Genomic DNA, 112,925 nt, shown 5'->3' with positions numbered 1-112,925 from the left:
TGCTGCAGATTAAAAAGCCATTTTGAGTTGGGGGAAGAAATATTCATTAAGTAGAAAACATTGCTGGGGGCACTAGCCAGCAGCATAAGGTATTCCTGTTATTTTAAGAAAGAAACACGGGGGTATGTATATATGTGGAGGGCACATACGTGCCTGCCAGGTTCTTGTTTGTTCATCTCTTTGTAGCTCCCAATTATATTCTGCACATCTAGTGCTGCCTAATTATACCAAGGATGTGGCCTTCATCCATATTCTCCACAAAGTCTTTAGTCCCCTATATCAAAATCAGTTGTGTTAGTCAGAAACACACCCCACCCCACCCCCAAAAAAGGTGCCATTTAAATATCATATCAGCACAGCAGCCTTTGCTAACATGTTATTACTCAATATCAGACTTCTCCCTCTCCTCCAGACTCCTGTGTCTTCCTTTCACAGGGCAAAATTACAGCCTAGCCCTTAACCGTGCTACACAAGAACATGCTCAAATTTCATGATTCATCAGGATGTAATATTATGAGATTAGAACTTTATTAATGTAATCAGTATCAGGAATTCCTATGTAAAAAGAAGTTTTGTTCAATGAGAGCTAATACAGTGTCTAGTCTGTTGTTGGAACTCTATACAAGCAAGTTTCTTGTCTGTGTTGGCATCCAAGCCATAATCTTTCCATCTAAAGAATCCTATGTCTGTAGCAATTGGAATGCTCTCCCATTATGAGCTGCAGCACAGACTCAGTACCTTTTTTTAATTTTTTAAATTAGAATAATCAACTGGCATTTATGGAAGTAGTAGTCATCAGTCGCAGAGATAAGTGCAGACAAATGAGTAGCAGCCCTTTAGAGCTCAGAAATGGCACAGGCACAGTGCCGGAATGAATTTCTTATACCACTCAGAGGGACCTTGACAGGCTGGAGAAATGGGCTGGTGGGAACCATGTGAAGTTCGACAGGGGGCAGTGCCAACCCCTGCCCCCGGGCAGGGATAACTCCAGGCACTGGGACATGCTGGGGGCCAACCCGCTGGGAAGCAGCTTTGCAGAAAAGGTTCTGGGGGTCCTGGTGGCCACCAAGTCAAACATGAGGCAGCAATTGCTGCAAAGGTGGCCAACAGCACCTTGGGCTGCATCAGGCAGAGCATCGCCAGCAGGTCAAGGCAGGTGACCGTCTAAAACCAACCCTGGTGAGGTACGTCTGGGGTGCTGGGGCCAGCATGAGAGGGACATAAACATCTCAGGGAGGTCCTAGGGTAGGCTGCAAAGAGAGTTAAAGGACTGGAGGTCTATCATATGGAAGAAGCTGAAAGATCAGGGACTGCTCAGCTTGGAGGGAGCCCAAATATCAATACCTGATGCTGGCAGTAAGGGGGCCATGGAGCCAGGCCCTTCTCAGTGGTGCCCAGTGGCAGGACAAGAGGCAACTGGCACAAACTGAAACACAGGAAATCCCATTCAAACAAAACATTGTTTTACTCTGAGGGTGGTCACAGACGGGAGCAGATTACTCAGAAAAGTGGTGATCCCTCAAGATACTCATGGCTTTGGTGTCATTGACCCTGCTCTGAGCAGGGAATTGGATCAGATGATCAGAGGTACCCTCCTGACTTAGCCGGTCTGCAAGTAGGTCAGCCACAACTTGTCTCCTGCATAGGCTGAAGGCTAGAGCCAGCTAATAATGAAGGGCAGGGAAAAGGCAACGCTGGTTTATTTGGATAAAACCAGTTTGATTTGTATGAACCAGTTTTCACCCGGTGATGTATTTCAGCATTATTCAGCTGGCATTATTACAACGTTACCCTATGTATGTATTTGCTTTGGAAGTCAGCCCTGTTGTGTAGGCTTATTATCTGACTTGTTATAGTTTTGAGAGATAATCTTTTAAGCAGTTGCATTGGGAGTTTAAGTAGAGTGACTGTTTTTCAAATTGCTGATTGCATTAGTCTAATACCCTGTTTTTCAGAGGGAATTATGACACCAGGTGCTTCAAAGCAGCCCAAAAGGCAAGATAACATGCTTCCAAAGAGACAACAGTTAAACTGTAGTTAGCAAAACCTGAAAAATGGGTTCTTTAAATTTTCGTGAATGGAAAGCATTGGTTTGGGAGTCATTTCTTTCTGTCTTGTCGCGCTTTTTCTTTAAATCCATGGGCTGCTGATCTGGGTGTTCCCTCCTCTAACATTCATTTCTGCTGGAGGGATCTCCCACATCATTGCTTTTCAGTTCTGAAGGGATGGAGCTCTAACTTCCTCATCCCCTAATATACTTCCTGGGTCTTGTGCAACTAGAAAAGAGCTTGCAGACAGGATGGTATTGGTGTTCAGCTGTCACTGCCTAAACAAGCGTTTTCCCTCCCACCTCTAAAGCCATTACAGTTGTCTTCCATTTGTTTTGGCAACAGGATGGGTTAGTCAGCGTACTCAACAAGCACCCACATTTCCTATGCTATTTCATGAACAGCTTCAGGAGTTTTGAGTGATTCACTTAAGCTACTTCTATGCTAAGCTTTCTGATAACACCAGTCCTATCTGTCTTTCTTGCGTATGTTGTCTTGCAGGTGAACACATTACTGAAAACCTGCCATAGAGCTTACTGTTTGATAGAGAGGAACTCAGGATTCAGGAATTGTTTGTCATTGCATTTTATGAGCACAGACATCCCTTCTGTATTACTATTCTCTGTCCAACAACAGGAGTCAGTTTACAGTTGAGAGTATACATAACACAGATGTTAATGCCCTCCCCTGCATGATGTTTCAGCATCAACATCACTTTCTTCCACAAATACTAAAGCCAAGTGCTGCCCCGTTATGAAGGAAGATTACTTGAAAAACTGTAAATGGCTTCAATCTTTATCTGCTTATAACTAGAATCTAATAAGTCTTCTGTGGACAGCATTTTCTGGAAATGAATGTGCCAGAGCTGCTTGCCAACCTTGATTGATTTTTTTAGGAAGAATTGATTCTTCATATGTACAATTCTGAAGAACTCTTCAGCAGAAGAAACAGCTTTAACAAGAAGAAAAGCTTCTAGAGCTCTCGCAGAACAAATACTGGAGGCATCAGGTATTCTCCAATATCTGATATGTTTGGTTTTGCTTAAGGACAATGTGGAAAAGAGGGGAGAGTGACCTATCTGGAATGTGCAAGAAAGCTGTCTTCATCATGAGGCAAATATGAGATGATAACTTTAATATTGTTCTCTAAATAATGATTGTTGTGTCTCAGTTAAACTTCAAGACATGTATTATTAAGTCTCTTTAAGACATTTCTCCTCCCCCACCCAGGAAATAGGTTTGTATTACCAACACAAGCTATTCTTATTTGGGCTCTCTTATTTAGTCTTCAACAAGGTGCAAAACACTTCATGTGCAACATGATGCCTCTATTCTGTGACCCTCTAATACATAAGCCTGAAAGTAAATGAGTTTTACCTTGCCTGGGTTTGGATTTCAGCTCACTGGTGAATTTCTGACTCGGGAGTTGTCAAGGGCTGTCATACTCAGCAAGGGATTTCAGATCATGAAGTCGTTTCTTTGACTGTTACCAGTGTTCTTGTTTGACTGCTGGTCTTACGCCAACAAACAGGTGTGTACAATGCAAGGTTTGCCAAACTTCTAAACATTAAGTAATGCTATGTAAAATCCATATTAATTTAATTAATTAAATTTAATATTTAATACTGCTCCAAGATTTTGTTTGCTAATCTTGAAATAGGTTGTTTATTCATGAATATGTGAAGTACCAAGTCCCAGTTGATGTGCAGATGAGGCTTACTGTATATTGGAATATGCAGGTATGGTTTTATTATTTGGTGTGTGAGGCAAGCGCTTAGGAAATGTAGAAAAAGACATACCAAAATTTTAGCGGTTCAGAGCCCAGTGTAATGCACTAGTAGATCAAAATCATTGAATCATAGAATCATAGAATAGTTTGGTTTGGAAAGGACCTTCAAAGGTCATCTAGTTCAACTTCCCTGCAATGAGGAGGGACATCTTCAACTAGACCAGGTTGCCCAGAACCACATCCAGCCTGGCCTTGAATGTCTCCAGGGATGAGGCATCCACCACCTCTCTGGACAACCTGAGCCAGGATTTTACCATACTCACTGTAAAGAATTTCTTCTTCACATTCAGCCTGAATCTCACTTCTTGTAGTTTAAAACCATCACCCCTCATCCTATTGCAACAGGCCCTGCAAAAATGTCTGTTTCCATCTTTCTTATGGGCCCCTTTTAAGTATTTAAAGGCTGCAACAAGGTCTCCCTGGCGTCTTCTCTTCTCCAGGCTGCACAACCCCAACTCTCTCAGCTTTTTGTTATAGGAGAGGTGCCCTGTCCCTCTGATCATTGTTGTGGCCCTCCTCTGGATCTAATCCAACAGGTCTCTATCTTTCCTTGACTGAGGAATCAACAGGATGGTTGAAGGTGGTAACAGTAGGATGATACTAGTTTACAGAATATCCTTGAATACCTGAAATTGTTGGAAGATTTTGTAATAGCTTCATTTAAAAAAAAAATAAAAAATCAGTTATTCCCACTTGATTTTCAAAGTAGCATCTGTTGAAGCTATCACAGCAGCATCTGGCACAGTATTCTCCAAATGAAAATGTTGAAACCATAATTTAAATATTTATACAAACGTACAGTCACAGCTGTACTACCTTGCAATCAATAGAAACAAAGATAACATCAGCATATGAGCAGTTCGTTTACACGCTGTTGTCGTGGTTTAAGCCCAGCCCTACCCAGGACAGCTGCACTGCCAAACTAGTTTGCAGTAAAGTGTAGCACTACACACATATGAGGAAAGACAGTGAGCTCTTTCATAATAACATAAAAACCAAGGTGTGTGGTAATTCCTGTTTACAGAAATCCCCCTAAGATGGTTAATTTTATGAATTCTCACCTAAAAGCCATGAAGTTCCAGTACCACGGTTACACACGGACCTAATAGTCCATACCCATAAAGTAGCCAGGTGATTTCTTTCTCTCTATGGATATTTAATCTTGGACACTGCGTAGACTTTGAAATAAACTGATATTCCGCAGTGAAGACAACGGATGTAAGATCTGTGTCTCTTTTAATTTTTTTTATTTTGAATTTAGAGGTTTTGTAGTACATAAGACATGGGTTCTCATTATTGTGGTGCTAGAAATTACACTGAGCTACAGCCTTTGCACAGGCACCTCCAAGATACCTCTCTCTCTCTTTTCTGGCCCTGGAAAAAACACAAACATTTTATATTCATTCAGAAGGCTGCTAACAGTTGCTGGTTTATAATTTTGGGTTTGCTTACCTACTCCATCACTTTGAGTCTGGGCTTGGTATGAGTAAAATCATTCCTGTTTCAGAAGAGAGACAAGCTGGGGTTTCTCCGTCTGTCCTCTCTGTAGTGAGATGATACCTGACAGTCTTGGGGCACTTGTAATCACGCATCTAGATGCCAGACAGCATCACACTTCAAAGTTAGATTCTTCAGACTATATACTCCTTATCTAATTTTATAGAGCTAATCCTTCCTTTTGACAGCCATGTAGCTACAGTCCAAAGGAAACAGTATATAGAGGAATGAGCTAAGTAAGAGTTATGCAGAAGTCTACACATTGGGTAAGATCGATTGAGTCCTCCAGTCCCCTTTGTTCCTTAGATTCATCTTTGCTAGCATCCCATATGGTGGAAATTTTCTAAGGAACAAAAAAACAGATTTGTCACCACTGTCATTTTCCTACCAGAGCAGATGCTGAGGAAACGTGGTCCTAACTGTAAATGCGAAACTCCTATTTGATCAGCTGAGTAAGTAGGCATTGCTGGCCCTATGTGTGAGACTTATTATTTAAGCAATGTGTATTTTATACTCAGAAGCCATTTGCACAGATATTTATTACATTATTTATGATGTTCATTTTCAAAAAACATACATTTGTTTTGCTGCTTTGACATTTTCATCATTTGCTGGTGCCACCTGGGTTAGCACTAACTTAATTCCACAAGTGGCTTGAGGGAAAATTTTAAGTGATTATGTAGTTTATAAAAACCTGCAACATAAAAAAGCTTCTAGATGGTTATGGTAAGTTCTGTTTTAAGTCTGAAGCTTGTGATTCATTAAGAGTTTAAAGGATAAATTGTGTTTTCTGAACAAAGGAGCTTTCTTAATCACATTTTGCCTTTCTGAAAAGCACCATCTGTTTATAATTAAAAAAAAAATACACTTATTGGCTGCATTAATTTCTCCAAAAAGCTAAATTCGTTTATAACCAAAGGTGCCCGCTTGGTACTATGACAATCAGAAGCCCTTCGTTTATTCAAAAAAAGCCATGCACAGGCAGCAAGTTAAGTCTTACTCTCTTACCCTTGTGCACCACATATGTAAGCAGATTCTTGTCACAAGTTACACCTGGACCATCTCTTTGGGCATTAGGATATCAGCTGAGATTATACTTTGTCCTTGTGTAGCTTCTTCCCTGATAGATACCAAAGGAGTTTCCAATCCCATCATCTGTAAGTAGGCAAACAACTATCAAGGACACTGGTATTCTGTCAATAACCTGTGGCTGAATCAGTTAGGTAACAACCTGGCATTCTGGATCCCATTCAGTCATCTCCTTTATTTTATTTCTCTTCATTCAGCGTCTGTTCTGTTGTGGGTGCACCCCATGTGTTTAAATGACTCAAAATAAGATTAACCATTTCTTAAAACTTGTGCTAGACCATTGCAGTGTGGTAAATGTCTCCCAGTTATTAGTTATTCTTCTGTATTTCCTTGGTTTTTTTATCCTAGTAGAGATGAAAAACAGAAGGGTTTCTCAACCCTGGTTAGTTATGAGTGTAATCATCCTGTTTGCTGTATCTACAGTTGTACATAATTTTAAGCCTAGCTCTTAACCCATCAAGACCAGTAAACCTCCTGTGCTTAATCCCATCACCCCCATGAGTGTGCCTGGAAGTCCCCTGGGAGCACAGAGCCAGCCCTGGGAGGCAAAATCATGCTTCCCCGGATGTGGTAGCACAGCAAGCCACACACACCAGCTCCTCTAAGTCCCTCCAGCTGCCAGGCAGTAAGAAGATTCTTACCTCGGTTATTCATCACCTCTTAATGGTGTGCTGTTCTCCTTGCTTCCCCTAAAACCTTTCAGATCAAAAACCGGGTCCTTAACTAGGATGGCAGCCAACGGCAGCTCCCACTCAGCCATTCACCTGGTGTCTGCTTTGCACAGATGATATTTAGAAACCTCCTAGAGTAAAACTGGTTAAAAACCAATTGAAAACCAAAAAAACCAATTTAAAAATCCAGAGTACTGTAATTTAACATGTTTATCAAAATTATCAAATAAATCATGTCAAAGAAGTTGTCCTAAAACACTACAAAAGTTTTAATTAAAATTTATTTCAGTATGTAAAAGGAAACCACCAAGTTTTGTAATTAAATTTGGCAAAAGGATTTTAATGGAAAATGCCGGTGCACGAATTGCATTAATTGTGTAACGCTACCCAACATGGATTTCTCTGCTGCTTTTCCGATGCAGTAGGAAGGAGAAGAATAAAAACACCATGCTGAAACCTTGCTGCACAAGAGAGGATATTAGTCACTTTAAACTCTTTCCTGTTTAATAGAATGCATTACCTTAACTTTCAGGGGGAGGAAAGTAATATTCTCAGTGGTGAAAAACAGCTGGATATCATTAACAGCTTGAAAGTGGAGGTGGTGCTTTCATCACTTCCACTTTCCCTTCCCTTCCTCCTTCCTTCTGTGTTCTTTTCAGAGGCATAGCTTCATTTTCCCTCTTCTCACTTAACTGACTCCAAATTGCAGCTTTCTGGCAAAATGAAGGTGCATTTTCTGAGGTTTCTTTCTGTATTTTGCCAAGCAAGCCACCGGCAGGTAACATTCAACAAATTTTCTTTTTCTTTGGATTGTTTCCTTCCATTGTCTGAGCCACCTGTGCAAAAACAAGAGAGTGAGAGAAGCCCTCCTTCATTGCGTGTGCTTGAACCCCCTTTCTCCTGGCTCCTCCACAAGCAGAGCTGTAACCTCTATATCAACAGGAGTTACGTCTTTTATTATATTCCCTCCCTTTTCCATATGCAATACTTGGATCCACAGCCGTGGCTGCAGTGCTCTGTGTATTCAGCTTTGGAGAGCCCCTGTTCTCCCCCTGATCTGCACCAAAAGACACATCAGCAACAAAAAGCAGGCTGTGTGCAGGGTAAGCTACAAGCAGGTGGTGGTGGCCAAGCACACTCACATTTCACAGAAGACTTGTTTTTCTTCAAGCGCGCTCTGACTTTGACTCGTACTAAAGACCCATGATAATTCTTTGCAGGTTTGGCCATCGGTCACATGCCTTTGCTTAACGTGACAGAGGTTGTCTGACGCTGCTCCAGGAAGCATACGTGATGCCACCCAGCCAAGGAGTTGCCATACATATTTATTAGGCTTAAAACCCTGCTGGTCTGCGGTATGTCATTGATAGGGCAGGCAGAAGCAGGCAAGCAGAGGGTAATGGTGTCCTGCTCATTGCCCATCCCAGCGTCAGCTCCTCTCACACTCATGGGGCCACAGCTATAGTGTTGCACCTGGTTCCTTTACATGGCAGGGAAAGGGAAGAAGCAGCTCCTCCTTTAACATGATGAGTTTAACAATCTCTCTTTAATGCTTCTCATTTAATGCATGCTTCATACAAGATTGACATCATTTGTTTCTAGGCAAAGAGCCTAAGTTGATGCAGGTAGTCCTGTGCTGAAGTCCTGTGCTACCACCCTTCTCAGTCCCAGAGGCACAGGGCAGAGGGTGAGTGAGACAGGGCGAGTGGCCACCCCCATCCACCTGCAGTGGGGACCATGGGGATGGCTGAGCTCCTGGGTGACGGGCTATGCAGGCACACTGTGAGCTGCCCTCCAGCCCAGACCCCATTCTTCCTTGCCAGCAGCTTTTTCATCCAGTCTCAAGAATGGTCAAAAAACCTCCAGCAAATCCAAGGGGATATTTGCCACCTGTTACCCCGTATCTTTGTTTTCCCTCCTGTGCTCTGTTGGCAGGAGGAAGGACAAGTAGAAATGGTTTTCATCTGGTTTAGCCCTTCTCCCTATGTTTTTCTGTGTTTGTCTTTGCAGATAAAGTTTGATTTCTGAGAAATAAGGAAAAAAGAGAAGCTTCTGCCTCTTGCAACAGCTGCTGTTTGTTGCTCTCCCCAGGCAAGAGATGTTGTCCAGCAAAGAGGGATTTGTTTTCAGCAGTCCAGTATGTGAACATCAGATCTTGCAGGATTAGCTCCAGTCAGAGCCAGTGTCATTACAGAGGATACGTCTGGAAAAGGTCACAAAACTCAAACAGAAGAACTGTCAACCGGAACCAGTATTATCTGGATATAACTGTATCCAGTATTACATTAAAGATGAACTTTGCTGTTCTGCCACAGTCCCTCACCCAATGCGTGTGCTTTTCTCCTGATTATTGCTCATCCATTTGGCAATATGAGACTCCGTTGCTCTTTATTCCTGAGTTAGGAAACGCCCTGGTGGCACTCCTACGTGGTCAATAAATGAGTTACCACCAGTGGCATTTAATTATTTACAGCTACGCACAAAACAGGTTTCAACAATACAGCCGTGATTCTGGATGGAAGGTAAAGCTTTTCCTTAGGAAATTACTCATCCCAGCAGGGTGGGAGTGGACGTTTTTCACTGATACCAGCCCTTCTGTTGCTGTTAGTCTTTTAACGGGTAAAGAAAGTCACAAAGTCTCTTCAGTGCCCCATGGACAGTGTATGTACCAAAAGGAGGTAGGTGTATATCCTGAGGGGCAGGGATGATATACTGGATTTATTCCCTTCCTCCAGGGGACTACAGTTGATTTTCTGGCTATCAGTTCTTTGCTTTTCCACTTCTTCCCTCCCTAGGGACCACTTTTCCACCTAATGAGATTGCCATTGTTAACTTTAATTATTTTAATAAGAGTTTCACAGTACTTAGAATTCTGGATTAAAATTATTACTTGCAGGTCTAGTTATATATATTATATTTATACATATATATACATGTTTTAAAGCTTCTAGTTTTCACCTCTACTCAAGCTCAAGAAGAAGATAACAATAATTCTGTTTTGCAAATGATGCAGTGTTGGAGTTGTTTGACTTGGCAGCATATTTCTGTCCTCTAATCGGACTTTGGAAGACAGCTGGTGGATAGAAAGTCTGCTGGGTCTGCTAGACCTTATCTTCTCCTTGTTTCTATGTACCTTTTATTTTTCTCTGTGATTCAGAGTAGTGCAAGTATGTCAGGATTATTCTACTTGAAGTTAATTATTTTTCCATTACCTCCTATTGTGAAGTGTTAAAAGAGAAACTTACACTATAGTACTTCATACAGTCATAATATGTCAAATAGCTGATTTTATTTTCCTGGCTCCCTATTTTTAATTAAATGGTATTTTCTGCTCTTTAGGGTTTAATCTGTAACATGATGAATAATTGTCTTAATTGTAGTCTGATATTTTTTTCTGATGGGGGCATAACTGTGAATAAGGTGGTTCATTATTAGAATGCAAGAAGTTCACAAAATATGAGTAAAATCAAAACATGAGTAGGTGGATGAATATGTAAAGTCCTTGTAATTATTGTGCTTTTCAGACTGCATGGTGGGACTTGCATTATTTATATTGTATCACAGATCAATTACACATTAACTATGTCGACCCATCATCTCCAGATTAAATTCTGAGCCAAAGTGCTCGTTTCCTTGCATGATCATTTTGGTTTTAAAATAATCTTCATTCTGTTCCTGATGGGGCTCACGGGCAGTGCTTATGTAAAATACCCCAGAGGCAGTTAAAACCCCAGAACTTAATTGTGGGTAAGACATAATTTTTGACGAGGACATTGCTGTTTCAAGGCATGATTAGTCACTTAAAATCAGCCAAGTGATGTTTTAGTAGCACCTCCAGGACAAATATTACATAGTGGGCTGTTGATTGGGTGTCTAAATGTCTTTGGGGGTCTGATCAGGTCTTGTTTGCACATTAATAACATTTTCAAACACTTAAACTTCATCAGAGTGAGCAGGAAAAAGTGAAGGTTTAGGGATTTGGGCATATGCCTACATGTTGACTGGACCACGAATACGTGTAAAGAGATGGTTTACTCCAACAGTTACCAAGACTATGAACTGGGATCCATAGAAGACAGGGTGCTTTCTCCTTATTTTCATCAGTAAAAAGCAGGTTGGCAGTGACCAAGGACATCTTTTTCATCCCTCCCCATAATTAAATAATAGACAATTCAGTGCAAATAGTGCGAATAAAAGTGACTTGACTGCCCGCTGTGATTTAGTAGCTCAAGGGAAGCTGTGTGGAAGACTTGCTGTGCGGCTTGCCTGGCGCAGGGGTCATGCACTTACCATTGCCTGGCATCATTCTCCCAGTCATCCTACAGGCTTCCTCAGGCTGAGGAGAGAGCAGGCTGTGGGGCTGTCACTGGTGGGTACATGCTCTCTTTCACCGTTTGCTTCACAAGTGCTGGTGGAGCGGAGCTGAGGGCTGCTGGTGGGAGGATGATGATGAGTTGATGGCTGTGAAATGAAGAAAAAGCCATCAGTCCCTTGCTCCAGTAGCCCTTTTTGCCTGACAAACCTCTCACAACAGCAGTGCATGTATGATTCACCCTCTTCCTCCCCAAGAACAAGCCCCAAACAATTGTTACAAATTCTGCTTGTATCAGGAAATATTTTGCTCTTGTGTTAACTTGAACAGGGAAAATTTTTGACCCATCTTAGAGCAGCATTTATTTCAATGCTTGCTATGTACTTTGTAAATGCAAAGAGGAAGGATTTGTACTTTGATTTTAAGAAAAGAAAAGCTATTGCCTTAAAATTCTATACGATACATCAGTGTTTTCTAGACAATTTGTAAGCTCCTTTCAACTCACACTAAAATGCTGCATCTTTTCTGTGGAATGAAGCTGGAGTTTAGAGCAAATGCACCAATTTGGTGGTACCTGCTACTGCATCTCAATTTGAAATTGCATGGAGCGTATAGTTTAGTGTGATGGGGTATTGGCAAATGTGGTACCTCTCATGTGAAATTGGCACAGATCTTTGATACTCTTTTATATAAACCCCCAAACAAGTATGTGAAGCGCAAGACATAGCCTGTGTCCTGAGTGTTGGGGATTTTTCTGCCAATTTTTTTATAAGTATTTAAAAGATAAATACAAAAATTAAAGTATGTATCATAATAAGTCTTTATGAGTTGTGAATACATGGCACCTTGATTTTGCAACTAAACAGGACTATCAATGCATGTTGACACTTGATAGCTTAAAAGCCTCATAAAAGAACAATGAAGGAATAGTATTTCACTATTTTATTTATAATTGGAACATGACATAAGATGAATAAATATCTGTAAATCAAAAGATGCCTAGTCATTACTTTTGATGTATTTCTTCCTGTGCTTTTTCCATCTTTCAGTTGAAGGACAGAAAGGGATTTTACTGTCCACTGATGGTGCATTTCTTCTTCATCTTTTCAAGAAAGGCAAATGCAAAAAAAATCCACACCCAGAACAAAGGGCTGGTTGTCGTAGCTCTGATCCAGAGAAATGTCTCCGTTCAGAAAAGGTGTTTAACTGTATTTTGATGATATCATCAGCTTCAGCAAGAAAGAAGTAGGTGTGTTTCAGGAATAAGAAATCAACTTTGAACAATTTGCATCCTTAATCCTGCTCCCCAGCTGGGGCAGGAGGTCTGGGCTCCTTGATGAATGAGAATGACAAATATGCAGATGCAGTCCAGCAGTCTTTTAAGTGATTGTCATTTTAGGAGAGTTAGTAAAATAGATAGAATAAATTTAAGTAGGGAAAATCTTGTTGTGTATCTCGCATCACAGACTCTTTGAAATACAGACTGCCAGAAGCAAAGTGAAATCAGTAAACATAAGGACAAGACACTAAAACTGGAGTGAGAATTTTTCAGGAAAGGAAAAAAGTAGTTTGAAAAAGTAATAAATGTTTTATTGCCTTAAATTCTAAAAAGAGTTTAATCAATAATGGGAAAGGTACCAAAAATTTCTGTAACTCAGTATTGATTTTTATGTTATATTTATCCTTTGAAAGGCACTACCAGGTCATTTCTGAAGTAGATAGAAGAACCCTGAAAAGTTAAGGATTTTACCACCCACAAAAGATACATATTTGTTACTCAAGGTCACAGCAACTGTTTATTTTTGGAGAACCATTAGTTCCACGTAGTATGTAAGGAAGAGGAGTTCCAACTGCCAGATGACAAATCTGAAGTTTCTATTGCTGTCTGTGAGGGCTCATACATTGCCCCTTATGTTTGAAATGAAAGGGGTTTTTTTCTACCTTTCATTTATTCATCTACCTTTCATTTATTAAGTTCTGTTATTTTGGCTTTTCAGTCAATCTTTACCCAACACTGCACAATTACCTGATTTTTATTACAATTTTATGTTAAACCCATGTCCAGGTTGGACGGGGCTTTGAGCAACCTGGTCTAGTGGAAGGTGTCTCTGCCCATGGCAGGTTGCAACTAGATGATCTTTAAGGTCCCTTCCAACCCAAACCATTCAGTGATTCTGTGATTCAAAGATTTACACGTTGGACTCCTGTATAAACAAACACTGGACTAACCAGAAATACTGTAAAAGAAAACATGTTGATCAAACACCAGCCCAATGGCTAAAAATCTCTATCTCCCTTGAGGAAACTTCATAACCTCTGCATTTGTGTGTGAGCTTTCATGGCTTGTGCCACTCACCTGTTGGTTTCGTATGCAGATCTGCCAGCCAAAGCCCTGTTGTAGTAGTTCCATGGTTAACCCTCATGAAACTGATGGTTCTGCACAAGGTGTTGAATCCTGCTGGTTTCCTTCTCCAAACGAGGATGTTCTTGGATGTGGGTATCATGTTCTCTAACTAAAACACACTAAAAGGTCTTCAAGCTGCATTGTGGAAGGTATTTCCTTTTGCAGCTATGTCATGGCCCCAGTTTAGGTACTCTGAAGTTTCACAGCTCTGACCATGTTGCCCTGAGCCGTGTTAGTGTTCAGCACAGAAGTCACTGCTGGAGTGCAGTCAGGATCTTAGGCAGTATGAGTTAGCATTCGGACTTGCCCTACATTCCCCTGCAGAGGGGCAATGTGGCTTACCACAGGGAGATGGACCATGAGGCTGCTTACTTAGCTGGGCATCAATGTGTCTAAGAGAGGTGGAGTTCATGTGCATATACTTGAAATTTTCTCCTTTTTTCCCCCTGTTTTTGAAACTTTTTTATTTTATTTTTTAGCTTTTTTAATGCATTTACTTAAGTTTCTTTATTGCTTCAAGGCACGAAAATATTTAACATCATTCATTTAGGAGTTCTGGACAACACAGGCAGTGCTGTAATATAATATCAAACCTTTAGCTAGGAAATAAGTGTGGTAGATGACTAGGCTAGCCTCAGGAAGGACAAGAGTCTAAGTAACTTTATTCCTAGCAGTATTATTAATTCAGATGTAACTTCATTTCTGGTGATGCTGAGTTGGGACATACTGTCCTTATTTCATCCAAGCCAAAGCACTTTACCATTGTACAATGCTTATTTGACATTTTTTCTATACTAGATTGCCAGCCAGCCTTTTGTTCAATTACAATATAAACTTAAATGGATGCTTTCTTATTCAAGGGAAAAAAAATATCTCTTTCCCTTCTTCTCTTTCAGTAGGTGATGTTCAGTTCAGTGCCAGGTTTTCATTTCCCTCTCTGCTTCATGACTACACTTTTTCTTAGTTATGCTCTTTTTTTTTCTTCTATTGCTTCATGGGGAAAAGGGTATCTTCTTTGAATATAAAACACACAGTAGGACATAAGGAACAAGGAAATCCCCAAATTAAGCCTTCTATCTAGCTCTGCTTTACAACTTTGTTTCAGTTTTTTCTTTAATTGCCTACCAAGATCAAGATAAACTGCTCCAGATAACCCTTTTTCCTCAATAGAGGTTAAATGCTTGTGTTGGGAGACCAAAACAGAGAATTGTTTCAGGAATGTAAATGTAAACCTGGACATTTCACATCAAATTTACTAGAAATGCTGACCGCATGAACAAGATTAAGAGGAATGTGCTAGGAAGGGCTGTGCAGCATTGCAGTGGGCTAAACCCCTGACATGGCTTGGGGGTACCTGATAAGGGACCAGTAAATAGCTCTGCCTGGATCCTGTGAATAAAGCAAGACTAAACTGGCTACGTTAGTTCTGTGCTATTCTGGGGAGTGGTGAAGATTAAACAAAACAAAAAAACAACCTGTCACCAGTGGTTTACTCCTTATTGGTTCTTCCTTTTAACGGATAAAATATAATCTGAATGCTAAAAATAGCATGGTATCTATAATTCATTCAGTTGTTTTTTTCAGGTTTTGGTGCCCCAGTTAATAGAAATGAAATATGGTAGCGGGGCTTTATTTGAGGAAAAGTAATTTCAAATATTCCCTGAAGATAGGGAATTATGAAAAGTGCTTTCTGGTCTGCTTTAATAATTCTATAAACTGCAGTAAAAGACAGAGTTACAGCAAACCTGAAACTCAACCACAGCATCTTTTATATTCTTCCAGTGTCTAATGTCTGTATTTTACGAAGATTCTACTGTGGAGTTTTTTTCTACCTTCTCTTTGGGGGAAAAGTAAGCTGTTTCTGCTCTTTTAATTAGAGAATGGTTTGCTGTATCTTTTATGATTGACAGCTTTTGCCAGACAAAATGGGGGAAATTTAATTAGTACAGTTTCATTTTGTGTTAATTTTGAAGGAAGTGATTATTTCTGTTGTTCTTTTCTAGAGATACTAGGTCTTCAGGTAAGGATCTTCAAACAGTTATTTTTTCCGATAGAGAGAAAAGGAAAATAAATGGACTGCTGGGTATTTGAGATCTACTTTGATGATACTCAGCCTTGTTCTAAATGCCTTGTTTACAAGATAAAGTAACCATCGTGCTTTGGCACCAAATTTTGCTATTTATTCTCTGTTGTGCTTGGAGTTGTGTCTATCGTACCCTTCCCAATCAGTCCAAACTGTCAAAACAAGATTGACTGTTAAATAGGTTGAAAAGCATGCATTGAAATCTGTGGAAGATGTGGACAAAACAATGCTTTTTCATACTAAAAAGAGAACTGGGAACATGAACACCAAAGAGACTTTTTCAGTTAATACTCTTCACTGAGTTTCCATCATTGCAAAGGTGTTTTACTGCAGAAAACGAGAAATTGCACCACTGTTATTGCTGATTTACTCCATACTTTCCTGTAAAATTAATTTGGCTTTTATAAATAAATAAAACCGTATATTCTGGTCTAATACCTTTTTACTCTACGTTGTAATGTCCTTTAGTACTCTAGTGCAGGTATTTTAAGAACGTACATTGAACATCAAATGCTGGACATCACAGTTACTGCATTCTCATGAATATTCCTGTAAAGTTAAGAATTACCATCCATCTAAATCAGTACAAGGCAGTTTTCGTTAAATGTTTTACTCGTATTGTGTTGATCCACACTGTTTTAGACAGTTACATGAATATGATAAATTCAGGTATCTTCAGATGACTTATGAAAACAGTGAGAAAAGAGCAGTAAAAAAGGATGCCTAAACCATCTTGGTCATGCCATTAAGGGCTGCTTCCCAGCACTGCTTCTCTTAGTGGATCGTCCTGTATCAGCCAGCCCAGCTCCGCAAGGTGCGGAGTTTCCCAACTGCCACCACAGTCACTGGAAAGATGCAAGACATCTGCACCTTACAGGGTCAAACCCACAGATAAAAAGGAATAGCAGTGTTTCTTCTGAGGCCTGATTGGATAATTGCGTTCTATGAACTACTTCATGAACTACGAAGTTTCAGTTGAAATCCAGCCAGGTGCCAGGTTTCCCCCATACTACTTCAGGGGCAGCTTCTTGAACGTATCAGGCAGCTTAGGTTCAAGGAGGTGCTCTGGAGCTGTCTGTTGGGTGGCACCTTGTGCACAGGTCTTTGTTTTTAGGTCTGGGTTTGGTATTTTTTCCAATACTGATCCTATCACTGCTATTGTTTTCTCTTTAAATGGTGTAAGGAAAGCAGAGGCTGTAACATTTGAGGCTCATTTTCATTATGAAATCATGATCCAGACCTCATAGCTTCATGAGGAGTTGGAGTGAGATTGCTCTTTATTTTCCCAGATGCTCTAGTTCAGGGCAGTAACACAGAGGGCATCCCTGTGACCAACTGGATTGTGGTAGAAGTTTTGGAGGAAAGGAGCTCTTTTTTTCATTTGTAACTGGGTTTTGAAACATTCTCCTTATACCTCATCCTGATATTTTTTACTGAAATCAATTTTGTGCAAGCAGCTTTTTTTTTGGTGTGAAAAATGCCACTGCAGGGCTGATACTTAAGTCATGACTTTTCGTGAGCATAAACTTATGCACCAAACTGTAATAAAATCATAGTTCAGTTAAGCCTGCTTTACACAGGCTCAGTCCAAGCAATCTCACAGTTATTTTTAGCTGAGCTGATGCCTATCCAATGTGGGGGATAAATCAATTTGAACGGACTGAAGGCAACCATCTCTCCATTGCTCTTCTGTATTTTTTTAAGACTTTCCATTTGCCTACTTTCATTTCATTAAAACTGGTAAAGACCAGCATTAGGAAGCATTTCTTTCCCAGGAGGGTGGTCAAACACTGGAACAGGCTTCCTAGAGAGGTGGTTGATGCCCCAAGCCTGTCAGAGTTTAAGAGGCATTCGGACAATGCCCTTAACAACACGCCTTAACTTTTGGTGAGCCCTCAAATGGTCCAGCAGTTGGAGTAGATAATCCTTGTAGGTCCTTTCCAATGGAAATAGCTCTGATTCCTATTTGAAGCGAGCAGCAGGGGGGCTGAATGGAAAGAGAAGCCTGAATGGGACACCCCGCTCTGACAGCCGGGCAGGGTGGGCAGGGAGAGGAAAGATGCCTGGGCAAGCTGGGTTGGGGTGACAGTGGCACATCCCTGCAGGGAACTGGTGGCACCATCATAGGACAATAGCAAAGCTTTCTGTGGTTTGACCAACCTGTGAGTCACAAACTAGTGATAACCATGGCATTAGAAATGCTGTGGTCAAGCCGAAGCTGACAGCCCACTTCAGGGATGGTCTTAGGGTACAAAAGTGGGAGAGGACAAAGGATGTCAACCTCCAGATTCATAGAGTCAGGAAAACCAGGTTTTTACTGAGGAGCAGAAGAGACCTTTACAGAGGAGGCACAGGACTGGATTCTAATTCTGTGTCAGAATTAGAATCCCTTCCATCGTTCAGGCAGTGGGGTAGAGCCTTAATATTGATTTTTAATGTATATTTTCCCAGCAATTTCAAATGCACTGTGTGAATTTTCAGACCCAGCCACGTATCAAAGGTGCTGTGGCATGGAACAGCTTAATTCCCAACTTCTCATCTGCTGTTTTCACAAACCTCTTATGTCAGATTTGGCCTTTGTTTCAGGATCAGAACACTGCCTCCAAAAAGCCCTTTTTGTGCTGGCTGGCTGGTGCAGCTGGGGACGTGGGCTGGGGCTGCCCACTGTCTGCAGCAGCTCCTGCGGACGCAGCGGCTGCCTTCTGCTTCCTATCTTGAGCTGTGAAGGGACGAGCTGCACAGGAGCCCCTCTGACCTGTGCTTCGGACAAGGGGCCACAGCTGCGACTGCTGCCCACAGCCCTGCTCCTGCCCTTTGGAAGAACACATGGCTCTACATGGAGGGTGATGCTGGTGCTGGGTTTGGATGCCTTTCACCAGCTGAATGACCAGAGCAGTGAGAGGAAAATGGAAGGGACAGCTGTTGAGGTGGGAGAGGGATTTTTCTGGCTTTTAAACCAAAACACGGCTGTTGTACGCAAGCAATAAAAGAAGGGAGGCTTCTGAACGTCAGCTTGTCTGAAATAAGATTTCCAACTACAAGTTATAGCACCTTCCAGTACCTGAAGAGGGGCTACATGAAAGTTGAGGAGAGACTTTTTACAAGGGCATGTAGCGACAGGGCAAGGGGGAATGGCTTTAAACTGACAGAGGGAAGGTCTAGATTAGATAGAAGGAAGAAGTTCTTCCCTTTGAGGGTGGTGAGGCGCTGGCACAGGTTGCCCAGAGAAGCTGTGGCTGCCCCATCCCTGGCAGTGTTCAAGGCCAGGTTGGGTGGGACTTTGAGCAACCTGCTTCAGTGGAAGGTGTTGCTGCCAGTGACAGAGGGGTTGGAAGTAGACGAGTTTATGGTCCTTTCCAACCCAAACCATTCCACGACTACATGAGTTGTGATGCGCTGTTTGTGTGATTATATGCTAATGCCTGGAAATTTTACAGCCAACATCTCAGAGTCATAAACACTAATTAACTTCCTGAAATATTATTTTTTAAAATTTGATTTATTTGGCAGGCATTACCTTCAGGACATTTTGTGTTCAATAAAATCAAGTTTCTGCAGAAACCTCATTTGATGTGTTTTTCTTCTCTTTATTTCTGCCTCATTTGTTAAAGAGCTTTCCTCTAACTGTTGTCTCTCTTATTTAGATTTAGTGTGGAGAGTTTCAAGAGATAAATCACAGTGCAGCAAGTTATGGAGCTTTAAAATTTACCATACCAGTAACCTTAAAAGACAAATCAAATAGAAATCATTATTAAGCATTTGTTTTATTCAAAAATAAACCTATACAACTTAGTAGATGTAGTCAGACTTACTAAGCTACACTACAAATTATCTGGCTATAATTCCACTTTTTACTACACTTGTTGGTAGATTTCCTATCTTTTCAACACTATAATGCATTTCTTGTTTTAATGCATGAATGCAATGCAAGTGCACAGTGCCACTGGGACCAGTTACAAGCTATCAGTAAACTGGGTTATCTGTCACAGTGTGTATGTACACACGCATATCTATATCTACCTCACCAAACAGCCTGCCTATAGGGCAGGTAAACACCAGGTGAAATTACCAGTATTTTTCTACCAGATGAAAATAAAGCCAAACCAGATAAGAGTACCCATCTTGTGGCTCACATGACAGATACTCCCTTTGTAGGTAGCTTTCCTTTGCTAAATTCAGTGATTTAACTGCAATGGAACAGCACCTCAGCAAACTGCAGAACTCCATGAATGGGAAGGTGAGAAACAATAGCAGAACATCGTGTTTGAGAAGTTTGTGAATCACACCAACATAATTTGAGATTAATTTGTACTGTTGTTGCTTTCACAATCTGCTGGGGTGATAAAATCAACTGATGCACAGCAGGTTGTAACTGCTCCCCTGTCCACAGAACTCATGCTCTTGGCTCCTTCTCTTCCCCTTTCTCCTCCTGGAAGACTGGGCCACTGTTTCAGTGCTCAAATAACACACTTCCTTGTAGGGAATGGCTGAAATCTTTGAAAGGGGCTTTGGGATCAACTTGTCAGAAATTCCACACTACTGTAATGTGGGGATAAACATAACCCAGCGACTAAGAGGTACATTTTAACAGAACATCTGGGGTTTACCAGCATCTTAGCCCATCCAAGCTGGCAGGTAAAACTAAGTCATGTAGATTTAGTGCTACTAGTGCACCTTTCTGCATTGTTTAGAATTCATGCAGCACATGGGACCGCCTTACTTCTTTTAAAACAATGACTCAAAAAAGAAGGAAAAACGGGAACAATGGCATTTTCAGTGATGGTGTGACATTTAGAACCTCAATCTAGGTTGTGTCTCTTCCTGCAGCGTAAGAGGTGTCTTAATGTGCTGCAGACTTTTCACTTCTGATTTTTCAAATGCTGGTAAACCAAAGATAATGTACTACAATAGCTTAGACCAAGAAAGCACAGCCACTCTCTTACCACTATGAGCAGAGGTTGTCTCCCATGTCCAGTCTTAGCCACAAGACACATGAAATGCTTATGGTCCAAAAGCATTGCTCCTGCTTGCAGGTGATGGCTCAGTGAGTGTTCAGTAATTTAAGAATTTGTCAATATGAGAAGAAACCAAATTAATATAACTGGAAAAGATTAGAAAGCTAAATCCAGAGTGAGGCTCGGACTGGCAACCCTTGGTCAGGCCTTCCTAATCAGAGGGCAATAAAACTTTTTGTAACTGTGGGCTCATACAACTGTTGTGCATGCTCAATATTGCATCTCTCTGATGTTTTCAGGTTGAGAGGAAGATGCTCACAGTTCAAACTTCCCCACTCTCTTCTTTTTTACAGGTGTGGTTTTTTAACTGTGAAGGATAACCACTACCACTAAAAAGTTAATCACAATGGCCTCAATACAGTATTTCACCTAAATAACGGCACAAAGGTAAGATATTGTTCTCTTGATGTTCCTCACTATCATCTGACTCTTCTCACACCTGAAGACTGAATATTGTGAATTAAAATAGCAACTGGCTGCAGTTTCTCACATGTTCTGTCACTAAAACCTTAATCTGTCAAAACACACTCACCAAACCAGGTGCATGTAAAGGATCCTCTTCGCTTCAGCAGGACCCACGTGCACAGTTAGAACTGATACTCCCTTCTGGCCAGGCACAGAAGAAAAGCAAGGGTCAGCTATTCGGCATTACATGGGCACTATCAGATGTCCAGATGTCTTTATTGATAATATGCTGCACTTGGGCCAGCATGGTTTCAAAATGGGTACTTCAGGTTGGTTGCCCCAAAATCAGAGACAGAGAAAGCAGCAGCTCTGAGAGGTGACCACGATCATGAGAGGAACTCATGTCCGAGGTGGTGCTGGGATTTCTGAATCCTAATGGACCAGCATGAGTAGTGACCTCTTCCCATAAGACACTGGCATGACAGGTTTATTAAATGTATCTAGATTACACACATGTATCTGTGTCACACAGCAGGTCTTCAGTGTCAAACCAGTGACCTGCAGGCAGCCAGAGAGGCCTTTGCCTGCAGCTGGTAAAGGCAGGCCTAAAAATGTGGCAGCGGAAGAACAGCACAACTTTATAAAGATCTGAATATCTGCAGGCATTAGAAAAACCCAGACAAGGCAGAATTCTTCTTTGGGAGACAGTAGGTTAATTCTCTGGATAAGAAACAGGTTCCTCATTTGTTAGGGTAGAGAATTTCTTTCAAAGCTGTTTCTGACATAGAACAAATTTGATGTCAGTGAGCTGGAAAAAGCTAAGTGGTTATCTTTCACTTCCAGTTTTAAGGAACAGCTTTGAAAGCTACTGGGAAACATTTACACACTCTGCATTTATTGCTGTAACAGACCTGCTTTCATTTTTAAAGCCAGGCATCACTACATGGGAATTTCACACAGTTGGTATCTTTCATAGCTCATGAAAACATCTGTATTTCCCTCCTTGGTGGATAGATGATTTGTGTCACAACCAGAATACACTTAAACAGCTTAGCCATATTTAGCATAACATCCTGCTATTACTCTGTTGTCATTGTTATGTTTCTTTCCTGGGGTATCTAGGCAGATCAGAAAGACAAGAAGGAAAAATGACTTTTGCTTCTCAGTTCTAGATATTGAGAACACATAGCTTAGATTTGAAGTAGTCAACCTCCAACAAGCATAGAATTCCTACCAAGGATTTATCAGAAAAAATAGATACTGTGAAGAATCACAGATGGCAGGGCTTTGCACCTCAGTGCCACTGGAGAGGGGAGGGAGGAAATCCAAATTTAGGGGCTAACTAACAACCTAGGAAAGAGGCAGTCAAAACAGCATATTGATAGAATTAATCCATTTTCTGCTTTTCTGAAAGATTAAACTTGGAAGGGGAAATCACTTGAAGTTCTACACGAACAATGGCTCTTGCACTGGGATACGAATTGCATCAGCCACTATTCCAGATGGAATAACATCTCAGAATAACGTTTCAATAATGAAGTTTATTTTTCATGACAGATCCTGCATGCACACAGCTGTTTGACACTCACAGAGCTGTCCTTAGATGTTCATAGTTAATCTGCTTTGATTTTTTTAACTTCTAAGTCTGCTTCATTTACAAGTGTGTTGCTGGAGAGAAGGCGACGCTCACAAGGTGAACATTTGTACCAAGAACTGTTACAGACCTGAAAGTTATAATTGGAAAAAAATTGCTATCAAATAACCTCGACAAGGAACCATCAAATATCTGGGGAACCTCCTTGGCCAAAGCAAGATGTATTCAACTAGGACTAGAGCTGAAAGGCAATCAACTAGGAAAACAACATAGAACATTTAAAGGACACATGGTGCCACGTTTGGTAAGTTTAGTATTACTGCAGTTGCAAATAAAATGGACCTTGTTATCGCTGTTTTGAAAATCTGGTAGATGGTTCTTGGCTTTAATCCTGTAATACAGGGACTGCAAGATGAGAATGTTCTGCATGCAAATCACGTAACTTTTTATTTAATCAACCATGTGATAACTAAGGCCAACATACATATTTAAAGAACAAACTTGTTTCAAGTATTTCAGTTCACTTGTACAAAACAAGGTATGCACATTTTGTCTGGCAGTTGCTGTTTTACCAGAGATGATAATGCTTCCTTCAAGCAGCAATGGCTTGAGCTTCTTGAAAGGGCTACAGGATCAAGTCAGGCAGCCTGCTTCTCAATCTCATTAAAAAGTAGTAGTAAAGCCTGAGGTAAGTTTCAAAATGACATGTGTTTTTTAAGATTTGCTTTATAAAGTATTTACCGAGTTCTTTTTGTGTGGTACAATACTGACCTGAGGTATTCGTGTTGTAAGGAAGAGTGTGAACGTACACACAGCTCATTACTTACTCACTGGAGCTTTGAAAATTTCAGAGTTTGAAAGATAATGATGAGTGACAGATCCACGATAATATATAATGATTGGTGAAAAAAAGATAAAAGAATGTCTGTTGGGCTTATGAACAATTGTTTGAGACAAATGTGGGGGTGGGTGGGGAGGGGGAATCAAGTTAAAATCAGCTACCTGGAGCAGCAGCCAAGCCAATCTGACAGGCTTCAGTATCCGCAGTGATGAGACAACTAAAGCTTTTCACCACCACAGCTGTTCAGCATGAATAAAGCAAAGCATGTACAGAAATGTAATCAGGGGAAAGGATTCACAAATCATCATAAAGACATAAGGCATTCCCTCCAAAGCTTTCTCAGACTCTGCTTGTATCTGTCTGGAAAGTGTATTTGACTATTTTTCTCCCCTTCTTTGATGGCTAGGTCCATGGAGTACCACATGTGGATGTGGACCCTGGGCGGAGTCACACTAGGCATTCTCCAGTGCATGGGATAGTCTGCAAAGAGAGTAATTTACGTTGTCAAAACCAACTTCATCTTTGCTAAGTCATTGGAACTAACTGAATAGCCTTAAATTTAAAGAAGAAAAATTCCAGGTGAAAAATAATCCTCAATGCCAGGGATAGGGAAGGCTGGTTCAGGATACATGAGAACAAACCAGCAGAGAACCCTTGAGCGGTTGTGCTGATTATTCATTGAGCTGTGACTTGTGACTTAGACTTAGGGCAGGGAAGCCCTGCTGTAACCTACTGGCTGCACGTCCAAGCATGAGGCACAGGGCCATAGTATGTGGCCATTAAATGCTTCCCAAAGATGCCACACGTCCCTTTTCAGCCGAGCAGCTGGACATCAACAGTTTTGTGCACACTGCTACTACTCCCAGACTTCGTAACCAATGCCAAAATTCAGTACCAGTTATACAACATACTGACAAGCTGTACCAGGCTGGAACCAGAATACCACCTTCAAATCTATGATAACATCCCTCACCTAGCAAATTTTTCCTGAAATATTCTGTATTTTTCCTAAAAAGAAAAGAAAAACCACGTCTGCATGTCCATGCTTAAACTTTTTTCCTAAAACACTTCCAAAAAGATGAAGATTTTAGTCAAAGATCAAGTAGCACCTGTGTTCCATACCCTTCATTCAGAAGCTTCTTGCTTCCACAGTAGGAACAGAACTGTATCTACCTTTTTTAAAAAGCAAACCTAGAAAGGCAGCCCTCACTAACTTCAGCAAGATCACTAGTTTTGGAATAAAGGACACAATTTGTCAGAGTATTCAAAATGGAACCTGCAAAATCAGCAAATACTTGCATTCAAGGGCTTAACTCTTGCCTAACTAGAAAAAAAAATAATCTGCAGAGTGAAGGTTTTGATTTTTTTTTTCCTTTAAATTAAAGCATTACTGTTTTCTAGAGAGAAAATATTTCGTAAAATAAAGTGGCACTCCTCCAAGAGGCTTTTATGGGTCTGGCCTGATTTTTAATGTCAAACTAGAACATGTCACAATCACAGACCGTCAATCTAAAAACTAACATATCCCCTTCTCCAACAACTTTACAAGGTTTCCACAAAACATCAGATAAGTCACTTTATATATAACATCTGCATACAGCTGTTAGGTGAAATCAGTTCTGCCAGTCACCTCCTTCCTAAAAGTGTATTTACAATCACAAAGGGTGCAGTTAAAGAACACACTTACCCAGCACTATGGATCATTGTGATTGATCAGAAGCAAAAGCACTTAATTGCTGGAATACTCACCAGATCACAAAACAAATCTCTAAGCACCACAGGTTTAAGACAAGGTGCAGTACTATCAAAACCAAGCAGTTCTTATGATAAATCAACTAGGTTTATGCAGTTATTTCAGATACTCCTCATGAGATCAGGAAAAACCAGCAAAATAGCAGACACTCAGTTGTTAGACCTAGTGATTTTTGGCTTTGTGTGTTCTCCATTAGCATGTATTTTACAGGTACTTTAACATTTTATCATTTTTAAGCTTTGAAACTTTTGTTAAAACATTAAGTTTCAACTGCAATAATTTCTAAAGTTAATGAAATGCTTGATTAAAATACAAACCTATCTTAAAATTTTTTATAAGTTCAATTTAGCAAAAGGAATGCAAAGCTAAATCCTTACCTATGTTTGCTGACAAAAGCCCAAACCTGAAGTTGCAGTAGTTTTGTTAGACCAGAATGTGTTTAATGACTGAAACTGTACGTGAACAAAACACAGCTGAGGAACAGCTACATAGCTTTCAAGTTTTAGATTATGGTGAGTTGATGCAATCAAGGTAATTGAGAAGACACACTAAAGAAATCGCCTGCAAACTGATTTATGCATTTCAAATTCTCCACCCTCTCCCAGAGCAGTGCCTTTCTGCAAGAGGTTACAGCAGAAGCTGGACCTTTGTAATCCAGATACTCGCTATAATCGAGGATGAGCAGGAATGCCTGCAGTGAAGGCTCCAAATCAGAAGTGACAATCTGCCGGAGCAGGGAAAGTTATTCCTTTAATAACAGCTTTCCGTTCCAAAGTAAGAGAAAAGTGATGAGCCCAGTGTCACACTCTGAACATCCTACTTCCTGTTTCTACACCAGGGGCTTCATAGAATATCCATCATCTAAATGGGACTCCCACTTATAAAAGCTGTCTATGTTCACAGGGACAGGATTTTCACCCCAGTTCCATGTTCAGCAACTGCCTCATGAGAATCGTATCAATCACCAAAAGAAATCCCCAAGAGCCCTGAAACAAATTTGCTATCGCTAAGGGCTCTAGTGAAAGATCAGAAACAACGGGGCTATGAAAGCAAAAAGGCTGTATTTTTGAAATGTTTCCTACTACATAGAAGAACAAATGCAGGATGTGATGTTTGCTTAGTTTTATTAATTTATTTTTGCAGGAATCTGCAACTCGGAGTATGCACTTTCTGGAGGTACCATGCATGCATAGCCTCTGAATGCTTTTATACAATTTCATCTCTTAGTAATAAGTTCATTCACAGCATACACAAATCTAGAATGTAGACACCATATATACAGGATTAAACGAGATCGTGTCTTTTTTTTTTTAATGAAAAAATTTAACAGGGTTTCACATAGCAGGAAATATGGATTAGATACACTGGTGTCACCATAAATAAATAAGTTTCAAGAACACAGGTTTTTTTCAAAATTGGTTTCAAAGGTACTGAAAATCCAGGATTATAATATTGCATTAACTCCACTGATTTCTGATTATTCAAACCCAAGAAAAATATTTGCATTAATATTGATGGACATAAACAGCAGTGAAAGCCCCAAACTGAAGAAGTCTGGCAGAATTCAGTCATGTCTAGCTTCATATAATATTGACGTTTTGAAACGAAACAAATGCAGCAGCACATAGAGACAGTACTGACTATGAGATGTGACATCTGTGCACGTCATCTTTCTTTACGGGATTTAGAGTCACTGTAGTACAGAGCATGTAAATTCTGTGGTACCAAACAAGCTGATGAATTGTTTATGTCCAACTGTCCACTTCTCATCAGGATAGTCATTTTCACATTCTAGGGTATACCACTGAATTTTAAAACTAAAACTATCATCCTGATGACAAGCTTGTTTTCAACTTATTTAATATTCTCACATTCTTTTTTAAAACATTCTTTATTGGTTTTGTTTTGTCCCCATTTCAACTCAAGTATTTTTATTTCAGTTTCAAGGGGTTTTACAATCAATATTAAATGTAAAAGTACTTAGAAATTGAAATGAGAGATGTATAACTGGGATAAAGTAACTGAAAGAAAAGTTGTTGGTTTTTTAAAATGTGATTTAGTAGCATATCATAATCAGAAAGTACTGAGACCAGCTCTTTTAAGAATTATTACACCTTTTCACCACACTTCCCATTTTTCAAGGGAAACACACACATACCACAGACACACAGATACACAATTCAATCTGATCTAAGACTACATTTTACAAAGGACTTCCTTTTGCTTGACTTCCCACCCCTTTCCTCCTCTTCACCCATAAAAAGACTAACAATTACATCAAATTAAAAGCAGATCCAAAGTTCAGGATTTCTTTTGGTTTACTATATTCTGAATCATTTTCCACAAGCCCCACTCTAAATAAACTTTTAAAGAACTACAGTAGTATTCTATAATTAAAAGGGAACTATTCTTAATAGCACAGTAAATATAAAATAAGCTTTATAAAATTTCCAGGAACAGTGAAATCATTTTGAATATCTGAATGTCCAAGTCAGTTACAAACTCTATCAATCTAGTAGCATGGTTGAGGGAAAGCTCAGTCATTAAGGAAAAAAAGAAAACACAAGTAGTGCATTAACTCAACACAATGGCATCGGCATCCCACCATTCACACACACACACACACACACACACATTTTATACAATACAGTGCATTTCGTATGCCAGCTGACATTAGGGTTTTATGTGCATTCAATAAATATTATATAAACCAATCTTTTTGGTATAATCTACAATTCAGTTGGGGTGTGTACGGCGCCACTGGCTTTCAGAAGGAAAATGGATCTTCTGATATTCAAAATACAATTTACATTCTAATAAACTAGAAATATTCAAGCACCATGTTAAGTCTTTACTATTAATGTTTGAGGATGGGCATTTACAAGTAAAAGAATACAATGGAAGGATTCGTTGGGGTTTTTTGTACAAGCAACAAATGAGAGCAATTGAAAAACTGGAGTAAAATTATTGGTATGAAGGAATTAATTTGAAATTTAACTGCACTCACTCAGTCTTCCAAAAAGTATCTTGCTGTCATGGCAGCCTTCCTTCTCTTCCTCTGGTGAAACTACAACTAAGATACCCCAAGTCTCCATTTATGGTTATTACAGTTCAGGGAATTATTGGACTGCATGTATTCCTCCCCTACCCCCCTTCAAAAGTAGCATTTATTCTGTCTGAAAATGGCACGACTGTACTGATGCATGACACACCTATTCTCATTTGCTGTCATTTCTGTTGCTATCATTTCGTGTTTCCAGCAAAAACAAATGCTTCTAGAACTTCAGCAGAAGTACAAATGAACAGAAAATTGAAATAATACAAAGGCAAAGGCATCACAATAGAAAAGTCATGAAGTTACTGGTATTGTTTTGAGTAATTCATTATACAGCTGATAACAGCAATGGCACTGCTTATCCTAGGTGTAATGCTTCTGCTCATCTGTTTTCTATTTATCTCAGTTTTGTCAGTCTGTCCACCTACATGACCAAAATTAATATTTGCTTTCTAACTTCAGTTGACACTGATTTTTTTTACCCCTTTCCACACGTGACGAGCTCCCCACATAGTAATATAAATCATTAAGGAAGGAAGGAAAACTAGCTCTGATGCCTTTGACTTTGTTTTGCTCATCAGTGGTGCACATTGATTGCTGGAGTTCTCTTAGCTTATTTAAGATTATGCTGAAGATTTAATTAGTGCAAGAACATATTGAAAACATGCTAGATTAAAATATTGGTTCCTCATCTAAGATCACAGTTTGGTTTTCACTGTTATCGTTATAAATTGCAGGGAGAGAAGACACCAGATTGAGTGGTGCAGTCAAGATGAGCTTTCCTCCACCCACCCCTTACAACAGCTGCTTTATTTTAAAAAAGGATTCAGACACATGATTGTTCTACCACAGCTTAACACGTTATCACACATCAAGAGAATTGTGATAACTGACCATATGGATGTGGCTGCCACGAGCTAAGAACAATTTAAAATGAAGTAGTCTTCTGCTAAATTTTAGCCAGCACATTTTGCCTCACAGTTGCAAAGTCAATTACCATGATTCAGCTGACGTGCTTGGTTGCATCTGTTGACAAAGAATCAGATGCAAAAACCTCAAATGCACTGTACCAGCTTCTCACCAGTACACAAGAACATTCTACTCAGTCGCACAGTTGTGTAACATAATCATTCAGCTGCCCAAACCCAAGTTCGATTTCACAAGTATTGAGTGCTTTATTACAGCAACCTGAAGCATTCAAACAAATTGAACATCACTTTTATAATACAGTATATTGTATGCATGAAAGTACCAGTGTGATTTTCAGTTGCAAGTCTTGTGTTCTTCAACCTACAGCAAGTATTTCCTGACCAAAATAAAAAGAATGCGGTGTGTAATTTTTCAGGATCTGGCATCTGCTATTTTTTACAGGCTGGTTTATTAACAATGTGCAAATAAACCTTTACTGAAGAGCTAATTGATTAATTATTTTTCAGCTAACTTTGAAGTGGGGCACAAAGTACCTTCTGTGCTGTAAACATCATGAATTCTTCACAAATTGGAAGCTGAAAAGGCCTAAGGAACTGGGTAAAACTCTTCTCATACACAACCATGGCTGAGCTCAAGTCTTCCAAACTGAATTTGGAGTAGTCTGTGTTTGGCATATGTAGCTGTGCTGCTACACAGCACAGGCTTAGAAGATTGTTGTATATAAAAGCATACTTTTAGCTTTGAAACACAATGGCCTAATGAAAGCATGCAGCAGTATTTTTGTCCGTAATATGGTAGAATTCATTCTTAGTTTATTACCAGTGTTGACACAGCCAGGTGAGCACTGTACAAGCAAAAGGGATTGTAAAAAATTACCTCTGATTAAACTCTCTGTAACACTCATACGGTATCTCATTTAGTCACCTTAGGTTACTATTTCAAACAGCAATTTTTTTTGTAGACATAAGTTACCCTGAAAAAAAGCAGCAATTACAAATACCCTTCTCCTTGGTTTTTATACATTGTAAAATTTAGCATTGCATTTACCTGTCTCCTTTTTTCAGTAGCTTACAATCTAGAAGCACAGGGAGCCTTTGTTTTCCAGCTAGCTGTGGCCAGGTTAAGTCAGCTCTGGCTCTTCAGTTTCTGGTTAAGTGTAACGTTTCACACCATTACTAAGAATCCTATAATTTTTCATATATATATAAAAAAAAAAAGTTGTGTTTTTTTTTTTCTCTTTTTGAGCCACTAAGCAGTAACTATAACCACAGGACTAAACACCAGTAGTTATTTGCTTTCCTGTATACATTCTTCCCAAAATTAATCCTTTTACATTTTCAGGTTTCACTTTCTGCTTTGCTCACTGCGATGGGATAAGAAAGAATTTCACCTTTAGTTTATTCATTTTCAGTGTAGCACAAGCAGAAACATCCTACCACATTACTCCCACCCCTTGCAGTATGAAGACTGTTGACTAGCAAAGGCCGGGCAGATGGACTGAAAGGTTCCCCATGTTTCCTTCTCCTACAGCTGTTGGCTTGAGAGCCTGTTTTCAACCCAATGCAGCCCCTTCCTGATTTTCAGGTGTATCTCGGCATTTCACACTGCTCACAGCGATTTAGTGCTGGGTGATTTAGAAAGGTGCAGCTATCACAATTCCATGGAGCCCCTTCAAAATCTTCATCTCTTGGCTGAGTCCGTGGAGTCTGTTTGGAGCTACTTTGATGCTCTAAAAAAAGCCAAAGGAAAACATATATATTTTTATTTTTCCAGAAGAGAAGGTTGACAGGCAAGATCATACTACTGTGGTTTGTCACCTCACTAAACATTCAACCTTGAAGTGAGGGTGGATACCTCTCCACTTAGGTAACATTAAAGGTCTTTTGCTAAAGCACTTCTATTTCAGTTTGTGAAATACTAAAGTATATCACTTCTAGAAAGTAGTCACCATATTACAATAAAAACTAAAAGAGCAGTCACCACTGTTAGGCCATTGATACTGCCAAAGGTTTAATAGCTTAAAACATACTGAAAAAGTTTGTTACTGGCGCTTCAATACCATCCTGTTAAGGAATGACTTCATAGCTTTACATACAGCAATCTCTTACCAAATTCTAAATTCCAGTAACCCTACTTTACCTGAAGCGAAAGACTACTTCTAACTTAGTTCCTTCAAACAGTCTGAGAGATAAGCTGTTTTCTGCATCTTTGTCTAGCACTCATCCAGGCTGAAGAAAATACAATATAAAAATAAAATGGTAGGCCTGTTTCAAAACAAGATGATTGTTCTAATTCCTCATGGCTTTGCAGCAGGGATGTGTGTATGTGAAGCACCACTTAAGTGTTTTCACTCATAAAGTCAATACATATCCAAATCATATGTAGGTATTAACCCATGGACTTGGTTTTCTGATGTCTCCTACCACCACTTCAAGACTGCAGGTAATCAACTAAAAGTGACAAATACTCCTAGGATGTGGAAACAACATTTTACAAAATGTTAATGTTCAAAACACCATTTGCACACATACCTAGAGGGTAAAGTTAAGATACGCATCTGCTAAACAAACATCTGTAGAACAGCTTAATTAAAAGAGAACTTATGTTGAAAAAAACGACTGCAATTTTTAATTCAAAGTGCACACGCTGCTGTCATCTGCTAAGAAATCTAGCAGGTGGCTGATGACAACATTAATGCAAACAGTACTTAGATTTGCCTTGAGAGACATACTTAAAGAAAACCCTCCTCCAGTCCAGAAGTGGTACAGTCACTTAACAGTGCTTGGCCTCAACAAATTCCTTCTAAGCAAGCAAGTAGCTGGGCACTAGACTGCACCATGTTGACTGGCCAGACAGCAGCACAGAGCAAACTCTTGTCTGGTCATATCTGTCTGTCTGCCCACAGCTTCAACAACTGAGTATTAGGGGACAATAATTTTAAGGGGAAAAAAAAAAACAAAACCCCAAACCCAAAAAACCTATTTTGATGACTCCACATTAAAAGCCAAACTTAGAAGACAGTACACTAGCCCTAAAACTGATCTCTAGTAAGCTGACAGACAAAACTAGGAATCTAGTCATAAAAATTGTACAAATCAGTATACGACACTGTCTTTCCAACTGCCAAACAAAATCACTTGTTTCATGCAAGTTTTGCATGTTATTTTGCTTTGCAATAATAAATCAAATAGGCTAGTGTAATGAAAAGAATCTCTTTACATATCATGAAGTAGCAGGGCCTTAAATTAACTACACAATCAACCACGTAAATCATGCAATTTAACATGAATCTAGACAGCTGCCTTCATACCACTGCTCACCTGCTATCTCTCCTGGCAGTACCACCTATGCAGGGAACTCACTCTAATACTGGTGGGGTTTGGGTTTTTTTTGAACCAGAAGCAGTAGTTCTGGGCCTTCTCCTTCTTTTACATTTCCACATACTAAGCATTTTATTACATCTAAGGGTAAAATACATGCTTCAAAAGAGGAGGAAAAATTTCCTTATGTGAAGTCAAAATTCAACTGCAAAAACCTTTGGGAAGTGCTTGTCAGAAACTAGAACTTATTTACAAAATTTGGCTTTTCAAGCAGACTATATGATTACTAATTCAGAAGAGTGACTTCTTTTCAACTATTTTAGTACATGCAACAGTAAGAGGAAACAAATATTATAAATCTTTTATCTGAAAATGGTATATGTGACAAGAGCACTGCTTTCTCTACATCAGAGCACAGGATCCCTGACTGGCTATTTCAGCACAAAGATACAAAGTGTTTAAAAACTTCCACTAACATTTGAAACCATTCTTTTCACAGATTTCGGCAAGAAAAAAGAAACCAACAAAACCAAACCAAAAGGTCCAAAAAACCCCACTGAGACAAAAGGTAGGATTCTGCTCCAAAATCACCACTAAAAACAGTGAAGTTCAGAAAGCCAGTGAGCTACACAGTGACTAGGTGTTGAGTCACTCCGGGATATACTAACTGAATCTCCGCAAGAAGTGAGACTAAACACATAGCTCCTGTGCATACATAAAACTTCAGTGCCCCAAGATGCATAGGAATCCTAGATACTATACAATTAGCCCAGAAAATTTTAGAAACCGGTAATGAATTTGTACAAGTGGGATACTGTTGTCTCTTTAGACCTATGTGAGAATATGTGTTCTGTCTTGGTCCTTAAAGACATCTGATGCTCTTGCTGTGCTAAAACTTCAGGGCTACTGTGAAATCCATACTCTGCACAGAAAATACTTGAAGTGTGACCAGGTAAGTTAAAATATAATGCAAATTTTAAAAAGCTGCTGTGACCAATTAAACTTGCATAAAATATACCAACTAAACTATGAAATCCTAACACGTATTAGAAGACAGCAAAACAAACCTGACAAAGAACTTTCAACTTCGAAGTATTTAAAAAAAACATAATTAGGAAGCTCAAGTTAACATGTAAAAGTTTATATACTTTCCAGTCTTTTTCTAATAGTGAGTAACAGCATTTAGATACAACCTTAACAGAACATTCATTGCAACAAGCTGCCTGAGGAAAACAAGCTGTAGCCAGGATTAATGTACTTACACAAAAACATTCTGGTTTGGTTCATATATAAAGAAAAGTTACAAAAATTAGAATTGCTTCCTGTCATCACAGGGGTTTAAAAAAAAAAAAAAAGGAAAAGAAAAAAAAAAAAAAAAATATTTATCAATGCAGATAAGGTAACTTGATGCTTGTTTGTTGACCTACCCTTTTTATATGGCTTTGGTGGCACAACAGGACCAGGCTCTATGTTATCATAGAAGTTACATGTGGCTTTCGGATCAAAGTTCCCTGTCAGAGAAGACAAGTAAGTAGGTTATTTACATACATATGCCAGTGATATGAACATCTAGAGACTTCAGATGTTATATGTCTTTTTATTAAAGACGTTATATGTTAGCTTTTTCCTGAGTAGTCTTTTGTCACATATTTTCAATTTTGTGCTGATTCTAGTATGTTTTTAACAGGCTAATCCCACACTGAAGAATCAACTCCAGCTCAACAATTCTGTACTGTTTTAAAAATATGTGAAAACGTAAATTTTTCTGCAGGAGACATTCTTGGTATTCCAATCTATTTGGTTGTATTTATGTCAAAGTTCATCACAGAAAAAGGATTTAAAAAAGCCCAAGTAGATTTCTGCTTGACAACTTCCTGGTTGCAACCTGTAGCTCTGTTTTGTATTATTTGGTCAGAGCCTTTGTCAGCAAACAGGTAAAAAATTAAGTAAAGAACCTTTACTTAAGAATGGTGGGTTTTTCAGTTGGTTTGGGTTTTTTTTTTTTGGTTTGGGTTTCTCTTCCCCCCATTTGCTCTTGACAAAGTCATTTTAAGTCAGCACTTCCTTGGTAATGTAATATAAACTTGCCAACAGAAATATTGGAAAGTCAAGTTTATCAGGTTGCAACTGAAAAAGAAGTCGATACTGATAAACAAGAGTGAACTTCAAAGAGTCCAAGTATCCACATTTGAGCACATACCATATTAGAATCACAGAATAGTTTAGGTTGGAAAAGACCTTCCAGATCATTAAGTCCAACCCTTCACCTAACATTGCCAAGCCCACCACTAAACAATGTCTCTAAGTGCCACACTCATCTTTTAAATACCTCCATGCATGGTGACTCAAACACTTCCCTGGGCAGCCTGTTCCTGTGCTTGAGGTATATGGACTGTGAAAGTTTCCTCTTGTCCTATCACTTGCTGCTTGGGAGAAGAGACTGGTACCTACCTCACTACAACCTCTTCCCCAAGACTGTAGTGTTGCATGGGGTTATTGTGACCCAGGTGCAGGACTCGGCACTGAGCCTTGTTGAACCTCATACAGCTGGCCTTGGCCCCTTGATCCAGCCTGTCCAGATCCCTCTCTAGAGCCTTCCTACCCTCAAGAAGATCAAAACTCTCATCCATATCTAAATTATGGTGGGTTTTTTTAAATATCAATTGTATACCTCTAGATTGAAGGAGATCAACTTCTTTCAGTGTACAGTCAACATTTATCTGGAGCTGTCTGTTGAGGCTTCTCAATCTGGTCATTTCCTCAGGCTAGAAAGAAACAACCCAAAATAGTAGTTGTGAGAAAGTTAGCATATTATCTGACACAGAAATAACATTGCTATATCTGTAACAGCTTTATTAGAAACTGAATACGGATAAGGCATGGAAAAGGCAGCCAAGAGTCCACTATCTTCCCATTCCCCTTACCCAATTTATTCCCTCAAAAAACATTCTTCTGTTGGCATTCGAGGAGGAAAACAAATCAAACCAACAAAAATTAAGAAGTTACTTAATATTAAAATTCATGAGTAAGAAGACACAGCTAGGCTCAAGTTTATAAAACCATGCACCTTACAAAATTCTGTACAAATTTATGAGTTGATATGTGAGCTTACATTGAGATGATTAGGAAACAGCATATGAGCTGCAGCTCACATTAATTATTATTTGATTATAACCGAGTAAGGTCAGAGGTTTATTTATAGGCATCACCCCAAGGAGCTCCAAGATGCCAAACCTTCTAACCCAGTATATTTAAATAGTTCAGTGCTGCAAGGCAGTAATTATTCTTAACAGAATAATCAGTTACTTAAATCCATATATTTGCATACCATTAAGAAACCCTAAGTTACTGCAATACAAAGCGTTCTTAATGCTAGCAGCAGTGATTAATAACACATATGTAGGAATAACTATCTTATCCTAGGATATTTTCTAGCATCACAGTCAGTCACAAGATCACAGAGAGTTCAAGGCTGGAAGGGACCTCTGGAGGTCACCTGGCCCAACCCCTCTGCCCAGATGGCAGATGGCTTTTGAGTATCTCCAGAGATGAAGAGTTCACACCTCCCGGGGCAACCTGTGCCAGTGCTCAGCCAACCACATAGTAAAGAAGTGGTTCCTGATGTTCAGAAGGACCCTCCTGTGTTTCAGTTTGTGCCCACTGTCTCCTGTGTTTCAGTGTGTGCCCATTTCCAGTGGGCACCAGTGGAAAAAGTCCGTCTCTGTTCTCTCTGCACCCTCTCTTCAGGTATTTCTATACATTGACAAGAACCCCTTAAGCTTTCTCTTCCTCAGGCTGAACAGACCTAGCTCTCTCAGCATGTCCACACGGGAGAGATGCTGTCGTGGTTTAAGCCCAGCCAGTAACTTGGAACCACGCAGCCGCTCGCTCACTCCCCGCGCTTCTTCCTCCCCAGCACCCACTGCACCAGCTACTAAGAAGCAGAAAAATGACTGCTACAGCTGAACCCAGGACAGATGCTTAATCATTTTTGTGGCACTTCACTGGACTCTCCAGTATGACCTTCCTCTTGTACTGGGGAGCCCCCTCTTGGACACCATACTCCAAGTGTGGCCTCACCAGTGCTGAATAAAGTGGAAGGGTAACATCTCCCCCACTGCTGGCAACACTCCTAATGCAACCCAGGGTATCATTAGCCTTTGCCACATTGCTGACTCCAACTTATACTGGTACATGGGGTTGTCACAAAGTCAGGACTTACTACTTCCCCTTGCTGAATGGCATTAGGTTCCTGTCACTCCATTTCTTCAGCTTGTTGAGGTCTCTGAATGGCAGCACAACTCTCCCACTTTTGTGTCATCAGCAGACTTGCTGAGGGTACACTCTGCCTCATCACCCAGATCATTAAGGAAGATGTTAAACAGGATTAGACCCCACACTGAACCTGCAGTATACTGCTAGCACTGGCCTCCAAACAGACTTTGTGCCACCAATTACCGCACTCTTGGCCTGGCTGTTCAGCCCATTTTCGATCCACCTTACTGTTCATCCAGCCCATACTTCATCAGCTTCTCTACGAAGATCTTAAAGGAGATGAGGTTGAAAGCCTTACGGGAAGTCTAGGTAGACAACAACCACTGCTCTCCTCTTATCTACCAAGACAGTATTTTCATCCTAGAAGTTTATCCAGCTCACAAGCTTGACTTCCCCTTGGTGAATTCCATGCTGACTACTGCTTGTTTTTCATGTGCCTGGAAAAGGTCTCCAGGATTAGCTGCTCCATCACCTTCCCAGGGATCAAGGTGAGGCCGACAAGCCTGTATTTCCCTGGGTCCTCATTCTTGAAGACAGAAGTGACATTTGCTCTCCTCTAGTCTTTGGGCACTTCTCCCAAACATCACCGTCAATCAAAGATTATCTAGAGTGGCCTTGGAATGACATCTGCCAGCTCCCTCAGCATTCATGGGTGCACCTCATCCAGGACCATGAACCGACGTGTATCTGCTTTGCTTAAGTATTCCCTGACCTAATCCTCTTCCACCAAGAGTATACGTTCCTTGCTCCGGACTTTTCCTAGGGTTTCTTGGACTAAAGATTCTTGAAAGCCTGTAAAGACTGAAGTAAAAAAGACATTCAGTCTCAGCCTTTTCCATGTCCTATGTAACCAGGCTTCCTGTACCGTTAGGCAATGGGCCCACATTTTTGCTAGCCTTCCTTTTGTCACCTATGTACTAACAGGCCTTCTTTTTGTCTTTGACATCCTGTACCAGATTCAACTCCAGTTGGGCTTTGGCTTTCCTAATCTCATCCCTGCACACTCAAGACAGTACCTCTGTATTTCTCCCTGGAACGTATCTGCCAAAAGCTGCCCTGAAACAGGGGAGACATACATCAGCTGTACTAGTTAAGCAGCTAAAAGCCCCTACTATGCCTTCCAGCCTACGACTGTGTGCACTGTTCATGTCAACACAGAGAGTAAATCTGAACTGATTTGGCCAACAACTGCTCAAACCGGAAGGTATTTTTCAGGTAAATGAATTCTCTTATCAGAGCCATACAGATGTTTGGGCTAGAGTCACTTGCAGGTGGGAAGTCACACAGATAGAAAATATCAACATATCAACATGGAAAAGAGGAGAGATAAGTGCCAACTATTTGACTCAACACTGCCACTTGGCCACAAAGACACTCTGCATATTCTGCACATACCTAACTGGAAATAGATTGCATGAGATACAACTCCTCAAACAACAAAATGCCTCAATACAACAAAAGAACTTCAAAAAAGTGAAACCATGCTGCATGAACACCAAGCTGTATACGGTGTGGGCTCTTTAAATAGACTTGGTTGTATTGGTTGTTAGGAAAGTAACTATCTATTCAGTTCTGTGGCCCAGAAAAGCACATGTATACAAGTTTCACAAATTGTTCTGAACACTGAGAAAGCTGGACACATCTGTTTCTAAATTATAAGAACTGGGTTACAACAAGCCAAGAAGTTACAAAAAAATCACCTCCAAAGATCAAAGCTTTTAGACCCCAGAATGTTGGATTTTTTTTGCATAATACTGCAGCTCATGAAAACGTAAAAAATTAATTTGTATCTTGAATTAAAATACTAACAAATTGCTTACTGTTGGAATTGCAGTTGTACAGCTAACTCTTCGAAGGCGCCTCTGCATTAGATCATGCTCCATACTGTTGACTTCAGTTTTCAGGCGTTCTAGCTCTTCTTTCTCAAGCTTCAGTTCCTTTGCTAATCTCTCCATCCTTGCTCGCTGGTGTAACAGCAAGGCTAATGTTGTACATGGAAAAAATAGTTACTAACACACAAAACCCCAGAAAACTGAATTCTCAACTTACGCGCAAAATTCATGAGTGACCCTTCTGGAAAAAAAAAAGTGATCATAAACATGCAGCCAATTATCAGTGTGAAGATGCTTTCATGCCAAATGAACTACAATTTAGAACAAAGTTCTTCCAGAATAAAAACACATTTTATACAGTAACTTGAAGTTGATATTACCATTTTGGTCATAGCTTCTTTTTTTGCATTTGGTCTTTCTCGTCTCAAAAATACAAAGGCACCTGTACAAGGAGACAGCTTCTCTGGATGCAACAGCAACCTAGTTACATTAATACTGTACTGGCAAAGAAAACAAAATAAATACCAGAGGTAAGATCAGAAGGTAATACACTTCATATCTGCTGTTCAATAGCAGCTGACACACTAGCCTTGAGACATTAGCCAAATGTCAGTCCTGAACTGTGTTTTTCACTGCTATTACAGATTAATGCTATAACAACTTTAAGTCGTCTTATATTTTCAGAGAGTACTGTAATTCTCAATACTCTAAGCTTCCCAGTGCTCAAACGCTAATCTATACAATTTCAATAAAACAGACAGAGAATCCAGAAAATGAAAAGCAGGGGCAGCTCAGGTGCTTCAGGGTCTTTAATTCTACATGAGAGCTGATTCACTGTCCTCTAACCTCTCTTTGCTGGTAATCATTTTCTGATATTTTTGGTTTGGTATTGAAATTTATGACTCTCAGTCACAAGCGGATGTTGAGCTCCCAGAGAAGCCAAAGAACAAACTCTGACTAGCTAGAAAATAATCCTCCGTTTCTGCAGGAAGAACATTTCTCAGTATTTCATTATGATGCAAAAACTGAGCAAAACAATTAGTGCGATGCTTAGCACTTTCTGATCTGGCTGGTTTACCTGATTAAAGTCTAACAGGACAGAGAAAAGAAAAAGAAATTTGCTGTGGGTATTCAGACAAGCACTGGCCAGTACCTGCCCTTTTCTTCACCCGTATCCAACACAGGCAGAGAAAAACCACATTATATCTCAAGTATATTTGCATACTAGTGGGAAAAAAAAAAAAAAATATTAGAAAAATAAGCAACGATATGACACAGTTTACTGGGGAGCAGAAAACCACCCCCAAACAATCAAAACAAACCAAACAAACAGAACAACAAAAATAAACGAACAAACAAAAAGCCCCCCCCCCAAACCCAAACAGTCACGAGCATAAAAATGAGTGGGGTCTGTCAGTATTCTGTGCAAAAATGTAGCACTACACTTAGGATTTTGTAAGGATCCACCAATTCACAGCCGAAGAATAAACACTGAAAATCCTATCCAACAATAACGTCGGATGTTTTTATATTATAGGCACCACTATTACTGAACAAAATCGTTCTCCACTTTCTGAAGTAGCGTAGGTCTAAATAGTCTGAGAGATCACAAAATTAAAAACAAAAAAAAAAACCCCAAAAAACCCCAAACATACAGATGCCAGGCTGTACAATTTTGCACTATTGCTATCAAACCTTGTCTTCGTGACTCTTCCTACTTAGCATCCAGTATGACTACATTGCACAGCTTTGCGTTATACTCTAGACCAAGTCATCAAACATGACTCACACTACAAAGAAACAGCGGAAGTGTTGACATCAGAATGGATTTTGGTAACAAATTCCACAAGGGTTCATGTTCAAAAGAAAATTAAACAAACTCGTTTTCTATATTAAACTGTTAAATATATTCTTCTTTAGAAGTCCCTTGTTGTAGTAAAGAATGTACCATTCTGCTACGATTTATTTCTATCAAGAGCTCAGAGTGCAGCAATACCAAAGGCTCTATGAAGTCCCAGCCGTGGTAGGCACTGCCACAGAAGCAGATGCCCCCCAAAAAGCATATACTAACTAGTTTTATTCGTTTTATTTTCCGAATACACAAATTCCATCAAAGATGCAAAGGCAAAACCAGATTTCTACATTTCAGAATACATTTTTCTCAGTTATTTGAAGCTACTTACAGTTTTCTCATGTAACCTACAATCTTTAACGAAGCTGTAACAGGAACATCATCAAACAAAACGTAAGGCCTATGAGTTACACATCTACTAGCATTCATTCTTTCTAAATAACATTTTTAATTGGGTCTACCAGGTACAGAACAGTTCTTTGTTGATGAGTCAGAATAGCTCAGAAGACACAAAGCCAAATAAGAAATCGAGAAGTACAGGGCAGCATTATAACCACTGCATCAGCTCTCTAAAGTGAAAGGAAGGCTAGAAGGAACAATGAAGGAATAGACTCTCTTTTCCAAACACAAATCAAGAAACAAAGCACATTCTTTCAGTAATTGCTACTGATTATCATTCTGTCATTACCCCAAATGACCGGTTTGCTTGCAGACTGACTCCTTTGCTCAATTTTAAATGTTCAAATCTATACAGCAGATTATTCTGAGAAAAACAGTTTTCAGCTAAAGGTTAGACTTCACCTTCCTTTTACTAAATTACTTAATTCTTCATTTATATGTGGCATCGAATCTAACCACGTTCTATCCCTATGCAGCAGAACACATGTCCTAAAATTTGTCTGCCAATCACTTCCTCCTGTTTGAAAATTTTAAGTGGAAGAAGTGAACTTTTGATTAAGTTCTTAAAAATAATTATTTTAATACCTTCCAAAACAAAAATATTGACACCAGAAGTAACTTTAGCTGCAATCCTACCTCACTCTCCTCTTTCACTTAGTACTCTGCAATCTAAGCCAAATAAATTGAATTCAAATTCCCTGCAGAAGCTGGTGCTTCAGTTTTTATAAAGCACCCTAATACAGAACAAATTCTAAAAATTGATGACAGTTCAGAATTTACAAACTGGACACACAGTATATGAGCAAACCACTCACTTCTATTAGTGGTAGTGTTTTCTTTTAAGAAATTCACCCAACATCAAAAGCATAACAACTTTAAGAACCTCAGAAATTCTTTATGTATTAGACTGAAACTTGGCAAATTTTTTAAAAAAATCAAGCCAAACTCAGTAACAGATTTTTGGTGCAATTTCTATTGTTCTCTGAACAGGTTCAAAAATCCTCACTTAGAAAGTAGCAAAATCAAGCTAAAAATCCATTTTACATTAATGCAATTTGTAGGGTGAAACATTTACCTTGAGTGTAAGCATAGTCGTCTGATCCAGAACTAGAACTTCTCTGATACTTATGGCTTCCTTTTTCTCCTCCAGATCCTGGGATTACAGAAATAGGCTGAATAGGTTCTGGTGCTGCAGAACGCTCTTCTTGGTCCACTAAATTTAAAAGATTCTCAGTCGGTGCTCGACCTACTGTGATTTTAAAAATGGTTGGGTTTGGCTGAGATACCATTACCCGAGGAGACTGTGTTGGTGCACCTGTAGGTCCAGTTGGTTGAGTGTAGGTAATATATACTGGATTAACACTAAATGGAGGTTTGGGTTGACCCGACATACCTCTTGATGGAGAGCTTGAAGGAGGAGTAGTGGCTGTATACAGCGGGTGCTGGTTTCGTTGAGATGATTGATTACTTATTGGTGAAGGACTTCTGTTCATTGCAGTCCCAGGTCTTTGTGGTGGTTCAACTGTAATTTCTATTTTATTCATGGAACCTTTGGATAAACTCGGTCCAGCAAAAGTAGGGAGATATGATACAGAGTGACCACCTTGTTTTTGAAAAGTCTGGGATGCTTGCTGATATGGATGGGGTGGGACAGTTGAAGGACTAGGAGGCATGAAAACATGTGAACTCTGATGACTCAACTGAGGAGGCTGAACTTGGTGTTGAGGAGAGCCAAAGGGAGAGGGACACTGGGATGCCGGTGGTGATCGAAAAGCTGACTGAGGGATCTGGGGTTGTTTAGGAGAATACTGAGAAGGTTGGTAGTTCTGTTGATGTGGATACACAGGTAGAGGACGGGGAGAATAATGTGGAACTGGGCCCTGCGGTGATGAATGCCACTGTGTATTCTGAGGAGTCTGTCGTCCTGAAGAACTTTGAGATGTTTGTCGTATATAAATAGAGCCAGGAGTCCCATAAAGATTGCTTGGAATCTGTGGAAGAATTTGTAGAGCTCTGGGTACGCTCTGTCCAGAGGGGAGGTTTTGTGATACTGTAACAGTAATGGGATTTGTACTGTACCGAGGTATGTGCATATATGTGGGAGGAGGACCTTGCATAGCAGATGTGTTCATTCCTGGTTGTATGGAAGATGGCTGTGGAGGTGGCTGTGGAGGAGGAGTAGCTGCATTTCTATTCTGGTCATTCATGAAAAATGGATTGTAACTAGGAGAAGCTGCCACAACAGCGGGAGCAGAATGTGGTTCTTGGACTAAGCATATCAGCTGTTTACCTGCTGTGCGTTGTGGATCAATATGTCCATCACTTGAACTATGTACCAGTGTACGACCACCATTAAGTTGAGCTCCATCCCCTGCATGATAGCTGGTATGAGGATGAATACCCAGATTAATGTGCAAAAGGCTATTTCTATTCATTCTGGTGTCATCAGGGCTATGGTACTCCATATATAAGTATTTGTTGCTCTCCTGTGCGAGGGCTCGACAACAGGCATCTAGGTTGTTGTTGTTCTAGGAGTAAGAATGGATACCTATTATTGCCAAATAGCAAAAGAAAATGTCACTGTTCAGCGTTCAACAAGCATTCAACTGAAGCTGCAATCAAGCCTAGCTTGAACACAACTACAGATAACATTTCACAGACACGAATTTCGAAATAAAGGTAATAACTACTAAGTCACAGTATGTAAGTAGTACATAGCTCACATGGCATCCAGCAAGACGTTATGGTTACACTAGCTACAGTATGACATATTAAGAAAATCAAGTCCAGATTCAGGGAAAGCAACGGTTAGAAGTCTCGGCATCTTCTGCAAGGAACAGATATCTACACTTAACTAGTTCTAATAGCAGCAACACAGATCAAATTGAACTAGATCAAAATTGCAAACTCTGTAAAGTTGAACCCAAAATGCAGATGATGTTTTAATGTGTACCTGAGCATTTACTGCTCTCACCTTTTTTTCTGTTTACCTGAGTATTTCTCTTTACCTGAAAGTTTAAAAGCCCAGCGTTGTCTTGGTACAAGAGAAAAAAAAAAAAACAGTTTTGCTTGGTACATTAGAATTTAGTGCCTTAAAAATAAAGTCAGAATAAGTATTGCTTGAAAAAGTATGGTAATTCCATAAAGCATCTTACAATTCTGACATAATTTCAACTGCCTTTAAGAATTTCAGGATCAAGGTTGAAAAATAAAAAATAAAAAAATGAGGAAACCAAATAACCCCTGAAAATGTTTCATGTCTTCTGCAGTGCCAGTAGCTGAAACTATACAGACACGTTATGAAGCAAATGAAAAGTACAATGGGGAATTCCCCTTCCCTTAATCTTTCCTTAGCTTAATGTAGTCTTGTTCAAAGAATGACGCAAGTGATAGCTTTTCCTTAAGAGTGGGATCACTAGAAAGCATTCCAGATTGTGTATTTTTTTTCTCCCCAGTTTCTCATGCAACAGTCTGTATCAGCTGTGGTTCAGTTTTTAATTTAAACAGTAGTTAAATTTAAAAAAACAAAATCACTCAAAGTTCAACTACATCTGGCCCTCAGGATGCTAACAAGGTGCTAACACTTCCATGTGATCCAAGAGTGGTACCTTCTGTGACATACAGCACCTCTTACCAGAACAAAGCAGTGTGTAGATATTTATATATAGACACATACACCCTCGCCTTCCTTAGTGGGCTAAGATTACAATCCTAAGGAATATATACCACTAATGGTTTCACTTCTGTTTTAAACACTATCGCTATGTACAGTTTGTATACATATTAATACTCACGTGACCTTGTAACACAATTTTCAACAGCCTATCCATTGGTTGAAAAGTCATATCAGTCCTTTTCTAAAGGACTCGTACCTAGTCAGTCTTAATGCTAAAGCAAAGATGACTTTCCTAGAATTCCATATGATTTCACTATCAGACAAACATACATATTAAGCATCTCAGATGAAGACTTACTACTAAACATGACAGAAGAGTCCGGCACTTAACTATGTATGACTAACTCTATGGATACTTCTCCCTGACTACCTTCCCTCCATGCCAAGCTCTCCTTCTAGACCCCAATGGTCAGTGAGAATATCCAGACATACCACAGCAAAAATTAAAACCAGAACATGTGGGAATCAGGCCCTGTAATAATAACCAGCACCACAGCTCCAAGACAGCAGTCTCAAAAAAGCTAACCACTATCATCAGCCAGATGACATCTACACTGAACTTCATAGAGTCCTCAGCTTCCTAAAGTCACTTCATCAGGGTGGAGGCAGAGAGAACGTAGAAGGGACAGACCCAGATGTGACCTTCTCTGAGTATGGAATGTATCTGCCATTTGAAGGACCCTCAATTTTTGATAGGTCCAAAACACACACTGGTGTAAATCTAGATCATCTATTGCAAAAGGTTAATGGAAACCAGCTCATGGATCTTAAAACAAATATAAAGTGGGTTTGGAAAAAAATGACAGATATTTGCAATGTAACATTACCCAGAACTGGTTTATATACATATTAAATATACATGTATGTATACATAATATATATCATATCACTGTATTATAGATAGATATGCTTCTGTAGCATTAGGGGCTATTTAATTTTATTGGTTTAAAGACATCTACGACAAACATAGTTCATCAAAAGGATCATTCACTTAAGAGTACAGAAGAGATGACTGTCAGGTTAAGTAAAGCTTTACATTGCAGGGCTTTCCCTGCTTTACAGTTGTCTGAAATCAATTCATTTGTATTTGTATGGTTTAGGAGACATACAATGCAAAAGTTACAGCCACAGTTATAAGTAAACCTACTCATCTGCCACTACTTTCATCTCCAGCAGTTTACCACATTAGGTTCTACATTAGCCACAGCCACACAAAGCCAAAAGATCTTGTATGTTTCTATTCTTCTCCTAAATCTTCCCATTAATTGAAGGTATCTCCAGATGACCAAGACTATGAAAATGATTATGTATGGTCACTTATTATCACTTCCAATTTGTGATTTTAGATGAAGGTGGAAGGAAGAAATGGAAAGGAAAGAGAAAAGGAGGAAAAAAAAAAAAAAAAGGAAAAAAGACAAGGGAGAAAAAAAAAAAAAAGGAAAAAAGACAAGGGAGAAAAAAAAAAAAAAAGAACTGCCACCTGATTTGGAAACAGAGAAGTAAAAATAAACCTTTGGACAGCCATGGCAAAAAGACGCCATGAAGACAGAAAACCTTGAGATTCCCAGTTAAGGGCAGTTCCTTATCTCAGAGGAATGAGTCATTATTTGCTAAAATCTCTTCCAGTATGTTATTTATATAGCCATCATCAATAACCATCCCATTAGCCGCTTTCCTTATTTCCTATATGCATATGGTCACAGGTCACATAAGCAAGGAAGGATAGTCAGCAGGAAAACCCCCACAAGTGAAGAATGCTGTAATATTTTTACATAAAAGACAGCACACAAATGCAAGCAGTGGAGTCTTCCACCATTTAAAAATAAAAGCAGAAGGATGAAAATCTATGCTCCATTTACACTACTAAAAAGAATTTTCATACCTCAAAAATAAAATACACAGACTCTTAAAATCTCTTTACCATACCTGAAGCATGCACTGAGATACCACCCCTTCAGGTATCTCAGGGAAACGTTGTCGGAGATCATGGAGTACCTGAACGTCGAGTTGTTGACTGCCCTGCGCCATGCCAGACTGATGATGTTCCAGATTACCAAAAAATGGAATTCAACAGGCCTTCCAATGATTATGGTCTTCTGATGCTTCCAGCATTTTCTGTAAGAAAGAATACACAATCAATTATCTTTTAAGCCACCACAACAACTTCTCTTCCTTCCCCAGCTGCATGTGTGAAAGAATAACTGTATTACATTTTAGATCTAGATATCAAGAGAGATAACGGCTTAAGCACAAAAGTGGGAATCATCATCTCTCAAAATCTAATATTAAAACATTTAATATATCACAGGTATACCTATATAACATTTCCCTAGAATGTGCTAGTTCAGGTCTTTACACAGTCCCATCGTGGTACCATGTAAGCATATCTTAAATTAATCTGACCTGCATGAAACAGAACTGCTATATACGTAGTGCCAGTGAAATTCTGAACAGTTTGTGGAAGTCTGAAGTTACCACAAAGCATACATGTCTTTGTTATTTACAACATGCTAGGAATAACAGGCTGGAAAATTAAGAAACACAATTATCTGAAAATACTTCTCTAGCAATAGAGCTTAAACTCTTTCCTTGTTACATCACTACAAATCCAAGAAGCTGGAAGCAATTTTTGTAAAACACAACAAGAGTTAAACAGACTTTAAAGAGTCTTTTTTAAGGAAACAGTAAGGATCTATTTAAGATTTTTGCAAAGCACCTATTATATTCAAACTAACATGATTAGTGACAAAAACCCCTCTTTCCATTCCATGATTATTGTATTCAACACCAAAAAGATTCTATCTGAACTTCCATATCCAAGGACTGCTAGAAGGCAAATAAAGCGTGAGTCAACAAATGCTGTTCTCACTTGTGGCTCATTATCACAGCAGTAATCAAAAGGTAGCTGAAGTCTAAGTAAAGATTCACAAAGACTTCTTGAAGGTGGTACACAATAGCCCCTGTAACACATCTATTATTGCTAAGCTTCAAAAGCCTTTCCAGCATTACTCAGTTGAATGCCTAACTGCAGAGAATGCAGTGCTATGTTCAAGAACAGAAATGAAAGTCAGATACCAGCAGAGTTGGTGTTCAAGTAATACATTAGCTAATTGAAGCCCCATGTTTATACCATGCTATCTCAACCTTGGTACAATTGTGAGTGGCACATAGCACAGGTATTACAGTCAGTTTTTCATCTGTTAAGCTACACTTCTAATAGCAGTCTAGAACAGTACAACAGATCAGCACAAACATACACATACCTTTACGTACTAATAAACTCCAACAGTTTCCCTGTATCTTTCCTAAGAAAGTCTCTCAGTTTCCATAGGCAAGAGAACAGAACATACATCTTCAAAGAAATAAAAGATGTCAGCTTTAGTGTAAAAAAGCTTTGGTGTTTTGGTTGGTTTTTTGTTTTGTTTTTAATTATTATTTTAACTATTTAATAACCATGCCTTTCTTTTTTCACCCCTTTCAAAACAGTACTTCTTTTCTCTGAAAAAGGGCAAAACAACAACCACCACCACCACAACAAAAGCAGAAGTCAATTCTGCTCTACTGTGTGGCTAGTTTGTATGTGGACACCTTTTCACTGGCCTTTGTATTCATTAAATAGCACAGAGGCTTACAGGAAGGCTTTCTCTCTGTCATGTCTGACACATTCTAGTATCCAGTATTACATCTGTCAGATCACACAGTTTCTCAGGATAAATGAGACAAGTTTAAAGAACAGCGAGATATGTGAACTACCCTGTTGTGATTTAAGAAATACTACAGTAAACTTACATTGTATAATCACAATGCAGTTCTGTCCACTGCAGTAATGCTGCAGACTCCTTTTATTTTAAAAGGAAACAAGTTTCCACTAACTACAAAAGCCAGCTGAAACTTTGTGCCTACACTCACTGTAGGGGATCTTTTATAAAACTTATTTTTCATAAAAGACAAACATCATACTCTGAAAGGCAGACCATCACAAGGACTCTCAAAGAAAACCCTACAGCCATCAAGCTCTGTGTGTTTCTAGACAACTCTCCTTTTCCCAGGAGGCAGCGGATGAAGCGCAGTAATGAGGAATACCCTACCAGAATAAACTGCAGTTAAAAACCTCTGTGGAATAACAAATGACAATATCTGAAAATCTGAAATAGAAGATAATTTTAATAATTTAATTTGCATGAACAAAAAGGCTTTTGTATCACTTTTCTCTTCAAATGCAAATTCAAATGTAATACGGGTTATTGGCCACTATGAATTTTATCACAGAGTTCTCTTTTAAACACAAAGGAAAAAAATCTCACTTTGAAGAGTTGAAGCTTCTAGTTACACAGATAGCCTTGAAAAGTCTGTAAGAAACCTGAAATAGTTATCTTGAGAAGAATGAATGCACACTTATTCAGAACTCCTTGGATTCCATGCCTACAGTACTGTGGTAATTCGTTATTTTTGTTATATACCATAAAATTCACTACTGCCTTATCCAGGAGCCCAGCACTTTGTTGTACCCATTGTCTAGCATTTTGTCCTGCCTATTCTGTTTGACCTGCCTACAGCTGACTGCACATTTACCACTCTAAGCAGGCACAAACTGGCTGGAGCACAATACTTACTTCCCAGGTTGCTCCACAGCACCCGGCAGGTGGAGAAGCAAGTTGTTCAGAGAGCCAAGAGCTTACAGCACAGGCTACACACCTAAGATGCTTAGACAAGAACTCCTGCTGAGCCATAAGAGACTAAGAAAGCAATCCTTCAAAGCTTCTTTCTTTCACAGCGTGCACAGGCTAAGGGACATGCTGAGGTGCACTACACTACCAGCCTTATAATTACTGAAAGTTCACAGAGCAGAACACATCAAAAAACCACCCAAAGTCACAATAAAAGCAAGCCACTTCATCTGTAGCTTTCAAAAATGCATTGAGAATACCCAAACTCCAGTTGAAAAGCATTTCATGAGGATGGAATAAATTAACACTGCTACACACACAGCAGTTCTAATGGCAAAACCAAATGATATTGTTGCAGAATTGGTCCCGCTGTGTTAACACACAGAGATGACCTTGGGAGCCACTAGTGAATCTGAGGATTATGCAAAGCATTACTCAAGCCCTAAACAAGTACACTAATAGGTTTTTCACACCTTTTACAGGCTCAAATTATACATATAGCAAAACAGTATCTTAAATTTATCTTCTTTCATTAAACCCTTTGTGTACCCTGCAAGTTAAGAAACCAGTCAACAGTTCCATCAATCAACTGATGTCTCTTTTCTAAAAGAATTAATTGAAAAAAAAAAAGTAGAATTACTATTGTCTTGATACTCCCCACAGATGTGTTCAAATATATACTAAAGGAAATCCATTTCACTACTGTTATTTTTGAAGCACTAAATCACCTAAATTGAAGATACATGAATCATCAGTAATGAGATCGAAGTGAAAAATAAATAAGGTCAACAGATACTATCTGGCATTTATAAATTATGTACTGGTATGCACTTACGCAATTACAATGTTTGGAGCAACTAAAATAATTCCTGAGTGAATTTCCAGAAAAGAGGCTATCTGGAAGAGAGTTTCTCAGGCCTCATCAATTTGAAGTTAACTGTTACAAGTCTTATAGTAACAGTTAGGCCTTGAAGGATAAAAGAAGAAAAAACCCCAGTAAAACAAAACACAATAATAAACAAGTCAGTTTATAAAAACAACACCTCAGAGGCATCCTGCTTCTATACATTTTACATAAATTCTTTCATCTTAAAATATTTAAATAACCTTTAGATTACAAGGATGAGAAAACACAGATGGATTTAAGTACAGTCAAGTAAAGAACCTCAGTTTCCTCTGAATACTACACAAATGTAATTCTTAAATTTCATTGTCCTGACTTCTAGTCAAATGCATGATGATGCCTACAGACAAAAAGTGGATTTATTGAATGACATTCAAATGAACTCAACCCAATATTTGTAAATTAATCTACTTTTTTCCTCCTTGTTCATCTCAAAGTGTTAAAGACAAATTCTGGCCTTCAGATTCACAAAAACAGTAGAAATTTTTTACTTGAGCACTCATAGGGTAATTCCTTCAAACACTTGCACTGGACTGACAGGCTTTTAGCCAAGAGGTAGAAAAGGATTCAGGGAAAGCTAGGAAAGCTGGATGCTCTATTCTGTATAAACATTACAGGAACTGGAGTATGAAGATACCATGAAATTTAGGTAGACAAAACAGTAAAACAACTTCTTAATTATGGAATCTCCAGAACAAAAAGAACAAAATTAACACAAATCAGTAAGCTGAGAGAAAAACTAGCATATATAAACATCTCCACCAAGCAAAAGTGACTTTGACTTTAGAGACATTTAAACTCATTTGCAGTAAATATAAAGTAGCAAATCCAATAAACAGTTACACAATCCAAGCTCATGACAGTAATTCCTAATTGTTATCTCTTTGCCAACAGCAACACCTCCTGTTTGTATTTGCTACTGGCATCTAGACATAAAACTTCTGAGTAACAGTGGTATCAGGGCTACTCAGAACTTTATTCCTGTTCTGAGCGAAACAGAAGAGCAGTAACAGTCTGAATACCCTTCATGAACAAGAACTTTACTTATTTCTCTGGTAGTAAATAGAGGGAGAACTGCGAAGACAACAGGATCTGAGGAAGCAGAAAAAGATACAAAATTCTAAAATTCTGTTTCATTCATCTAGATTATAAAGAATTTTACTTTCACCAAAAATAGCAGAGTAAATAGAAAATGAGAGCATGTCCAAAAGAAAAATACGATGTCCCCGCAACGGAAGAACAATAATAAAAGCCTAACACTCATTTGTAATCATTTTACTAAAACACAACATCTTGTGTTCAAAGCCATGCTAACTAACTGGGTCCATGGCATGGGTTCTGAATTGGAGTGACATTTTATATTTTTTGTTCTAAATTTATTTATTTAATAGTAAACATATTTCTTTAATAATATTTATTTAATAATACAGAGGGGAGATCTAGAATAAGGAAGAAGTTCTTTACTGTGAGGGTGGTGAGGCAGCGGAAAAGAATGACAGAACAGACCATACATGCTTGCAGCACAAAACCACCAGCATTACTAGACTAGCTCTACAAAGTAATATTACTAAAGTATACAGCAAAGTTAGACTACACAGAGTGTTTAGGAAGTAAAGAAGAAGTTTTGTCTAGATCACAATTTTTTTATATATATAATTGAAAAAATACTTATTAATAACATATATTAGGCCATTCATGTTTCATGACTACTTACTTTTAGATTCCTAAATTCAAGATATTGTATTGTATCGAAATAATCCTACCAAAAAGTCATCCAGGTACTGAACTACAGTGTACTGCTACCAGACACAGTGCATAAAAGATCCTCCAAATAGTCTATTATTTTCCCAACTGTGAAAATTATACTACCATAACATAAACAAAGATTTAAGCTGCATTTGAAAGATTAGCCTCCTTACTACAAGTGCCTTTATTTATTAAACCCTATGGCCCAAGAAATCTGGTGAAAACATTCCACCTCTCACAAAAGCAAAATATCACCTATTCCAGCTTCAGCACTCAAATTCAGCAACAGTCCAAAACATTTATATTATTTGGGAATAAAAAAAACTCAACTTGGACAAGCTATGTCCCTAGAAACTGTCTTACTTGGAAAGGATTTCAAAGTTTTTATTTACATATGCATGTATATAAATTGAAAACTATTCAGTGAATTACACATTTGTTAGTTTCTTGAATGAAGTTACCCTATAAGCAAGGGCTGCTTAGGGAGTAGATATCAATTTAGTTTCTAGAATAGATGTGGACAAACTTCCACTGCCTCCAGAGTCATCTAGAGATTTAGCTACAGTCCTCCAAGGATGCCAAGATTTACTGTAAATGAGGCAGCATGAAAATGCAGTGAGGTCAGCTGTAGTGAGTTACAACTCATACACAGCTGAACAGTTTTCTCCACCTTTCCTCCCATGCCAGCCATCTCAGCTGAACTAACTCTACCTGCTAAAACAATTAAAATCACTTTTTACTATTTTAATAAGCTTACCTTGCACAATGCATGCCCACTGAATATCACACCACTGTGGAAAGGAAGAGAAAGGAGTAAAAGGGGGAAAGGGATACAGGACCAGGAACATCACCTCCCTGTTTTCAGCACAGATAAGCCAACTGATCAGCTAAAACCATAACAAAAATGCACCTTCTTCACCTGAAGCAGACTTAGAATGAATGAATGAAGTGAAGCTGTTCTTGTATGGGGATTTTCCCAAGTGTCAATACTGGAGTTAAAGAACATGGTTGTGGTACTGCAAGAGAGCTGATTGTCAGCTGTGCTCAGAAGGCACACCAGCAAGAGGTCAGAACTGAAACTGTACTCAAACTCCACGTCACTTCCCCACAGTCCATGCAATACTGCTCTCTACAAAAATTCTTTCTGAAAACCATGACGGACCAACTGATTACAGGCAGCCAGCTCTTCATCACTGATATGATGATACCTTCTACATCTCTGTTGACGCATTGGTTACATTCTTCCAAAGGCTAGAATATCCTCCATACACTGCGTGCCAATAGTGAAATATGAGAAGACAAGAAGGGAATTAGCTCAGCCTGCAGATTTAGAAAGCACTTTATTACACAAAGTATTAATATATTTTGATTTTTACCTAACACAGTGATTTTAACAAATAAGTATGACTTCAGCCAAAGTCTACATTACTACATGATTACATCCCAATTCCACTTCTATATTTCAATATTCATGCAGATGTTAAGGTATATAATTACTGTGATGCTTCCTTCAATGACTGCAAACCCACAGCAGAAAAACTGTTAAATCAACAGTTTTGTAAATAAGCTTGTATAAGATCATGAATTTTGAAAATGACGCTTCAAACTGAGTTGCTTTGCACAAAGGATTAACTAAGGAAAAACATGGGTTTTTTTAATATCCCATCCCACACATAGCTACTATTTAATGCATCTGTACCCAATTATAGCCTTGTAAACACGCCTGGCACATGACCTGGCTGCAGATGCAATCACGTAATCTCACCTCTAATCCTTGAGCAGCCTCTGGAACCACTGCTGGCCTAAATTCAAAGGGGCCTGCAGTAGAATATTAAACTGACTGTAAATGGTTTAAAGTCATCAGGCTACACTGGTACTGGGAATAATAAAGAGAACAATTTTGTATACTAGGTTTCCATTTAACCATTCAAATAAAACCGATTAACTCATCCCACAAATAATACGTCAATCCAGCTAAAACTTTGGACTGCATTTGCAGCAAAGGCCTGAGAATACTTTTATGGTAATGTGAGACCTTTATAAAGATTTGCTAGCTGGAAGATCTTAAAGTCTCAGAAATACGAGAAACTAAACTGTTGTAACAGTGCCTTGAGAGCAACTTTCCCCTCACAATCACCTTCGGTCACACACTCACTGTTCAAACAGGATCTATCACAAAAAAACAAGGAATACTTTTCCTTGCAATAGTCCAGCTAAAATAATTTTTAGGATTCCATATAGCTAAGAACAACTCTCTCTCAGGTCACAAATCACAATGACCTTTTGTTACAGAACCTTTTTTATTTACAGGGTGATACATCCCACAGCTTTGGGGGTGTACTGCTTCACAGAGTAAGAGATATGCACAATAGAATTCAAAGACATTTTGTCAATTCATACAGACATTATATTCAACAAAAGAAAAGCAGTCAATATTGAAAGTTGAGCTCAGCAGCTCAACTTTCTAAATGACTGCCTACATCACTAAAAACACAACTTCATGGTTTGGCAAGCTGTCTCATGATGAATATTTGTTCACTTGTATAGATCAACAGATTCATAAAGCTCCTGGATGGTAGAAGCGCAATGTGAAGCACAATAAAGAGGCATACGGTAAAATAAAACTCTTATGATAAAGTTATACAAGGTCATCTGACAATTCTTGGTTTGATACCCCTGTCCACTTAGCCACAGAACAGTTACACAGCCATACAGTAGTTACACAGATGTGTCATTTGATGGACTGGAACAGCTCAGAGTGCTGAGATAGTATGTAATTCACTAAAGCCAGCATGATGAGAATACTCGTATACCACATTGATGAAATGGGAGCATAAAGCAAGGAAATATTCCTTCTCTTGGGTTTTTCTGGTTGGTTGGGGTTTTTGCTGTTTTGTGTGGTTTTTGTTTATTTGTATGTTTATGGGTTTTTTGGGGTGGTGGTTAGTTTTGCTTTTTATTGGCTTAAACTTAAGCAATAATCAGTTTTATCCATGTTTGAAACTATTTCCACAGATTCTGTAAATGAAGAATACTCTGATAAAATGTGGTGTGGCTCTATCACACAAAAGCAATATGCAATTCTGAGGTAAGAGAAACCTGGGTGGAGGAAATCCATTTTTGGCACAACAGTGACACTGTCTAGAAATAGGACTCAAGCATCATGAGGTTTCATCTGTGGTCTCTGGGCAAGCATATTAATGATACAGGTTGCTACTAAAATTCAAAAAATCATGATCAATCATTATTCCCTCTTAGGCATGTATTTTGTGTTGCTTTATGTGCTTTGGCGTTTGCTTTGCTTTTATCCCTTTCACTACAGTCTGTCATCCTTGTGAGCCATCAACTTCTAAATGGACTAGTGTTATCTATTTACTGTTTTCCCTCTTCCATCTGTGATAGAAGACACCAAAAAATGTCATGGGAACAATACAGACAGTTTAGTATTTACACAGATTCAAAAAAATAAATAATCAAGCACTGAGAGACCAATTTGCCAGGTGGAAAAGGAGCTGGAAGTATTGCTCTGCAAAGATCTAACAGTTTCAAAACAAGCCACGCATTACTCTATGTTCATGGTCATGATTAAATTTCTGTCCTAGTGTTAGACAATAAGAGACCTTTTTTATCCCACTGCTTTGGAAGCAAAAGGAGTGAAAATCATCTCTACCCTATATACAAGTACCCACAAAGTAGAATTTACTTTTAACAGTTACGTGGTACACTACACAAGGAGATACTAAAACCTGAATGATAATAAGAACACTGGAACACTGATACTCATTTTAGCAAGTAGCTAAGAGGTTCTTGGCCAGTAACTCCTCTACTAAGTAGATCACAATCAGAGAACAGTTTGGGTTGGAAGGGACCTTTAAAGATCATTTAGTCCAAACCCCCCTGCCAAGGGCAGGGACACCTTTCGTTAGATCAGGTTGCTCAAAGCCCCATCCAAATGCCTTGAACACTTCTAACAATGGGGCATCTACTTCTCTGAGAATCCTGCTCCAGTGCTTCACGCACCCTCACTGTAAAAAAAGTCTTCCTTATGTCCAACCTACCTGCTGGCTTTCAGTTTAAAACCATTGTTGCTCCTCCTGTCACTACAGACCTTGGTAAAAAGTCTCCCTCCATCTTTCCTATAAGCCTCTTTTATATATTGAGATGCCACCACAGATCCTAGTAAGTACTTCAAGAGGATTTTATGGCTGTCTCATTCCAAGGAGCAACTAGAAGCAGCTCTTGCTACATAATAAAAGTTACAAGACAAGTATGTTTTCAAGGCAGTGTGAGCTAGTTCAGGAATGATGCTATTATGCAACAAGCACTAATTTCCAGAATAGTTCCACAGAATATTAGGTGCAACTAAAAGTTGTAAACACAAGTGAGTTTCTGTATCTCTCAGATAATCCTGAGATTATCACAAGCATCATGTTAGTACTAAAAGCTATGAGGACAATGAACTGGCTTGCTTATCAGGGCATACGATACATGATTAGACTGAGTATTTGTGAAATATAGGTTGGGGCAGTGAACCAGCACACTGTCAGTTTTCCTAATCTGTAAACTCTAAGTGTTGGCCATGCTAAAAGCAGTTTTATAGTGATGCAATTTTTTTTTTTGGCCATTATATCCTATTTTTGGAATCAAAATGAGCCAAGAAAGGATTCAAGAAAACATGAAACTGAGTATATACTATAAAGCATGCGAAAAGGTCTACTGCAAACCCATGGATCATAAACTTTAGCTTTTAAGTACAGTCTGCTATTCTTATTTACAAATTAAACAATTACTAGAAGCTGAGGTTTATACTAGAGGGAAACTGAGCTAAAAAACTGCGAAAAAATACTGGACTATTGCTTAATACACAAGTTGTTCCAGAAAGTGAGCTTCCCTCTCAGAAGTGTGAGATTAACACTTCGTTCATAGCAATACTCAGAAACGTTTCTTCAAGGACATTTATCTGCAGGTCACTGGTCTGAATCTCAATCTCTCAACAGGAATTTAACACTGTTCCAGCCTAAAAGATGTTTGATAGTTCCTACGCAAAGTAAATGATTCTCAGCATTAGCTCCTGCTCCTACATGACAAATTTATTGCTACACTTTGAATTTTCTTTTAAGACATTCAGAACAGGCTTTGTTGCAAGATATATTTACATTGGTCAAAATACGACACGTCCTTCCACAGGAGACTTCCACAAAATGAAATACTGTACTTACTTTTGCAGGAGTTCAGAGCTGTAAGTATTCACTAAAGCCAGAAGTTTCAAAAAGTCTGAAGACAACAGTCACAATTTAAAAATAATATGAACCAAACTGTCATTTGGTTTACCAACACAGAACTTGTGAAATTTCAGAGTTAACTACACGCATACATCAACCGCTACACATTCAAATGGCTATTCACATGGTTAGCCTAAATGCCTCCCTCACTTCTCTTCACCTTCTCACTTTGATTTGGGCTTCTTCCTATTAAAAACATTTGCTCCAAATAAATGAATTGCTATCAATAAATCTGAAAGAGACTATTGCCTATTTGCCGAATAAAAGCAACACAATCACGTTAGTCATCCGAGCCTGCTGGTATTTCCATAAAAGGCATACTACTGCACTTCATGCATTCAGTGCTATACCATTTGAATTTTTAACCAGTTATTTTATTTACTTGGGTGGCTCAGCAAACAATTTCACAGTGAAGTAAAGGCTTGGCTATCCCCTCAGAGTAAGCTGAAGCTGCGCAAGAACTACAAAGTGTAAATTCATTCCTTTTAGTCAACCACGCTATGAATTTGCCATAGAGTGAATGGTTTATGACAACACAAACTTTAAAAAATTAAACTGTTTACGCTACCAAAGAAAATTTAAACTATTTGAATTAAGCCATTCTTATGGTAGAAAGAGGAGAAAAAAGTTCTGAATCAGCTGGTTAAACATCAGGTTTCCTGCTTCTGAAGTATTCCTGACAGGCTTTTGTGATGGCTAACAGTAACAGTGCTGTAAACAAGTTAAAAATAACCAGACCACTATGACTTCTCTGTCAAACCTCTGATGAGTTTTTATATGACAACCCTTGAAAATACTCTGAATTGAATACACTGACTAAATCAAAGATTTCTGTTTTGTTGATAACTGCATATATGGAAGAGCGGATAGGACGCAGACAATTTCCGTAACGTACCCTGTCTTAAACATTCACATTTTTCTGCATCAATGACTAGATTACTTTGAAGCATATTTACACCTGTAAAGAAGTATTCATTTTCCTGCAGAGATAAAAGGAGATACTAACTAGCATTAGTTTAAATTTAAATGACCTTTATCAGCAGCCCACATAACTGATAAAGCACAAGAAGCAACATCTATCACAGAGTACCTGCAAACTGTATTCACTACAATTCTTATACCCAAGATGAACAATTGAGAAAGAAAATGGTACTGGGAAACATGAACACCTATGCAGCACTGTTTCTGACCTGACTACCACAGGCCCCTCCTCACTTTAGCCACCTTAAGCTAGAAGAAAAACCCGAGATTAGAAAGAAGTGGAGTTCAGTGAGGGGATGAGAAAACCTGATTTCAAGATCCCCAGCAAAAAATATTGATGGAGGATATGACTCTACACAGAAGAAACAGGGGAGAGAGGTGAACAGGAGCATATGAATGGGAACAAAAAATAAGACAGAAATAAGGAGAGCACATACAGAAAAAACAAGGAACAGGAGTCAATACAGAGCAATGCAAAAGATAATCAACAGTACAGAGAAATATGAACCACATACTCCCTACACACCAGAAAACATCAGCCTCCACTTCTGAAGCTTTGAATTAAGCTTTGGTGGCCAGACCGCATAAGTTTCTCTGACACGACTAATTGCTACAAAATACGCTGGACAAGTTATGCAGCATGCCTGTCTTTTCTACCATTACAAGAGAATTTGTTAAGGTAAGAATCCATAAGATGAACCTTGCCTATTTTGTGGCATCTTCTGATAAGAATTTGCATTTATATCCACCCATAAAGGTACCACAAAAAGAGGTCATACTAAGAAGTTACGCATAACATTAATTGTATTTTATCTCTATATATTTATTCCAGTATAACGTATTAGCACATTGATGTTATCTATAATCATATGTGTACATCTAAAGACACTTATGTGTGTGCCATAGCGGACGACTTGCTGTACCCAATTTCCTAGCAAAACAGAAAAGATACCTTAAATTAAAACATTGTCTGCCAACTACATATATATACACACACGTGTGTGTATGTAGCTATATATTTGTGCATATATAGATGTCATATAAGCCCTAGATTAAGCTTTTTCTCTCTTTTTTCTTTTGCTTTTGGGGACAGGGAGGGAAGAGTGCATTGAAATTAGATTTTTGTTTCTGCAATGTATTTATTTTTTTCTTTTAAGGCCACATTCATCTTCGGTTAACATCATTTTAAGATAGAAAGTTTTATCTCTGCTTAGCCCCAGACTGACTTTCTGGGGAGACGTGCCTTAGACACTATAAAATGCAGACATTTTGAAACGTTTTCATTCTTTACTCGCTCCAGCATTTTCTATAAAGAACACTAATAGGATACAAAAAAAATCTGGTGGAAGGAAAGCTGTAAGTTTCCCTCTTTCCATAAGCAAGGTCTATGTTATAACTGTGTCAGCAGGAAACCTTGGTAGTATAAGGTAATGTTTAAACCATCGATACTCAGACATAGCTGTAGCTGCCCTCTGTTGAATTGCTTCAATGGCTTATCTCCATGAGGAAGTCTAGATTATTTCAAACCCACTTGTTCCATGATCTTAGGCCAGAAATAGGACAAGCCAAAACAGATAATGGAAAGACCAGAATATGAATACAATTGTTCATCCTAAAATGCACTGATGCATTCCTGCCAAAATTATTGTACAGCTTCAAAGGACTTGAACAGTATCCAGTAGCTTGACTTGATAAAAGCTTTAGCATGCCCTCTTCCTTACAGAAGCCTGGCACCAACTCATGTGTTTTAACACCAGAAAAGGCAGGCTGAAAAACTACAGATAGCAGCTATAAAAGGGCAGCCACTGGCACCGAACTATATTAATTTCCGCTTCATATTGCCAAATAACTTTTGTGCTCTTCTGTGTGCTCTGGGCAGAGGATGGGATTGGAAACTCACTTATCTAACAACCGAATGTTAAACTAGAAGCTTTATAAATCACAATCACTCGTAGGTCACTCACAGCTATATAACAGCACAAACTGATTCCAAAGAACACTGTACCCCTCTTTCAGTCATGACTTCGGTAGGTTAAGGAAAACTGTGCTTTGCAGTCCTAACATCTTGGTTACTCAGTGACATTGTCTGCAAAGGCAGATTGTTGGTATTCAGGTCATTAGTTACAACATTTGTTTATTTTTGTTGGTCTGGTACCAGGCCAGAAAGTTTCAGATCCAAATGATGAGATTAACGCAATTCCTGGCTGGAGCACAGATGACTTTTTACATACAGCTGAGTATAAAAAGACCAATTTTGTTTTGATGGACCTAGAGCCCTCTTTCACAGAGCCTGTGATCACAGGCTACAGCTGGGACATATTAACTCCACGGCTTTAAAAAATCAGGCTTACAGTATACAAATAAAAGTGAAAGAGGTCCTTTACTACTAGCCAGTCTTTCCACAGCTGACACTGCATGGGCTGTCTAATGGTGAAGTTAGAAGCAAATTTCACTTTCATCAGGTACAGCTACAGGAAAAAAAGTCTAAATCTGACTATGAGATAAAATGAAGCACACTTTGTCAAACTTTCAGGAATAAGCAGTATTTGGATTTCCACAGCATTTCACCCAGAAGTCTGTATTCACAATTTCATGTTTCCAAATACCTTATTTTTATTCTCCATGACAAATATTCTTCCAAATGTAAGACAAATATGCATGTTAAAACACATAAAGCAATCAGTATTTCTTATTACTACACTGATCTGCCCTACTGTACTCAATTAAGGTTGGTAGGATAAACTGCACTGATTTCATTTCCCTTTTAGGAAGCTATCCTCATAATCCTGCTTTAGAAGAAGAAAAAAAAATAAAAAGGGCTTGAAGACAGCTTCAACTTAAAATAGTTACTAACTCATTCTGCTCTTAAAGAGATTTGGATTATTTCACCTCCCTGAAACAAGATGCTGTCCAGCAGCTCAAGGTAGGGGCATCCTTCAAAAGCACTGTCCCTTTTTGTTTTAACAGACCTCTCTGTTCTTATAGGATATACAAGATCTTGTATGGCTTTACTACAGCCTTAGTAAGGCTGTAGTAAAAGAACTGCTTGTAACGTTCTTTACGCTAAAATTGCCCTAGTATTTGTGTCATGCTCAGTGCTATTCACCTGCACAAGAACTGAAGAGTGCAACCGATACCCATCCAATAGTTTGAGTGGTGCAGATGCAAAGCTACAAGAACATAAATGTCTTTCACCCGTGTCCTGGGTTCAGCTGTAACAGTTATTTTTCTCCTTCTTAGTAGCTGGTGCAGTGCTGTGTTTTGGCTTTAGTCTGAGAACAACGCTCATCACACCCCAATGTTTTAGCTGTTGCTAAGTAAAGCTTACCCCATCAAGGACTTTTCAGTCTCATGCTCTGCCAGTGAGGAGGGGCACAAGAAGCCGGGAGGAAGCAGAGACAGGACACCTGACCCAAACTAGCCAAAGGGGTATCCCATGCCACAGCACGTCATGCCCACTATATAAACTGGGGGGAGCTACCTCGAAGGGACAGATCGCTGCTTGGGTCGGGCTGGGTATCAGTCAGTGAGTGGTGAGCAACTGTAGTGTGCATCATTTGTGTTTATTGTTTTTTTTCCTTTCCCTTTTTAGTTTTATATTCTCTCCTCTGATTTCCCTTATCATTAGTAGTAGTAGTAGTAGTACATATGGAACAGTGTTTTCTTTGCTTAGATGCTGCAGCAAATAAGGAGATGTGATATTAGTTCTTTAACCAATCTGCCAATTTCTATATTATTAGGAAGTGGCAGTGTCCATATGTTTCGTAGAGAGTAACAGTATGGAGCACAGAATCCCAGAAGAGTTAGTGTTTGAAAGGACCTTAAGATCATCTAGTTCCAAGCCCCCTGCCCTCGGCAGGGACACCTCCCACTAGACCAGGTTGCTCCAGACCCAGCTCTTCATGGAGACACTAAGAATTTCAATCTGAAACATGTCTTTTGGTCTAACTCCCTGACATCTTAGAAGAGCATCATTTGCTGCAAACACAGAGGAAAAAAATCAGGGTCATGTACCTTCCCGCAAACCAAATGCAGCCTTGTATACAAGAGGTTTAGACAGAAGAAAAATCTGAAGTTTAAAAATCTGCAGTCATGCCCCTGCCAGCTGAACACACTGCCACTAGAGCATCCCCCTGAAGCCAATAAACAACAGATAGTGCCTGCTCTAGGCACAAGCAGCACAAAGTGACAGACTTGTACATTTCGGAAACAAAAGAGAAGTTGAAAGCAAAAATACATTAAAACAACACTGTAATCTGATGCTTTGATTCTGAAATCCTAGTACAAGCAGTCACACCCTCTGCTTAACAGAACAGCCCGATGACTTCTTCCCAATTCTCACAAGCATTAAACACAAACAAAGTGGAACTCCAAGCAGTTGCATGACCTGGACTCAAGTGTACGCTTTGAATTTTCTCTGCTTTTAGATGACGGGGAGGAGAGGGAAGGAGCTGAAAACCTTTGGCATACATAGTGCTGTTTAAGCACAAGCCTTATTCAGAAGGGTATCTATTTTGTTCTCTGTGTCATTCTTCCCCTACAGGATGGAAAGCAATGTTACACTTCTGGACAATTAAACACTGTTTTGAAACACAATTCAAACCTATCTGAAAATTAGATCTAAACATACTTCTAAAATGCTATGAATTAGCACATTTTAAGAATAATTCTGCTAAATAGGACTGTGTATTTATAATTTGGTTTTCCAAACGTGAATGGCCAGATGAGCTAAGCAATACTGTATCAGAACTGTTAAGTTAGACTATATAATCGTATGTAGGTTCTCTGTTCCTTTCAATTGCTGGAGAAATATGTACTTTAAGTATTTGGATACCTTCGAGAGATGCCTCTTCCTTTGATTCAGCATCAGATTTAAAAAACAAAAATAAGTCGTCTTTTTAAGAACTCGTATAACGCACAAGTCATTGATTCATGTTAATGACTATTTCACATCACCAGTTTTCCATTTTAGCAAACCAAAATCAGTACTGTTTAAATTTGGGGTTTTACTTGGCTAAAAAAAGAGAGTGGAACCTTTTTTAAAACAATGTTTACCTGAGAACCACAATCAAAGAGTCCCCAGTTTCCATATTTACAGAGTAGTATAGTATTTTAGCAAGCTTTTCTGCCAAGAAGGATTACTAGGCTCCATTCAGGGTACACACAAGACCTTCGATACTCGAGGCCCACCAATTCTCCAACAGTTTACCTATGGAGTTACTCTTTATTCAACTGTCTTATTACACATTTTGTCTAATTTTCAGGTTAATTAAAAATAAATTTCACACAAATTTGAACACTTGTAAAAGAAAACGTATGTTCAACTCTCTGTACATACTTGCTTAAATACAGTTCTATTATTTTGATAATTTGTCATGTTTCCACACTCAACCATTCATTTTGATTAGAAGAGCAACTTTTTACGTATTTGAAAAATTAACCAGACACAGGCAAAATAGTCTTCTAATGAGACACTGCCTTTATAATCAACAAATTTCCAAGTACGTAAGTGTAAAGACATTATTTAGTTATACATGCTCAACTGAACAGATTCCAGAATAAACAGAAACTGCACATAAAGAAAAACAGGCATACACTTAAGCTGCGAGTTCAAACACAGTAGTACTATCTACTGATTTATGTCAAAGTATTCACTATGTTTATCAAACTTGTCAGTAACTGAACACCATCATGAAAGAATCATAAAAAGCATGCTTAAATTGTATGCAGGGTGAGAATTTTTAATAACTTACTACAAAAAGCAATTTCTAAAATTCAAATTATTACTTTCAAGTAAGAGCCAAAGAATTAACGGAAATCTCATTACCGGAATTCAAAATTACATGTTCCCAATTTACAGAATTGTTCCTACAACTGCCTTAACCTAAATAAAATTGGACTTTCAAATGTATTTTACATTTTAAGTCAGTTTTTAAATTACTAGTGTTAAACAAATTTGTCTCTCTATATAATATATAGACATATTATATTATAGTTGTAATAGAAGACTATATAATAGAATAGACATAACCTAGGCTAGTCTGGGAACAAGCAGAAAGACTTAACTTACTAGTAAATTCTGTAATATTAGTACTTCTGGTTAAGGTGCTATTGAATGCTATTTCCAGAAAAAAGGGAGAAGGAAATTCTTAAACATTAGAAGTTCAAAAAAATTAACAGAAGGGAAAAAAAAAAAAAAAAAAAAAAAAAAATATCCTCCCCCCCAAAAAAACCAAAAACTACAAACGTAACTACACTCAAATATCAAGCTTCTTACAAACTTTTTTAACAGGGAGCATAAGGCTGCAGTCTATTTCGCTTCTATGCAGAGAAACAGAAACACATGTTTATAAAGAAAAGAAACCCTTAACATAAAAATGCATCCGTTTTTCCCTCCAGCATACAGTGTCACAACTGAAAACACTGAACAAACAGCAGTGACCCCAGAAAAGAGAGATGGGGTTTGGTATTGTCACTGAACTCCAAAAAATGTTAAAAATTGAAACAAGAGAGCATTAGGCACAAACCCCTTTTAACTTCAGGAAATCAGTTTTGAAGGAAAAAGAAATAAAAATCTCTTTGTCCAGGGAAGAATTCCTTGACACAAAATGCTTAGCTATAACAGAAACTCTGGGTGTTTTCACGAGAGAAAATTATCACATCGGAAGTTTCACCCAACTGTTTCATAACCACTTTAAACCAGCAAAATTACAATAATTCTGAAAAAAGAATTTGCTTCTCCTTTCCTTTGAATGCTTGCTCCTCCCCATGCACTAGCAGAAATGTTTAGGGACCAAATGGTGAACTGAACATTATTAGAGCTGAACTTTGATTTACAAGCCCTAAATACTAGCTTAATCTAGATCAGCTCCCTGATTCACCTCAAAATCCCATGAAACTTTGTGCCATAATCAGATACAAAACACTGAATCAGAAGTGGGAAGCAAGGGGTGAGAGACGAATGTGTTAGGTCACAAAATGGCATGGTGAGATCTCATCAGGAAGATCTCAGAAGCAGACTCTCCCTTTAGGTAAGGCAGAAAAGACCATTAGAAATTAGACTATCCCATTACAAAAGCAGTCCAAGTCATAAATCTTTGATTCCATTTACAGATTTCCTTCTGGGACGCACAGGCACCTCACAGTTGCAACGAACTATGCAATCAATAGTTCTGGTTGCAATCAATGTATCTGGTTGGTCATAGTTTATTTAGTGTTTTAGACAGTGAAGAAAAACATAAAATTTCTAGAACTCTTATTTTCAAGGTTAAACGATAGAACAATGAATATTCCTGGGAAATCCAAACCATCTACATTCAAGCAAGCCAGGAACCTAAACCTTGGAGAAGGGTTAATTGTCCCCAGGTTCCCTGAAAACCTGCCTTTTTGAGTCTTCATTTTGTTTGTATTTGGAAGAATCAGGAAGAGTTCTTAGCCTTGACCACAGGAAAACAAAAAACAATCAGTCTGGATTAGTTGTGAATTTCAGGGATTAGCAAACGAGAATCACAGAACAGAGAAAATAACCCAAACAGCAGGGCAAACTATGTAAAAATACCTACAAGGGTGCTTGAAAAATGTTAATATTTTAATATGAGATGTACAGAAGTGATATTAGTTTAATCTAGTGTCATGAAAGAATTAAACACTAGAAAGTTTGCAATCTTCACATATTCCTCTTGAAAAGTTTAGCAGAAAGTTTAACAATTACATTAATATATTCAGAAGTTACTCATCCCTGACTATCCAACTTAATTCATAAACCTAACACAAATCACATGTACTCAAATATATGCATAGTAACAAGCTATTATAAATCAATCTTGGGGTTTATACCCTCCTAAACTCATTTACTGTTTAAGCATTCTTTTTTTCATAGCTAGGAATGTAATTAACTGTTAAAGGATGTAATGTAAAATTAAAGAATGTAATTAACTGTTAAATACTGTTTAATGAAACTGCAATACAAATATTTCACTGCTTTTTAAAAATGCATTCCTGAAATAACCACAATACTTCCTGAATACTGGAAAAAAAATACCCAGCAATGTTTTTGCAGAGTATCTGTCCACAATACAATCTTCTAGTAGCATTCTGTCATGCTGTACATACTATCAGGTAACCAAGGACCTAAGATGCTCTTGCTACATTACATGGGATCATCGCTACTCATGCACAAATAATCCAAAGCATCATGTTTTTCTGGTTGCTTGACATTTACTGCAGTTTAATGAAAATTAAGATTATTTACAATTATGTAACATGTTTACATAATTCTCAAATTCTACTATACACAGAAATATCTTGCCCTACAATTTTAAGTATACCATACACTTGCTGGGAAAACAAAACAAAAAAACCCCTCAGAAAACCCCACACAAAAAGCCCACTACAGTAAGAAAAAAAATACTTGAGGAAAGCAGACATAAGAAAGGTCTAAGCAAATCTACATGCTCCAGGGGAATGCATTTAGAGTTTTCATTTTCTGAACAGACTAAATAGCCTGTACCATAAATAGTTTCATTTAAAAATGAGTGCAGCTTATATAAGCATGTGGCAGTCATCTTTACCATTTTGCTGTTGGCAATACAACCAACAGTGGCAAAAAAAGTATATAAACATGGTCAGTTCAGAAAGCAGCATGTAGGGACTAATTCAAAATATCAGTAGACTCTACTATAAACTACTGCTAACAAGGCTTAAACTCAAATATTCTGTGAATGGACAAGTGGATACAGGAGAGCAATGATTATGCTTAAGCAAATTTATTCAGAGCAGACCCAAAGCAGAAATTTGCCACTGCAGCACCAAACCAGAAATTTGCCACTGTCATGAGAGCACAACTTTTACACTGTACATAAGTATAGACACATCTGTATTTTCTGGAATCTATGTCGTATCACATAATAAAAACATAAGAACAAGAGATAATAAAATGTTAATGTCATAACTACTTTTTTCCCCTCCTGAATCAAAGACTATAAATCAAAGAAAAATACTTACACAGTCGCACCCCTCACCCCCACCCCACCCATTCTTCTAGCATTCTACGGACTTACAAAACCTTTACTTTTTTGACCTTTCCAAAAAACCAAGAGACATTAAGAGAAATCTTTAGACAGAAAGATGGGCTAAACAATGATGCATGATGTAGATTTTAACAGGAATCAGGGGGAGACGGGGACAGGACAGAAAAGAACTGGGGGTTTGTTGGTTGTTTTTGTGGTTATTTTAAAACCGAATTCACAGAATAATAGAGACAAACTTGTTTTGATCCTTCTCTGCCAGTTCCCTAACACCACTTCCCCTTCATCCACTTCTTGGAGATACCAACTGCATGAACAGCAATCACAAAGGGACTGCTTCAGTGAGTCCAAGACTGGCAATAAAAAGTTTTCTCTACCTCTCCCAAGCACCAGAATAGAAAACAGAATTTTCTCTTTGAGAAGATACGATTCCTTAAAAGATGAGAGAAGAAAGAGATCTTCCCTCATCTTTTCTGTTGTTTCTAGGAGGGGAATCCTCCATCACGCTGAAGATACCTGTCCGCTAACACTGTGTTCTGACCTCTCACTAACAGGTATACATGAGAATAAACTGCACCAGGACTTCTGAAAATGAAAAGCCTAGACAGAACTGTACAGATAAGAAACAAAAAAACCACACACATGCCCTGATCATATCTTGGGTAACATATGCTCTTAGGAGACGTGTCATGCATTTTTGTTACAACTTTTACAGCAAGTGGTCTCAGTTAGGGAAAAGCCGCTTTCATGTTCTTCCAGAAATAGAAGTACTGTTTGTCACAGTACCAGCAATGTCAGTGCTGTTGGTACTAGTGCCTTGCTGAGGAACAACAGAAAGATCAGTTAAGATCCCTCAGTGCCCACGTTACTAAAGGAAGATGTCATCCAGTTAACGGTACTAAAAGCATCAGGAGCTGTGGTATAGAGTTGCTGAGAGCAAGTTTCTTTCTTGTCTCTGGAAAACTTGAAGTTGTCCTCTAGACAAGCCACTAATTCATCTCCCTCTCACAGACCCCTTCCTGCTTTATGAAGGAACTCTATTTCAACACTCTGGTGACTTTTTGACTTTTTTTTTCTCTTCACACCTTTTCTCTGCCCCCTCTTTTTTTAACACAGTAGAAGATCATTTCTAAAGACAGACCAAAATAGCTAATCTTACCTAGGTCTCACTTAGGCCTAAGGCTACCTTCAGCCTCATTTACCTCAACTCCCAAATCTGGAAAGGGATTGGCAGGTAGAACATTTGCTTGACTTAGAACTTTCTTTAAAGCAAAAGCAGCATTTACTGTATCTGAAGAAAGGGCTTCAAAAGCAAAGAGGCAGATTTAACTTAAGAGGGTCTACATTCTGCCATTTATAAACTTAATTCTGCTGCAACAGATACGGTACCAAGTGCTTTCCCCTTCTGTCCCATCTTCCTTTAAACTGGATATTGCAAGAAAACAACAGTAAGATAATATGTTTGTTGCAGAAAGTACAAATAAGCTCAAACCAACACAGAAGGGTGTGAACTTATCCCACTGTCACTACCTGCTACTAAAACCAGTATACATAAAAGGCTAATGTCTTCGGTATGGAAGCAACCAAGAGTACAAAACTGCATATATCATTCTTAACAATTACTCAAAAAGCTCATAAGCTCACAACACATGAAGCATTTTCAGACCAGCAGTGAGATCTGTTTTGAAATACCTGTATAAAACACTGATGCTCATGAAGGAACAGCAAGCAAGCTTTTATAACCACATTTTCACAATGCTGTCCTAACAGCAGGAAACAGAGCAGAGACCCAGACTAAAATAACTGTTACCCCATGCTGTCCATTTGAGACTTACTAATGAGTTGCAAAACCCATGCTAATCTACAAAAGCACTGACAAAAATGTCTCTTTTTACATATAATTTCATTTAAGTGTTCTGAGTTCAGTTGCTTGGCAATTTTAAGATAACTAAAATCACATCTGTACAGTGCCAGATCACACAGCAGCTAAAACTTGGTTTGTACCAGGAAAGGACATACAGTGGCATTTCAGTAGAACTACCCCAAAAATAGTAAAGGTTTTGCCACATCCAAGTCAGCAGCAGGAAGAAAGATGATTATTTCATGTAAAAGTGCTTGCTAATAGAAACATATCCTATCAACATCTTTGGAGCAAACAGGAAGCAACACAGTGAAACTGTACCAAGTTAATGCTTCGCCGTATCTGGACATGTCATTTCTGATCTGACATTGGCAGAATTACAGTGAGAATTACTATTGCATCAAGACAATCTTAAGAATGTCAGGAAAGGGAAGGCAGGTACACTTCAACAGCAATGCTCCACAAAAAACTTCATGACTGGCTTACTACTTCTGCAAGCTGATCTTCAAGAACATCAACATGAAAGCCAAATTTTACATTGCTTTTATAACTTGCACAACATCCAGGCAAAAAAGAAAAAACACCTAACAAACAAAACAACACAACCACAACCACACCCTCTACTTGCTCTGAACTATTACTGATCCCATGCCCAATGCCAAAAAACAAAGGAGAAAACAAATCCATATCTTTTTCAAGTGCTAGGAATAAATGTCTACAGGTTGAGTTAAGCCAAAGTATACAAACTCCCTACAGAACAAAAAGAATTATAGTTAAGGAGTTATACCAACGTGACAAATGCTATGGCATACATAGAACAAAGTCAGTCAATCTCCAGCTATCTTCAGGAAGTTATGACATTGTAACCCAGTATGAATTGTTCAAACAGGTGAGACTTCAGGACAAATGACCTTAGAACATAACCAAGGAAAGAAAAACTGAAAGCTTAAAGCTGCAACAACATTAAAATACTAGAGTTGTGGTGGATCTTACTACCAAATCTGATAAGCAACAGTCGCACTGAATACGTTTTAGAAAAGTATCCAGTTTTTTTCTGCCACAACATCCAAGACAAATACTGATAGTATTAGATTTTTTTTTTCTAAAAGTATCCCTAAATCAACCATGATTCCACAGAAATTGATCCACTTTCCAAATTAACACACTTTAGTGGATACATAATTTCATCTGAAAGCACGTATTTCATTAAAGCATACTGCATGTGGAACACGACTGGCTGAACTTGCTGAAAAGTGTTTTGAAGAAAACATTTTTAATTCTCCAACAGCAAGTCCACATGCAGGTAGGAAAACATGTATACTTAAGCTGTGACAGTCAGGTTGCTAAACACTAATTGTAGCAGAATAACCTTTATATCTTTCTATAGCTTTACTATTTGCTTATGAAGCCACCCTCCTCATTACTACCCACTGAAAAGAGCAAAAGCATAAGTAATTTTCCTTACTATAGAGCTAGGTTAGGATGAAACCTGAAGCATTTTAAAAGCATTGAAGATGCTTTTAAAATACCACACTTTAAATTCCAGACATGAATAAAATAAAGCCCACCCGGAATTCAAGAACTAATGCTTCCTAAGAACACAAAGCTGTATAGAACCTTAACAGAGATGGCATTTTTAACTTCTGTACTACTGTGCTGTGCTGTCCATTATGAAACAGTACCTGAAGGGGGAGAAACATTCAACATAGTAATCAGTGGGGTGTAAGGATGTTGAAATGTTAGTTTCACTCGACATTAAACCGAGACACACACAGAGTGTGATCTATCTACTATAATTAATCTTTAAAAAGAGAAAAAGTACAAGAAAAACACCAAAGACCACTGCCTGTCTTGATCTGTATGGATTATTAGCAACACTGTAACTTTGTCTTACTTCTTATTACACAGTGAATTTTGCCAGATGCATTTCAGCTTCTCAGGTCAACAAAAAGGCTCCAGTGATGTTTTTTCCGGTAGTTGTGCACATGAGTCTCGTGGATCCTAATACCACAGTGCCACCTTTTAAGCACAGACCGACACGGCACAGAAGTCGCTGACCAACTATCCACACAGAATAAGACATACTCAGATGGCTACTCAGTACCACAAAACCATCTACACTACTAAATTGGACTTTGATCTTTGTCTGAAGCTGGAGAGACAACTTTACACAGTGTTACTAGAATATTCACAATTTGAAGGCCTTTCAAAGGACAACTTTGACTGATACTTTAAGTACCAGTTAAGAACCTATTCTAGAAATTTTTTCAACCAACACCTTCAAAATTTGCATACATAAGCCTAAACGAGTATTTCAAAACTCTCATCTTTCCATTTAGAAAGAATGTTTCACACATGCAAATTGGCACCATGACATCACCACACATTCAATCTCAGCAAAATGATTCTCGGTCTTTCACAAGAACAAGACAGCTAATACCACCCTTCACACAACATTTTAGTCTACTATGCCCATACAGAAATAATATTCTACAGACAATTTACACTATATAGGTAACTGAAGGCTAGCCCCAACTCGGAAAACAAAAACGAGAGCAAAAAAGAGACAAATACCATCAGAAAAGTTTGGCAGGGATTTTAAAGTAATGCCCTAATATCATTTTAGGCACCAGGCCACAACAATTTCCAGTTTAGCTTTATTTTTCTGTTTGAGAAAAGACAGGACAGGAAAAAATATTGCAAAACCACAAGTCATAGTTATTTCTTCTACCTTGTAACTTAAAACACTTAGTCCAAAATGTGAGTATGAAAAAGTTTGAGGCTTTGCATAAACTCTGTTAGTTTCACTCTCTATTTGTCACTTGCCTTTTAAAGGTACCATGTAACAAAAATAACTCTCACTGCACATACATTTACATGTGCACACAGGTACATACTTACCAGGTGCTGCACCTACTTCAGCTTACAGCAGTGGAAAGAGCAACATCACACAGACACTCCTAGAGCAGAATGTGTCATACCATAGTTGAGTTGGATGACTAAGCATACATGATAGAGTTGATATTATCCAAAAATTACCGGATTTGGTCATTTACTCAACATTTGGATCATCACTAAAATATCAAAGGCTTCTACTCGTAGTATTAGTGATTTCATTAAAACACGGCAGCTCTACAAGCAAAGATCTAAACTATCATCCCACTAGAAGAATCAGCCATTTGAAAAATAACTCAAAAAAATATCTTCTTAAGTTTCATATTCAGTACATAAAGAAACAGGTAAATCCGACCCTAACCAAGAGTACTTTTGCAGGTCATACTTTGAGTCTACTTAAGCCATTTAAAAATACATACAAAATGAATCATCACACAAGTCAGGAAGAAGCATCTACAGTCCACTGCAACCAAAACTTAACTTCATTTAAGCGCTACATAATTTCTGAGAGGGTACAGAAAGAGACAAGCTTAAGAATCGTATTAATGTATTGTCTTGGATGACTTCAAAGAAATCCTTTACCATTAGGATTACTGTTTACCATTACTCCTCTGCAACTCAGCAGACACCAGCACAGAAACACCACCAGAGTTGGGTGGAAGAGAAGACACATTTTCACAACACCTATTCAACTTATCTTGTCTTCCTTGAGATGACAACTAATGGAAGGAAAAAGGAGCCTTGATGAGATCCAGGAAACAAGAAGAGAGAATGGACACAGATCTCACAATACCCTCTTTACATTTGTCTGCAACCATTTATAGCAAAGGCCAGACAATAATGCATTATAAAAGTATAGTTTCATACTAAGCATCCATCACACTTACCCAACTCACTGTACCTAAACTAAAAGTTTTATGATTAAAGGAAGGCTCAAGTGCTGATTTTGTTATCCTTTACTACTGTGTGTAAAATTTGACACATTGGTAATTTTACGGATGAACTGAAACAGCCTATATATACATTAATACAGGCTGTTACAGCATTCTTCAGATTGCTGCTATGAAGTGACACCATTCACAAGACAGGACAAAGGGCAGGCTTTAACAAATGTTGTGAAATACTTTAAGAATCCTGTTTGTCTCTCACTACTAAGAGGAAATGAATTTAACATTTCTTCTTTTTACATGAAATATGTTAACTGAAAATATACTGGAAAAAGGGCAGAAGAAAGTATTGCTCTTCTCCCAGATCTGGAAAACAAAATTAAAGCTAACAGAACAGACACTGACCTTCGACCATGCGGGCTTTACCTGTAAATTTTAAGAGTTCTTTTATGCTAAGCCCTCTGAAAACAGAACTTGTCTGTTCTGTTGTGGATCTGCTACAGAACATGAGCCTATATATAATTACTACTCAATTTTGTAACATGAACACCAGCACTAAAAATAACAGGCGCCTATCAATACATCAGCAGGATGGGTTGGCCTATCCATTCTCAATATTTATTTAGAACGGAAGAGGGGGAAAGGAAACCTACTGTACAACATCGAGCTGAAAAAATCCTGAAATGTACTTATAAAAGCAATCATAAAAGCATTACAAATAGCTATGTTTTAGGCTAGTTTATTTAGCTAATATTTACTGTATTCATCAGCTATAAAGATATTAATAGACTACTAATAGCAGCTTCAAATTAACTATCACTGAAACCTTCAAAGACAGTTTTATGCATATTTACCTGAACATAGTGGCTTGCTTTTAAGTTTTTCCATTACCTTCCAGTGTGACATACTCAGGCCATTCCATATTTTTGGTGATAGGGATTCTCTACCAAATTCTCAAGTACAGTTACTCTCAAGCCACCTAAGCAATTGCCTTTCCTCTTCTTGTTTTCTCCTTGCTAAAGCAAGGGAAAGAACAGCCAATATCACATTACAAGTCATGTCTGAACAAGGGAAAAAACACACCAACCAGTCAAGCGCTAGTACTGGAACAACATCAAGCCGTAAGAGTAGCATCCTTTCACATACCCACCTATATTAAAAAACAAACCAAAAGAAAACCCAAGCTATTCTTCCCAAAGGCGAACACAAACAGATCTCAAATCTGACCTAAAGACAAGACTCTGGACAGAGCATAACTAAGGCCTTGCTACCTTTGAGGGCCTTCTATCTCCAAGATAGAAGCCAAGCCACATCAGCAGCATCATCATACCGCAGTCAACACGCCGAAGAGGCAGTGGCAGCTCTTTTACCTGTGAGTTTACTTGCTTTTTATGTCTTTGCTGCACAGCAAGAGCATCTGCGGCCCAGCAGACAGCACAGCCCCTGCTAAGCAGACACCCGCACAGGATCCCCGGGCGGACACCCTTTCCAAAGGGCTCCAAAACACAAAGACCAAAGTTTTCCCTGCTCGCTGCGTGGGAGCGCGGCAGCAAAACAAGCGCCAGGATCAACACCAGCACCCTCCCATCACCACACCCCTGCCCCCGCCGACCCCGCAGGCACCCCCGGCCCACCGCAGCTCCCCCTCCCCGGGGCAGCCTGTGCCCCCCCACCCCCAACCCTCCCCTCCTCTGTCCAGGGGGGTACGGCTCGCCCCACAGCCCGGCGGAGCGGGGGAACAGCGCGGAGGTGTCACCCACACACACACACACTCCGTCCTGAGCCTCTCTCCCTCCCTGATGGGGCACCCCCGGCAGCGGGGCAGCCCTGCCCGCTCCCCAAATTCACCCCCCCCACGCACCCCCCTCTCCCTCTGCTCTCCCACCCCCCGGTCCCGGGGCCTACCCCCTCACCGTGCTGCGATGGGGGCTCGGCTCCGCCGGCGGCTGCATGCCCGCCCGCCCGGCCCCTCGGCTCTGCCCCGGGCCTCCGGAGCGGCGAACGTAGGGGAAGGCGGGGGGGAGGGGGGGCGGCACGCGAGGAGGCGCCCCGCGCGGGCCCCCCCGCTCCTCCTGGGCGATAAGCCGGCGGGGGGGGGCGGGGGAACGGAGAAGGGAACGGGGCCCCTCCGGTGAGGGCGCCTGGAGCGGGGCAGGGGGAAGGGGAAAGGGAAGTGGGGAGGGGGATCTCCGGGTGGCACCGGGTCTGTAAGAGGGAATAGGGGGGGCGGAATAGGGGGAAGGGGGTCCTGGAGCGCGCCGCGCGGCCGGGAAGCGCTTCCGGGATCGGCGGGCTGCGCCGCACGCTCAGTGCGGGGCGCTGAGGCCGCCGGGCGCGCGCCGGGGGGAGGGGCCCGGCCTGCGCCGACCAGGCTCCGACACGGCGCGGCCCGCGCTCGGCGCCCGGCTCCGTCCTCGCGAGACTTGGCGGCGGCGGCGGGGGTGCGGGGGTTTGAACGGAGGCGGCGGTGTGGGAAGCGGGCGGTGTCTGGTGAGCCTTCCTCTGCCCCCACACCCGGAGCGCTTCCTCAGCTCGTTCAATAAAGGTTCCCCGTAGTCGGTGTCAGGGAGGTGAGGGGTGGCTGTCGTGGTGCTGCGCGGGGGGAAGCAGGCTCAGTGGGCTGGCGGGGTCCGGGAGCGAGAGGCAGCGGGCGGGAGCTGGCACCCCTGTGGGAGGCTGCCCCTTGGCAAAGCCACCTCCTGAGCATGGTTAGGCGGTTATGGAAACTTCCGCCTATTATCTGCAGTGTGTTGTGCGGACAGTTCAGTTCTTAAAAGGGGGCCATAGGAAAGACGGGAACAGACTTTTGGCAAGGCCTGTTGCGATAGGATGAGGGGTGATGGTTTTAAACTAAAAGTGGGGAGATTCAGGCTGGATGTGGGGAAGAAATGTTTACAGTGGGTGTGATAAAATCCTGGCACAGGTTGCCCAAAGAGGTGGTTTGCTATGTCTCCCTATCCCTGGAGACATTCAAGGCCAGGCTGGATGTGGTTCTGGGCAACCTGGTCTAGTTGAAGATGCCCCTGCTCATTGCAGGGGGGTTGGATGTAGATGACCTTTGAAGGGCTCTTCCTACCCAGACTATTCTATGATTCTATGACACAGATTGCATCACAGTACTTATTCGTGTAGCAGGGGATAGCTATCAGCATGAAAATGCCAATGTGCTGTGCTCCTACCAGAAGCTCTCATCATCTTGTGCCATTGCAAGTGATGTTTCTGTGTCACTCTGCTTGCAGGACGGGGTTCAGGCAGTTGTGGTAGTACAAACTGATCCAGTGTGGACTTCTTATTTACATCAGTGGAGGCTGAAATCTTCCTGTTGAGGCAGAGCCTTGCAGATGGTTTAGTGGGTGTACACGGATCTTTCATCCACAGACTGGGCCTTCATTTGAAATTACATTCTGTTTGTGTGCCAGTGTAAGCTGGTCTAAAACATCTCACAAATGATAAAGAACATGATTTCTATTTCTCTTTTTTGTGTGTGTTCAAATATTTTTCTTTGTTTAGGTAGCATCTGTCTTACGCGGATCATATTTTCTTGTTACTTAACTGCTGTTCTTCAGAGCCATAGGAACTCCATTGCACTGAAATTAATCAGAGCAGATGCAGAGATCCTGTAACCACCTTCCATCTCTCTCTGGTAGAGAACAGGGAAGTGAATGGGTGATCTTGTATTGCCATTACTGACTCTCCACATCATCTTCTGTATGCAGAGGCCTTGGCTTCTGTGTCAGAGATTGCGTGAAGTTAATTAAGGAATTCCTGTATCCTAATCCCTGTATCAGAAGAAAGCCAAGCCTGACTAGCATTTCTGGAGAAGCAAGATGCAAAACCAGAAGTAAACAGGATCTCAGTGCAACAATACTGTTATCTAACAGAGACTGATTCTTATCCTCTGATTGGAATTAATATCAAGATGCTGAAGTGCACATTCCTCAGCAAAGCCCCATAATTTCCAAATACAAATGCATGCTTTTGGACCCAATGAATAGTTCCAATAGCTCTAGTTTCTCACTTTCTTAAAATGTGAGAAACAGCCCTTTGTATGGCTGTTGATCCTTATGCACATGAGACATTCTGTGCCCTGGATTACACATACTGGCCCTGCTTGTTCGCCATTTTTCATGTTATCCAGTTACTGTCTTAATTTATTCTAGCATTTGTTGGTTCCAAATCTTTCAAATCAACATCCGAGTCAAGCCTTTCCTCTACTGTTTCTCACTGTCTCCCTGTAAACTCCCTGTACTGCAGCTCCAGCTTGTATTGGCTAACCAGTGCAGAATCATATCAGTGTATCAGTGAGTTCCATGGGTTCAGCAGCAACCAGTCCTTTTTTTTTTTTTTTTTTCCTTTGGAAGGGATGCTTTTCCTCTGCAATCCTCTGCAATGGACTGTAATGGAAGACTATCATCTAGCAATTGCTTCATTTATCTGCACTCATCGCACTTTCAAAGCAGAGCATTGCAACAGAAATAGCAAGGACTTTGTATTTTTCATCTGTCCTTAGTTAGTCACAGATTTGAGAGCAGGATTGTGCTTCTGGCAAATTAAGCAGTCTTGGAACTTCACAATTAATCATAGCAGAGACAGTGCTCTGCTCAAGAATTTAGGAGGAAATCCTTTGGATATTAGCTGCCTGATAACCCCAGAAATCAAAGACTCTGTATATTTTAACTTTGCTGAGCATGTCTTTGAAAGGAGTTCATTTTACTGGTGATCCAATTCTTCTCTCTCCTCTTATCCATGTGACAACTACAACAATTGATTATACAGAAAAGTAGTATTAGGAAAGTACTTGATGTATTTTTAGCTGCTTCTAATGGGACTTAGCAGCTGGAAACAAGGAGAGCTGGCACCAAGTAATCAGGGCAGTTCTTAGACAGCTCTGTGGGAATCAGTGTATCAGACAGTGCTCTAAAATGCCATTTTTTCTGTATTTAAAAAAATGCAATATATGCATGGAAAAGTTCGAAAACTAGACCTCCATACTTGCAGCTCAGACAGTAACGCAAAGTCGAGTGGAATTAATTGTTAACTCTGGTTCTGGTATAACTTCTTGATGAAAATGCCCCTGGCTTTTGTGTGATTTTTTTTATTTTTACTTTTTTAAATGTAATGCTCATGGCAGTTATTACTATCCATCTTTAAAAAGCCTCAGGTTGGGATTTAAATTCCATGCTACGTTCACTTTAAGCAGAACAGAAACGTAGTTATTTCTGCTCCCCTTTTTTCTTTATGAACAGCAATCTGAGAGACCCAGTTTCCTATTTTGGAAGAAAGCAATTTTCTGCATGTTTGTTCCTAAGAATCGCAGCCGGGAAAGTATCTTGATAAAATGGCTTTCTAGTAGTCTGTGTGTTTTCTGTCTGAATAGTTCCTATACTGAGTTAGTTCCATTTACAAATCAAAAGTGCAGTTTTTTAAAATGTAGGCCCTGTAAGCTAAGTCTTGAATCTAAAAAGCCAAACTGAGTTCTTTCTCCCTGTTACACTGTGGTCAGTAATGTGTGTTTTGTCACCGAAATGCGCCTATTTATTTGATGATGCATAAAGTAGAACACAGTATGAATCCATTTGTCACAGTTTTAGCTACAAAAAGAAGTAACTTTTTTTGGTCTTTGTGTACTTGAAGTAGTTGACATCATTATAATAAAGCCAGGAATGTGTGCCCAGAGTAAGGAGGTACCGTTTTTTTCTTATCATTTTCCACGTGGAAGAAAATTATCTTGAGATGACTTCTAAACAGAGAGTAATCTGTAGGCCTGTGGTAATACCCTGTGTTAGTGTCAAAATCCTGCTGACTGCTATGGTAGTTCACTTGTGTACAAGAAGTTGCAGACTTAAGGGTCTAAGCAGGGTTATTTAGGTGGAAGCCTATAGAACCAGAGCTGGCAGTGAAGGATATCCTTTGTATAACAATTTTAATTCTGCCTACAGAATTAAATAGAAACTTTTAGTCCTGATACATCAGTTGAAACTTCTCAAACCATCTAGCTATTCTTTAATAAATCCTGCGTCCTTGATTTATAAGACCAACTCACTTCTCTGTCTCTCATTACATTTTAAGGTATGTATTCTTGGTCTTTCCTCATCTTAAGGCAAATTCTATGCCCTAAAAGCAATTTCTAGAGCACAATTCATCTGCTAGGTTCCAAATTTAGTCAAAACTTTTTGGACCTGTACATCAGCCTTTGTACTTTTCCTTTTGCATTAAAGCTGTTTGACTCTACTAGGTATCCTGGTTATTTTTCCATTCCAAATTAGTGTCAGTGTATGACTCTGAGAGAACAGTATAAAATGTTTATTGTTTTAACTGGGATCATGGATCAAGAACTTGAGCTCAAAATGAAGATATCTTAGAACTTGCAAGTAAACGCAACAATACTAAAGTTGAGAAGTCAAAATAAACCTCTGAGAAAATGGAAAAGATTCCTAGGAGCACTCAAAAAATGTTATTTCTTTGTCTTAAGGGGGAATCTTTTCTGCCTATGAAGTGCAGCTCTAAGCATCTGTCAGTTACACACCCCCTGAAGGGCTACCTAACACAGTTTGGGGAACCTATTGGCATATGTATAAATGTACATGTAGGTCCGGTAGATGAGAAGGTATTATCCCTCACTGTTATCTTTTCTGTGTCAGGTGTTCCCGCCTCAGACATAAAACACAACGATCACATCTGTATATACACTAGAATGTTCTCAAAGGTGTACCTTTGTACCTCTCGAGTTCTGTGAATGAGTCTACCAAGCGGGGACAGAACTCTGCTGCTGTTTGGGGAATGGTCTTTTGGCACAGAGTACAACGCTCTGGGACACTGGGAAGAGCAGTAGAGCTAGTGCCAACATGCACCTTTTAGTTGGCTTTCACTCCCCTAGAAGACAAGCTATAGAGAAGTCCCCATTTTTCTCTTTGCAGCTTCCGTAATTATGTTCACTGCTATACACTTTTTTAGGCTGTGACTTTGAAGAACTAGATTCTACAGGCATACAGGTTCTCCATAAGCATCCTTAAAAACTTAGGAAAAGTTTCAAGTGTTTCTTCACAGTCATCTTCACTGCTGCAGCCCTGGCATAGTTGTCACTAGAGCTACTTGGTGCTGAAAGACTGGTGAATCAAATCACTAGTAACATATAGAGTAAGTGTTGTGGCATGAGTGTTTTCTGAGTGAGTGGGATATGTGGTGTGAGGGAAGTGGAAAGACATGTTTGCATGTATGCCTTTATGAGCATGCATTTTTGTTGTTAGGGTTCAAAGGCTTTGATAATACAGTTCAAAGAGTATTTGTGATAGGGTTTGTTTTCTAAAGCAACATGAAGACCTTATTTATCTTTTGGGTGATAAATATAATTGATTCCTTTGGGGGTATTTTTCATTACAATTACCTTCAGTGCTCTGGTCAATTCCGGTTTCTAAATACCCAGAGTTTCCTTGTGATCGCAGGAATTTAAATGAATGACGTCATTTGCTCCTTCTGTGCCAGTGCTATTGTGTGGGACTACTGTATTCTATAAAATTAGCTGTCCTTTTTTATCCTAGGTGTGGCTGTACTTCCGCAGTGGACACAATGACTGTGGTATAAGTCCAGTTTGCCGTTTCGACCTACATGTGTTATATACATATGCCTAGATTGGTATGTGATTTGTACAATTGCTTTTTAAGGATTTTGAAATTCGTAGGGATAAAAGACATACATTTGTCAATTATGGTGATAGAAGATCACATGTTTCTTAACTTAGGATGATTGGTGGTTTGCAGTATGTTGAAAATGAGAGTAACATTTTTTGCCACAGTTCCTATAATCAGATCTATCAGGGCGGTATTTCCAGTTCCCAGATATCTCACTGAGGTGTGACATTTGAAAGGGAGATAGTACTTTTGAACTGTACTGACTGCTTGTCTAAAGTCATCATCACATACTGTCAGCGGCCCAGTTATCACAGCTTATGCTGTGAACAGGAGTATGGGCAGATAGCAGATCACCACATCACATCAGATATGGTTGCTAGTAAGAGCAGTCAGAATGATGGGGTCAGAAAAACCCAATCTGTAAAAACAAAATACCGGTTTTCAGGGGAATGCATAAAAGTTCTGTGCAGCATATCGAAAGCACTGCTGTCTCAGGATCAAATGTTTCTTAGATTCTTTCTTGCTTTCCTACTCATATCTGTTGGGCAAGAGAGGCATGAAGAGTGTTAGAGCTCTGTGGGTTGTTCCAGAGGGGAGAAGCAGTGTGTTTTGACTGTGATGCAAATACTTCCTTTTGATATCTTTGTTATATTCCTGGAAAGATAGACAAGTATGATAGAAAATTATTTTCAAACCATGCTCTGTAATACTCTGTATGCTCTGTAATACAGGAAGTTGCAACCTTGCTGCAGGATGTGAATAAACCCCAAATAATTACATGGGATCCTACTCATTAACTAAAATGCAACAGATCTCATTCTGTGGTTGTTTTGATTGTATTTTATAGCCCACTATGGAATGTTTAGTTTCAGCCTTACTAAAATATTTTGGAGCAGCAATCAGGCTGCTTTAGTAGGGCATAACATGTGCAGAAAACACCATTAGCATTCAGTCTATTGAGATAGCACTTGTAGTATCTTTACACAGTAAATAATGGGGCATAACCAAACCAAGTTTAATCTAGCTGGCATGCAATTAACAGCCATAAAAATATAGCACTGTAGGTTTTAGTGAGGGTTCAGAGACTTCATGTGTATATATATATATGTATGCAGAATTTTCTGCAGGTTTGTACAGTCAGTGATGAAGTGTGTGCTGCTGAGTCTGTATTACTCCTGTTGCTATTTCTAAGTAGCCAGAGATTAATGCAATTTATGATCTGCATGTATCGCTAGGTAGTAATGGAGGATTTTGTCTCAAGTCACTGTACAAAGCATATAACTTCTTGGACATTGAAAAGGAAGCTTTAAGGTAGACCATCCCATAATTAAATAGTTAAAAATGCCTTGATCATTGATTTGCAGTTTATGATTAGCTTGCTAGCACTGCATAACACCTTACAGGCAGAGCGGTTCTGCATCACCACTTTTAGAAGCAGGGTGGGGTTCTTGAAGAATACTGGTAGTTCAGGCAGATGTCTGTGACTGTGTTCCCTTGTTCCAATCTCCCACCTCAGGACAATAATCAGTAAAGTACTAAACTCCCAGCAGCCTGTGACATCTGTGAGTTTTGTAAAGGTCTAATGATAACCTAAAGTCAGAGCAGAGCATGAGACAGTGTTGGTGGTTCTCAAGGACTGTGCACAACATGACCTTAGTGCTTGTAATAATGTGTCCCTCTGCAGACTGTGGCACTGCAGACTATTGTATGAAGCCATGAGATTTTGCAAAGTCACTTGCAAATGTGTCTCATGTAGACCTGGGGCACATAGCTTCTATTTATCAGAGTCATAGCAGGTCATACATAGTGTTTCAGTTGTTAGGAAACTTGTTTGCTAAGTTGCGTTGTTTCCAAGCGGGACTTCTTTCATCTCCAGCTAGCTGAAAAATATTGTCCCTTCTTTCTACCTGATGCTGTGGTCAATAGTAGCAGGTGCTTGTAACACTTCCAGTGTGGTTAACCACAACTGAAGTGAAACGTGAAGACAGCTGATGAAAAAAAAGTCTTCACTTCTTATATTTGTCTCACTGCTGAGGTCCTTTTGCTAGCTGCTATATATTCCTTGATAATAACTTCAAAGCATTTGAAGAATCAAGCCACACAGCATCAAGTAGCTATGATTCTGGTTTGATCCACCTACCGCTGTTTGGGAAAAGCTAGTTAAATGACCTAGTACAAAGCATATGAAAACTGGAAACAAATACTGCTGTCACCAGGCAGAATTAGATGAACGTTGAATAAGCCCATTTTTAGGAAATTCCAAATAGTCTGTGGAAAAGCATCTTCACTGAGACACTCGTAATAAAGATTCAGCACCTTCTGCTCTCTTTAAACGTTCCTCAAGCTTAGTCCACCATTATTCTCCTTAATGAAAAGTAGAATCTCTGAAAACAAAGCAGAACTTACTGCTGCTGTGTTTGTATGGAAGACTTAGCTTAGATACTTTTGTTCTGTAGTATTCAAGGCTGTCCCATGTCAGCCTTGTGTATTTTTCTCCACACAGGTTAGCAGAGCATGGAAACAAGTTCTCATTAACCTTCTGTCAGGTACTGCAGGAATAAGAACAAGTGGAAGAAAGGAAAGAGAATTTTAGCAATTCTCCTGAGTTGTGTGACCAGGCAAAATCAGGGTGGGTGGTTTCCTTCAGGCAGTAGTTTGAAAAGCTAGGCAAAGTTTCCAGGGGAGAAGGGGTAAAAAAGGAAAAAAAAGAAGAAGAAGGAAAAAAAAAGATGAATGCTGAGTATCAGAGAGACATAACTCAGGGAACCTCTTAAATAACCCTTTCATCTGACACGCAGCTTTCCACTGGAGAAATGGAATGTCCTTTCCAAGCAATGTATTTTCCTTTGTGTCTAAGCCAGTGCCAACATAATAGTAAACACAGCGAGTGCACGTTAAAAAGAAGGAAAATGTTTATTATTACATTGAAATTAATGGAAAATTAAAAATTAATAGTCCATATTTCAGAGAAATAGTATCAAGGACCTAGGTGACACAGTAAAAAAATTAGGGTAAATAGTTCTCTTGTCATTAATCATAGTATCACTGTAAAGAAGCCTATTTTTCAACCTCTCCCTAGAATTGTTCTCTTCACTTTTGCAGTAAAACACAAACCCATGTTCTTTACAGGCATTACATTTTGCGCATTAGACAGTGGCTGATGGCACTACTATTGAAGACTGTGCTTTAAGCAGTCTGCAAGTATGGAAAGTTAGTTTTTCATCTACCTTGTCCCCAAGAAAATGTTTTGTTTCAGAGTCTACGTACGTCTTTGGAAATATACCTTCAGCAGTATAATGGCTGGAATATTCATCCTTGGAAAAAAGAACCCTGCTCCAAAACTGTCACCCAGAGTTAGCAGGCTATATTGCATCTGGCTTCAAGTGAAAGCCATTCAGTTTTACAATAATTAGAAAGAACAGTGAAGTTTAAAGAAATAGCTGCTTTTTAAAATTACCTTTCAAAACTCACTTACAGAGGGTCTGCTACTTGTTAGCATTCAAGTTGAGGCAAAATTATTTGCACTTACTTTGGCACAGAAGCTAATCCTTATGCATGGTTTGCATGGGAAGGCAGCCAGATTCAAAGCGTAGACAAAACTCCACTAGTATCCCCGGAGTCGAGGGTTTGCAGGACTCCTGGCCGTGTGCCTTTCTTAGCAATGCCATAAATCTTCTGGGACCCATCAGCATAGGGGAGGCTCAGGCTGATTTTTACTGCTTCTGTTTCCTATCTTGTTGCAGTCTTTCAGCCAGATGATGTGTCTGCCAAGGTGTACATAGAGGGAGCTGGTACAGTTCCAGAAGCGAGCTTGTGCTATTGAATTCTGTCAGCCCTGCAGCTTCACTCAGACAAAAATGTTACGGAAGTCAATAAGCTTGCAAGGACTTGCAAAAGCTGTGTGATTTGTTGTTTCGTTTGGTTTTCTTGAAGGATGAGGCAGATCTTAGAGCAATACTCACATGGGACCAGCATTGATTATTTTGATTTTTCAAGGAATTATAGAAAAAATATATCATGTACAGAAATTAATTCTTACATCCGTCACAGCTGGTCTTATTTTTAGATTTTTAAGGTGCACACTTATAACTTAACATAGCTGGAAGATTTTTCCTTGAGTTGGTGTACATAGGCTCAGACCCTTGACATCCAAGAATCAAGAGGAAGACATAGTTGAAAGAGAATTAAGCATGCATATTTTTCTTCCTGTAGGTAAATTATTTTTTTTTTACTGGGCTTTCTCTTCTGTGCAAATTTTCACTGCTGTGTGGTTTTTAGTTGTTAATGACAGGATCCCCAGACATCAGAAAAACAAAACCTGTCAATTTGCATTTGCATTTCAGTTCTCTCAGTTGTCAGTGTAAGCTGAGTCTAATCTAGATTTTACTATGGCAGACTAATACCCCTGAAACCAACTGACCACCCAGAATCCCTTACAAGAACAATGCACTCATTAAAGATTGTTAATAGTCCAAAACAGCAGTTGCTTTCCAGGTCAAGGTTACCAGAGGCTAAATTGTTTGAAGTTTGATTCCATGTAGCCTAAGAGCAGGAAAAGTCTATAATTAGGTCTGTTTAGGTCACTGTCCTTTTGGCATCATGCATACAGTATGATAACTTGGAGTCCTAACTGAAGTGAAGGCTTTGTCAGCTCAGTTTAGGTAAGTGTTTGCAGGATGAGCTTTGTAGTTAAAACTGAAATGGTAGTTCCAGTCTAATCTTCTTCTTAGATGCATAACTTGTTCCAAATTCTTTGATTTTGCCTGAGTTATGCCTGCCTCTGTCTCATCTTTGACGATTTATGTTTTCTATGTTACATTACTGCCATGGTCTAGAAATCCCCACTCCTGTGCAATCTGTTGTTCCTGTACAGTTCTTTTTGTTTTCATTGAGGATTGGCATCTCGATGAGTTTTATTAGATCCCAATTCTGTTCGTTCTGCAACTATTTCTAAGGTAAATGTAACGGTTTATCAGTGTTGATGTTTACCAGGTGTGGAGGTGTCCCTACACTGACATGTGATTGCATATGAGCACTTACTGGTTTGCATTACATCTCATAATTTGTAGTGTTGAAGGGCAGGGTCAAAGTGTAGGGGACACTCTGGGCTGGAATAGTGGCATTTCATAGCCGTTTAACACTGACAAAAATAACCACATGGGATGTTTTTCCTTTAGTAATGTGAAAAGTACCTGCCTCAGTTATGTCTCTGCATCTTCAGTGACACCAGAGCATTCATAATACATGTCACCAAGTCCTGAATTTGTGAGGCAGTTTAGATTTTTTCTTACATGTGATTTTTGCCAGTACAGTTAAAATATACTTGTAGTGAGACCTTTGATCTCCAAGATACAAACCACATTTGTTTTGCTCTCCAAGTGTTCATTTAAAATGGACAGCTCATATACTATGATTTCTTCTTGAACAATAAAGAGTAGCAGTGTAGTTCCTAACAGACCTCCTATTCATTCATCCTCCACAAAGTATTTTAAATAGATAATTAACACTGGGTAATTAGAAGCATCTTTAGTCTATGTAACTGTACAGCCTATAATTTTTCGTAGTAATGTGATTCATTTTATCTAAAGTTGTTCAACACATATCTTTGTAACAATTTAATTTGCATGCCTAGTTGATACCACCTTTCCTCAGTTGCCTTCATTTTGTGAGGTGCTGAATTAGTCACAAGGCTAAACAGGTGGATTCAGGCAGAATCACAGCTTTATTTGAGCACCCTTTGCTCACTGAAATACTCTGTAGGACTTAGAAAACACATTACCCTTAGGGCTAAACCTCCAGTGCAGCAACACAGCCTTCAATTTATGGATAGCACACCAAAAGGGAGCGATTCCATGGTCATTACTTCCTAGCAAAAGGAAGCAAACGTCCATGAAGACAGAGGGATCTGTTAGTCATGTGTGTCTTTTTCCACAGCTTTACAGAAAGCACAGAATATTGACACTTCTCCCCATCATGGGCTTCTGTACATTCTTTGAAAAAAAGAAATATCTCTCACTATGCTTCTTAAGCCATGGTAGTTTTATTGCCAGGGTGCTGCATGAATCTAAAACAGAGTGCGGGTTTGGTTCAGCAGAACTGACTTCTAAATAATGAGCAGCCACTGTATTGTAATGTGTTACATGAAAACAAAAAAAGGCAGTTAGATAATTTTAATTAAAAAGAAAAGATTTTATAAGTAAGTTATTTAGCACCCATTTTCTGATAAAATTGTAAGCTGAGTGCAGAAAAGAAAGTAGTTCATATGTTAGCATATTTACATTGTTCCTGTCTTAATGTTTTAACAGAAATATTCTTAGTAAGAATGTATTTCCTAAGTGAACATCAGTTTTGTTAACAATTCTAATTCAAGTCACGTAGAACAATGGGCTATATTCTGTATTTAGCCTTGCGTGAGGCTCCAGCAGAGAATAAAGTGGACAAAAGTATTTTCGTGCTGTCTCTGTGCTGTCTGAACTCTGGGTTGATTTGGTCTGCTTGCTCAGGCCCACAAAGTTCAAGGGTTTGCAGTCATAACTGTATAAAATTCAGAATCCATGTAAGAAAAAATAAAACTCAGCAGAGCTTGGCACCAATTTAAAATGCTTTCGTGATGGGGTCAAAAATCACTTTTGGTTATATTTTTGATAAGTCGTTGAGGTGAACTCTGTTGTGCAGAAGAGAAAAGACCATTCATGCATGGGAAAACAAAATTGTTTCAGCCATGACTCTCCAAAAATGTCTTATAATCTCTGCCAGCTCCTGGCGTGTGAGATGACTCCTCATGCCTTGGACACTCGTGGATCGCTTCAGTAAACCTTATTCTTTCTGGCTTTACTCAATTTTTCTGTCTTAGGATAGATCATAGTAGATAAATGTTGTGGCATTTCTTTGTCTAGTGGTCATTTTCTCTCTGCTTTAGGAAATGCGTGAATTTGGGTTTCTCTTTCGTTAGACCATATAGTGAAGCAATTGTATCCTTCTTAAGTATCGTAGTTATATCTTCTAAGTTCTCCTGCCACATTAGTTTGCACACACACGTTTCTTTCCGTGTTCTTTCTAATCTACCAGAATCTGAAGGACCAAAAACTTGGAAGTATCAGTCAAGAAGCTGTTGAGGAGGATTGAGAGGAACATTAGCCAAGAAATTAGCCAGGCTCCCAGTGACAAGGAAGAGGCTGAAATACCAGCCTGCAATACATAGTGGGAGAGAGACATCTCCCTTGGCGATTTTAAATGTTTGCAGGGAGGAAAGATTGTTTTGTGTTTATTTGTCATCTCCAAGAGTCTCTTGGCAACTAGATTATTTTCTTTTGATTTCTAACAGCTTGTGACTATTCTGACAAAACTGGAGACATAATTAAAAATAACAGCTAAGGTTCTTTTTTATAGTGCGTTTCATCCACAAGAAAGGGTCATGGACTGTAAGCCCTAAAGCTGCCTGTGAAGAGTTTTACAAGAAATTTGTGGCATGGACAAGAAACAGGATCAGTACATAATTTCTTTTGCTTTCTCTTCCTTTTGGGAAGGGATGTGCGAAATTCTCAGCTGATAGAGGTACAACAAAAGGGGAGCATGGTTAACAAAAAGGTAAATGTAAATAGCTGAAACAGGCATTTTTCCCAACCCAGGTTGTGCAGGTTTGCTAAATCAGAGGACTGGGTTTATAGGAGGTCTATGATGTAGAGAGAATTTAGTAGAACTTTCTTACTGTCAAGTACTGATAGAGTCCAAAACAAATTTAAACCATGTTTTGGGGCAACATCACTCCCACCAAAATAAACCAAACTCACAATACAACACATCTGAATGGCATTGTGACTTGTACGTGCATGGCTGTCAACAGATTTGAGTCAAACTTCGTTCTCAGTTACCCAGCTGCACTTGGAGATTCATCGCTGCTTTGGTATACACACTTCTGGACCTTTTCCTGCTGTCAGTCTCTCCTAGTTCCAGAAGTGTGCAGCATGATTGCCTTTTGCTGTCAGGAGACTTCAGGTCGTGGATGTGTGGTAGTTTTTAGTGACTGAATCGTCACTGATCAGCTGACTGCTTTCTGATCCTTTCATTGATATTGCAGCCCACTGCACACAGCATCATGCCCACATGACAGATCTGGAACAGAGCTGGCTTCCCTGCTATCAATAACTGGTTCATCACGGTGCTTCAGCGAACTGCCAAGCTCTCCAGTAGTAATGGGATAAATATAACTAACTGAAGGAACAACACGAGTTCAAGCAGCGACTTTGTCTTGCCATTTCAGCTTTACGCTTGGGAAAAGGAATGACTGTTCTGAACAAGTATCGCAGCAGTTGCTGATATTAGCCTGAGCTGTTGATGTTGACAAGGTTTCCAAAGCAGACTTACAACGTCCCAGTGGATTCATGTTTTATATACGTCAGCTTGTAAATGGTTGGAACTTCCTTTTGACTTTACAAGGGGTCAGCAGTAAATAAGCTACATAAGCCAAATTCTCTCTTGTAATTGATGCAATTGACTTTTCAGATGGTCTGGCCAAAACCCCACATTTAATCCTTTCAGTGCTAGGTTTTGAGATTTATTTTAGTGGAACAGCTTTCTCTGGTTTGTCCTGAATTTATATTGATGTAAACGTACAAAGGATCCACAATCAGATTCCTGACAGTGACCATCAAAGAACTTAGTGCTGCTAAAGAAGGGCTGCATACTCCTCTCATCTACACTGTTGTAAATCCAAAGCAATACTGACAAATCAAAATAATTTAGTTTGACAGGAATATGTGATATTATATATGAATATATACAGCCTTCAGCACCCACTGTGGTATCTGTGCTAGCAAAGAGTCCACCTGTATTGATGTGACATTAAAGTAAAAAAATGGCGCAATATTTTTTTTGAGGGGGGGGAGATCAACAATCAAAAAACCTAGTTCTAACAAAACACAGGAAACATGCTAAGCCAAGGCAGGTGATCTAGGGTAGATTCCAGTCTATCTTGTCATTGTACACCTTGAGCAATTCTTCTGACTTCACTAGTGAAACTGAGAGCAAAATGTGTCCACTGTATCTTTAAGAGACCAGCAGCATTAGGACAGCAAATTAGCCTTAATGTGTGTTAGTAGTACATCTGCAGCCTATATGTCAAATGAATCCGGCTTTGTAACATACATCCTCAGAGTGTGGCTGCAGATCATACCAGTGTATCTATGCCTCTTATTATTCATTCAAGGATGACACCTTCTCTGTTACTCTTGCTACAGTTGTGCATTAATCTGCTTTGCAGTTTTATGTCAAATACTTTTTTGAAATCCAAGTAGATTATGTCCTTTAACCACTTTGTGCAGTCTGTGTTCCTTGTGATCTCATCTCTTATTAATATCTTTAGGATCTTGCCTAAGGTCCTTGGTCTTGCCACCAAGGTCAAACTGGTCTATAATTTCCTAGCTCCACCCCAGGCCTTTTTAAAGAGGGTTATGTTTGTGTAACTGTGATCCTGCAGTAGCTGCCTCCTTTTCAGAAGGCTATGAAGAATCTTTCACCTGGTCTGTATGGTTTTGAGTTCTAAAGCTTTCTAGAAATCCTGAAAATGTTACTTTGTTTTAGTTGCTCTAGTTTGCCCCAGTTGTGTTAAAAGTGTACGTTTGGAATCAGGCTGCTAGAATCTGTCCATGTCTGGCATCACCTCGTCCTCTTCCCACACAGAAAGTAGCTCACTTCAGTTTTCATTTATCTCTATAGTGTAAGGTTTCTAATCTTACATAAAAAAGACTTCATCTTTTTTTTATATTAACTTTTATGAAAATAGTGATTCTTTTTGCCATCAAAGTGTGGGCAGCATACAGGATAGCTTGGGCTATACAGATGTTCTTGATCAGATTTTACTAATCATGGGTGGAAATCCGAAGCAATTCCTAGGAAAGCAGTAAAAATTTATACTAATCCAGTGAGATCAAAATCATACTTATGTCTGGTTCTCATTGTATCCTGTTTTCTCTGTATATACCCATCAGGTTAGAAAGAAGTTTGTTAGTGGCAGGACCATTTTATTTTGTGACCTTGAAAACATCAAAGCATAGCAATGGAACTTAATAAGTACAATCCAAGAGAAATAACAGTACAGTAAAGAACGATACACAGATTACAGGCTCAAGTTGGTCATGATGAAGAAAAGTCATTAGACAAATAATGTTTTAGTACATGCCGTAGGTAAAGACGGTCCAGACTGAAGTAATTACATTTGCACGAATGGAAATGATCTCTAGAAAGTTAACTAAATAAATAGCATCCTCACCAGTGGCTTCAATGGAAATGCAAATAGGCAAAAAGATGTATCAGGGGCAAAGAACATACCTGTCATAAATAGAACTGATGATTTTGGTTCGGCTTGGCTGCAACGATGAGTCTTGGAAAGAAATTTTGACTTTGTATTGTCAAGCGTATATGTGACATGAGGATAAACAGGAGATGTCTCTGGAAATTCTAGTTGAGAGTCTTTTGAGAGAACTCAGAATACATTAAAAAATAATGGGAATGTTTTACTTTTTTCGAAGGCAAACCTCATGCGGTTTTAAGCTTTCCTACCTTGGTAATTTACATCAGTGATATGACTTGGTTTTGATTTGGATTCTCTATCTGAGAGAGATTGCAGGTTCATTTTGAATGCAAGGTAGTGCATATAAGGGCATAGAACATGCCACTTACATGGTGTCAGCATTCTCAGCATGTAGCATAGCTTCAAAGGCATGTCACAAATTAAGATCATGTTTAATGTACTGTTGTCTTTGCTGATGCTTATGAAATTTGCCACTAGTGTTGCAGGTTGTTAATTTGTTTTTAGATCCCAGCCCCTTCATGAGAGACTATACATACATGGCTTGGTCAAGGGTACAGCATAATTGGCCTTTGGGAAAAAAAAGTGGGTTTTTACCAGCAGTGTGGCATGGGAGGGTGTACCACTAGTGTTCTCAGTTCTTCTAGTGAGAGGGAGAGGTTTGGGCTGGAGTGGGTACCTTCAGTGGATCAACACTTTGGTGCATCGCTGGTATCACAGACAAGAGCATGGCTTCTGCACACATGCGGTTGTTTCGCAAGAGCAAGGATTTCAAAGCAGGAGCAAGATCCATCTGATGAGGTGCGGCAAGAGTACCTCTGGCAGGCCTCAAACCTAGCGAGCGGAGCTTGAAACTACATAAGCTGGGGGAAGTTTATCATAACCTATAGAGAACTGAAGGCACAGGGAGCAGTAGGGAAGTGTCAGCAGGACAGGGAGTGTCTTGTACTTCTTTCTGTGTGAACACAGCGTGATGGGGTCCCTTTCAAGTGCTTGTACACAAACACATGCTGCAGAGGAAACAAAGGAAAAATGAGAAACCTGTGCACAGTTGCAGAGCTGTGCTTTTGTTGGGACATATGTGGTGAGATACCTTATATGACCGGAATGAATGCATATGTGGGTATGGGCTCTTTGGGAAAGACGAGCTGGGAAGGCAGTCAGAAAGGCTTGTGTTCTGTGCAAAAGGGTGGCTGGGTGATGAACCAGTTGAGAGCTTGTGGGTAACGGTGAGAGGACATTTTCACTGTGGGGATGGGCAAACACTGGAACAGGTGACCAGAAGGGTGGTGCGACCTCCATCAGGTAGGTACTCAAGACGCTACTGGGCACAACAACGTTTTTTGGTCCTGCTTCAAGCAGGGTCTTGGCCCAGGATGACCTCCAGAGAGATAGCCCAGTGTAAGTTTTTCTGTGATTAAGTGGAGAGCAAGCATGCAGTGTTTAACCCCTGTGGTACCCCTATGTTTAAAGTAGTTTCAGAGAGACCACACACTTATTTATGCTGAAGTATGAATAAGAAATGTGCCAAAGCTGAAGCCTAAAACTCCTTCTCTCATTTTCTCTTAAGAGTAGGTTTTTTTCCCCCTTTTCTCTCCTGTACACGGATACAAATGATCAAGTGAGAGAGAGAGAGAAAGAGAGAGAACATAAATAGCAGCCTTTGCTTGGGGAGCAGAAAGAGGGGGTTAAATTCTTCACCTTGACCTGGCACAACATAATAAAAACGATGAATTCCTGGAGCTGTTCTAGCATCGCATCCAGCAGAGGGCAGGAGAAACTGCAGGACAGGCTGGTTTGTTACTTTTCATTTTATACTAAGGAAGGTCTACAACAGAGAAGTGGCCTGGACTTTACAAATGCTTCTAAACAGAACAGGTAAAAGCCAGATTAATGCCTGATGTTAATAATCTTGAAGTGGTCTAGCCCAACTCTGAGCACAACAATTTTCAGCAAAGCAGGACAATTTAAATTACCTGTTGGTGAGAAGAGCTATTCTGAATATGAGCATTAGCAGTGAGGATATGAGGCTATGCTAATATAATGCTAATTAGGTCAAGAATAGGAATTTTCATTGTAATGACTGAACGAAATATTGTGGGGTAGGAAGGAAAAACAGACTTGAGGAAATTAATGTTTGGTAGCATGGAATTTTGTATGAATGCTTTCAAATAACGAGGAGAAAAATATATTGCAGTTTTCAACATGGGCACAGAGGTTTCTAGTGCATTTTATTCAAATAACACCTCATGGAAAATAAAAGGATTACTCCTTAATTTACAGCGATATTCCAACACTAATGCATTTTCAGAGATTTTATCCACAGTAATAAGTGAGTGACATTCAGAAACAATAAAAAGATAGAATTAACATGGAATACAGAGAAGCTTGTCAGCATAATGATCTCTGTGAATGTCTACTGTCTCATATAGCAGGACTGAAATTAGTGGCAACAGTTTTTATCTGTAGATGACACCTACATGAATTAAGTTGGGAGTAGCAAGTGAGTATAAATAAATTATGCCTTTTTCTTGCTACTTATCAGAGTTATTAACAGTATTTTGAAGTGCCTGATATAATTGCCAGAACGCAAATAAATCTGTAAAGGTTACTCTGGAATAAACCCTAGACATATTTCTGTGAGTAAAATTTTGTTATCATGCCAAAGAAGGACCCTTGCAGAGAGGGGTTTTAAAGGGATGGCAACAGGAATAGAGTTCACCTGCTGTAGATCTGTGGACTTGCACAGTAATTTGGACATCTGATTTATCCAGTTATAGGAAATTCACACAAATTCTCACCCAAATGTCATCTACTTTGCCATCCAAAGAACTTACTGTTTACAATAGATACAGGCAGAGTCCTGGTAATGGCACAGAAGCCTATTCAAGCAGCTCTAAAGATGTGGAAACCAGTCAGTTGAAATCATTCAAACAGCCTACTCTTCACTTCTTCCCCTGAGCAAAACCACAAATGAGAGCAGAAGGATTAAAAATCAACAGACCCTTCCTCTGAGATGAAAAAGCTGTGTTTGCAGATTTCCAATCCATACGGTTTCAGGAATGTGCAGTTCACTTGTGGTTCAGCTGACCTTGCTGCTTTTGTATACCACATCCAGCATTGTAAAGCCTGGATGCTCTTTGTGTGGGATCAGGCAGGTGAATTCACCCTTCCATCAAAGGCAGCTCCACAGTGATCTCCCAAACTAAGAAAAATGCTGAGTCTTGTGCAAGAAGCAAGGATTAGATAAAAAAAACCCACTTAAGGCATCCCAGCCATAGGGTTTCTTTGGATTTTTATTTTTATTTTTTTTTTAATATCTATTAAGAATAAACAATGGGTGGGCTTGAGGCAGAAGTGAAGTCCATCTAAACCAAATTTATAAGAAACTGGGTTTCCACAAGAAATGCTGTTCATTCTTACAGCTGTCCGGATCCTCTGAATTTAGCAGGAGGGAGATTGCTGTGTGCAGGATTTTGCTTCTGATTGCTGAGTTTGGTGGGAGCTACTTGATCGTTGACCTTGTTACTCAGAAAAGCAAGATCCACTTTGAAGATGCTGCCAATAAACAGTTAATTCACTTGGCTGAAAGTCTTTTCACCTCACTCAGTGGTACATCACACTGCTTTGAATATTCATTCCCTTCGTTTTCAGCCCTGAGTAAATGAATACATCAGTTTTACTCTCTGTAATTCATGTAATTACCTTTGTCATTTGCATACGATTTAAGCTGATAAAAGGATTGAAGAGAGGAGAGGGATTTTTGTTCTTAAAGTTTTAGTGACAAAAGTAAAACATTTCGATAAAAGAAAACAAACGTTCTTTGTCACACTGGAGGGCAGCTGCTACAGTACTTGTCATTGGATGCTTGCAAGCAGAGCATAGCAAGCAGGATGGCTTCAGTGTTGCCACAGGTGGCACAAATAGAAGAATATAGAATTATTTTTTCTCTTGAAGACAGAGAACACAAATTAGTTCGAAGCTGATTATGCTTTATTTTTTTTCTCAAGAGGGTCTGAAAGATAAATAGAAAGCCGGCTTTGGGAGGAAGCATTTGTTGCATAATTGCGGATGATGAGACTGAAGTGGTAGATATTGGTAAAGCATCTGTTTTACAAATGTTTTACATTGGACTAGTGCCTTTTGTATTGGATTGCAAAATCAGTATGCTGATTTTGCATACTTCTAGGTCCATACTTCTAGGTTTTGTATCATTTTAGCTATAATTATTATTATTATAAAAACTGAAATAGCCAACCTAGGTAGCCTCCATATAGTACTGTTACAAATTAATAATGGTGATTAGATTAGCATAAACAATTTCTCATGGAAGAATATTGCGAATTCAGTGCAGCTAAACTAATACAAATTTCCTGCATTGAAAAAAACCCTTGAAAAATGCAAGGAGGTCCCTGAAGCAGCAGAATCTTCAATCCTTTCACAGTCCATACCAGGGACCACTTTTTTACTGGCATTCCTCACTCTATATTTTGTCTGCATTTCCTCAACTTGCCATGAAACCTGTTGGCTTCACTGACCCAAGTAGTCTTGACAAAGAATCCAGTATGCAATTTGCATTGTCCAGGTCTTAGACATAATAAAGCTGTTTGTGAAATGGTAAACATTTGTGCTGACCCTCTCAGCATCTTTCATCAAAATCATTTGATGGTCCGTAGTCAGACACATGCAGAAGGCTAAACTTTAGGTCATCAGTGATGCTGATACAGGTGGCATAAGGCAAAGAAGAGTGGGAACAGGGATGAAACAGAGAGCTAATGAAAAGAAGTGAGAACGAAGAAGAGGAACAACTACTGAGGTGAGTTCATTTTGGTGAATTAAGGTAATTCTACCAAAAGCAGTAAGCCTATATCATACATCAGAGATGTGAATTTATTAACTTTTCTGCCTAGACTTAAATACTTAAAATTGAATATATACTGAATCCAATACATATCTAATGTATTCCTATCACTGCCTGATGTTTCTTGAACAACTAAAATATCACAGTCATTTAGTCTGTGATATCAGCATTATTGTCAGACTAAAGCTAAAACAGAGCACTGCACCAGCTACTAGAAAGAGAATTAACTCTATCCCAGATGAAACTAAGACAGTATTTTAAAAGTGAATACTGCTCATGAGAGAAGAGTGGGCAGGTTCTTTTTTTCTGTAATATCTATTCGCTGCTTCCAACATAGGCATATATTGCCATTGATCCTCTGGTTCTGAGCTCGCTAGGTAGGGTAATACCAGCAAGTTAAGCCACAAGACTAACAGGCACAAATTATGCAGCTGCTTGTAAGTTCTCCAACTGGAAAGTTTTCTAGAGGTGTTCTATGAAATTACATTGTCTCCCTCTAGTGACTGCTTGTGTCTCTTACCTCAGGTTTCAGATGAAATATTCAAGGATTGGACATCTTTTACATTTTGTATTGCTATCAAACCTAAAGCCTGAATTTGCACAGATAACATCATTATATTGGCACATCAGACAGTCATTTAGTCTGTAACATCAGGACATTTTGTTTAAAAATGCAAGTTTAGCACATAATTATGCTTTTTTAATTCTTAACAAACAGCGGATTTGATGCAATAGAAGATAAGTATGCAATATAAATTTCAATGTGGACTGAACAAATTTAAGTAAACGACTGTGAATTACATTCCTGCTTGCTGAAATATACAGTTGAGAAAGTTTTGTTTAGTAGATTGTAGGATAGAAAATAGAATGGCTAGGAAAAATAATTTTCCACTCTGTTGCTCAGTCTGGAAATATCAAAACCAATGTAATATAAAGAGTAGGTCATATGCAACCCTAAGAACGTCACCATTAATACTTCACAGTTTTGATTTTGGCAGATGTAATAATTTTCTTTCTTGTAAGCCAAATAAACATGCTCCTGATCCAAACAGGTGAAAGCGGGAAAGTACAGCATCTTTTTGATGGTGACAGACATGGAGGTTTGTTTCAAAGACAGGAGAAAGTACGCTGTATCAGGGCTAAGTTTAGAACTTGAAGATACTGAGGTAAAGGCTTTTTTGTTCTCCAGTGTCCACTGTGGCAGGTGCTATGTATGTATCCGGTTAATGGGAAGTTAGTGGAAAGTAGGCGGTTTACACAGGCTCGATATAGAATCAGTGTGCGGTTTGCTATCAAGATCCCACAAAGACAGAATAATGACATGGTGTTTATCTGGCTTGTGTGGATGAACTTGTGGATGAATGCAAGGAATTGTGGATGAAAGCGAAGAATTGTGGGTGAAAATAAGGAAATGAAAGGGGAGCAGGCCCTCAGGTATGCTCCTGTGTTAAAAAGACAACTCTGAGGGTGCTCCAGCCTTGTAGCAGCAGTCAGAGCAGAGAAGATGCACAGCTATAGCCTCAGTAACATAGTGAACGTTGTGCTGGTAACTCTCTGTATGTTTACAAATTTTTAACCTGTGCTCAGCACTCAAAACCTACGTAACTCTGATGAGCAGAAGCAATGTGCAGTGTTTATAAGCTGACCTTTTTGAGTTCAAGTGTGTGCAAAAACAAATTAGAAAATGAAGAACATGGCAGGGAGCACTGGGTTATCCAGTCGTGTGGTGGTGTGAGCTCCGCTGAGATTAGTTCAGTGTATTGGAAAAGGAGAAAAGTAAATGTCAGATCTTGAGAAAGAATATCCTCACCTTATCTTTAGAAAGTTCCTTTAAGCGGAAGCAGTCATGAACCAAAAGGCATTAGAATCAATGGATAGTCCAGTTTTCTGAGGTCTCATTGACCAAATCCTCCTCTCAGTTGCAGTGGCCATAAGCTTGCAATGACTCTCAGCACCAGCTATGTGCTGTAGACCTGAAAACAGAGTTCAGATGATTCCTTTAGCTCCTTTTAGAGCTTTTATACTATGTTTTAAGAAGCATATGGATCTTGACTCACGAAAACGAAAGAAATAAAACAAGAAGTAATTTGGCCTGTGTTAACTAATACCATCTTCATTTTACCCTTTTTTGGTTCTTTTTTCCATTTGGCTGTCTTGCACATGGATTCATCTGAAAGCTGTATGAGAAGGCAGTTTTGCCTTCCTTTATTAGACCGGTGCTTGTGCTACTTATTTTGCAGTACGTGTCAGTACAATGCAGCATTGCATACATCATCCTGCTTCCTTCTGCCATGCAAGTGCTTCTGACTGAATGTGTTCAAAACTGGTGGCATGCAATGACATTTTTCAGACACTTTCAATGAAGATGTGGAAAACTACATGTATCTTTTCTTTCAGAACAAGATTAAGAAAAAAAAAGCTAACACAGAACAGCACTTTTTCTTCAAGCTTCTGATTTATCTATGTTAGCAGTTCAAAGTAAATGCAATTTACCTTTCTAGCATATATCCAAATCTGAGCTTTCAGAGGCAGAGTAGTACTTTTGCACCAGTTTGTGGAAACTCAGTTCTGCAAAACGTCTAAACTATCAGGATTAAGGCCAAAGCAAGTTGCTACGTAGACACTGAACTGTAGGATCTAAGTGTTTTTAGCCATGTCTGCTGAACCCCATGTCATGGGTGGAGGTCCAAACAGGATGCATTCTCCTTGGCCATGGATCCATGTGGTCATTTCTCAGGTTCCCCAGTTCAGGCATATCAACTGTGAGCGAGAACTAATGATAATTTGCTCTCTCACAGCAGTTTCACATGGAAAGTCCTTTGCCAAAAGGTAGCATTGCCACAGTTTCGCAGATGAGAAACCAGCTAGGGCAGAGACAGACCAGTGAGTGTATGGTCTGGGTTTCCTGAGCCAAACAAGGGAATCTCTCTCCAGTCCTGGTGTGTTGGCTATGTTTTTGATATGAAAAGATGCTGACAGTGCCTTTTTGTGCTACATAGGGTCTTATGTGCACCCCTGAAAAGCTTCACATCTGCTCATCTGTAATTTAAGCAGTCTCTTGACAGAAGCCAGAGGGCCAGACTCTGAAAAGCTATATAAGTCAGTGCTGTCCAGCTGCCTTGACCTGCTGGACTCCATCAGTATGCTGGATTGGATCCCGAGCAAGAATTTTTCTTTTTAATCAGGAATCATGTAAGAAGTTGCAGAGTTCAATCCCTCTTCCCTGACACATTGTCTCTCAGTTTGGTGATCTGTGCTGTAGCACATTTTCCCACCAGCTAAAGCGGTATACAAGACAAGGCGTAATCCCTCTGCAAGCACTTCCAAAGTCTACATGTTCCCCAACCTCTCTTCAGTGTTAATTTTCCTGACATTTTAAATGGTGTTTCTGACGCTATGTGAAAAATAGTTTCTCCCCAACAAAAGAAAATCTGATAGTCGCAGCACCAGGTTGAAGTGCCCATGATGTGATGATCATGGATGTGCTACTGCACCTCCCTCTGCTGCCACTTCTCCTTTTGTGGAAAAGGGGGACTATGATACTGACCTTAGTTATGAAGTACTTCCATCTGGCAATGTTAAATGCTATAAAAGAATGAGACATTATAAATTTAAGAAAGAAAGCATTTTACCTTGGCATACCAAGGTCTTAAGCTTCCCTGTGTCCTAATTTGGAGCTGGCAACCTGAATGGTTGATCCAGGCTCTTTGGAGCTCATAGTTAATTACGAGGTAGATTAGAGGTTCTGCTGAGACAGGTTGTCACTTCCAATATACAGAGACTTAATTCTGCACAGACAAACCTCAGTCTTTACTAGCACGGAAGTCTTCCTCATGTGTAGCAAGAAATCAAAAACCTTAGACTTTTCTCTCTGATAATAGGGTTATCAGAATAACATCAGATTTCCCTTCCTAAGAGCACCTCCACCGATGATTAATATTTAATTTCCCAGTACCTTCTGTTCAGCTAGAACAAGAATCATGAAGTTGGTTTTCAGAATGCCATTTCAGCATCCCATTTCAGAATACCAGCCTCAAAAGCACATGTGACACTTCTCAGCTCCCACACTCTGCAGAGAATCCAGGCTGCCCCCTTTGCCAGCAGGTCTGATTTAAAAAAGTGCTTGTCCAGAACTGAGTCAAGAGGGCACCTTGCCAAAATGGTGAGAAACATCCCATTGGCAGAGATCTGTAGGATTTCAGTGGTAGAAATGGTGGTGATGGCAGTAAGTAAAATTGCTCAGCATTTTCAGGCATGCTTCTTTCAAGTGCCCCTCTCTCAGGCGCTTTGTCCCATCTTTTCCCTGGCTGCCTGCAAGTCGGGGTCCTCATCATTTGTGTTTCCAATGAGTGACCTTTGCTTTCACCTTAATCCCCAAGTGGCAGCAGAGGCATCACGGGCACTGCTTGGCAGATGGAGGGAGGACAATTGCTGGAGCATTTCTTGCACCTCTCTGGCTTTGGGTAGCCAGAAGAAGCCACCAAGCCATAACTGGCTTAGTCCCTGTCACTCGGTGGGAAAGCATGGTCAGTTTCTTGCTAAGGACAATAAGTAGGTAAGCAGCAAAGCTGCTAGGTGCTGAGATTGATCTATAATGTTTGGAAAATTCACTGTTCACCCCCTAATGAATCTTTACCAACTATAAACAAACAAACTGCTTTTTTAATGCTCATCACTTACAACACTTGAGTGGATAGATTTTCCTGCAGTGATCAGGACACGCTGCTGACACCAGCATGACCCTCTCTGTCATACTGTATTTTTTCACTACCAACACTTTCCGTTAATTCCTTGGAACAGCTGGATGACTGTGACTTGAACTTAAAATCAACAAGAGACAACCCAAAGCAAGCCTCCAGCCTGGAAAATCTTGATGCAAATGTTAAAGCTTAATCATGAGCGTCTGAAAACAAGACATTTAAGTGTGGTGACATTAGCTACAGTAAGGACTACCAGGCACAATGATGATATTGGGTTTCAGTGCCCAATTCATACTAAAAAAATGGCAATTGCAATGAACTTGTACTAAAAAAATCAATTGGGCTATTCATTACAGCACTAGGGAAAACAGCTGGGGCAGAATCAAACGGGAAAGACCAAAGCAGGATGTTAAGCCTGACAGCTTAGTACTGTTTCTTGGTTTTCGGATCCCTGCTAGGGGATATTTTCACAGAGAAGAGTTTCCTTTGAAAAAATGTAGTAAAAATGGAGGACAAATGGAGTTGACCATTTTGTATCAGGGAGTGTGTTCCTGGATATGTAAGCTAAACCAGATGTGGATAACTGGTTTGAAAGACCTTGGGCCAAAACTGTTGGTTTTCTCTCTTTCTTTCATACCAACCCACATTTAAAAAGGCAATACTTGGTTTATCACTATTCAAATGTTTAAAATTCAGTGCTTTTCAATGCACAGGATTTGAAGAATAACTCAATACCACCAGAACAAGAGTATTTTCAGTTTCTCTCTGTAATACATAGCATTTATTTCTAGTTTTAAAAATGTCAGTGTAGATCTTAGAGTCAGTGTGTTCTCACATGCGAAAAAACTGTTTCTGTTTCCCTCTAGTTCCCAGTAGCCCCTTAAGGCTAGATTTGCAAAGTAAAGGGTAGTTAAGATTATGCCCTGAATATCCAATGTCAGAGGGACACTGCTGACTGTGCACACTTGACCTCCTCAAACTCCTTGTTCCTTGTAGTCATCTATGAACAGGAGGGCAGAGCTGGCACCATGGGTTTGCAAGTGGGCTGAGGTAAGATTGCTCCTCCATCTGGCCCAGTGTCACTCACAAAAGCATAGTAAAGCACCAGAGGATATTTTGCTTTCCATCACTGAGATTTCCTTTGTTGGAGACCCTCCTTGGGCATTTTGCATGGTTGGGACAGCATGACCTGGGGCGAATAAAATAATTTGCTTTCTAGGCAGAGAGATAAAAAACTGCTTCAATAATAATTTTTAAACATTCTTGGCTCCATGCATTTTGGTTTGGTACATCCATTTTGTGGCTTCAGGGTGGTAGTACCCAAAACATCTGAAACAGATAACCGTGACAGTGTGAGGGAGCAAGGCACTTTGACGCTACATGGTGCTTGGCTAACATTGAGATGAGACCACCATATACATACTTGGAAAGAGTATATAAAAGTTTTATCAGCAGTAACTTGAGATGAACCTGTATGCTGTATTTCTCTTGGTGTGCCATACCATGTGAGTGCCCATAAAAACTTTATACCCTACTATCCCCTCAAGCCTCGGATACATATTTTCAGTTAAGTGTGAGGAACTAAGTGTCCATAGTATAGCTGGAGCAAGGGTCACATTGTTATGTATTTCTAAAATGCTGATTTATTCTCTCCTGTCCAAATTCCTTTTCTGCTTTTAGCCTGACCGATGTTTACCCTACAGAGTATTTTATCTGTAATAAGTATCAGTGAGACTGGGCTTCACGGCTCTGACCTGGAATTCTTTTGCTGCACTATGGGTTATATTAGATTTGTTGTTACTGTTTTGAGCAGCAGTAATGTAGTAAAAAGCTTTGTTTGAATACACGTAGCTTTGCACAGGTTATGTCAACAGGCAAGATCATATAGTTTAGCTTCCACAAGGAAGTATTTTTGGGAATGCAGATGCAGAAGGGACCACCATCACCCCTGCAAAGTGTTCCACAGGCTGCTATTTGAGCAGTATGATTGGGGTTGCATTATACTGCAAACACCTAGGCATCGCAGGGCACAAAATGTTTGCCAGCACTTCTACTGGAGTTAAAAGCAAAATATAACCAAAGGAAGTATAATGTGGCTCAGAAAAAGAGCAGGGTATCACACTAGGTCCTTGGCATAGCAGGGGGTGGTTTAGATGGCACTGGAAACCCACAGAGGTGGGCAACTCTCCATGCTACAAAGAAAGGCAAAAAAAAAAAAAAACCTTTGTCATAGAAAAGCTTTTTCAGATTTATTGATTTATTTATCAAAATCTGTTATATTTTACCTGCATGTAAACTGATCCATGATCTGCATTTTGGGGGCAGATCTAATTTCTCAGGAAAGCTTTTACCATTGAGTGGCTGGTCCTGTTAATGTTATAACCACGAGGGGACACCTCAGAGCTGGCGTAAAAGCAGCAGGGCTGCATGGACACTGCTGAGACAAAGCATTGCCTTAATTTCAGTAAGTGCTTTCAATTGTCCTGCTTTTTACTTATGGTAACTTCGATAAATTTGGATTCAGTAGAAATTGCTTCTAGTGAATCACCTAAATTGATTAACATGAATTTTATGCTATGTTTAGTGCAAAATAGTTATTTGGCTTGTAATTAAATACAAGGTTATGATAAAAGTAATCAGGTCTTTAAGGAGGGGTCATAAAACAAAAATTGTAAGGGATGAAAGATTTTCCTTAATGCTCTGTTTTGTTAGTCCTTGAGGACAATGCTCTAGGTCATATTCTCATGCCTTCAGAGCAGTCAACTATTGTGAAACAAAGTGGCAAATTTTCATGTTTTCACAGTGTATACATGTGTAATCAATTTGGTGTTCTCTCCTGAGCTGAAAACACAGTTGTTGTATGCATCTATCTTCAGAGAAAGCAATTTCAACAAACATGAATATGCTTGTATCACATAAATGATAAATTAACACAAGTTTTATGTAAGACTTGTCCTTTGATTTTCCTTTGGCTTTTCTGTTAAAACAAGAAAACTAGAAACTTCAAAAAACAGAACAAAGGAATGTAGGTTAATTCAAGCTAGAAAGAGGACACATGATAATTCACAAAGCATGTCTGGATTTTTTTCTACCTCAGAGCTTTGAACACAGGTTTGTCACAAACCAGTTGAGCTTTTTAAGGGCTTGCAAATTCCTTCAGGCCTGAGCAAGAAATGGGTGTTGCTGGACCTCACTGGGGGAAACGCTCAGTATGAAACTTTTAATTTAGTGTAAAAGGAGGGTTTGGAGGTTTTGCTCCTCTCCCTTGAACCAATCACCAGATTGCTCTTTCAGGGGTTACATTCTACTGCCTTGCATAGAATTGTCTTGATGGCTGTATTTCCTCTGCACTCATAACACTGTTAATGTTTGCTGGGCATAAGCCCAGGGCCTGAGCCATTGCCTGCAGAGGCTAATGGGAACTCCTGGCCAGCCATACCAGCTTCTCATCAGGCTCTTGTGGCTCTGCAGCACCACCACCACAGTTGGACCTCTTAAGGGCAGGACTTCGCACTTGTTTCAGCAATGAGGATGATAATCTTTTCTAAATTTTTTTCTCGTATGAAGTGTATCATCCTCAGACAGCTAAGTATACATCAGTATGGCCTCATGTCATCTCATTTCCATAACATGCACAGAGGCTGTAATTGGATTTATTATTCAGATGTATTCAACTATTGAAAGCAAGCTAATTGGCATATCATATGCCTTGGGGATTTTTCAATGTTTTAAAGTCACAATGTATTAAATGACAAAATTAACAGCATTTGGCACATTTGTCCAATCTGAAAGTTGATTTAGAGTTGATTGGTCACAGCAACCTAGGACAAGTCAAGTAAACAGGGCCTAAATCTGCAAAGTTCATAATTGCCAAGTGATTTTATTCACAGGTTACCCCAACAATGCCAATCATTCTGCTGCTTGGAAAGCCATGTCTGTCATAACCTGTGGGTCCAGTGCTGCGCCTCCTTGTAGTGATGAGAGGTGTGATGCCAGCCCTGCGGTGCCCTCTGAGGCTGCAGTGAGCTTCACGCAATGGGGTTCATGAAGTTTTGCAGCTGCTGAGATACGTAAATACATAGAAAGAGAAATTTCAGTATTAATTTAATAATCTACAAAGAAGAGTCCAGTCAACTTCTTTCGTCACAGTCAAGAGTCTGGCTGGAGAAGATTGGGTAACCAGGCAACTTTCCTGAATGTTAGAAAAAACCTAACGCAAAATCTTTTGTCTTGATACTCTACTGCTGTATACCAAGAATCAGATGAAATCTAAGTGACTGTAGTCCCTCCTTAACTCTCCTTCCACAAGTTCCTACTCAGTGTCAAAACACTGCTTCTCTGAATAGATCAACTGTGGAGCTGCCATGTGGAAAAAGGTGGATGCCTCTGCCACGCTTTCACCTCTTCTAGTACTGTGGCTGTTCAGCTGGAGATCTTTGGTTTTCCTGCTTGAAAAAAAATCCATCATTTTGGTGCTTTAAGCATCAAGATTTGATATGCAGTTCACATATTTCTGTGTTATGCCTCCCCCAATCAGTGTGTCCTCACATACCTGCAAAAAGGGAGTCAGCAAAGTAATATTCAGCAAAGTAATATTCAGATAGATATACATGAGCATTAGGTGGGTGGCAACATTTGAATGCCTAGTGTTGAGCCACTAGTTCTGCTCACTGTGGTCACATACAGGACCCTTATCAGAAAACCAGTGTCAAGTGAAATTATACCCAGCCTTATCAAAACTGCTGTCATTTTCAAGCGGCGAGATCTGTGGCTGATTTCTGCTGGTGCCCTCTCATGAAGGGGATCACTCAGCTGGATGTGGAACAAATCAAACAGTACTAAAGATCTTTGAAAATGATAAATCTTGCACAGAAGAGCACTTACAGTCATTTGGAAGTGGGACTTACTTGACATGATTGCTTTTCAGGTTGGAATGCTTTCTTTCTAAATAAAGATTTTCTCCACATTTTAAGTTAATATAAATGGATTGTGTTTGTACAAAGACCATAATGATTTTTTTCCCTACCAAACTGCTGCTATAGCTTCTGTTGTCAGTTTGATTAGCCTGCCTGCTTGTTTGAAGTAATGTCAAAGACTTTCAGTCTTAAACATCATTATAAATAGCCTAAGAAATGCTGCGAGTGATGCGGACATAATAATGTGGACTCCTTTTTTCTCTAGATCCTTGCCTGCTTTCTTTTAAAGATTTTTTAAAATATTTAGATAAATGCTGAGCATCGAATGTTGTACTTCCATTCTTCTTTCAGCATAAATTTTCAGCACTCTGTCATCTACCCCTGTGTTTCTCAGCCTTTGTCTCCATTTTGCTTTTCCAGCTGAGACTGCTCTGTGCTTTCCTCGTGTTCAAACTCTGGGCAGTCTTCTGCAGAGCGAGGTTGGGGCTAGTCTCTGCTGTGACAGCACAGAAAGGTTTGATTTCAGTGGGGCAGAAATATTTCCTCCCCATTTATTTTACTAGGGTAAAACTCCACTCCTCCTCTTCCTGCAGGGCAACCCCCTAATGCACAAGTTATTATTCAGGGCAGTTCTGTCCTCTGAGAGGCATGTGGCTGTTTGTTTTTAAAAAACAAGAGTTTTGCTGTTTGTTCTTCAATCTGTTGCCTGTCAGCCAGGGTTCTGTACTAAACTCCATCAAAACACATCTGGGCCTGAAGGCAGGTTGTGCTCGGGGGATACTCTGGGGTGGGGAGGGAGGGTGCAGAGGTGCTACTTTGGGAAGGACTGTTTTCTCTGTGCTGTGTGTTTTAGCTGGTCAGTGCTATGAGTGTCGCTGCTGCGGTGGGAGATGTCGATAACGACAAGAGTTAGGAAGCGTTTCCCAGCTCAGCCCCGCTCAGCCCCCACCTCCTGCCCCATGCTGTGCTGCAGCCACTAAAGGAAGGAGGCTCTTGTCAATACTCACAAGCTTCATCCTGGGCTTATTGATCTGGGCTTATCCGGGAATTAGCTATGTCCATTAGGTATTCACTGTTAGCACGGGGGTTACTGTGATATTTTAGACAAAGCCATCTTTTGAGATTTACTGCTTGGCTTCTGATCATCTGAGTTCCTTTTGATGCAATGAGAAGAAAATGCAGCTTTTCAAGCTTCTTAATGACCACAGTGTTAGCTGGTTGCAGGTATTCGTGTGAGAGGCCTCTAGGCTGCCAGAGTACACGCAGATATGTAATGTCTGCAGAACAGGCTCAGTAGCAGGCCAGGCAGCTCAGTTTAGTAGGACTAAAACATTTCTCTCTGATTTTCAGTCAACACAATGAAACCATTTGAAAGTATTGTGGGTTTTGTTCCTAAGCAGTATTTTTGAAAGTATTCACTACTTCAGGAAGCAGAAAAGCTATCTTTTAATTCAAGAATCATGGGAGGGAATAAAATAAAATTAAATAAGTCTAGGACAATGAGTTTGTGATATGTCACTGAGTGAGCTAGTGACAGGCTCTCTAAGGAGAGAGCAGTCTCTTAATCAAGATGTGGAGCACCTGAAGGGTTCCTTTGCTGCAAATAGCAGCAGGGGCAGCAGGGGATAAATGGGCTCATGTGATGCTGTGTTTGCTGTAAGCACTTAGAATGGGAACTTAAAAACAAATGTTGCTTGCTTCTATAAAATTTGGTGGGGCATATACCGATGATTATTATTCCTTTCATTCAGCATATTACAATTTTTATGCCAAAGGTTCCCCAAAGCTCCTAGCTCGTTTGTCTGCCCCCTACCACATACCCAGTCACCCTGCCTCGCCTGCATGGCCACTGCCAGCAGCCAAGAAATGGCCAGCGCAGCCTCTGAAACTGGCTCTCGCCCACCCTGATGTGGCACCCGTGTTTACAGAAGGGTAAAAGGGAACAGAAGGACAACCTTTACTAAATGTGAGAAAAATTTACTAGACCCGTGAATGTGCATAAGCTGATGAACATGTCGCAGGTGAGGCAGCAGCATGTTAATTGGTGTTACCAGCCGTGAGCTCAGACCGGGATGTTGGCAGAGCCACTCTCCTGCTGCTGCACAATAACTTTGCCGTGGTTTTGCTGCCTTCTTGTCATACCCTTTCTTGGTTTTATACAAGCAAAAGTATCAGTACCCTTGTGCATCTAAGTGTTTAAGAAACATTCTTTACCTGGGGATTTGTTCACCTCGGGATTTAGTGACCATACACCCAAATGCGGTGCATAGTGACTTCCTGACCCCACTCTCTGGACATTGTCTTCAGCAAACAGCCAGGGCAGGGAAAATAATTACACACCCCTTCTTTTAAGCCAAAAATGCTCTCGGTTGGGAAATTCCAAGTGTGATACTTCAGAGAAATAAAATGCAATCAGTAATATGTGCTTCAGGGTGAATGCTATATAACCTGCAACCACTGAATGGCATTACTGATCTATAGACTGCCTCATCCTGCTTTAGCAATAGATGCCACTGGCATAGCAAAATAATGTAAACTTAGCTTCCCTAGATAAAAAGAATTTTATATGTAAAATACACTAAAAAGTCAAATTAAGAAAACATAAAACCCTAAGAGATTAATTGGGTTTAGGCTTTTATCCAAATCCTCTTACTCTTTCCCAAGACAAGGTTCAGACAAAGCAAAAGCTAAATGCAGTAATTGCTATTACAAGTTGATTTTGAAAAGTGATTGCTCTAAGGCAGGCTGCTGCATATCTCCAGAAAGAGAGGATCTTAAACATCTTGGTGTATTTATTTCCTTGCTTGCCCATAAGATTCATTCATGCTGATGTCCGAAAGCAATGCCTTCAGAGTCTGTATTGTCAGAAGTCACATGCATCTCTGCAGATATTGGTAGTATCTAATCTCACCATCAGCCTCTGGCATTCCTCAAAAGACTGCCTATACATACCAATCCATCTGATTAGACCTTCTGCATTTTAATGCTCCATTAAGGTGGTATGTGTTACTGGATACTGAATCTGTCCTGATGCTTGTGGTTGGGTATTGAATCCTTATCGATGCTTCCCACTGATGCAGGGGGTTGGGGCTGGGCAGCGAGGAGAGTCTCGGCACACGACAGTGTGTCTCACCTGGCAGACCCAGGAAAGATGGATATCCCCCATGGGCTGTTTATAGCACTTGCCACTCACAAATCTGCATCAGACCAGAATCAACTGGGTAAACACATGTCATAACTGTACCATAACACCTTCTGTTCCTTTAATTATGAATTGTGCGATACTGCTTTTAGGAACAATTACTTCACTATAGAAAACAACACTGCAGAAAACAGCAGCAATGCAGATAAGCATGATTTACTGCAACATTCCTCAGCAGTTGCAGTCAGAGGATATTTTTCAGCTGTCGTTTAGTATTTGAACATAACAAGAAGCTAGAATGGCAGACATATTGCTCAGCAATTTTTTTGCCCTGCTTCTGAGGGATTTGCTACAGGTACCACAGACGTGCTGCAATTTACTTTATCCTCTCTTTAGTTGGGTGTATGCAGGACAGCAAAAGAAGTCAGGGCAGCGTGACCTCAGGAATTGGTTCCTCTGAATGAGAGTTAATTAACTGTGAGCTCTAAAGGGAGTTTTGAAAGAAGTCTATATACAGTTACAGTAAAAGGGCATTCTGGCCATTTTGTCTTTTAAAGACAACCAGAGAGAACAGGGGAAGGAGGAGGAAAAAGGAGGAGCCCTTTAGAAACAGGAGGGGGAATAAAGACCCATCCTGATCAGGTGCCAGGGAAGCTCATCTCTTGGTGCCCATCAAAACAGATGGGCACTGAATTAGAGTTCATTCCTGCTGCTTCTGTGGACACATTAAAATATAATATTTGAGGCACTTCCCTCCTTTTGCATTCATCTGATTCTGTCACCCAACACTCCACTGTGTTCTGCTGTATGGAAATGTCACAGATTTTGTTTGTAGGTGCCCCAGTGTGTGTGCAGTGTTCAAGAAGAGCATGCTGGTCAGCAAGGGTATGGGTAACACTTTAAAACATTCAAACAAGACCACTGCCGACTGACTGTCATAAGCAAAATCTAGTAAGCTGATTGCAAAGCATAACAACGTTATTTGTGCCTCTTAGTACTTGGCTGCCATGCTGTCTTCTGTCAGGACATGGCACCTGAAAGCCTAAGCTGGTAAAACCCAAGCAGCCCCTGAGAAGCACAGTGCTGCCTCATGCTGACATGAGATATTAGTTGGTGGCCTTGAAATGGCGCTCAGTACCTTTTAGAAGCAGGCTCTGAGTGGTTCCCTGGGCATATTAAGGCCTCCTTTTTCAATTAAGAGAGTGTCGTACTGTGAGTGTGAAAAGCTAGCAGTGGCGGGGCTGCCTTTGATGCAGCTGCTGCTCCTTGTTCCTCCTCCACTCAGTCACACTCCCAGGGCAGCTTGCCTCTGGTGGGGAGGGTTGGCTTACCCACTGCTACAGAAAGGGGAAAGAATAATAAATAACTGGGTAGAGGAGAGTAAAGAAAAGCCTTCACTGGGAGTTGGTTTTGGAAGCGTGGCATATTGACAGCCCTTTCACAGCCCAACAAAATAAATAGGCTCCCAGTGGCTGCGACATTGTTCTGGGCAGCCACCTCTGCTGCATGACTGGAAACCAGTAGCACTGACTCTGGGGACTCACAGTGACAGCAGTGAGCATGGAGCTGCAGCTCATGACATGAAGAAAAGCCTGTGTGCCACAGCTCCAGAACAGGCAGCAGCAAGGTAACCAAGTGTGCTTTACAGAGCCAGGTGAGAGACAGGTCCTCAGCCATCTTCCAAAAACCCTTGCTGTACTTCTTGGGATGAAGTCAGCCCCAGCCGTTGCATCACTCCGTGCGGTGGCCCTCTTGTTTCTTGCAGCGTTTCTTTGCGATAGAGTTGCCCTTTGCTTTTGGCAAGGGGATGGTGAACCCAAAGCCAATAACAACCTAAAACAATACTGTGGTCCATAAATGGTGAAAGATAGAGGATCTTGCATCACAGCTTCAGGCACATCAAGACATGGAAACTCCCTGTTCAGGGAAGGAGGCTCTATATTTAAATTGCACCAGAGTACCGTAATCAGGCGTTGTAATTAATGAAAAAAATAATATCCGTGACTCTTAGAAATACAGACTTAAGGAACTCAAGCAGCAGCAGCTTGGTTATAACATTTTCTTGGGTGCATCTCTCCTTAAGCCAGCCTCTTTTTGCATTATGTGTCTGAGGGGCTCTAGCCCCAAAGACTCTGAATGCAAGTGAGTATGTGCAAGCTAGACCAAGTTTCAGGGTCTTCAGAAGGACCATGGAAGTGCCCTTTTGGGGTGCAAATAAAGGCCCACTTGCCAAATCCATTAACAGGAATGGATTATTGCATATAGGAGGCAGGATGCCTCTTTGGGGAGAGACAGTTTTTAAATATCTATCTACCAAGATACACTTCCCAGCTGTTCATTTGAATATTAAACAACATCATAGACGTGACAGGGATTCCGTCAGCCTTTTTAATTTCTGCCCAGGGACTTGCTATGCACACGTAGCACTACTCAAGTAGATGGAAAATACTGGAAAGAACACAGTTCCCCTGATTTCAGTTCCTTCTTTTCAGCCTTTTAGAGCCAGCTATCTGGTTTATGGGCAGTGCACGCCGCAGGAGACAGGGCATTAGTGATCTGCCCCTCCAGCTCCTGTGTCCTGTGTTTGGTCCAATGAGTGTTGGGTCTTGGGGTGCCACGCAAGAAGCAGAGACCCCTGTGTTTCACCTGTGTCTTTCCCAGTACAGTGGCCATCCCATAGGTGCTGGAAGGGGTGTGTAATAGTTTCTCAACCTTTGTGAATAAAAGACGAAGGGATGCATATTACAACAGTGACTGAGGATTACATATATACATATATATATATATCGAGATATATATAAAACCCTCGAGAACCCAATGACTTTGTTGCACCAACCTAGCAAGTAAGTGCTTCCTTGGGTCATGCAAAAGGGTACTTGGAAGTCAGCACAAGTGCTGAAACAGAGAGAGGAGCCTTTTATGTCTAGAGGAGAACAGAAGTCACACTGAACACATTTGGACTTTTTTCTCTCAGAATTGTCTCCGCTGTATAAAATACCCTTTTCTAATATCTACTGGAGAGTCCTTTTTTTGTCTTTTTTTTTTAAATAAAATTTTAATGAAGCTGCTGCTAATGAGAGCTCTGTCAAAACCTTCCAATTATTACCACAATATCCCTTGATGTTAGTGGGGAAATGAAGCATTGGAGTATTAATTGACCCCTGATAGTAAAAGGGACCCCTCTAGCAGGATGAGAATTAAAGCTGAGAAGCTCTTGGAGTCCAGTGCTACAGTACAGAAAAAACAAAAGCTCTGAAGGCGGTGGGAAGGTCATCAGGATGATCCAAAAAAAATTCTTCTGCAGGGAAGTGAAAGCAGCTATATTACAAAATGCCTTCATTCCCAATGCTGAGTTTAAAGAAGAGTGAGTCCTAGATAAAGAAGGAAGGACTGCTTCTTGCACTCCATAAATGCTTAAGGGTGCCGTCAATGCAGTTGTAGTCTGTAGACTATGACTACTGTACATCATATTGCTGAGAAAAGATTTTTGAGATTTTATTGCTGAAAACAGTGTTCAGTCAGTTTTGTGTAAAAAACCCCAAGCAAACAACCAAAAAAACCAACCCAGACAAAAGCTCAGAGAACCTGTAATTCATCTGGGAGTTCATGTATTGTGGCACTGCTCCAGCACTGCCATCACTAGTCCCAGTGGCTGCCACCCTGACATGCCTCAGTCTTCCCTGGAAGGAGTAAATTATCTGAGGAGAAGCAATCTTTCTCAGATGGGAGAACAGGAGAAAAGCTCATCTGGAAAAAAAGTAAAAGCCTGAGAGGGTAAGACTTACCTTACAGAGTCAGATAAAATACCTGTGTCTAGAAAAGTATGTGACAGTCCATAAAAATGTGCAACCAAGTAACTGTTGACTTGCTTTATCTACAAATGTGGAGTTTAATTCATCTATTTCACATAGTTAAGGGCTCACATACACTGTAACCTACATATAAATTCTAGGACAAATAGCAATTTATATCTTATCTCTGCCCTACATGTCTGGAGGTGGTAAGTGGAAATATGTAGTAGAGTAGCATTTCTCCTCTTGAAAGAAAACTCACAGTCAACACACAATTGTGCTGCTGGCACAAGTTACACTGGTCATCGTCACTTTGATAAAAATCTGTAAGGAAGCCCCTCTGTGCAATACCCTTGGAATCTTATTTAACTGTGATGAACAGTCCTGTAGCCTTCACTTCCTTCACTGGTATAAAAGGTTATTGTATTTTTTGTGGGGACAGTGTGAAGTTGGTTAAGAAGATAGAACTTAAAGTCAAGAAGAACAATACAGT

At 39.6% G+C, this 112,925-nt stretch overlaps 1 protein-coding gene and 1 long non-coding RNA gene across 7 annotated transcripts; one reads left to right on the top strand and one right to left on the bottom strand.

Annotated features, from left to right (window-relative positions):
* Positions 1-1,492: 1,492 nt before the first annotated feature.
* LOC115601367 lies at positions 1,493-30,703 on the top strand. Its single transcript, XR_003989321.1, has 6 exons — positions 1,493-3,056; positions 9,104-9,771; positions 21,201-21,294; positions 22,974-23,210; positions 23,467-23,594; positions 24,154-30,703. It is a non-coding gene; the product is annotated as an uncharacterized LOC115601367 (long non-coding RNA).
* Positions 27,470-75,504, bottom strand: TAB3 (TGF-beta activated kinase 1 (MAP3K7) binding protein 3). 6 transcript variants are annotated; one of them, XM_030471172.2, is made up of 8 exons: positions 73,943-74,223; positions 72,784-72,920; positions 46,766-46,954; positions 42,239-43,691; positions 38,901-39,061; positions 35,477-35,570; positions 34,233-34,316; positions 27,687-31,214 (listed from the first exon to the last, which is right to left on the bottom strand). In XM_030471172.2, exons 3-8 carry the CDS (start codon positions 46,865-46,867, stop codon positions 31,066-31,068), a joined length of 2,043 nt encoding a protein of 680 aa, XP_030327032.1. In that variant the 5' UTR covers positions 46,868-46,954; positions 72,784-72,920; positions 73,943-74,223; the 3' UTR covers positions 27,687-31,065. The 6 variants fall into 6 exon arrangements, 5 of the variants coding, with proteins under 5 accessions (XP_030327022.1, XP_030327032.1, XP_030327047.1 ...); XR_003989303.1 differs by lacking the exons at positions 72,784-72,920; positions 73,943-74,223 and adding an exon at positions 75,002-75,488 and having other exon boundaries at positions 29,706-29,861; positions 30,533-31,214; XM_030471187.1 differs by lacking the exons at positions 72,784-72,920; positions 73,943-74,223 and adding an exon at positions 75,002-75,443 and having other exon boundaries at positions 29,706-31,214; positions 42,239-42,412; positions 42,557-43,691.
* Positions 75,505-112,925: the final 37,421 nt, after the last annotated feature.

The sequence above is a fragment of the Strigops habroptila genome, chromosome 2 (genome assembly GCF_004027225.2).
Source record: "Strigops habroptila isolate Jane chromosome 2, bStrHab1.2.pri, whole genome shotgun sequence".
NCBI lineage: Eukaryota > Metazoa > Chordata > Aves > Psittaciformes > Psittacidae > Strigops > Strigops habroptila.
Note: the sequence above shows the minus strand (reverse complement) of the source record. Positions and strands in the feature narration are given on the sequence as shown.

What these genes read in the sequence shown, in the direction of transcription:
- TAB3 (XM_030471162.1), bottom strand. Translation starts at nt 46,867, where the DNA reads ATGGCGCAGGGCAGTCAACAACTCGACGTTCAGGTACTCCATGATCTC. An exon ending in GTACAACTGCAATTCCAACA is followed by an intron (nt 35,571 to 38,900) that starts GTAAGCAATTTG and finishes GTTTCTTTCTAG; the next exon opens with CCTGAGGAAATGACCAGATT. An exon ending in TGATCTCCTTCAATCTAGAG is followed by an intron (nt 34,317 to 35,476) that starts GTATACAATTGA and finishes CTTCTCTGACAG; the next exon opens with GGAACTTTGATCCGAAAGCC.